Source organism: Hakea prostrata, chromosome 5 (assembly GCF_041222555.1).
Source record: "Hakea prostrata isolate BN-2017 chromosome 5, UWA_Hpros_2, whole genome shotgun sequence".
In the NCBI taxonomy this organism is placed as follows: Eukaryota; Viridiplantae; Streptophyta; class Magnoliopsida; order Proteales; family Proteaceae; genus Hakea; species Hakea prostrata.
The window spans coordinates 11,918,810-12,062,988 of NC_142604.1; the positions used below are offsets into that span (position 1 = coordinate 11,918,810).

General features: G+C 37.6%; 7 protein-coding genes across 11 annotated transcripts; 3 read left to right on the forward strand and 4 right to left on the reverse strand.

Annotated features, from left to right (window-relative positions):
- Positions 1-13,708: 13,708 nt before the first annotated feature.
- On the forward strand, positions 13,709-17,282 carry LOC149015157 (receptor protein-tyrosine kinase CEPR1-like). The gene is made up of 2 exons (XM_089156928.1): positions 13,709-16,222; positions 16,373-17,282. Exons 1-2 carry the CDS (start codon positions 13,741-13,743, stop codon positions 16,762-16,764), a joined length of 2,874 nt encoding a protein of 957 aa, XP_089013054.1. The 5' UTR covers positions 13,709-13,740; the 3' UTR covers positions 16,765-17,282.
- Positions 17,283-31,349: 14,067 nt separating this feature from the next.
- On the reverse strand, positions 31,350-64,822 carry ARP4 (actin-related protein 4). Its single transcript, XM_089154823.1, has 20 exons — positions 64,517-64,822; positions 64,311-64,402; positions 60,296-60,466; positions 60,119-60,192; positions 59,211-59,291; positions 57,378-57,438; positions 57,221-57,270; positions 56,410-56,464; positions 54,204-54,281; positions 54,070-54,123; positions 49,115-49,168; positions 48,971-49,031; positions 43,910-43,961; positions 39,840-39,906; positions 38,214-38,273; positions 37,849-37,911; positions 36,997-37,059; positions 35,064-35,128; positions 32,467-32,535; positions 31,350-31,954 (listed from the first exon to the last, which is right to left on the reverse strand). Exons 1-20 carry the CDS (start codon positions 64,527-64,529, stop codon positions 31,909-31,911), a joined length of 1,329 nt encoding a protein of 442 aa, XP_089010949.1. The 5' UTR covers positions 64,530-64,822; the 3' UTR covers positions 31,350-31,908.
- Positions 64,823-74,102: 9,280 nt separating this feature from the next.
- LOC149015159 (tubulin alpha-3 chain-like) lies at positions 74,103-76,467 on the forward strand. The gene is made up of 2 exons (XM_089155854.1): positions 74,103-74,317; positions 74,851-76,467. The coding sequence occupies exons 1-2, from the start codon at positions 74,225-74,227 to the stop codon at positions 76,111-76,113; spliced, it is 1,356 nt and encodes a 451-aa protein (XP_089011980.1). The 5' UTR covers positions 74,103-74,224; the 3' UTR covers positions 76,114-76,467.
- An 18,185-nt stretch (positions 76,468-94,652) lies between these two features.
- Positions 94,653-98,211, forward strand: LOC149015160 (amino acid permease 6-like). Its single transcript, XM_089156194.1, has 7 exons — positions 94,653-94,930; positions 95,035-95,268; positions 95,359-95,452; positions 95,544-95,761; positions 95,880-96,025; positions 97,381-97,608; positions 97,694-98,211. Exons 1-7 carry the CDS (start codon positions 94,816-94,818, stop codon positions 98,117-98,119), a joined length of 1,461 nt encoding a protein of 486 aa, XP_089012320.1. The 5' UTR covers positions 94,653-94,815; the 3' UTR covers positions 98,120-98,211.
- A 7,132-nt stretch (positions 98,212-105,343) lies between these two features.
- Positions 105,344-118,372, reverse strand: LOC149015161 (RNA-binding KH domain-containing protein RCF3-like). 5 transcript variants are annotated; one of them, XM_089155153.1, is made up of 9 exons: positions 118,178-118,372; positions 108,950-109,693; positions 108,152-108,619; positions 107,584-107,838; positions 106,882-107,232; positions 106,489-106,568; positions 106,273-106,384; positions 106,041-106,201; positions 105,344-105,683 (listed from the first exon to the last, which is right to left on the reverse strand). In XM_089155153.1, exons 2-8 carry the CDS (start codon positions 109,658-109,660, stop codon positions 106,058-106,060), a joined length of 2,121 nt encoding a protein of 706 aa, XP_089011279.1. In that variant the 5' UTR covers positions 109,661-109,693; positions 118,178-118,372; the 3' UTR covers positions 105,344-105,683; positions 106,041-106,057. The 5 variants fall into 5 exon arrangements, with proteins under 5 accessions (XP_089011279.1, XP_089011278.1, XP_089011275.1 ...); XM_089155152.1 differs by having other exon boundaries at positions 105,344-105,807; XM_089155149.1 differs by having other exon boundaries at positions 105,344-105,848.
- Positions 118,373-120,461: 2,089 nt separating this feature from the next.
- Positions 120,462-125,046, reverse strand: LOC149015162 (tubulin alpha-6 chain). Its single transcript, XM_089156921.1, has 4 exons — positions 124,740-125,046; positions 123,409-123,638; positions 122,063-122,170; positions 120,462-120,976 (listed from the first exon to the last, which is right to left on the reverse strand). The coding sequence occupies exons 2-4, from the start codon at positions 123,610-123,612 to the stop codon at positions 120,854-120,856; spliced, it is 435 nt and encodes a 144-aa protein (XP_089013047.1). The 5' UTR covers positions 123,613-123,638; positions 124,740-125,046; the 3' UTR covers positions 120,462-120,853.
- A 1,147-nt stretch (positions 125,047-126,193) lies between these two features.
- LOC149015163 (pyruvate kinase isozyme A, chloroplastic-like) lies at positions 126,194-135,826 on the reverse strand. The gene is made up of 7 exons (XM_089155521.1): positions 135,053-135,826; positions 134,758-134,845; positions 134,420-134,610; positions 133,502-133,620; positions 130,727-130,970; positions 127,672-127,906; positions 126,194-126,775 (listed from the first exon to the last, which is right to left on the reverse strand). Exons 1-7 carry the CDS (start codon positions 135,584-135,586, stop codon positions 126,447-126,449), a joined length of 1,740 nt encoding a protein of 579 aa, XP_089011647.1. The 5' UTR covers positions 135,587-135,826; the 3' UTR covers positions 126,194-126,446.
- Between the last annotated feature and the right edge of the window lie 8,353 nt (positions 135,827-144,179).

A 144,179-nucleotide genomic window follows, 5' to 3' on the forward strand; every position in this document is an offset into this window, starting at 1 on the left:
TCTCTAGATTCATGAAATCCAGAGATTCACCTTTTTACACTAAAAACTTGAATCAGTAGATTTGTGGGTAAAGGGTGAAATCCAGAGATTTCAAAAAAGCTATGCATTTGCACATTCACAAAAATCACGTCGATCAAAATTTTTTTTACGATGAGTCCACAGATTTCATTCCACAAACAAACATTTAATTTTATAAATTATGATTCCATAGATTTGAAATCTTTAGATATTTGAAATCTCCAGACTCATGTAACAAAACAGGCTCTAAGAAAAGTTATTGGAAAAATGAGATGTTATTGGCTGAAGGCAAGGTCACACTCATCAAGTCAGTTACTACTTCTCTTTCCACATATGCAGCTTCACATTTTTCCCTACCAGAAAGCCATCACAGTGAGGTTAGGAAGGCTATGAGCAATTTCATTTGGGATCAGAAGGATTTTGAGTGCTAGATCCATTGTGTTTTGTGGACTAGAATGTGTAAATCGAAGGAAGATGATGGATTGGGATAGGACCCTACATTACATAATTGGGCTCTAGTGTTTTAGCTGGCGTGAAGGCTATGGAAAGATCCCAACTCCCTGTGGGCTAGGACCATGAAGGTAATCTACTTCCCTAAATGTAGTTTGCTAGAAGCTAAAATTGGACATATCCCATCATCATGGGCGTGAAAAAGTATCATGGTGGGCCTTAAAGTTCTCAAAGCGGGGTTTCTATGGCTAGCAGGCTTTGGTGAGCTTATTAATCCATGGGAAATTGGGAATGCAATTGGATTAGCTTAAGGGTGAACTTCAAGTGTATCGGGGTTAAAGCCCACACTATGCCCAATTGATCTGGTATCCCAACTTATTAATCCATGGGAATGCAATTGGATTAGGCAGTGGTTTTCTCCTTATGATGCTAAAGCTATATTGAAGATGAGAATTCGTTTGCAGCCCATGGAAGACAAATTTGGGTGGGAGGATCGAAGAAAGGGATATTTTCTACGAAGAGTGCATGTCATTTGTTGCTTAATCTCAAGGAATATGAGATGAAGGGGCAAGCCACTACATCTAGGAGGCATGAGTGGGATTCTATCCCTAGATGGGTTTCGAAAAGGGTATGGTTGTGTAAAACTCTCCCCAAAATAAAAAAACTTTCTATGGAGAATGTGTGCTGAGAGGGTGGCAATTGCTTGTGGTTTGGCCCAACGTGGAGTTAAGGTGGATCCAATGTGCAAGAGGTGAGGTGGAGATAGAGAAATGCCATCCCAATTGTTATTTCAATGCCCTTTCACTGAAGCTATGTGATTTGGAAGTGGGTCGCAGTTTTTGATCAACACGAATTCCTTTATGTCTCTGCCTTCCATACTAAGAGAGTGGAAGAAAGTCAAATTTCCTTCAAAGGAAATTGGGCGCAAGATACTTAGCCATTTCACTTTCGTAGGCTAGAGCCTATGGCTGGCCCGGAATGAGTGACTTTCAGATGTATAAGTTAATGACTTCAATATTATCGGAAATCCTAAGAGCTTTCAAAACAGTAGATTATTTGAAAAAAATTGAAATTAAGTATGGTCTTGGCTTGCTAATTGAGCATTTGATATATAGAATATTTATTCATCAATCAATTTATATGAAAATGATTTTGAAGCAATTTTATGTGGATAAAATATATCCATTGAGTATCCCGATGGTTATGAGATCGTTCAATATAAACAAATATCTATTTTAACCCCATAAAAGCAATGTAGAACTTCTTGGTCCTGAAGTATCATATCTTAGTGTAATTGAAGAGTTAATGTAGCTTGTTAATAGTACACGATTAGATATAATATTTTCTGTAAATCTATTAGCAAGATTTAGCTCTTCTTCAACACAAATACATTAAAATAACGTTTAGAAATTATTGACATAGAGTTATTTTATTCAAATTAATGTGAACATCAACTTATTTATTATGCAGATATATAATATATTTATCTAATCCACACAAAGCTAAATCTCAAACATATTATTTATTCACAAATGAAAGTACAGTTACTTCACGGCGTTCAACAACACAAGCTATAACTGCAATTTCTTCAAATCATGCAAAGATAACAGGGAGTCATAAAGCAAATCAATAATGTGTTTGGTTAAGATTAACAACCTAACACATCTAGGAAACAAGCGGTCTTCCATTAGAAAAAAGAGTTTCAACAATATTATATAAAGAAAATGTTGCATACATAACTTAATTAAATGAATGATTCATCAAAAGAAATAGAACGAAACATATTTTACCAAATTTATTTTTCACTTATAATCTGCAATAAAATGATAAAACTAAATAACTAATGTTCAACGACTTTGTTTAAATGATAATTTGACAGATTCATTTACTGAGGCATTGTTTACTTTAAATTTTGAGAAGCCGGTATATGAGATTGGAATATGCAAATTCAAAGATATTTAATGATGTTATCATTATGGGTAATAGTATATGTACTGCATTATTTTTTTCTTCACCAATGTTTTCTCCCACTGGATTTTAATTTTCTGGTAAAGTTTTTAATGAGGCAGCTAGTAATACATATTATTTAGATATGTATATATTCTTTTTATTCATTAAGATTTTTTCATATACAGTTTTTTCTTAATAAAGTTTTGACGATGTACATTATTTATTGATGGACATCCAATGAAGAGTTTTATAAATAATATTTATTGTGGATGTATATCACTCCTAAAGAAATAATATCAAAATATGTAACTTCTAAATTAAGATCTCAGCAACTTCAATATACAATCTTGACGATCCATATTCTGGAAAAAAATTGTTTGTTGTGCACAGCAGTGCACCACTAAATTGCGACACGTGTAAAATGTCATTTTAATGGTTGAGATCAAAATGGTAATTTTACGTATAAAACCCCTGAGAAAAACCCATTTAACTTATACCCACTGCATGAGAAATCTGATTGATTAACAACTATGAAAACCCCAACTTCCTCTCCGTTTCTTAGTCACCGTCTTCTTCTTCCTCAATTCGTGGGTTGCAAAAGCTCCCCTTTGTTTAACCGACTTCTTCTCTCCCACTCATCCTTTTACCCATTTTGTGGTTGTTTGACATGAAAATGGAAGTTAAAATGGTTGGTTCAAACGTTTACCAAAGTATTGTGGAACAATATAGTGATGACTGGGGACTTGCAAGCCTTAGTTGAGCAGGCATTTCGTTGAAACTTTCCTCGATTTTTCTTCCAAAATAAGTAAAAATAAATTTAGTAATGGTTGGAACTCCCATTGACAGAGATGGTTCATTTGTTTATATGGAACAGTTGGGGTAGCGATTTTCATTTGGAATGGTTCAGATTACAGATGCATTTATTCCTCTTCTATGTGATGGTTGCAAAACTACATTTTGTCAAGAGTTTTTAGAGCGATTGAGTGTCTGTCTTTGCAAGAATCGTCTATTTTAACAGCAATAGAGAAAATCAAGTAAAGTTCTTTTTATGTAAGCTATCGGTATTAATGGAGGATGGTGGATAAGATACTAATTTAACACCAAGATTGAAATCAGCAGCATTTCATGCTTTCTATACTAGATTTTGCAAAGAAAATGATGAGAGAAAAAGAAAAAAAAACGAAATCAATTAAATGAAGGGAAGGAGTTGTAAAAGCCAAGGATGGAGAAAGGAAGAAGACAACATCGGAGATGGAATTTGAAGTGGGATTTTTAGAGTTTTTAATCATTCGGATTTTCTCATAGCTAGGGCGGGTATAGGTTACATGGGTTTTTCTCAAGGGTTTTACACTTAAAAATTAACATTTTGATCTCAACCATTAAACTAGCATTTTACACATGTTGCAATTTAGTGGTGCACTGCTGTGCATAGCAGAAAGATGTGCACATCAGACAAATTTTTTCCCCATATTCCCATATTAACTGAAGATCATAACAATCCATCATCCATATCAATATCATCTTATTGTGTTCAAAAATCATATATTGTATCTCTTTATGATATTTTCATATAAAAAAATATATTATTTCTATTATAAATATGTAATGCGCGCAAGTCAATGAAGAGTTATCAATTCATCTTATTTTAATTTTCTTGTTTGTCTTTAGTATATCTTCTCAATTTTATAACAAAAACTATCATTTTAATTATAGTAGACAACCAATGGTTGAGATTGACTCCCTCTCCATTAGTGGTTCTTGTTTTAATGCTTGATTCATAATTTTTTTCCCCAAAAGGGGAAAAGTAGGTTATTGATAGGGTTTTCATTATCAAGATTGAATAATATTGTTAATATGTCTAAAAATACAAAGAAAGCAAAAAAAATTATTGTATGACACAAATGTAAAACATCTTCAACAACCAATTGACCCTCCCTATTAATTTTAAAAAAAAAATCATTTATGGCTAATGCTTGAGGAAAGGAAATTAGTATTTGGAAAAAAGGTGGGGGCAGACCACCCATGGATCATTTGGATGTAAATTGGAAACATATTATGGTGAAGGAAATCAAAGATAGTTACACCATCTATGGTCAAAGCGAACCTGAATACGTTGGGCTGAGAGGGCCTCAAGGTGGGCCTGGACTGAGCTGGGTTTCTAGCTCAGAAGTTCAGGACTTAGGCCATTAAAGGCATTATTTCGCTTACTTTCTATCTAGGAAAGGTTACAACCCATTAATAAGCTAATTTCATGTGGGTAAGTTTTGACCCTAAGACCAATGTGCTTCATATCTGTTTCAAGTGGACTGAAAGCCACACCCAAATTTAATTCCTTATGACAAGAATTAAAACATGTTCAGTAGGATCTCCAACCAATGGCTTACTCCTCATTTGAATGCCATGAAGACTTGGAAAATTCGAACCCACGAGAAAACCTTGTATACATGTTTCCATTGAGGTCAAGGCAAAAGATTTGTATTACGAAGCATTAATCTTGCTTTTCTGTTATATTTACATTTTTTCAATGTGGACCTTAGTGATAGAAGTGTGTCCTTGCACCCATTGAATTTCGTTGATTTTCCTATTCTTTCTGATCTTGGTGAGTGAAAGTAAAGTGGCCACTTTATACCGTTCGATGGAAAAATTCATTTTTGCATGCCCAAATGACCGGGCGACAAAGTATCCTGCTGATTGCATGCACATGTTCGCCATGACCAGAATCTTTAAATTTTGCATCCAAGAAATCTAAACCAATCATGAACGGTTAAGAGTTTCCAACAAATTCCCATCAGTTTGTCAATTCTAAAGGAGAGCTCTCCAACAAGCATTCGGTTCAAATAAATGAACTGGAATAATGCATGACAAACCGGATTTCACTAGTGAAGTACATATAAAACAAAAAAGTGAAGGACTACTATGCCTAGAAAATTGTCTTGTTGAGTCTGCAATCTTCCTATTTTGACCTGCCCTCCATGCAGAAGATTTCCATTTTTGCAGAAAATCTTTGATTTTCCAGAAGCCTAAGCCCATCTCTCAGAGTTACGGAGCTAGATGCTTGACCCTCCCTATTAAAAGCTAAAGAAAATCATTTATCTGATACTGCACCTAAGTCTTGAGCCGGTACAAAAGCTTAGATAATCCGATGGAACATCATTTGGATGCATATAGAAACATACTATGGGTGAAGGTACTAAATATTTACCCTTCATAGTCAGTACCTGAAAGTTGGGCTGGGCTAGGTGGGCCTGGACTGAGCTGGGTTTCTAGCTCAGAAGTTCAATATTTAGCCCATTAACCATTATTTCGCTTACTTTCTATCTAGGGAAGGGCCCAACCCAATATAAGTTATTTCTTGTGTGGTGTTTTGACCCTAAGACCAATGTGGTCATATCTGTTTCAGTGGACTGGCCCATTCATTTAATTACTTGTGACAAAATTAAAACAGGTTCAATTCTATTTCCTCCCATGGCCTACTCTCATTTTAGTGGGACAAAAAATTGAAAAATTCGAACCCACGAGATACTTGTGTGCATGTTTCCATTAAACCTCAAAGCACAAGAGTTATATTACAAAACATAAATCTCTTTTCTCTTATATTTAATTTTTTCAAATGTGGTTATTGGTGAAACAGATGGCCTTTTTAGAAATTTTCTACCGTTTTGCTTTTGTTTAGGGTGAAGTGGCGGCCAAATAAAGTGGCCTCTTTATTTCCTTCGATGGAAAGAAGATTTGAATGCCCTTTTGCCAACGTCAAAAAGTACGTTGTAGTTACTTTATAAAGGAAATAACTAGGCAAATAAGTGAGATGAAAAGAATGAAAAAGATTGATAAACCCAAAAGAAAATTGAATTATAAAGCTATGGATCAATATTACAATGAGCCAACAAATCTTTGGATCCAAGAAATCTAGTGCAATCAATCAAGGGTAATCCAATTACTATCCGAACCAAAACAACATGCTTGGCCGATACAATACCTTCCTCTTTTGGCGAAAATTCTACTATAGACAGATCATTCAGCATTTTGTAACTTTAAATCCCCTACCCTAATGCAAACTTTTAATACTAAGGCTACTAAAGCCTTAGAGTCTAACTGCTATAACAGTTTAGATAACTCTTACCAGGAGTGTAACTGTAACCTTTTAACAACTTACTAATAATGTGCAATTTCTATTTTTATGATAATATTTATATATAAAGATTACAATGAGCCTGGATACTGGAAGTGGTTAATGGCTAACTAGTTTTGCAAGGTAGAGACCGAGCCTCTTGGACTAGAGAGTGGGCCAAAATTTCCATATCTAGAACAAAATATGTTAAGAAAACAATATCTATTTGCCGCGAAATATGTGAGATAACACAAACAAAAGACAAGACACAAGGTTTAGTTGGTTCAATCTTAGAAACCTACATCCAAGGATGAATGTAGGGATTCAACAAGTATTACACTAATCAAGATCAGAGAGAAGGGTTATAGCACTATATCTACCCATGAAAGCTCACAAGACATGAATCATGAGATACAACACAAGTGATGAACGAATACACCAACCAAGAACACTAACACCAGTGCCTTCTACGGGATATGAAGCCACAAAACTCCACCATCTTCAAGCTTGAAAGCCTTCCAAGAGCATAACCAGAGAAACCCCAAACAAGAGCAAAGCCAGAGCTCTCTCTCACGAATAACAGAACATCAATAATGTGTCGAGTGAATGAAACCCTAGAGCCAAGAATGAGATATACAAGGAAAGAAATTTCACCCGGTTCAGCTGGGTTTGCTACCCAGCGAACCAGGCGAGAAGATATTTCGCCCCCAGTTTTGGGTATTTTTTGTCAATACTTTTGGTAAATTTGATGCATATCATAATTTAATATAAATATGTGATAAATTTGAATTGTTTCCTATAAATTCTTCCATTTAAATTCTCCTATCTAGCCACATTTAACATGTTACCTTCTGATGCCTACATCATTTGGACATAATTAGAATGATTATCCATTCACTTTGAAGATTTTATTACAAAATTCATTCATAATTTAAATTATTTCATGTGTACAATCTTCCCTAACCACATTTGGCATGTTGACATTTGAGGACTAAATCACTAGAATATAATTGGTAAGATTGTTCATTAATCTTTAAGATTTTATATAAAATGTCTTCCTAATTTGAATTATTTTCATAAATTATTCTATGTAGATTCTCCTAATTACATTTAACACATTATCTTTTGAGTCTTGAATAATTGGGATAGAATTGGTAAGATTGTCCATTGATTCTAAAGATTTTGCTTAGAATCGCCTAAAAATTGCAAGAATAGCATAAAAATCGAAAAAATAACAATAATAAAATATAAATATTTTTTTATATATCGCCGATTTCTCGGCGATATCTCGCACATATTGTTTCGCCCCCTGGTTTCTATTCGCCAAGGGGCGACATCACCAAAATTCAGCGATAAATTGTTCTATGGAGATATATACTACTGGGCAAAAAGACCATAATACCCTTACAATCATTCACATAAGACCCTCATATCCCCGTACATATTACACATTTGACCGTAGACCACAATATTACAACAAAAGAGAAACTTACAATTGAAAAAGTGGGAAGCTAAATTCCTAATGTCTTTTACAATCACCTGAAAAAGGAGAGAAGAAACATGGCCCAAAAGAAGCTCCACAAGGCCCAAAGCCTCGGAGAAAATCCCTACCCCTTCAATCCCATTCTCACGAACCCATAGCACAGCAGCCTGAACTGAAAGTGCTTCCCCTTTTAGAGCCGAAGAAGAAGCAGAAGCCTGATCTGAACAACCCATGACCAGCGTTCCTCCTTGATAAGCTGTGAATCCCAACCCAGTTTCTCCTCTATGCTTGAGATCCAATTAGGAGTTCCACTCCCTTGCGAGTTCCTTCTACCATGCACAGCTCAATAATCTTGGAAGGCTGCAGAAGCTCTATTTGCCACATCAATAGGAGATTTTTGCTCATTCCTCTGGTCATAGTGATTTGTTAATAGTGCCCGGGTCATCAAAACTGGTAGAACCGAATGACATATGCATAAATTCAAGAAATGTAACCCTCCATTCAATTCAATTTTAAGTCTTAAAAACCAATCCAAAAGAATATTAAATTTACTCTTAAAAAAAAAGGGAAAAAATGAGTGACCAAAAGCAAAATTGTAGGGTTTCATTTGTCTTGGAGTGTGAACTAAAACCCAAGAATGTATTTTATAGAAAATTGCAAGAATTCCAATGTTTAATAAAGTTATTTGAAAGAGTATACATTCAGAAATATTACGAACTTGAACTAAACTGTCAATTCGTAATCAAAATCAAATACCAAATCCAAATCCAACTCATAATCTGGACTAACTGACAGTTTAGACTCGGGTTGACTAACGGTTTATGGTATGCAAGAAATAACAAGAATAAACAATTGAGCATTTTACAATAAAAGCCAAAATTCCATGCAAAATAAAATTGCTATTAATCAATTTTTTATTAAAAAATTAAAAGTTATTCCATGCTATAAAAAACCCACCCACCTATAGAAATAAAGAATTTAGATAGTAAGAAGTAACATAGAGATTATAAGCTCATTCCTCAGACTCAACTGAATAGTATTCCAAAAACAAATTTTCAAACCAAAAACCCTTTTAAATTCCATTTTGTACCATAATTGATAGTTTAGAAATTGGGTTCTTATTGGGACAAGGCTTATTGTTGTTGTTGAAATTGTGTTATTGTTTTGTGAGAATGTAGATTTTTTCCCCTATCCATTATGTTTTTGGATTGATATTTAGTTTGATATGCAAAATAAATACATCTAGACTGGATAAATATTCACTCAATTCAAACAAACTTAATACTTTCAGTCGGACATTCATATTTAAGCTTTCTGATTGTCCCTTAAAAATAGTAGAATGACTATTTGATCTTTGAATCCATGCTTAATTTTTCTAATTGTCTATATCAACTACCTAATGGTAATATGATGAATCAAATGTTATTTAATGTAAAGCTACAAAACGGGTTATAACGGTGCCGTTCAGCAAACACAACCCATTAAGGTTCAGTCGGGCCAGTTCGGGCTATATCAGACCAGTGCGGGAGCTACAAATTGACACCCCTAATTGGAGGGTATATAGAGCTTCTTAATTCTAAAGAAACTTGGAAGTTTTACTAGGTTACTGCATCCAAAGATTTCCATGGTTAAACGGAGAAATGGAAGATGATTGCCCCAATCCTCCAACAAGAACCGTAGATCGGTTGGAGATGGTGGGGGCGAAATGGACAACCAATCCAAAGGGAGAGAAGGGGGAATCCTTTAACTCACATTTATGGATTTTGAGAATAGGATAAGGGTAAAATTGTGATTTAATAGTATGATTAATGCATGCCGGAACTTCATTTGTCTTTTCTCTAATTGAGGGTATATGGTCATTTCCTCTCTAACGATAACACCTTTGGAATGGTGTTAGTTTGAACAAGACGCAGATGCAGAAGTTTTTTTTTGTTTTTTTTTTTTTGGGCCGGGGGAAGGTAACTTGTACTATGACAAAAAAAGAAATTACAATCAGAAATAGGTCCTTCCATTGGTGTAGAAGGGTGTAGCCAAGCCAAAAATTCAGCCCCCCTATTAAGTTGACGCACCGCATGATAAAAAACACAATGTTGGAAACACACTGCAACCTCTTGGATATCCCCGATCAACTTCGTGACATACTAATGAGCTTTGTACTGACCCAATATCATGGCGATAGCCCCCCAAGAGTCTGATTGGACCTGCACCAGCTGTATGACTTACTTAACAACCAACACCAGCCCTTTGTGGAGAGCAACTAACTCCATGCGAAGGATATTTTTTTTACAAAAATCACCCACAGCCGCAAAGACAACATTACCAAATGAGTCCTTTGTAAGAATACCATAGCTACCCGCGGCCGCAAAGACAACATTACCAAATGAGTCACTGGCAAGAACATCATAGCTACCCCTATCCTCAACAATAGAACCATCATAGTTTACAAACAATCCAACCACTGGGTGATCTATTCCAACAAAGTGCACGTTGAATAATATGATAAAAATCTGCCCGAAATCTCCAGCGGTGAAAAAGTATATGTTGTTATCGGAATCGGGGATCCGGAGAAGCTCACCCAATAAAATTGTTGAGTCCTATCTACCGCATCATCCCGATTAAGATGCATTGACGCCCACTCAATTTCCTCCTCCTATCAAGAGCGGTCGCTTTTGCGAAACCCGTTCAACCGAACGCAAACGTAATTTATGCACTAATATAAACCACACCCGATTTTAATACCAAAATAAGGGATTGGAATGTAAAATTTTCTAAGATTCAAAATAAAACAAGAACTTCTGCCTCTTAATAATAATAATAATAATAATAATAATAATAAAAAAGCAAGAACCTATTTATTAAATTATACATTAAGTTGTATGCACCAAATTAAACACATTTTAGGATCAATTTAGTGCCGAATTAGATATTTTTTTATTATTATTTTTTTCTTTCGAAAACAATCCCGACCCTAATGGCAACCGAACGTTTTCCACCAAGAATTTTCCACTAATAATTCAAGCATCTTGGATCATGAAAAGGAGTTGACTTTTAAGTATGGTCTATGAAACTATGAGTCTCTCCACTTTGAAGGAATAATATGAAATGTAAAGTCCTTCGAGTTCTTGTGAACCAATCATTCCACCATTCTTCTTTTTTTCTTTTTTCATTTTTGGTGAATAATGAATGATCCTCTCATCCTCCACACTTCTTCACGGAAAATACTAAACAAAAGTTGTATGGTATCTTTTTTGCCTTTTCAGCACCACCTTTCTCACTAATGCTGTATACACTAACACACTACCTCATACCATAGAAGGAATAATCACCCATTTGTATATGAAATTAACTTTCACAATCGTTGGATCAGAGCACCTTTAAATAGCATCAAATCTACAAAACTTATTCCAATCCGACTGGTTTTAGGGCTTCTCTCATTATTAATTATAACCATATCAATCACAGATGCCCCTATCACAAATTCGAACTTATCCCTTAGGGTTGTTGTAAACTTGTAATGCCAATGATATTATAATGCATGATTATGATAATTTACTCAATGCATATTTTCTACATATCAATATTAACAATAGGGTCCTCACCATATCTTTGTATGGGAAATTCATACAAAATTCAACCAGATTTTAAATAATTATGTGGATTTGTGAATATAGAACCAAGAACCAAGAATGCAGGTTAAGCCTAGGGGTGTCAATTTATAACCCCAATCGTTAAAATCGAACCTCACCGGCCCATTATAGCCCGAACCAAACCTTAATGGGCCTAATTGGGCTGGGGGTTGTGGAGCCCACACCAACCCGAAACCGAACCGCAACCCGTTTTGTTATTTTACATTAAATAGTATTTGAGTCATTATATTACCATTAGGTAGTTAGTATAGACAATTAAAAAAATTAAGCATTAATTCAAAGATCAAACAGTCATTTTCCTACTTAATATATAGGTTCTTGATTTTTATAGAATGGGTGGGCTTTTTTTAATGGAAATTGACCAATAGCAACTTTGCTTTCTATATAATTTTTACTTTTGTTGTAGGATGCTCAATTGTTTCTTCTTGTTTTTTTCTTACACACCATAAACCATTAGTCAACCTAAATCTAAACCATTAGGCCAAACCGTTAGTTAGCCCGAACCCAAATTGCACCAAACCGAAATCGGCCCGAAACCGTTATTTTGCAATTGGGCCGTGTTTGGGCTAGGTGTTTTTCAGCCCGAAACCACTCCAAACCGCACCATTGACACCCTAGTTTAGCCTAAGGGCAGATTAGGTTTTGGAATTCTGAATCTTAAGTAGGGTTAGTCAGATCCACATCGAGACCTAAGGCTAAGCTAACTCGACCCAATCCAACCCTATCTTCATCTTTCTCTCCTCCTCCACCCAACTTGACCTAGCCCAATTCCTACATCCCCTCTCCCCCTCTTCAGGGTCTAACTCAACTTGGCTCTAAGAATGTGGCCAAGGCGGACAAGACCTCAACATAGCAAAAGAGATTTAGGGTTTGATTAGGATTTAAAGATTATCCAAGCCCGTTGATGGCTCTGCCATTGGTGAGGAAGAAGATCCGGACTTGTGGTCGGTATTTATATCTTTTTCGCTGATTTTCTTAATACAAACGATCTTTTTGTGGAAAAAAAAAATTCAACCAACTCAGCATTGTTTTTTTTTTTTTTTTTTGGGTGAACAACCAACCTCAACATTGTTACTGCATTATTGGGACAATATAGAACATTAATCTTGTACGAACTTTTTACTAATCAAAGCATCACTTAAAACAACTTCTATGCTAATTTGACCAATGGTATACCTCTCTTGTGAAGCACTGGAATAAGGATTAGGGAAAGACTGGAAGAAGCAATTTGCATCCATTTGGTGTTTTTTAACAATGAAATCTTCAATGGAGGCCAGGGATCAGAGGTCCCATGCATGCATCTTTTGTTTCTGGCTTTTTACTGCCAATCGAGACTGGGCTTATTAGCAGAAGAAAAATGAGGACTAGGAGGAACAACCAATACAGAGTTGCCACGTGTCAAAATATGATTCCCAGCATTCAAATGGGCCCCCATAGCTTTAACTGATTGGACTAAATAAAGTTGGCATCTTTTGCTTTCTTTTCCACCTTCATCATTGAGATAGGATCCTTTACCCTAATGCTTATCCCCTGTAGATTCTCTATTCATGGGCTTAAATAGCCCACCACTTTCTACAGTCTTCTTCATTCCCTCGAGGCCCAATATAACCCCTATCTTTGGCCCATTAATTACAACTCACCCTTCCGTTCCCTTCCCCTGTCTTTGATGGCATAAGAAAGCTAGCCAATCACTGGGGTTGATGCCCAGATCAACATTAACAAGTAAAAAAGTGGCTTGAATTTGATATGAACTGGTGATTATAGCAGTGGACCCTGTTGCTTCTTCTAAATGACAGTTGATTCAGAATTTTTGTCGCCTTGCACCTCTTCCTCCTTTGCTTACTATTTTACTATTGTTCCTGCATGCAATCTCCTTGCCTCCTTTAAGATCAACACTGCTTAATATTGCTGCAACCAATAAGCCAATATAATATCTCAACCTTGCAATTCTTTCATTTCCATCTCTTCCTCTTCTTCTCCTAGTTTGGAGACAACTACCACCTTCTCTCTCTCTTCATATATTTAATATCTCCTTCATTTTATTTTTTTAAATTAATCCCCTGACCAACCTTACCTGCAACAAGATGGGTTTCCCATCTCATCTCTTCATCCTCATGTTGGTACTTCTTTCTCAACTCAATCTATCCTCACAAGCCCCAGATGCTAATCAGTCCCATTTCTTCACTGTCATGAAGGAATCACTCTCTGGCAAAGCTTTGTCTCGTTGGGACCTCCAAGCTCCCTTCTGTGACTATGCTGGAGTTGGCTGCAATGATCAGGGAGATGTTGTGCATGTTGATGTTTCTGGGTGGTCACTTACTGGTCATTTTCCTGCAAATATCTGCTCTTATCTTCCACAGCTTCGTGTTCTCCGGCTTGGCATGAACAACCTTCATGGTAATTTTCCGTCTTCCATCGTCGACTGTTCTGTTTTAGAAGATCTTAATATTTCTGGGTCGTCTCTCGTTGGAACACTACCTGATTTCTCATCTCTGTCGTCCCTCCGAGTTCTGGATCTTTCTTATAACTTTTTCACTGGGCAGTTCCCCATGTCTTTCACCAACCTCACCAATCTAGAGATTCTGAATTTCAATGAAAATAGCAACTTTACCTTATGGCAGTTACCTGAAGAGATATCTCAGCTGACAAAGCTCAAATCAATGGTTTTGTCGACAGCCATGCTGCATGGCAAAATCCCAGCAACAATTGGGAACTTAACTTCACTTGTTGACCTTGAATTGAGTGGCAATTTCCTTGATGGTCAGATTCCTGTGGAGATTGGAAAGCTCAATAACTTGCAGCAGCTTGAGCTCTACTATAATCTGCTTGTAGGTGAAATACCAAATGAGCTTGGAAATCTTACCCAACTAGTTGATGTAGACATGTCTGTCAATCAATTGACTGGAAGGATTCCAGAGTCTCTCTGTATGCTTCCGCATCTCCAAGTACTGCAACTATACAACAACACCCTCACTGGAGAAATTCCAAGCATGATGGGGAATTCCACTACATTGCGGATAATATCTCTCTATGACAATCACTTGACAGGGACAGTTCCCCAGAATCTCGGGGCTTCATCGGATTTAGTTGGCTTGGATATGTCGGAGAACAACTTATCCGGGGAGTTGCCACCAGAGGTTTGCAAGGGAGGTAAATTGGTGTATTTTCTTGTGTTGCAAAATCAGTTTTCGGGTCGGCTGCCTGAAACTTTTCAGAATTGTAGGTCTCTTCTTCGGTTTCGAGTTAGCATAAACAATCTGCAAGGCTCAATTCCTGAGGGGCTTCTAGGTCTTCCTCATGTGTCAATCATTGATTTGGCTTTCAATCAATTCGAAGGTCCAATTTCAAAAACGATTGGAAATGCTAAGAACTTGTCCGAGCTGTTCATACAACAAAACAGGATTTCAGGTGTCATACCGCCGGAAATCGCTCGAGCTGTTAATCTGGTGAAGATTGATCTCAGCAAGAATCTCTTATCTGGACCTATTCCACCTGAAATTGGAATCCTCAGGAAGCTGAACCTATTGCTTTTGCAGAGTAACAAGATAAATTCATCAATTCCTGCCTCACTTTCTTACTTGAAATCTCTAAATGTTCTTGATCTCTCAGACAATCAACTGACAGGGGCAATCCCAGAAAGCCTCTGTGAATTGCTTCCCAATTCCATTGATTTTTCTAACAATCAGCTCTCGGGTCCAGTTCCTCCGTCACTAATCAAGGGAGGTTTGGTAGAAAGTCTTTCAGGCAATCCAGGTCTATGTGTTTCTGACTATCCTAATTTATCTGATTTAAGCTTCCCTCTTTGCCCACAAATTTACATCAGAAAGAGGAGTGGCTCTACCTGGATAATTGGACTTTCGATTTTAGTAGTAACCATTGGAAGTGTCTTGCTTCTTAAACGTTGGTGTAGCAGAAAGAGAGTGGTGGTTGAACAGGAAGATGAAATGGTGTCTTTGTCCTCCTTCTCAAATGTGCAAAACTTCCACAAGGTCAGTTTTGATCAGCGTGAGATAGTAGAGGCCCTGGTTGACAAGAACATTGTTGGACGTGGAGGTTCCGGAACTGTTTATAGGATCCAGTTGAGCAATGGAGAATCTGTTGCAGTGAAGAAGTTGTGGAGTCAAAAGACGAAGGACCCTTCAACAGAGGATGATCAATTGGTACTAGATAGGGGACTAAAGACAGAGGTAGAGACGCTGGGGAGCATCAGGCACAAGAACATCGTGAAGCTCTACTGCTACTTCTCAAGCTCAGATTTGAATCTTCTGGTTTATGAATACATGCCAAATGGGAACCTATGGGATGCACTTCACAGAGGAAGAAACCTACTGGACTGGCCAACCCGACATCGAATTGCGCTCGGGGTTGCACAAGGTCTAGCTTACCTTCACCATGATCTGATGCCACCCATCATTCACAGAGATATCAAATCAACCAATATCCTTCTCGGAGCAGATTACCAGGCCAAAGTTGCAGACTTTGGCATAGCCAAGGTCTTGCAAGCAAGAGGGTCAAAGGATTCTACAACTACTGTTATTGCTGGGACTTATGGGTACCTTGCCCCAGGTAGTCAAATTACAATTCAACTCAATGCATCATTATTATAATTTTATCGGTTTAAATCCATGAAGACTTTTGGGTTTTCCTTTTATGATCATTCTCAATTCAATGCTCGTTATTTTACAGTATTTATCACTGTTGAAATTTTAATGGCAGAGTATGCTTACTCGTCAAGGGCCACAGTCAAGTGTGATGTCTATAGTTTTGGGGTAGTGCTGATGGAGTTGATTACTGGGAAGAAACCAGTGGAACCAGAGTTTGGAGAAAGCAAGAACCTCATCTATTGGGTCTCATGCAAGGTGGAGACCAAGGAAGGAGCAATGGAGGTTCTAGATAAGCGGCTCTCGGGACTATTCAAGGATGAGATGATACAGGTGCTCCGGATTGCCATTCGTTGCACCTGTAGCGGACCTGCGCTCCGCCCAACCATGAATGAGGTTGTTCAGTCACTGATTGAAGCAGACCCTTGCAGGTTTGGTTGTTGCAAATCATCAGGCAAGATCAAAGACTCATCAAATGCCACCAAGACTAAGAACCCTTCTGAGTAATGGCCAATAGAAGGGAATTGGATGAGGGGTAAGTAATTTGTAGAATAAATATTGGACTAAAAATGAGTTTGTTCTTCAAATTACTAGAATCCTATTCTCCATCAAGAATAGCTTTTTACCCTCTCACTGTAAACTAAATAGGACAAATTACAAAAGGAAGGATAGAAAGAAACTAAAGAAAGCAGCACAGAGATTCTGTCTTTCAAACTCCTTTTTCGTATTTTGCTTTTTGTTCTTGTAAGTATGTGAAAACTTGGGCATTATTGCTGCTTCATATTAACGCACAGTATCTATATATTCCATAGATCCCAAAAAAAAAGTCTCATTTCTCTTGCTTTTTGTTTAGTTGATAGTTCTTTTTCTATACTAGTTCTCTCTTTATTTGATGAGGAGAGTGACACAGCAAGGACTCAGAATTCAGAAAAGCAGAGGAAGGTGGAGGTTTTTGATTTGCAAAGTCGTCTCTTTTTGTTAAGTGGGATTCCTAATTTTTGAATTTAAAAGTCTAGATTCGTAGGGAGGGCCCAGTTCATATGAAGTATCCATTGTAGTAAAGATGAAAGGAGACACCAGTCACACCACTGAATCATAAGTTTCTTAGTCTTTGGGAGCCTGATTATTTTGTTGAAAGATTAGTGAGAGCTGCTCCTGTTGAGAACACTTTTCTTTGGTGTCTCACTGTGAGATTATACAAATTGTTTGAAGCCCATGCCCGGCCCACCTATGAAATGGGCTCATGGCCCATGGGCCAAGACAACAAAGTCTTAGTCCTTTGCTCTTAGCAGCCCAAATATGAAATCCTGACTGACAGTACCATGAAATTCCATTTAATGAATCTGTCAGAAATTTGTGCAGCACCATCTCCGTTGCAGTGATCGACCATGGGAGATTCTTGTCTTTTTTTTTTTGTGGCCAACATGGGAGATTCTTGTCATGAGGCGCTTATGAGTCATGGGTCCGGTTCTATCTAGATCGATGGAGACAAAATTGCTTCTTCTGAGATCTGCGGGGACTGAAGCAATGTTGGTTTTGGTCACACAGTTCTCAATGAAGGTCAATGTTGAAAATATGAAAACTTATTTCTGACCATTCTGGGAGGGACGGTGGAATGTACTTTTCGGTTCCAGTGCCTTTGTCTTCTTCCATATGAGTCTGATTTACCAAAAAAAAATGCTAATTCCTGCTAAATCAGACTCATATGGATTCATGGAAGAAGACAGAGGCACTGGAACCGAAAAGTGCATTCTATGAGTCTGATTTAGTAGGAATTAGCATTAACCCTGTGGTGCCAATCCCCAACACAGATTCAGTTGTACTACTATGAGGATTCTAGTAATCCAAATGCAGGAATTTGTAATAGAATATTTCCATATATTCTTTCTTTGAGAGGAACTGATTCTCAAAGAATTTGTCCTGGAAGAACCCAAGTGACTAAGGAGTAAGGATGGACTGAGGAAGGGAGATGCAGAATTTGGCAAGAGATTTGAAACCTTATGAAAGAAGAGGTAGGATCAGTGGAGGGGCTGGAACTGCACTAGAGTTCGATAAATTCCTATTGTATCAATATTGATCATTTGTAGAACTAGAATTTTTCTTTTGAGTTGATGTGTAGAACTAGAATTTGTAAAATATGATATTCATTCTTGAAAACTTTCATCTGTATTTGTCGTCAGAAAAACAGTAAATTAGCAAATGGGAAACATGATTAAGATGTTTGCATGAAAAGGGCAGCAACAAATGTGCGGTGTCACTCATTTTGGTGTTTTCAAGAGAGTGAGAGAGGGAGGGACACACAGAGGTATAGAGGTATTTTAGTTCTTTACCAGAAAATGGAAGAAATGAAATGGTTGAAAAAGGCCTTCCACCAGCCGAAGTAAACACAAAAGCGTGTTAAATGACTTAAATCAGCCGCACAGCAGAGGAAATCAGAGAGAGAGAGAGAGAGAGACATGACAAAAAAATAATAATTTATAGAAATTCAAATTCCATTTTTGAAAGATAAAACCGTTTCTTGCTCTTTTAATTTCTCTTTTTTCCCACTCACAGAGTCCCATTAGGCTACATTACATCAACCCTCCTGGTCCTGCCGTCCTGGGCCTTCTGACTCCTGGCTCGCTCTCTCTCCTTTTACAATCAAGAAAACTAGAAACCGTTCATTGTTAAGCCATCTTTCTGTATCTCTAGAATTTCCCGAAAAGGCCAAACAACAGAGATGGAAGCGACGAAAGAGGACGGAGGACACAGCAAATGGTGTGTGAGGACAGTCAGAGTCAGTAATTTCTGTAGAACCCAAAGGCGAAAAGTGAAGAAAAGAGGGTCTCTGGCTCCTTGCCTCTCCTTACTCCCCATTCCCTTGTTCGTGTTTGTTTCTGTTATTGTAATTGTTGTTGTTGGGTCTTCCCCGTTCCCTCAAATGGCTTCAGAAAACATGTCTTCTTCCTCCGTCACTTCTTCTTCTTCCTTCATTTCCCCCAATGACCCAACAACCCTTTCCCAGGTTCAGGACTCCTTTGTGAGCGGAAGATCATTTTGGTGCGTCTTCAGATGAGGGGTACAATGTAGCTCTGTAAAATCCCATCATATAGAGTAGAGAAGGCACGCAGGATGGAGCCAGGCAGTAGAACTTTGTTAGTTTTTATTTTTGTACACAGAACCCCCAACCCCACTTCATCCCTTTCTCCCTTTTTGTTCTTTCCATTTGCAGTCCTGTTCCTCTCCCCCCCCCCCCCCCTCCCCACTTTATTTTCAGAAAGAAAAAGAACGAAGAAGAAGCAGTATCAGAAGGAGAACAGTCGTCATCGAGCATTGATCTTGCCGGCTTCCGCTATCATCATCGTCGGTGGAACCGCGGAAATAATGCAGCAGTGTATATTGCGTGATGGGTAATACTCAATGTGTACGTATTTGTGTACGGAATGATGATGTATGATCGTATGATATTGGTTGGATTGATGATGAATGGTAATGATGATGATGATGTATTTTCCATTGTTCCTTCTCAATTTTCCGCACAGCTTTGGTTGGTTTCATAAATTTATGACTTTTACTTTTCCCCTTCGTTGATTATCTATCTGTTCACCATTTTTTTTTTAAGTTTGAATATGTTTGATGTTACATGTAATGGATGGTGGGTAGGGGAATCAGGGATTGTGTTCTTCGACCTAACCCCTTTCTCTTTTCTCTTGTTACTTTTAGGAAAGTTAAGAAAAGAATACCATCTGAAACATCTATATCTCAAGCAACATGAGCTGGTAGCTAAAACCCCTCCAAGAAAAAGTAGGAGAGGACTAAAAAAGTCTTTAAGATGTGCATTTTGTGGGTTTGGCGTTTTGTATGTGTGAGCCTACATTGAATAGAATGATTTTCGACTTACTGATACAGTTTTGGGTTAAGTGCCTTCATAGAGCAGTTGAAGTGCTGCCTTGCGAGTACTAAGTTTTTTCTAGTGCTGTTGTTTGATTATCTCATTCGGTTCCTATGGATCTACATCATTTTACTATTTTCCCTTCCGTAGTACTAGTTTAATTTGGTTCATTAGGACCACTTGTGGTGCAATTATGTCCTCATTGACGGTTAAATGAGTGATAACTATTATTGGGAAAGAATATTGGATTGGTGTTCCTTTTATTTTTGCTTTTCCCGGGATTTCTCTGTATAGCCTGTTGAAATCAAGATTGTCCTTCCAATCAATCGTCTAGTTATAAAAGATGATGTTAGTTAATAGGATGGACATCTGGTTTGGAGTCGCAGTCATTTCAGTGATAACAGTATATTCACTTCATATCACGAACTTTAATTTTCATCACTCTCCTATATTTGTTGGTTGCTGGTGTTTCAAATCATCTTTTGCATTTCTAGTACTGGTATCCTCTGGTGAAGTTTGGTTTTGTTTTTTTTTTCTTTTGAGGAGGGAGGGGGGGGGGGTTTTTGTTTTTAGTACTTCATTTGCAAGGGGCTTTCAGTATACTGTGCCTTTCAGGTTTGATTCAGCATTTGTCTGCTCACAGTGTAAAACCCATAGTTTTGTTCTGTAAGCACAGCTTCTAGATGTTGTCAAATGGGTAGAGTTGCTTGTTGATAAGGGGAGACATTCTGCTGTGATTCTTGAGAATCAGCTGAACCGATTAGAATGTTTTATAAGTGCAGAAGGAAAGCACAGTGACTCATTGGCAAATGTAAATGGAAACATATTTTTGCTTGTTCCTGAAGTTTGAAATAGTGATCCCCCCTCTTGAGATGTTAAAGCTTTTATACCGTAACTAGCTATTGCTAAACAGTATGACCATTAGTCATGACAATTGCCTTTAGGTTTGTGGAAGAAACATGTTAGAGCACTTTTGTCCTATCGGTTGGTTTCTTGCAGAATACAATACCTGCTTTGGAAATAAAAAAGAATCCACCATCTTATTATTGCAGGGGTAGTTTGTCAAGAATATTCATCCATTGTTCATTCACTTTGGCAAAGTTGGGCTGGTTTCATGTGATCATCCAGCTGATGGTACTTGACAAAAGTCTAAGAGAGCTTGAGGCTGATTTCAATTGTTTATCTGAATCAATACAGCACATGTTTCAGTTTAATGTAGGTAGACTGGGATTGCCTATTCCATAACCCTGCATATGGGATGGATGTTTGAAATTTTCAAGTCAATAGTTACAATACTCCTAGCTCTCTCCCTGAAACCAACCCCCCCCCCCCCACCACCCAAAAAAGAAAGACAACCTACAGATACAAACTGCCAATACAACTGAGGATCATATTTTTCTATTTTTTTTTTTGGTGGTTGGGGGGGGGGGGGGAAGGGTTGGTTACAGGATTTTCTGCTATTTACAGATAAGAGTATGCAATGGGCTTATAATGTGGTTTTGAAGGTGTCTACATCCTGTTTTTTCAGCATTGAAATGATTTCTTAATTTCATTATTCTACTAAAAAGTAGAGAAAGAGGGGGTGGGGACCCTGGCAACTTCCAGGAATTCTTAGTAGAGCACTGGGTATGCTTATATTGTATTCATCGGGTACAATTTTGCATTGATCTGTAAGATTCTCACTACAAAATCAATATCAGTTGCCAGAAACATAATTAGAATAGAAGATACAATTTGGTGCAGAATTAGTCCTTGTGAAGGAGTTAACAACCATCTTGGGCATGTCATGCTGTCTCACTGGCAGGTGGCTATTAATTAGCTGGTAGAGTGTGTTATAAAATGCTTTGTCTAAGGTAAAATAGTGGTGAATACTTGGTTAAAATTTAAATCAAAGGTGAATTTTGAAGTGTGCACATGTTGAAGCTGCAGGAATGCTCCAAAATGAGAACTACAGTGCAGGAAGAACCCCAATCACAGCAATATCCAAGCCTTATTCCAAGTTAACGAGCACAGCAATAGAGGGATTGACTTTAGTGGCTCGATTTAGTACTGGTGACGTATGTTTTATTTGTAGGGAGGAGAGACACCATCACAGTGACAACTTAAAAAATTCAATTGATGTCAAATGTGGGGATATGAGCCCGGGGCAACGCCACGGGCAAGCGGGGGGCCGCCCCGGCGAGCAAGCGGAGACAGCGGAATCGGCCGCCCGGCGACGCCCAAAACGACAGCCCCGCGGCCGCCCCAACCCAACACCCAGCAACCAGCAGCAAGCCGGGACAAGGAGCCCCGGCACCGGCCCACGGGCAGGCCGACAACGGCCAGCGCCCCCACGAGCGCCACCTCAAGACGCGCCAACCACAACGGGAGGCGAGCGGGCCAGTACCTGCCACCCCCCAAAAGCAACCACCAGCGCGCGCGCCCGGACCACACGAACGCCCCACGCGACCAACAAAAAGGGCAAAAGGGCGCAAGCCCGAAGGAGACGGAGGCAAAGGAGGCAGCATTAAGGAGAAGAAACGAAAGCCACCCAACCCAATGTTGTGAGAAGTTCCCCCCCGCCCTCCTCCGGCGCTGAGGAACCAAAGTGGGGACATGTCCGCAGCGCCGACACGGCGACCCGGTGGGCTCCTTGGGTATATGTCTCTCATTACAGTCTAGTGATGGAGTTTTAACATCTAATCAGTGATCATAAAGAAATAATTGATGAATAGTGCTGAATACATAGTTGTCAAGGTGTCCAATCTCTTTTTTCAGGTCCAAGGCGACGACATGCCTTGTTGACACTTCACAAGTTTATGCTTGTTTATCTAGGTTTGTTTTTTAATGAATGCTTTGATTATATCTAATACTCGATAACTTTTCTAACTACTCACCCCCCCCCCCCTTCCCCCCTTTTTCCTCTGCCTTAATAGCTTTAGGAGCACTAGTAAACACCTACTGGCTCATCTCAGTGGCACTCTTTGGTGATGGACTTGAGTCCCACTTCATGGGTGGATCTCCTTTTGTGGGCGTTGGACCATTTCTGTAGTGTCCCACTTATGATGTGGAGGCTATTTTGGTAATTTCCAGTTTTATGGGCATGGGGTCCAGCAGTGTTACAAGGTATGTAGCGCTTGTCCATTTTGGGTATATTTTGTGTGCTTGGAGTCCATTTGAAGGTTGGATGTATAGTGAGAATTTCACGGTGGATTATTCTGTCCATGGGCACCAGAGGGTATGGGAGACCACTGTGTAGGATGTGGAAAACGTAGTTTTGATGCTATTTTTGTTGACTTCTGCACTTGGCGACATAAAATATCACTCTATCGGTTCTCGTATGCTCTAAACTTTACAAGGATTTCTATGAGTGCAGCAGCTCTAGCCAGTTACCACTCTTATCCATTTTAGGTTTCACTTATTTATTTTCTTAATTTATATTTTAAGTTTGAGTTTGTTTCTGTCTACTGGAATCTTAACTTGAGTGCAGGTCTTATCATGTTTCCTTTCTTAGATTATGTCAGAAGTCAAAAACTGTTGTTTAACAGTTTTACTTCATGAGTTGATGTTGGTTTCATTGGAGAGGTTTTCAGTTGCATGTTTAACGACTCAGTATCTTGATATGCTTAGGAAGTGTATGGCTAAACTGTTGGTGTGGTTCAATCTGTGACAGGAATTATCTATTTTGGAATTCAGGTTAAGAGTACTAACTAGTTTGGCCATAGCCAGTTTATCTAAGCTTCTAAGGCATACTGGATTTTTATTCTGTTGGAGATGAGAGAAACTATACTTATACAAAAAAAGAGAGCTTCGTGATTTTTTTTTTGTGATCTCTATATATGTGAAACCATGCTGTGCCTTCTCGTTTCACTTTTTTTGGCAAAAATAACAAAATATGGTTGCTACTATGTCATAGCTTTGATGCCTACTCAGATCACTTGATGGTGTGATTCTTCCAAGTTTGTTTACATATAGATCTCCATGTAAACTTACCAATTATTTGAAGTAGCTACTGTGATTCTGGTTGCCTACTCAGATCAATTGATGGTGTGATTCTTCCAAAGTTGTATCTCCATGTAAATTTACCAATTATTTGAAGTAGCTATTGTGATTCTGGTCATAGTTTTTGAAGCCATACACATCCATTTTATGGGTTGCGTGTTCTGATTTGTTATGATTAATGTTCACTTGGTCAGGTCAAAATTTTTCCTTTTGATGGGGGTTGGGGGGAGGGGAGGAGAATTTGAAAAAAAATCATATTACCAAGTAAAAAATATATATCATTGAGATCAGAAAATTTATCCCCTCTCCCCCGAAATAAATAAAATTGCAACTTGAAATGTATAACCTATTTTCAATCAGAAAACTTGAAGTATCACAATGAATGAGGAAACAAATTGGGGGTATTCCAACGAATAGGATCTGGAAAATGAAATTGGGGTTTGTGTGATATAGAGAACTGTTTGGTCCATTGGGGTGTTTCAGGATGGAAGGGAAGGGGAGGAAGCTGTGCCTATTCAAAGGAGAACTTGTCAGACACTCTGATGAATGAAGACAGGAGAAGAATGACTTCCTGAAGAAGAAAAAGAAAAAAGAAATTCCCCTCCATTAAATGGCTCTGTTGTTTGCTGGTCAGGTTCTCGATGTGTGTGCAATAATATTTACCTGGGTTGCTGCTTTGGGTGCTCTTCTTCTTTCTCTTGTACTTGGTGTTTATCTTTCATTGCTTGGTAAGGACATAGTTAACTCATTGATTCTCTGAAGTTTGAAAACAATTCTTTTTTTTTTTTCTTTGAGTTACTCTCTCGGGCCTTTTGTTTAGAATGACTACTAATGTGCCCAGTTTAGATTTAATCTTGTTACACCATTCTGATTTCCAATAGTGGGTTTTCAAAAAAAAATTCTCCTGTTTTTTCCCTCGACATTTTCCCTCATACACCATAAACACATCTAATGAATTCCCGGTAAATCTCTATGCATCAGGAGCGATTTTAAATCTGATCTATGCATTCTACTTTTCTACTTGCTAGTCATAAATCTTTTTTGGTTTCTATGTGCATCAAATACCATCTTCTGTATTTGTCACTCGGATGCTAGAGCCCTTCCCATAATCCCATTCTGTGTGTAATGCCAAGATCCCCACGGTGTCTTGCACTGAAGACACCATCAATATTTGTTGGATGTGTAATTTTATGACTGATTTCGAATTTGTTTACTTAATTGGATTCTCAGATAATATCCGATCTAAATTCGAAGTAATTAAATGGATAAAAATATCCGAATCTGAATTGGATCTTAAACTTATTCTTGAGTATTGGGTTCAATGAATGTAATGGTGTATCAGTAGTTTAATATAATTAGTTATTATTAATAAATATTAATGAAGGAAAAATTATGTATTCTTCAAAGTTAAACTTTAACTGGGTACGGATGGTATCTATCAAATATTTAATCCAATCGAGTAACATCTGACTTAAAATTGGTATATTCGAATTCAGAAATTCGGATGCTTTTAAATGGATATGAATACAAATCAAATTTGGAATTTTGACCATCCATTGACATCCCTAAAAATGAATTTCAGATTTGAAGGTTGGCTATGGTACAGAACTAGTAATATCACAATGGTAATTCAATTTATCCACCATTGTACAAGCTGAATTTCTCGTCAGCCAAGATAAATCAGTCAGTATTTTAAAATTGTTGCTGTGATGGATCCTAATTTTCTTTTACCTGACATAAATTCACTTCTGTTATTTGCATTGATCTCAACAAATCATAAAACCATTGGTTCGTCACGCACCCCGAAGTGGGGAGGGAAAGATAATAGAGTGATGGCTTCCATGACAGGAGGGGAGAGAGAGAGAGCACATACTATATCAGATGTTTATTTAATAGAGAATGGAAGAGAAATTGTTGGGTCTCTGCTCAGATCATTCCAAAAACAGAAGCATGAAGCATGTTTTCTTGCAAAAATAAATTAGCTATAAATTCCTGCTACTGCAGAAAGCAAATCTCCAATGCAGCAGCAGGTGTGGCAAACATGAAAAGAGAAATTCAAAACCTGAGCTCACCAGGGTGTTCAGCCATTTGCAGAGAAAAAGGTGAATGCTGTACGTATTGTGTAGGTGGAGATGTCTTTTAACCCACCATATCATAACATGGGAGATGAAAGTATGAAACATCAAAATAGCAAAATAGGGAATCAATGCAACCAACTGAAAACCCAAACAAGGCTCCTTTAGGAACTAAGATAATATGATCATGGTTTTACTGGAGAGTAACGGCCACCTGCAAAATCAGATGCTAGTTCAAAATCATACATTGCCCCCAAGAAAAACAAACTCATCTTTTTATCCTTGATGATCAGCTTTTAACACACCCTCTCCCTCTCTCTCTCTCTCTCTCTCTCTCTCTCTCTCTCTCTCTCTCCCCCCCCCAAAAAAAAAAAAAAAAAAAAAAAGAGCCTATTAGGATCTGCAACCACCAAATTCATTGTGTCGCCCTGTGCGAATGATATAAGCTTGGTTTGTATCATTGTTTAGATGTAATTCAGTTATTTATTAAAAAAAATAACTGTTTTTTCTTTGTTTCTTCTTTTGGGGTGGGGAGAGGAAGATCACTTTCTTATCAAAGGAGACATTTGTGCTTCTCTAATGTTTTTACACCACACAACAAGGTTGAAGTCTACCTCTAAATACTGATAAAATGATTTAGATGTGACACTCCAACCTTTATTGTATGGTGAAACGTTTAGGAATACATACCTCTCTCCCAACAAGGAGGTGATCTGTTTACCACAAAAAAAAAAAAACAAATTGTACCGGCACCTCAAAATAGAGGCTTTAAAGCACTGACATCCCACTTTATGTTTAAAAAGCACAAAGACCCAAAAATTGGATTTTTATTGGATATATTTGTCAAATTTGTCACTGAAAATCTTTCCAACACTATTTATTATAGGAATATTTTTGTAAATAAACAATGATTCAACTGTTTTTATTGATAAATTTGACAAAAATATCCAATGAAAATTCAATTTGGGAGTCTCTATGCTTTTTAAACATAAAATGGAAGTTTCAATGATTTAAGACCTCCATTTTGGGGTACCAGTGCAATTTGCTCAAAAAAAAAAACAACAAGGTGATCTAAATAGATGCCAAGACTAAAATGTTACGCATTAAATGCAATAGCACCTGCTGCCAACGGTCGATTTCACAGCAATGTGTGGAAGTTGAACTGCTGAATAAGAAGTTGGTTGGAGAGGGAAAGTAAAAAAACTACAATGCCAACCCATATAAGCAACTTTTGAATGTCATGACAGTAGTAGAGATAAAACAACAAAACAACTTCAATCTCATGCTTAAAAAGGTGAATATAGCTAACGTTAGTCCAACCCTGGGGTTCTGAAAGCCTCAATTCCAACGTTGCTAACGTTGCTCTACTTTTCTTGACTGAAGAAAACTATTTCATGGACTGGTCATTGAAGACGGAAATAATATGCAAAAGAAATCTGCAGGAATTTATTTATATGGTACGCCACAATTGCACAGGTCGCAAATCCTGAAATCCACTTTTAATTGTTCATGAAAGTTGCAGTCGAATCCCATAAGCCTATGCAATGTGGTGGTGAGGGTGATTACCAAGTTGATGGCATGCAGGTTAAGACGTATAATTAAAGGTATTATCTCCTCTATGTAGTCTACTTAGGTTCCAAACAGGATGATATCAGATAATATTGTTATAGCTTATGAACACGAATTGTTCCATTACATGAAAAGGAGGAAGAAATGGAGAAATAAAGTTTCTAACACTTAAATTGGACATGAAGTCGAACCCAAAGCCAGCAAGGGGGGAGGGGGACCAAGGAGGCAGCAGGAAGACGAAATAAAGGATTATCTCCCTAGAGCTACAGGTCCAAACAGGAGATACGATAATATTGTTATAGCTTAAGAACACAAATTGTTCCATTACATAAAAAGGAGAAAGAAATGGAGAAATAAAGTTTCTAACACTTAAATTGGACATGAAGAAAGCCTATGATAAAATAGAATGAGCATTTAAAAAGTCTGTATTTATAAAAATGGGATCTCTGGAAAAGTGGGTGAGCCTAGTAATGAAGACCAAAACCTCGGTATGGGTCAGATAGAGGTGGGTTTGTGCCTTCAAGAGGCATTAGGCAAGGGATCCCTTATCTCCATTTATATTCATATTATGCTCTCAAGTACTCACAAGTCACATCTATTATTTCAACAGGCGAAGAAGCAAGAGTGTACCAGGGAGTCAGATTCAGGAATAGGGCACCACCCATATCACACATTCTTTTTGGGAATGACTGTTTATTGTTTTCAAATCTTAATCATATACATATATACAACCTCAAAGAATGTGTGAAGATTTATTGTCGAGCAAGTGGGGCAGAAAATTAATCTCAACAAATGCTCACTCACATAGTCGCATTTAGTCCTAATACTCCTCGGAGATTCAAGGCAATGATATCAAGAGTGTTGTAAGGCTCCAATTTCTCAAGGCCCATCCAAGTATCTCGGGCTTTCCGGGGAAAGGGGAAAAAAAAAAAAAAAAAAAAAAGGGGGGGGGAAGATGGCAGCAAATTTGATATATATATATATATGGGATGCAAATTAGATACCAAGCTCTCCAAAATTCAAGGTGTCAAAGGCCTAGGCCCGCAGGTTGTAAGCATAGGTTGATTAAAAAGTGGGGGGAGTTTCAGTTTCCATCGAAGCAGAGGGCACGAGAGTTGCTGTCATTAGTGGACTTCACATGTTGGAATTTTTGGCTCGACCGAAATGAGCACTTGTTTAGGGTAAAGGGAGCATCAGCAGTGGAAGTGATACATTATTTTACAAGCGGCCATGGATAAATTCTGGAAAGTGCAGGTCAAAACGGGTACAAAGCAAGTGCAGCAGAACGGACATTTACATAATAGACAGTGGGGGCAGCTCCAGGAAGGGGAGTTGGTGGTGAGAATTGACTGTGCATTGCCGTGCATTGCCTCTGGATGTGGATCGAGGAGGAGTAGGTGTTGCAGTCAGAGGGAACGAAGGTGAGCTTCTTTATGTTGAATCAGCTCCAGTGACATTTGGAGATTCGTTGACGGGGGAGGTTGCTGACTCTGATGGATGGGCGGAAATCAAAGCTCAAGCTCAATCAGATTGTCAAGAACTCATTAGAATTGTGCAGGGTGAAGCCCAGTGCCCTGTGGGTCTGGAGTTAGGGGTGTAAATGGATAACCAAAATCCGCTTTCGAATTAGCATCCGCATCTGTGTAGGGGTATCCGAATCCGTCCGATTATTAATAGGATGCGGATATGGTATACCCCTTTCCTACCGATTATTTAAATTACTTATTTAAGTTTATTATTCTTATTTTTATAAATTTTACCAATGATATGTGACTATTTTTCTAGATTTTCTACTAAAATAGCTACCGAAGTTGCTAAATTCTCAAACAAACCTAGTCATCACAAACAAAAAGGTAATGATGTAAACAGGTAGTCTAAAACTTGTATTCAATCTATATTCATTCCCATTTAGAAAAATCTATTTAAGAAAATAACACGATTATCACCGAACCCCGCAAAACCGAAGGATATACCGAACCACCGAAATAATAGGACGCGGATATGGATATACCATTATCCGATCCAAATCCGATCCGTTTACACCCCTATCTGGTGGAGCCCTTCGTCACAGATATTGCCCTACTGTTGGGCCAACTTAACAGGGAAATTTATCCAATCCATTTTTGACAGGGAAATGGACCATCCATTTCGTTGTAGATGTGTGACATGTGTCCCAACATCACATCAAATGGTTAAAATCCATTTATAAGTTACATCAAAGAGTTGTGATTAAATTTAAAAAAAAATGATGTGACTTGTAATTGAACCTCAATCTTTTGATGTGATGTTGGGACACATGTCATATACCTACAAGAAAACGGATGGTCCATTTCATTGTCAGAAATGGACTGGATTAGGGGTGCAAGTTTGACCATGATGGTCTTGATCAACTCTAAGCTCGCCCTGAGCCCAAATAGGGCTTGGGCTCAAGATTTTGGCCCTGAGGCCCTTAGGGCGGGTTAAGCCAAAATATTCTGGTCCTGACTAGGGCCATTGGGCGGGCTGGGATTCTCCTTGGCCCGCTGATTGTTTGCCCCGACATTGTCCCTGATTTTTTGCCATGACCCAGTCCCTGATGTTTGATCTCAATGAATTAGGAACATGGACAAGAATAGGGCTAATCAAAGCTAGGGCCAAGTATAGGGTCAATCCGGGTCCTGGCCAAGTATAGGGTCAATCAAGGCCAGGACTAGGGACAAGACTAGAGACAGTGCCAATTAGGGCCACGGACATGACCTAGGCTAATCAGGGCTAAGGCCAAGAATAAGGCCAATCAAGGCTAAGATAAGGCCAATCAAGTAGGAATGGACTTGACTTGGCCCTATAGAGCTTAGGATCAAGGACAATAATCATTGGTCCTAAATCAAGGTCAAAACAAGAATGGGCTTAGATTAAAATATATAAAGTTAGACTTGAGATTGCAAAAGCACAGTCCAACCCGACCCTGTTGCAGCCCCAGACTAGATATTGGAAGCACAGTCGTGTGTTTTAGGGAGGGCAATTTATTGACACATGCCTTGGCAAGGAGGCCCTATCTGATGTCAAGCAGAATAGTTTGGCACGTGTCCCCCTTCATGGGTTTCGGATTTGTGTTCTGAAACCTTTGTTGTTTGCTTGTGGCTCTAAGTGAATGAAATGTGTTTACACAAAAAATAAATAATAAAAAAATAAAAGAAAAACAATTTGCCAGGGAAAACCTTAACAAAATCACACTCATTCCTTTTGAATTCCATATGAATTATAGCATGTAATTCATATCATAAAAGAGAAGATTATTTTCTAATACTTCGAAAAGATAAATATTGCACTAGGATCCAACCAAGCTTATGAGTGAGTGAAGGTTCTTACGTGCTTAGCACAGAAATCAAATGAAGAGCTTTGGCCAAAAATCTTCATTGTATCCATAAATATGGAGTTTCTACCAATTTGCATCCATCTCTGACTTAGTATGATTTTTATATTTCAATTTCTAACAATTTGTTCCGACTGTGACCATATGAAAATTTTCTAGAAATAAAAATTAAAAATAAAAAAAAAAAAAACCTAAACCTTTTAGTTTGAATTCTGAAAATATATTAACTAGAATTCTTTGGGGGTGGTGTTTCTAGTAGCAATGGTGGCAATATCAAGATACCCAGGGTGGTGGTGGAGATCATAAAGAGAAGGGCAAAGCTTACTTTTTACATGAAATTACTAATTTTAAAAGAGAAAAGAAAAGAAAGGGGAGGGGGGACTGTTTGAAGAACAAAACAAAACAATACTAGTCAAATAATAGGCATATTCATTCAACTATAACTTATATTCTCATTAAGACAATAACGCAATTGAAATCTAGTTGATTGTCTAGATCTCCAGTAACCGAACTGATTCTCTCCTTCCTCCACATGGGATTCAATTTAGGCTCATGAAAACTAATAATTGGCCAAAAGCCGTCTTTCAGAGTGGACATCTACCATACCAACTGTGCATTTTATGTTAAATGGGCAATAAACAGATCTAACTACGCCTATACTCTACCATCTGAACACTGAGAAACTTAATAAATTAAGCCCCACCCACTCCCAAGTGGAGTGACTCATCCAATCCCAACAGACAAATTCACAGATACCTAGAGAACGAATACTTGCTTCTCCGAAATGCTGAGAAACAATGCTTCTAGGGGCATTTCCTCTGAACGTATGAAGCCCCATGCTCCTCATACCTGCAATCAAGAGAGGAAACAACCAATGAATTACCAGAGTACGGAAGAATAGGCATCAAGAAAGAATTGTGTTCACAACTGATTTGGCTTAGCAAAGGCTATGTAGGCCCAACGTGGTGAACTTAGAGAACCTAGATAAACTTGCAGGCACTTTGCAGGCCCAATTTGGTGAACTAAGAACCAGATAGATTTCCTGGCTTGAACGTGAAAAGCAGACCAACTCGTTCCACAAAATTTAAAATAATAATAAATAAATAAGTAAAAACCACTTTCATGTTCAGTTCAACTGGTGAACTATGATCTGGATTAGACCAGTGCATAAAAGGGCCAGGATCTCCAACCGTGCAGGCAAATAAAGCACTGTCAAGAAACTCTACCTATTCTGAAGAATCATTCTACAAAATATTCATAGAGGACTCCAATAAAGACAGGTGAATGATTTTATTATCAAAGTCCCACAATAAGACAGGTTACACTAATGTAAAGTAATCATAAGCATTTTTATCACTTACTCTGCCTTGGAGAACCACATTTGCTGGAAAGAACCAAGAGAAGCCAGAATGCTCCCTCCAATCCATACACTAGATCAAAAGATAATCACAAACAAAAAAATAATCAGAGGACTTGATGAAGCCAGTCAAATCCGAATAGTTTAAAATAACTGAAAAGCACACAAAATTTTGAGTAGGCATATAAATGCAACAAAGACGGGTTGATACGGGGGAGGATTTTAATCATTACAACAGCATATTATCATACATAAGCATTTTATTAACATTTTATTTCTCCTCCAGTGGAGGTGAAAAACAATCATTAGATCATCTAGTTCTTAAAGAGTTTCCAATGGTTAAAAAAAAATCCTGTAATACTTGACTTGGAGGATCTATGTATGGACAACAACAATCACCAATCAATCAAAGCCTTATCTCAAATTATTGGGGATCAGCTGCATGGATCCTAGGAGGGATAGAAGCAAGATAATAAAGAAATAAAGGACACAGGGTGAAAAAATAACCCAAAATCATACAACAATATGACACCAACCACAACTACTAACAGCCACATAATATCCCCACATTCTGCTCTACATCTCAAAAGGACTGTGGATACATAAGGTGGCATGGTACAAAATTCGGTCGAAATGTGCAAAATTTTGGTTGGAAAATGCGAAATGAAACTCATGAGAACCGAAAAAAAGTCCTAAGTTTCGTCGAAACTTGTCTAAACTTGTCGAAACTTGTCGAAACTTGGTTTAACCCAGTTGGACCAGCTGAGTTCATGAGAAAAAAAAATCCCAAATTTTGTGGGAAACTTGAAAAATTTTGTGGGAAACTTGGAAAATTTTCGTGGAAACTTGAGACTTTTTCCTGTAAGTTTTGTAGCTTTCCCAAATTTTCAATTTTTTTGTTTATTTCATGTTTCCCCAAATACCATGACAAATACCCCCTCCATCAGGACTTCCCTATCCAAAGTGCGTATTCCCTCGGGCTGGTTATCTTAAGCATGTTGATGACCTGACTCATAAAGTTATAGTTGTTGATTACCTAGACAACCATAGGCATAAAATGTCATAGGATGTCTATGTTCGTTGGTTGGAGGAGAGGATGTTACAGGTATAGTACTACTCAGCTCACAGGATGAATCCACTCTTGGCACTCCTCTTAGCACTAAGTTGTATTTTCCTTTTATTGTCAACTATTTTGAAGTTAGAAATTATATATTGAATGTTATGTGCTTAAGTAGTTAAGTTTATAATGTACTTTTCGGACAACTCTACATTGATGTTATGTACATTGAATGACATATCTACATTGATTTTTTTAGCCAAATACAACCAATGTGTTCTTTATACTCTAATTAGCTTAAATACAGAATCCCACCCCAAAAAACTCTCTAAAACCCTTGTAGAGAAAAGTCCTCGATTTCCTCGAAATTTCTCAAGTTTCCACCTAAGTTTCCCATTTTCACCCGGTCAAAACTTGAGTTTCCCTCGAATTTTTTACCATGTAAGGTGGCACCAAAACATTAACGTTCAGCTAAAATGTGTTGAGTGTATGCATCTCTTATCCCCAATCAGTTCTATTTCAAGGATATACTAGGAACAAGACCTAGGTAAAGTTAAGGTCTTTTTGCACCCCTTCTCCTATATGGTTATGATATGCCTACCTCTGGTTTGTACCATGATGAGGATATCATTCCTATGAGCGATAACTTCAAGTTTATCAGTAGTGCCAGTTTACAGGTTAGCCCACCGCGCACCTATATGGATGGACAACAAGTTTAGAGGCCAACAGATTGCCAAGTTTGTTGGTTTGACAAAGAGTACTACCCATAGTGCGCCTTAATTTTCTTTATTGGGGTTAAATTTTTTTCCATTTTGTTGGTTCTTATTTGGGTCATCAGGTTTATTTGGTTCTTTTCAGTTCTTATTTGGGTTATTTAATGTAAATGGGCTTTGGAACTCTGCCTATGTTTGCTGCTGGTCCCAAGCCCGGGCAAGGAGGAGGGTTGGTGAGTCAAATTGGCAGCTGGCATCAGTGATGTGACAAATTAAGATCGAGATATCTCAACTCGTCTCGATAGAGATGGGTTATTTATAAAGATTGGATTGAACCTGGATCTCTCGAGATACAAGATCTCGGCAAGGATGTTGTATTTTTCTGGTGATGTCTCGATTCACATGAGATCTCATCTCTAAGTCTCAAAAAAAAAGAAGGAAATCTCAACAAGATCTGCAAGACCTCAAACTAGGATCCAGACTTGGTACATAGCGGAACTTGGGGGGGAATGATAATTCAAAAGACACCAACAGAGCCACCATTACAGAGGAGCTAACTCAACTAACACCACACATAGAGAATCATACAGAGGATAGAATCAACATTTGTAAACGGTGACTTCATGTAGAAAAGTTTTATGTACCCACTCCTTACACACCCCTCAAACCGAAAAAATAAAAAAAGAAAAAAGGACATGTTCTACGTAGTTGTGCAATAACTCAAAGCACATAACCAATGTTTTGATACACGAAACAACTGCCATAAGATCCTCATTATTGGAATCCTGACCACATAATTAGTGAACAGAGGACCAAAGACGTGAAATCTACCTGAATCGCCGTTCTGTTGAATTTCCAATTGCCAATACTTTCACTCTAGCTGTCTGAGGAGACTCCTGCATATGAATAAAACAAAATGAAAACCAAGATCACATTTGAGATTTTATTCTGACCAATTAGAACAATTCTCAAAGTGAAATATTCAGTCAGACAACCGTAGTATAACTAAAATGCATAGCAAGTGTAGAGCATAACATCTCTTGTATTTACTTCTAGGGTCTGGGCCAGTCTTCAAGATCCTCTCAGACAGAACCAGCAGCAAATTAGGCTTTAACTTTTCTGTTCAAGGTCTGATTTCAGTAAAATTCACAATAGACAGCAGCTGTATTTGGTCAAATATACCCTGCTGTTGTGGCTGGTTGAGTTCCAAACCTTAGGTCTAGGGTAATAGAGGAGGGTTTTAGGATTCAGCCAAGCTAGTTTTAGGCCTGAGTTGAAGAAAATAATTCTGTCTTGTCAGAATTTTAGTTTGCAGAATTATTCTTCAAGCTAGCATTAGGGAATTCAGGGTTTTGCAATTTATAGGATTTCTAGGATTAGGGCTGAAGTCGAAGGTCAAAAAGGGGCTGGTGAAGGAAATACTACAAGGAATCAGGGTTTGGATGGGTGGTTTGAGGGTTATGAATAAGTGATGGTTTAGAACTCCTAGTGTTTTTGAGAATTTAGGGCAGCAAAGAAATTTAGGGTTTAGACTGTGGTTTGGTTGATCCGATTGGGCTGAAACTAAGAAGCAAGGACTAGGGTAGGCGGAATGAGACTCCTAAAGTTTGGGACAGATCTAATGGTTGGATTGCCATAGATCTGACCTTGAATTTTATGTTTTAGCAAAAGTCCGAAAATCCCCAAAAATTCCAGAAAATTGAGAAAAGGTTGATGAGGACATTAGGGTTATGGTTTTAGGGTTTTGGAAGGGTAGCCGAGGGTAGGGAAGGATGGGTAGGGGTTGGGGAATGTCTCTACTTGTACAAGGTGTTCCTTTGGAGAAGTTGCAGAAATTCAGAAGCTCCAATGGTTGCCGCAGACTTGGGGAAGAAACAAAATTGCAGAATATAAGAGAACTCTCAGAACCCAAGTCATCTGCTCTCTCCCACAAGCCACAACATTGAATGGAAATTAAACTACGATTCAAAAAAAGAAAAACAACTTGAACTCAACTAAGGGAATCCAATTTAGATTAGGATTCCCTAATACAACTTTCTAAACTAGAAAAGAACTCTCAAGTAACAGTTAACAACTTGCAAAATAAGCAACCAACTTCCAAAAGGAATCCTACTTGAAAATTGGATTCCAACTGGGACTCTTACTCAGACGAGGACTCTGCAGTAACTTGTTAACCAAGGACTCAAAACTCAAAACAAAAGGTAGACTAGACTCCTTACAAAAAGTGGGGTGCAACTAGGGAGAACCATTCTCTGAGACTCCTAACCAGATTGGGACTCTTAAGCACTTGTCTAATCGAAAAACCAAAAAGTAGATGTTCGATCTTCTGGCTCAACTGGACCCCTTTTGAACACCAAAGGGGGTGGTAAATACCACTGTGTGCACCTCATTGGTTCAGCCAGCACACAGGTGTCACCTTTTGGGGCTTGAAATCTGAGGCACCCTACGGTTGCCAATCTTGGCTACATCACCTAGACTTAGTTGTCCCCCACTCAAAACCCTAGTTTCCAGCCTTAAGCAAACCTAGCCCTCTCCATTCTCAACCCTAGAACCACCCTATTCAACCCTAATCCTATAACAGCAGGGTAATAAGATCCTGAGGGTGAACCCTAGATTTGGGGCTTGCAACAATTACTAAATCAAATTTGTGTTCACATCACTCCGTCCCTTGAAGGTTAGCCAATAGTAGGATCATAAAAATCATCAGCCTCAAAAGCTATTGGACAAGTAAGATGTCAGACTAATATTCTGAATGAAATTTTACCTCTAGTAAGTCCTTCTCAAGGCGTTCTTTCAACTGTTGCATTGATGCTGTGCCCCCAGCAAGCTATTCAAATAAGAAAGGAAGAAACAAGACCAAATCATTGTTATGAGCAAACACTGACTGAAGAAATTTATTTTAACAAAATATATAACATAACTAATAAGCCACACTTACAAGAACTTAAACACAACTAGTTTCCGCTAGCATAAAATCATAGCATAAACATTTGTCTATCATGTATTCATAAATTTAGTGGCTTGTAATGGAGCTGGGAACACTGCCTCAGATAGAAACTTAAAGATCAGGATTCTGCTCTTACCTGCTACTAAGTACTAAGTAGTAACATGTACAGTCTTCAAGCAAACAACCAATATAATCATTAATAACCAGCTTACCCTATCCAATAGAATAATAGAAATAACGAGAGCACAACCTACTATAATTCACTATTGATATTAAAACTAAAAGGGGCCCATATCTGGGATTAAAAACTGTATGTCCAATTAGTTTGTCTTAGTCTGCATCAACATGTGTTCACAGCTGGGCTGGTTCGAGCTCTGTTCAGGCCTCACCCTGTGTTTTCAGCCTGACCATGTGATATATCACTTCATATAGAAAATACTAAAATTGCAGTTTCCCTTAAGTCAAACATTCATCTTCCATAGTTCAGATGATTTGACTGAAGAACGGTATGATTTCTCATTAGTTACAACCTTTTACACCCTGATCAGTTTATTTTGAACGTGTTTTGCTTTCGAAACTCTGGGAAGTTCTGTTTAAAATGAAATGCCTTCAGGTACGAAGTTTAAATTGTGTCAACAGATGCTTAACAGAGTTAAGAAATTAACTTACCAGTATACTGCTAAATAGTTCCCTTCGGATGTCCACATCACATTTATTTATGCTCTCAACAACCTACGGATAAATTCCAAACAACCCACAACATTTTGAGAACAAAAATTTATTCGAGATGGAATATAAATATATAATTATAGTATTAGTCATTCTTTGGGAAATCATAAAAGGTTCAGATTGTCAGGCGACTGCCAAGATTCAAACATTTAGGGTGGCCACTTTATGCAAAGAAGCCAAACTTTAGAACCGACTCCAACTCACCCCTCCCAGGATCCTGCCTAGGCAGGACCAGCAGTGGGTGATGGCCTTTTAGTATGAGCATGATCCTGTAGACACACATGACAAGACAAAATGCAATTTACCATCTGTGGAAGACCGCGAACAGGAGCAGAGTCCGAAAAGCTCTCCATACCAGGGATTGTCTGAAAATACATATGAAAAATAAGTAAACAGATGGAAAAGTAAAAGACTTAGGCAAAAGAGAAATCAAACTCTCAGTGCTGAAGAATGTGCAGAAGCACCAAGGCCATGCCTTGGTGCGCAAGCTTGCTTTGGTGGTGATTTCCTTTTTTGATGTGATTGCATTACTTTCTATATTTGGAGTAGGAACCTTGGTGCACAAGGTTTGGGAGTTTTAGAAAGCATACTCTCTATTTTCCATTTTTCTGTTAGTTACTACTTTCAGAACTTTCCTCTTCTGTAGTTTTTATTTTGGACAGAATTTAGGAGTTAGAAGACTAGACGTTTCTGTCCACAAGTTGTACTTTTTTATTTACTTTTTAGAGGACGAGTTTTTTGTCTCTTAAGACCTATAAATAAAGGAAGCCTGCGATTCTAGTTACACTTGTTAGAATCGCAAGCCTTTGCTATGGCTTCTCTCATCTTCTTCTTCTTCTCCTCCTTTGTTCTTCTCCTTCTTCCAGTACTGATTTGATTCATTAAAGCTTATTCTCTGACAATCAGTATTAAAAAAGACTGATTCAGGAATCAACCAACTAAAACTAACTTTCAGACTGGCAGGAGAACTCCATCCCCCAACGCCATGCCACTTAAAAATAAATAAAAAAATAAAATAGAGAGACTAACATAGACCCAAGAGAACACATTGACATGATCAAGAATGGAAGGTTGTACCAGGGCTGGGAAATAATGACATGATCATGTTTTGGTAGCAAATCTGATTCAACAGGGATCTGACACTAAGCAAGATGACCTGTTGCCGACTCTACTCATAAGCAACCTATTGCATTAGTGAGAAGATGGTGGCCATTGAATCTCACCTAATGAAGCATCTTGTTACTATTTTATAATTACTGATACTCATTGTGATCACAGCCTAATAGCTTTCATTGGTAGTTGAGTTCTAGGCGACTAATGTAATTTAGATGAAATCTCTAATTTAGAGACTATGCCAAACAGAGTAGATTGAATACTCTATAAATTTTGATTAAATATTCAGATAGAAGTAACCTCACTCGGAGAGAAGCTATCGTCCACAACAAGGAATCAAACTCCTAATGATTATATAGCATCTCTCGGCTTCTGCCAACTTCAATTTCAACCAAGCAGATCGATCAAAACATTTAAAAAAGAGCAACTTAACGGCACAGGGTTTAGCAGGAAGTGGATTATGGAAATCTAAATTTAGAAAAGAACATATGCATGCCATACTTTGCAACCCAATGAATATAGCCCTCAGCCGCCAACCAATTCAACCAGCAGATCGATCAAAACATTTAAAAGAGGCCCCAACGGCCAGGGTTTAGCAGAAGTGGATTATGGAAATCTAAATTTAGGAAAGAACATATGCATGCCATACTTTGCAACATGAAGTGCGAGTATTTTGCAATGTGAGTGCCAGTTGAGGTCTTAGGGCATTACAGAGTTTATCGTTGGCTATGTCAATCACCCACCCTGCGAACAGTTCTGACAAATATATATATAAAAAGCATGCAGAAACCTAAAAGGCCCAAAATTAATTCACCAACCTGAACCAAGGATGGATTGAACAAAACATCTGGAACCTTGAATCTATCAGCTCCAACTTCTATTGTCCTGAATAGAAAAAAATGAGATACATGAAAAGACATAAACCAAACTGCAATAAAGCACTGATATCGTTTTGAGTAATACAAAGCAAGAAAAGGAGGTCTACTAGAATCAGATGTACAATAGATATTTGAAATATCGCAGAGATTTATAAGCCAGATTAACGGCAGCCTAGTTGTCAAGGTGGATAAGCAACCCCAAGGTTGCAGGTGTGTGCCAAGGCAAGATGGCACCTGATCTGAGCCAAATTCTAAGCTTTAGTTGCTGAAATAATGCACTAGAATCAAGCTCACTCCAGGATCCTCTCTCTTGAGAACCAGCAGTCTAAGGTGAGTCTTGGATTGGTTTAGGGCTAGCAAAGGTTGTGTTTGGGTCTGGTAGGATCCAGCCAGGCTTACCATTGAAAGACTTTAAGTTTTAAAGCTTGAAGCCTTGCTGTAGCTGGGATTTCAGAACTGGATTTTATTGTTGAAGGTCTACATTCTAGGATTGATAAGGCTTGAGGGTTTCTTGGGATAATTGGAGGGAATCTAGGGTTCAGCTAGGCTAAGGTTTATGTTGTTTCTCAGATTTGATCCAAAAGGGTTAGGGTCTCAAATTTTAGGTCTCCTACTTGGATTAGGACTACAAGGGTGTCAGCTAGGGTTAGGGTTGAAATGGTAGGTATAGAGAGTGTAGGAGAAGCTAATACTAAGAGGGCTTGAAGTTTCATTGAGGGGTTCAGGAGTTATAGGAGTTCTAGTAAAACTAGGTTTAGGGTTTCTAAAGGTCGAAGATGAAGTGCAGGAATTTTCAAAACCTAATGGAGGCAGGCTTAATGGTGGAGCTAAGAGTAGGAATAGGGTGTAGAGAATGGTGCGATCCTTTTGGGAGTGGAGGGGTGGATGGGGATGGGGATGGGGATCTAGGAGCTTAGAAGGGAGGGGGGTTTGCTGCTGCTGCAAAGAAATAGAAGGGACGGGGAAGCTTGCAGGTACGGAGGAAGGAGGGATGGGTTGGGACTTGGGGTGGGGCTGAGGTAGGTTGTACTTTAGTTGGGAATGGAAGCGACTGCAGGAGTCGAAAAAGCCTTGCCAGAAAGTGAAGAAACTGCAGAAATCACACACTTTATGGCTACCACAGGCTTCCCCAAAGGAAGCTCACGACTTCTCTTCCTCCAAACTCTCAATCTTAGTTTTATCAATCAATTCAACTCGATGATTACAGAGAATGAAGGCTACTTTATAACTCAACTTAGGAAACAAACCTGAACTATAACTTACAATCCAAGTCTAATTAAGATTCTTACTTGACTATGGACGGACTCAAACTAGGATTCTATTATCTCACTCTAGAAGAATCCAAATTGGAAACTAAGAGTAGAAATAGAATCCCCACAAGTAGGACATTACTAAAGGACTCCTTCACAACTTAGGATTTAGGAATCCTACCCTCATAAAAAGTCTTCAATAACTCATGAAATAATGACTCAGATTACAAAAATAAAAGGAGATCTAGGGTCCACTAACATGCTGGACCCATCGACACCCTATCTTGGACTCCATGAATTTCACCAAAAATGACCAAAATACCCCTGGTGGGATTAGGGGTCATAGAGTTTGGGGGAGTAAGCCTAGGCCCCATACTGCCCCTGGAAATGATTTACATCACCACTCGACTAGGCATTGCCTAGGGAGCAGTATATCTAGTATTTAGGCCATAGACATAATTACAATAGTAACGCAATATGATCAATTTTAACGTAAACGTATTGATGAGATATGGTAATAATGAGCTAACATGAGAAAACCAACACATAACAAAAAGGGAGGTGGATTGTGTAGATGACATTAAGGTCAATAGAGGTGTAAGAAATGGTGGCAATACTGTATCTTTGCACACTCTCATGGGTATAAGGTGGGGATCCCATGGTAGATTCCTGCTCTAATACCATGATGGAAATGATTCAGAAAATAATGGCCGTCTCTCAAGAGCATAGTTGTCAAGGAATCACCTACACATCAAGCACTTCGGAGGCACCTAGGCGTCCATTTGTCGCCTTGGTTAGTGTCACATTGATTTCTTTTCCTTCCTCTAAAAGCGTGACAACTATGCTCAAGGGACCACAGCCATGATCTATTTATAAGAAAAGTGGAAAAGAACAAATCACAATTATACCCACAAAGCCATACAAAATTGCAAGTATATCTGGAACACTCTAAAACCCACATTGCAACATAGGCATTGTGATGTGAACCCAAGGACCCCCCCCTGCTGAAAGCTCAAGTGGGGCCCCATAGGATGGCTCCAAGAAGCTACCTTAAGATGGTCAAACCCCTTTGAGGGGTATTTTGGGCATTTTAGTCCTTAATTTATTGCTGAAATTGTTTTTAGAATTTTCCAGAATTTTTGCTGAGTCCAGTTTAGTAATTTGAGTTAGGTTTGGTTTTGTTTGGATGAGTTTCAGATTGAATTAAAGTTGTTTTGAAAGACTCCCAAGTTAGTTGTGACAAGAGTTACTTTATGGATAAGAGTCCAGTCCAAGATGTAATTGGATCCTTATCTGTTAAGGAATTCCAAATTGAGTTTGTCTTCTATTTTCAGGCTATAAATAGCATATTCATGCAATGTTATTTTCAGCTTGGATTGATTAATGAATTAAGTGTTTTTGCCAAGAGGCAACAGGGTTCCTTTGAGGGGGACCCTTTGGTTGTTTATTGAGCATTCTAGTCTTCAAGCATTCAACTTCTGATCTCGGTTCTGCTGTTCAAGCAATCGTCTTCAACCTTCAGCCAACCAATCCAGCAAGCCACCTTTGTCTGCAACCCCCAAGTACCATCTCAGATTCCAAGCCCCTTACCATCCCAACGCAGCCCTCCCTCCCCCTGTACTCTTTCTGCGCAACCCATCCCAACCCCTGCTCTTGCTGCTTCACCAGACCAGCAAGCCCCCAGCCCCTGACGATAACACCATTCCCTTCCCTAGCCCCTGACGATAACACCATTCCATTCCCTAGCCCCCCACAATGCTGTTGAGCCCCTCCCCCACCCTGTCCCTGCCCTACAACCCTTCGCCCAGCCCCTCTCAGTCTCTCTTTCTTGTGGCAGAAAAAAGAAAAGAAAACAAACACAAAAGAAAAAAAGAAAGAGAAAAAGAAAGAAGAAAGAAAAAAAAGAGATCGCAAGAAAGGATCTTTCCCTTCAAGATCCGATTCCTAACCATTAATTTCATTCAATTGGATTTGTTAAAACCCTAAAATCTTCCACACACCCAACCGTTGGTTTCCTTTCCATTCCATTCCCTTCCCATTTCCTAAGAATTATCCCTTGATCCCTCCACACCCCAACCGCAGGTTTCTTTTACCTTTCCTAGTTTTCCCAAAATATTTATTTTGGCTACCATACTACCTAGTAAACCATCCCAACTTGGGTTTGATCAAACCCTAACCTTTCCCTTTTCTCCAAAAGCCTTCCCACATAATTTTGGATTGACCCATAGCCATCCTTTCAACCATCCAAAATTATTTAGCTTCTTTTCTACCAATCCTAGCAACCCATAATATTTTACCTTTAGCTGCTGGAATTTCCTCGGCAAACCCTAAGTCTAGGAAAATTACCAGATTACCCCTTAGCCCTAGACCTGGTTTACATCACATTGCAAAGGCCAGAAGCCTGCTTAGTCATTATTTTAATATTTCTGAAAGAAATTCTTCTCCCTCAAGGTTACAAAATGCACACTAAAATTATTGAGTTGATACCAAAATGTTGTTGCTTTGTTTTCGACTCTGTGTAAGTTCTAACATGCTTATACTTCGCGAATCAAGAACAAAACAAGCTACAAACTAAATCAATCAATCACCAAAGATAGACAGAAATGATTATCATTCAACAGCAGTCTGCCAATAGCACTAATATTACAATTATATTTAGATCAACACTCAACGGTATTTAGAAAGTAGAACTCAAAGAATTCCAAGCATCATAGAGTACAATAACTGCCACAATCTCAAGACCTTGAAATAGTAACTTACTGTCCATCTGGAAGCTCATATGGAGTTGTTGGGACATTAGCGTATGCACTTTCTGTGAAGAACAAATATAAATAATTTAATTTCATATCTAATATATGGAGAATACAAGGTTTTCCTCACTATACAGTTGAGAAATGCAGCATGCATATATTTACAAAAGAAAAATATTATTTGAGCAACATAATAATAATAGAGCAGAGTGTGTGTTGATCTTGTTAACTTGAGTCCAGCACCTGATGGAGCTATTTTTTTCCTTAGTATCAACCTACAGTTGATCAATACAGATGAGGGCCTTAATTTTCATTGAACCAAGATTCAATTGGTTCAATTGTTTAATTTCTGATCAGAAATAAGTTAAGGGCATTCCTTTAACTTCTCTATTTGCTCTAGAACCAGTTGTAAGATTCCCTTCTTTAATAGGATTGGTAAATACCAAGTAGAAACAGACTTCGCTTTACAGACCATTAAGCCTCTTATACATACACCCCATTGGTAGAAGAACAGAACAGAAATTTCAAAATTGCTTGCGAGCTCTTCCTTGGCTGCTGATTTCTTCTCTGTGAGAGAGTGCTGCACTCGGTGTTTAAGATGTAAGTAGAATTTCCTTTGTTGTTCAAAGTCCAGGAGTGGTGTCAATGCTAGGTGTTTCGAATGCTAGTTCCTAATTTTGACTGCAGAATCAGTCTTCTAAGAAGATTTGACCCACAAGCTGCTGCCTTAGGAAGTGCGCCATTAGGTAAGGAACTCTGATCTTCCTCATCACCCTTCTTTCCTTCTTAATTTGCTCCATTCGAAACCACCAGCAGATCCATCAGAAACCCCAAACTATTAACCATGTTCCAGCCAATCCAACCATCAGAAATCTCACATGTTTGAAGAACATCACACTACAACCCCCCCCCCCCACTATCAAAGATGGGCACCACAGGATGAATGTGCCACCACATTCATACAACTCCCACTATCAATGGCAACTCAACAGTTCTTTCCCTGGTGACAAGTATAGGGAATGAAAATATTAGTCCGCCGCCAATCTTCTTGACTGCCCTTGCTTGCAATATCATGCAATACACTACACCTAGACGAGAAATATCAATAGCCTCAAGCTCATCGCTGGATGGGTTCCATGATATGTATCACTAGTCCTAATCTAGAGGTGGTGACCTCTCTGTCAACCTCCTCATCAAAAATATCCTCTTGGAGACGATGATCCTCATAAGCGTCATTCTGATCATCCTCAGGTCCACAATCCTCATGATCCCCTATGTAAGGATTTCAGTTGGGGCACTCTCTGGCGATGTGTCCAGTACCTTGGCACTTGAAACTCCTCACTGGGCTAGCTCCCAAGATACCCTTACCCTTATTATCAAATGGCTTGGGCGGGTTACTAGGTGGTTTTGGGGTGCTTGTGGAAGGTTGAGGCCTCCTGTAGCTCACATCTCCTGTCAAGGTGTTCCTCCTTTGGAAGTGGGGTTCAAAGGCCTTCTCAACCTCCAAGGCTATCCTAAAGGCTTGGGGAACATCACGCACCATGTGGAGTGCTATGTGTAACCGGATCTCAGTGTGGAGTCCAATTAGGAATGTAGACAAAATCTGCTCCCAATCCTCACAAGTACAGCTCCTAAACTTCAACTCATTGAATTAACTCACGTACTCAGTGACTGATAGCCTCCCTTGAATCAGGGCATTCATCTCATTCAAGAGTTGCAACCAATAGGTCATAGGTAAGAACTCTGCCTTGAGCCTTTCTTGCATTTCAACCCAAGTATACACCAATTCATATCCTAAGTCATATGCCTGAGATTCTAGATCGGCCAAAAGTCTTGCGCCGCTGCAGTAAGCTTCATCTTAGCAAACCTCAACAAACCTCTTCTGGCATATCATAAAAGTCAAAGAACCTATCCATCTACCTAATCCAAACAAGTAGGATTTTGGCATCAATCTGACCAACATAGGATGGTGCATCTACCTTAATCAGTCCCCTGGAGTCAAATCCTCTATCATAGGGCTCAAAGTCATCATCACCCTGTATGGAGGGGGATTCCAAACAGCTTGCCACCCACGGGGGTCATGACCTCTACCTCTCCCTCTACCTTGAAAATTCCCAAAGACAAGGTTTCCAACTATTCCACTACCTACTAAAAGGTGATCCTCTAAGTCAAGGTCGGTGCAAGGGTGCTCAACCGGGGCAGTCTATCGGGTGATCTGTGGGAGGGTTGTCTCCACAATGGTAAGCCTGCCAATGAGGGTCTGGAGGGTCTGCTCAAAAGACTGGAGGTTGTTCTATGTTTCCGAGCTTCTCTGCTAGCATTCAAGTATTCAACGAGGCATGTGTCTCCCTAAGTATGGTTGCTAGGTCCAACGTAGGGTCCATGTCGCAATATGACTTATCACTACGAGTGGTCATGCACAGGGTACCGAATACAAGAGAAAACTACAACAAGGACAACCTATGGTTCCTAAAATATGAACTTTTTATTTTGGGGGTAAGGCTAAAATACTAACTTGATGCAAAGGTTCCTAGACACTCTAAAATGCACAAAAAAAAGAAGAAGAAGAAGAAAATTCAGAATATTTTAACCATGCTCTGATACCAGAATGATGCAGGACAGCCCTAGGCTAGGGTATTCTACAAGACAAAAGGAACTTAAATCATGAAGGAAGGGGTTTTGCACGGCACACAATTGATTTCCATACTTAGATAACTATACGAAATTAAAATTCAGCAAAGATGAATATAATTAACATGCAGAAATCAAAATAAAGGGGCTTAAGGACGGACAACTCAGATTTAATTACCCAATCCACAAAAGTAGACATGGAGGGTTAGGGCATTATATTCAAGGGAATAAAGATAATTCAGACAAGTGATAATGTGCTCCCTTTTCATTCAATAATGGAATAAGTCATACAATCAATATATTAAACCTAATCCCAACAGGACTAACATATAACCAACCACCAAAGAGGAACTAGTACCAAAGCATAGAACCAGCAGTCAAAGACAATAAAATTCAGAAAATAGGACTTGTTGCAAGGAGAGGAAAAAGGAGGAAGCAAACTCATGGCAGAGAGGGTACTGCCGTAGGAACAAGAAGATAAAAAGAAAGAAAAGAGACAACGAAGTAAGAGAGAAGGGAAGGGAGACTTCCGACAGAAAAACAGAGGCTGCCGTAGGGTAGGGAAATAAGAGAAAATAAGGACAAGAGAAACCCTAGATTTAACAACAAACTCAAACCAGAAACCAGTTTCCAACATCAGTTTTTGCTCAAACTTGGACTTGATAATGCTCTCAATAGACTTCACCTTCAATCCAAGTTACAGCCCATTCCCACAATTGAAACACTAGATCCGGATTCTGGACCATAGCAGTTTTCCCAAGGACGACAAAATTCAATATATGACATTATAACCATCACTACAGTCCAATTTTGGATAGCACAATATACACACACCCCTAGTTCACAGATTTCAATTTGGTTTTTTTTTAGAGATTCTGGCCTCCAGTTGATCCTAACCAATATAACGTCAAATCACCAATAGAGAGCTAATGGAGTGTTTTATATATCAGAAACTCCTAACAAAACTCTTCTATTCTTATGAGTTATGACACAAAAACTTATTCAAGCCGAGGAGAACTGATGAAGATAAGTCATAAAAGAGCTTATGCTATTAAATATGAGATTTGGGCACATTAAATTGTGTCATTTTAAGTTGTTCAACAGACTTTAAATTCCCTCACCTTGTCTTAGTAGGTTTCTTTTTTAAAACCAAACTTTGTTCTTAACAGGCAACAAGACTGGCTTTTCTTAGTCAAATCAGCACTAGACTTAGCCTTTCTATTAAAAGCTTTTGACACCTATTTGCTGAGAGATGATTTGATGAATAGAAGTTTAATTCTGTAATGGAGGTTGTGCAACTGAGCAAAAGGGTGAGGTTGATATGGCCATAGTATCACAGGTGTACACTGGCAAATGTAGGAGCTGTAGAGAACCATCTATACCAGTGCACGTGGAACAACATTCCAGCTAAGGGGAACAAGGAATATGTGTTCATAACAGATTGGGGATGCCCACACCCCTGCAGGTAGAAACAGATTATGGCTCTAGCCAGTGGGGAGTGGGGCGTGGGGTGTGGTGGGAGGGAACTCCACGAGAGGAAGAAGCTGCTAGGGTGTGTGCACTGTTTTACTGATGGGGGAAGGGGGGTAAAAAATATTACAGTAGGGTTGGGCATGCTGGTCCTGCAGCAGAGAGATTTAGTCCAGAGGTTAGGCAGTAAGGGAGAGGGAATTATTTGTGTTTATAGTCCCTGCTACTGTGTCTATCGCAGCCACTCGAATAAAATCAGAACTTTTTCCCTTTTTTATCAATCTGCCCTGTGTTGGCATGAGTTGGGGGGGTAATGTTACATTGATCTTCTGCATTCAGCGCATCTTGGATTTCTGAAATTCTTCACGCAATTCAGCAATATGGTTGCTCATTTGAAGGTGAGATACTTGATTCAAGCTGTTGTTTCAGTACTTTTGACTCGATCTTGTCCAGAAGGTATTTAGTCTGAACTTGGACTATATTCAACCTACCCTCAACCTCACAAACCACCCCCAAACAAATAAATAAAGCAAGAGGGGGGGACACCAGGGGAAAATATGGCGTTTGGGGGGGGGGGGGTAGTTGAGCTAAAATATAATGAGCTACCAAAGGAAGAGCTTTAAAATATTCTGCAAATAATAACTGGCACACAGAAGGACAAGAAAGGCGCCAAATCTATGGATTCTTTTGGACTCAGTTAAGTGGTATATACAAGGTTTGCACAATAAAAAACCCAAACAAAATGAAGTCATAATGCAATGACCTCAAGTAGAAACGAGGAACTGCTGATATAAGGCAAATAAACACCTCAGATGGAAAAAGAATCATTGTATAATCTGGAAGGGCAGGGGGATAGTTAACAAATAGATCTCCAACACGAGAAATGGGAAAAATGGAACACAAGAAGCCAGCAGTAACAAATAATACGAGTTTGAAAGAAGGTACTATGTTGGCTATGCAAAACACAAACCATCAAATGGAGTATCTGGGGCCCGGCACACACACTCCTTGATATCACTGGCAATTACCCTCTGTGATAAAGAGGAGATTTTAGAGCAGTTACAGCAATCTATACAGCAGATAAAAGAAATATTCAATTCAAGGGATCAAGTACCTGACAGTAAAGCTTGTAACTTTCAGTTGTATTTGGGAAATCAAGATCTACCGTCTACAAAATAGGAAAAGCAAAATGAGCATTACAATATAAAACATCACGCAAATGACATAAGAGGAATGTCAAAGCAAATAAAAGAAAATAAGTAGCACTCAGGTCAATGTTAAAAATTAAACAGAGAAGTAAAAATAAAAACGTTCAAATAATCAACCAGCAGAATGGCATGTAGATGTAATCTTAGCACAAGTCATTAAGAGGGAAAATGATCAAGGTGGCATTGACAATGAAAACATCTAGAAATCATCAGCCAGGACCCTTCCCCACACATCACATCCAACTTATTTGCATAACCATAATTAAGGAAGAGGTGAACCCATTTCATCATATCTGCAATAGTTTTCTTGATGCCAATTCTTAAGTTACCCGTCCCTTTCTTATATGAGCTTTCAAACCAGTTAGATCCAAACAGTGTATCCATGTAATTAAATCCAATGACGGTTGTTTTATACCATTTTTATTGCAAAACAAGGCATTGGAGGACAACCACATGACACCACAATTGGATGCCGACCTAGGATCCATCACAATATATGATCCAGTAACACCATCTTAGCAGAAGAGTCAACGAATCAAACTTCTCCACAAGCTCCATCAGCTGATCAGCTCTGCAACCAAAGTCGATTAAACAGGAGAATCAGCAGACCAACTTCATCCTTTGGACTCTGCAACAACCACTCCTGCCCCTGCAACAACCCAAACTCCCGCACTTACAAGCCCTTCAACCCTCATGGCCATGAATCAACCTATATTCTCTTTCCTCTTCACATGAACTCAAACTTTGAAAATTAAAAGATAATAATAAAAAATAGAGAACGAATGAGGATTGAAGTGTAAGTCTTCCAACTAGCAAGGGAACAGCAAATCAATTCAATTCCCATCTCAGCCATTGCAATTTACTCCTGTGGAATTTCTCAGTTCTGTTCCATTGATTTCCTTCACAAAAGGCAGCATTGATTCAACCAGTTGTTTGAAACTTCAACTAATTCATTTTGAGCACAAATAATTCGAAGGCTAGTTTCATTGACCTAGGGTTTTTCTGCATCAGATGCTTCAGTAACTCACGTAAAACTAATGATTGGGCAGGGACATGGATTCTTGCAGGCGGAAGGGCGAGCAGAAGTCAGGTGCAAACTGCATTTCATTAGGAGCAGGTTCTGCGGGTGTTGGAGATGGGACCATGATTGCAGGGGCCTTCAGGAGATTCTGCTCCTCAACTCTGATTGGAATAGGCAGGAGAGGGTAGGACAGATGATCAGATAAGGTGAAGACAAGGTGAATATTATGATCAATGTTTCATGTTGACAGAGGAACACTAATGGGTAGTCTTGTAAATCTACCCAGTGAGTAGTTTGTCTATGTACTCTTGTAGTTTTCCCAGAGTTTATCCAACTTGGATGAAGCAAATTGATGTAACCCAGACCCTGGGTTAGATCTTCAGGATCTTCAAGATAAGAACCAGCACAAAACTAGGGTTTCTGGGAGTTTTGGTTAGGGTAGAACATGGCTTAAGCTTGCTGCCTTTGAAGGTTCAGGTCTTAATCTAAAGATTCTGGAGTGTGGGAAAGGTCTGAATTAGGTTTCAGGGTTTAAAGGTGTGATGAAGTTTCAGAAATTGTGGAATTTCTGTTTCTAAGAATTCTGCCCCAAAGCAGGGTGCAGAATGAGAGACAGAGAGGTTTACTAGGACCTATAAGGCCTGGGGTTGAAAGGGCAATGAATTAAGAGGATTCAGCAGGAAGATGGGGAGGGTGCCCATAGGTCTGAATCAGCAAGGGGAAGAGGATTCTAGTCCTTGAGGGAGGTAGAGGGGCTGCTGGTTTGGTGTGGCAGCAGGGTTGGGGATTGGGAATGGTTGTGCAGGAGAGGGAAGGGGTGGGGGAAGGCCTGTACTTACTTGTATGCTGAGAGGGTATGTTGGAATTGTTGCTAGGAAAAAGAAGGGGGAAAAACTTGAAAATTGCAGAAAATAGCTCAAAACCAACCATAGGTCACCCCCCAGGGCTCCCACAACTCTCACAGTCAATTCTTCAAATTTTCATTCATAAACCCAAGTTGGAAAACTTACATTAAGGACTAGTATATTTATAGCCTCCAAAAGAGGAATCCCAAATAGGACTTACTAGCACCATGGAAAAAATTTCAATTGAAATTACTGAAATATCCGCAAAATTTGAAAACGTAACTTCTCCCTAAAGTCAAATGTTTCGACCGAAATGCACATGGTACCGATATGTTTCGGCCGAAACGCTACTTTTGAGCGCCTTTAGCGTCATCCACTCAAAGAGGCACAACCGATTGGGTGTGAAGTATCTAGAGGACCTTGTCTACCTACACTATAATATAAGATTGAGGGAGGATCATATTAGACAGGGGATGGACAGAGAGAGTAACAATATCAAGTTGGCCGACATATTCGAGATGGATGATGATGATGATAACCAAGTAGTTGATTGGATCAAGGACAATGAAGAGCCTTTGCTGGATGAAGAGGGAGTTCATCCCAATAAACATATTGCAGAGGAGATGGGGGCTGATGTGGCGGACTTCATGGCCCAAGAGGGGAGTGCACATGCAGCACCCGCCCGCCCCTTCATGCCACACCCTAATGCATCCACCCAAAGTAAAGATTTGATTGTCTGGTCCAACACCGAGGATGATGCGATTCAGGCATCCCCCGACGATGACGACAATGGTTACGATGACAACGACGATGATGATGATGATGATGGAAGTGATGAGGAAGGTGTTGGACCTCATAATCAAGATTCAGCTAATCCTAGGGACAGATCATCACCACCACCATATCTGATAGTCAGGGAGGGGGAGGACGACCACCAAGATTCACAGGTGAGAGTCAGTTCACCCATGCGACAGAGGATTCAAACCATGGCGGAGCTGCATCTCGACACAAACATGTTTTGTCAACATATTTGAGGAAGGGGAGACAGCACAGATATGGTATGGAGGACACGCCATCATATGGGTCTTAAGTCCGGCTAATGCGGAGAGCTTGGTGGGATCTATGAGATCAATGAGCATAGATGATTCTAGAGACTCCACCTCTAGAGGACTTGGATGGCATAGGCCTACAGAGTCCTCATATGATACTGTTGTGGAGAATATTGGTTTTACTAGGTCAACTTATGGAGCTTACGGTAATAGACCTTATGGTGTCCCTCCTGGTTATCAGACTCAAAAGTCAACCACCAATGGAACCTTACAGTTATGGAGTTTATGGAGCTTATGGAGCTTATGTTGTCCCTCCCACTGTCACCTATCAGAGTCAACCACTAGAACCTTATTATCATTATAAAGCTTATGGTGTCCCTGCCCTTGCCGATCACCAGGCTGTTTCCTCATTTGTTGAGCAAATCTTCTACTCTATACCATAGTCACCACCAACCCTTCCATATACAGTTGAGCCAGTTCCTTATCCGGATAGTCCCAACTCCCCCACCATTTGGACATCTTAGGCATGTGGATGAGGCCACACACAGAGCTGCAATTGCCAACTACATTGACAACTACATGGAGCAAACATCATGGGACATGTATTGTCATTGTATAGGGTGCAAAGGGAAGAGGGAGACATGGAATAGCATAGACTTGTAATTGGTAATATTCTAGATTCTTCTCATATATACTATATACTTGAATGTTACATTTTCAATGGGTTTTTTGGTAAACTAGTAGTTCCATTGTGTTTATTATGCTTGAAATAGGTGGTATGCAAGAATCCAGATCATTTTGAGTCTATCTGAGGCTCGAATCTGAAGTTCAAAACTTCAAAAAAAATCACATGTTTCAACCAAAATTTCGGTCGAAACTTGAAAATTTCTGCCTTCTCTTGGGTTGATATTCAAGTTTTGACTGAAATGTCTCCTTGCTAGCACCCATGTTAGGAGATAAGAGACTAACTCCAAGTAGAACAAATTTAAAAGATAAGATCCCAATTCTAGATAAGGAATCTTATCCATAATTAATTAACTCAACAATATTTTCAAAAGACTACCTCTCAAATGACTGACTCAAATAGAAAAATAAAGGTAGATCCCTGATCCTTGGATTAAGGGGTTTCTATAAAGTCCCAGATTGAGCCCCAAAAGGGGCTTGGCAAATGACCAAAGCACCCCTAGGGTATTCGGCCAGGTTTAAGTGCCTTTTTTGGGTCTGGTTTTTTGGCCCAATTTTAGGGGGTACGTCGCAAGTTCAAGCCCTGGATGGCGATAGAATCAGGCAGATCAACAGGACAATAGACAGAGAGCACTTCCAAAATAGTTTGTGATCAAACATTTTGAACAACATAGTTGAACGATGTTTATAATGTAGTTCAGATGCTTATATTTTTCTTGATTCAATCAGTAAACACAGTTTCTAGAATAAGAAATACATAGGAATGCTCATATGCATTCAACCATGCATTCTACAGTCGATGTGCCTTAAAAGATCTCTTGTTTCTCATAAGCCCCATTTCAAGCTAATATATATAATAATTTAAGAGAAAGTGGCCTCTCGTTCATGAGGCAGAAAACTCAACCTATAATCGGCCGGAGACTCGGAGAGACAGCAAAGAATCAACAACACAAAGCCAGGGGAAAATTTTGGGTCTCTACAACATTATACTTAGAACTTAAGTGCCAAACAAAGAATGACAAAATCTGGGACAAAGCAACCTGTCATAATTATGGAAGGAATACAATTAATACTTCAACTTTCAAGCATATTGGAACATTTGAGAAAGCACACAAAACTACTTCATTCCTGCCATAATGCTCCTACCACTCATCACCAGGTACAAAGTTATAAATACCATATCTCTGAACAATGTTAACATCAATGTAAGACAGAAGACCCAATGAAATGAAGATACTCCTAGCAATTAACAGGTAAGTTACCTGAAATTCACCAGGCCTAATTTCTTTTCTTTTAAAAGAGTATCTAGGCTTAATCTGCAAAACAACCCAGTAATATAATTATATCAAAACTTCAAATTGTCAATCCATGACACTTCAATTTAGAAGCAAATTACCATGATGCCTTTGCTTTCTAAGCTTTTCTTCATGCACTCAGTAAGGAATTCCCCACCGATAGGAGATGTTGCCAAAGCCTAGTGTCACCCAACCAACCATGTTTAAGTCAGTGAGAGGTAGATTGAAAAGTAAAGAAAAAAAACACACACAGACAGAGTCATGCACATGCACATACACTAAAGCTCTTGTATTTGGGCAATGTTTTGGAAGACTGTTGCCATGGAAATGGGAATACAAGTTACTATGATTGCCTGTCTACAAAACTCGAGGTTGAATATGAGTTTATGAGAAGTATTAATTTTAGTTCTACAACCGCTTTTTCTTTGGGTAGTTCCGATTTCATCTTATAGGTAGCATGTGTTTATGTAAGATTTAGATGTTTATATAAGAACACAGAACCTTAATAAATGGCAGTGGCTCTCCTTGATTCGATATAATAAGTAGCACATGACCTGGAGTATCAAACCAAAGAGTGGAAAACAAGCAGAAGACAGCAGAGGAATTTCTCCTAGAAACCAATGCATGCTACAAGGAAACATTGAGAGTATGATCTGTATTTAACATTACTAGATGTCCTAACAATTGGCAGTTCGATCTCCTTGATGGTTTGATATAATAACCAGCAAACCAAACAATCAGAGCTCTGAGACTTCTGAACCTTCTTTTCTTTGACAATCCACTTTAGGGTAGCATATATAACTAGTAATAGTTTTCTAAATATGAAGGAGAACTTCAGTCAGTTTGTGACACATTCTAATGATATATGCTTGGTGTACATATACGATGCATGCATAAGGGTGATTAAGTAAGACAAAAAAACGTCACCCATTACAAAACCTAAATACCCATCACTTTCACAAGTCATCAGTACACAGTTTCTTTCATATACCAAGGAAGTAGATCATCAAATCTCAGAATTATCTAATTATTGCTTACCCATATGTCTTATGCTATTGTGGAATGTCCTTTCCACAGGACTTGGCCCAAACTATTTTTCTATTCAGGGACATCATGGAACCATATGAGCCTTTGTAGCCTTCTTTTCTTAGCAATCCACTTTAGGATAGGTTACATAACTAACAGTAATTTTCTAAAACACCAAGAAAGACTATAGTTAGTGTGTTAAAACATCCTAATTATATCATACATGGTATATGTTCCTAAATGATGCATGCATAAGGAAGAGAAACTAGGAAAAACAAGGCCACCACTCACAGAATCTACACAAAAATCAATTTTGTGAGTCATCAATACCTGGTTTCTTTGATATACCTACAGAGTAGGTCATACAATCGTAGCGAATCAAATAATTAATCCCTATCCATGTCTCCAATGCTATTGTAGAATGCCTTTCCCACAGGACCTAGCTCAAAGTACTTTTTCCATTAAGGGACATTCGAGGGACACTCAGAGACTTTGAAGTCTTCTTTTCTATGGCAGTCCACTTTAGGCTAGGATACATAGCTAGTGATATTTTTCTCTTCACCTATAGGAAAACTAAAGTTAGTTTTTGACCTATCCAAGTCATGTATGGTCTATGTTCCTAATGATACATGCACAAGGAAGGTTAAGTAAGCCAAAACAAGGTCACCCTTGACAAAACGTATATACGTATCACTTTCGCAAGTCATTGGTACATGGTTTGTTTGAGATACCAGGGGAGCAGGCCATCGAATTTAAAAATTATCTAATTAATGCTTTCAGAATTATCTGATTAATGTGTATCCATATCTCCTAGACTATCATGGATTGTTTTTTCAATGAGACTTGGCTCAGAATATTTTTTCTATTAAGGGACACTGAGGGATGCTTTGAGCTGTTTTAGCCTTCTTTTCCTTAGCAAAGCACTTTAAAATAGGATATATATAAGTAGTGATATTTTTTCTAAAAATGAACCAAGACTCCAGCTAGTTTATGACTACAAAATGGTGCATTGACCAAAAATGGCGGGATTATATATCCAGGAACCAAAGATCACTATCTCAAAAATGTTCCGATCATGTTCCTGTATCATAGAGGCAGGGAGCAATAAAGAAGAGAATGGAAGATTAATCAGACAAGCTAAACAGACTGTGTCATGGCTACAAGCAAACAGAGCAGGGTAACAGCTAAACTTCAATTCATCAAACGCAATAAATGAATGCATTTTCTTATGTTCATACTTTTGCTTCTTTTTTTAATTGATAAAGGCAAGGTGGGGAATACCTTCTGAAGGACATAGCCATCATGCACAGGTGTGACAGTAGTAGATCCACCACCACTGAACAGGTAATGCACAATAGGATTAGATAGTGCAAACTTCAACATAAATAGGAAGACTTAAAGCTGAATACGGAGCCATAGAGAATTTACTACGAATAACAATTATATTGTCCTAAGTTGGACGGATATAATGCTTGATAATCAACACGGATATAGAAATCAAGTGTCAATTAAGATTGACAATGATTACTAACTAATAAAGACTAGAAAACAGAAATATAAGACAACAGGATAACCACAGATTCACACAACTCAGAGAAGTTCGACTGATAATAGTTTCATGATTCAATGCATCCAATATTCCAGGGGGAAAACATTTTCCATGGTCAACTGCACAAATATTCCTCTGGGGATGCATATTTAGATAGCTACTACGTAGATTTAACACCAATTAATTGCACCATTTATCCTAAAAGAAATTCAATTCCAAAAAGCAACCATTAGTTAGTTATACATGGAAACTGGATTTCTTTTAGACCTACTCCCTTATTTTACTAACAAAAAAAGGAGCAAGAAAAATTCTAGTATTCTCTTAGGAACAAGCCAGCGGCAGGTACCACTTCCATCAGAACAAGTGTTGAAGCAAGGAGTTACTGCTTGTGTTCAGATGTGACCTCACCTCTGATGAAAGAGAGTTAATATATAGCAAAGAATGAAATGTTTTACTTCATCATGAAATATAACATCATGATGTATAAAAGCCATAACACTAAGGAAGACAAGTATTGCAGTAACTAAGGCAGCAGCTGCCCACCTATCAACAACCAAAGAGGTAGCACGACCAGATGCAAAAGATGTCAGAACCTACATCAAGAAATAAAACCTATAGTTAAAAACTACCACAAAATGTACAATTAAGGCATGAGGCCAAAAAAATATATTAAAACTGAACAAAGATGGCAAAAGCATACAGCGTTCTTGGCCAAAAACAGTGCTGGGACTTTGTATCTTTCAAACATTAGCTCAGCTGTCCTGTTCACAATTTTAGGAATAAAGTAAGACACAACCTGGTAAGAGGCAAAAGCCGAAAGAGAATTGAATTCCAATCAAACTAATAATCAAGCAATATAAATGTGGAGCAAACATTTGAATGATCACAACTTTGTAAGGAGCATGAACAAGATAGACATCACGAACTTGGGGAAATATTTGATTCATAATTCAATGCGATCCTGAATTAATAATGAAGGCTGAAGAAATCAGGCCACAAGCTGACCTTCAAATATCTAGTTATCCACTAAAGCATCATAAGTCAACAAGTTATCCAAACTTACTGCATTGGAACCGATTTAATATTATGAATAATCAACCAAGAGAAGCTAGATATTTGACATAGCAATTTCGAATTGAAAACAGGCTCAAATGAAAACCTCGTTGAGGGGGGGGGGGAAGAGAGAGAAAATACAAATCAAGAATTCAGCCACAAAAATTCTTTACCAAATACAATAAAGTTTGTAACAAACATCAAAAATATTGACAAATATTTGAGATAAAATAAGAGAGAAAACCTTGAGCATCAACTCTTATCACTTCTAGTTTTTGGTAGAAACAAGCTAAAATAAAGCCAAACTTCGAATCAGCTAGAACCCCAATAACAGGGCTAGAATCACTGTATACCAAGTATAATTCCCAACACAATGGGGACTGCCAAGATGTTACAGCAACACAAGTAGATTATTAAGCAAACAAACAGGAATCGAATTAGACTTGAATTCCCCCATGCGTATAGCTACAGAAACAGCATAATTACTCAATACAAAGGTAATTCAATATGTCCATTAATAGTTACGAAGGGCCCTCCTACCTTCGCACTTGGATAAGATGTATGGCTTAGGCAAAGGAGATAACTGCCTGAATGTTACCATCAACAAAGGATTGACCAGACCAACAAGAAGCCCATTTGATCCCAGGTTAAGCCCCTGTGACTGGCAAGAATGTCCTGCAGAAGGCCAACTCAGATCTCCCATCAGGCAGACAGAGTTGGAAGAAAGTTGCAGTGAAGCTTCATCTTATCAAGGCTAATACTTGATCCACTATGTAGCCCAACACAAGTGCTGGCTTACATGATATTCCCTGACCTTCTAATTCAGGTCCCTAAGTTATCTTAGATTTTTAGAGTTTAGACATTGGAATTGACTCAAATTTGGATTGCTCACGCCATCTTTAGTCAATCTAAGTTTGACACTGTTTTAAAGGTTGGTAGGATCTCTACTCCTAAGTTACTAAAAGTGGATTATTACTTATGTTATTTTTTATGTTCTGTAACATTTCATCCATCCTACTGTAGAGTGGTTCTCAGCTGAACCTCTTCTACATTAAATGACTGTCCTAGAAGAATCCATCCAGGCCATCACTGGAAACATATCAACAACCAATTCATTTTTTTAATAATTGATAGTCAATTGTAACCATCAAGGATTACGATAATTTCATTTCTTTCACAAGAATTAGTCATAACATAACAACATAGTGCATCAGTAAAATCCATGGTAAATCATTGTTTTTTCAAATTTTTTGGTGTTTGAGCCAATTGTCAGCACTGGTTGCCACAGCAAAACTTTCCTCACAACACAAGACTATTTCACATTTCACACCAAGTACCAAGCGTACCATGTCTGAAACCAACACCTGTGTTCAATCCCAGTTATCAAAAGTAAAAATAGCATGATTCATAAGGGGTGAAGAAAATCAGTAACAACAAACTCTAGCACCCCAGCAGAAAAATGAGTCAGGTACCAGATCACCTTTCTCTCTGTTGCTGAGTGTTAGACGATGGTTCTGCAAGTAGCATTGGATGCTCCTTTGGATCAATTAACAAACGCTCCCTGTCACAATAGAGGCCATTATTATTAAAATGAAAATCAGACTCAATAAATCTTTGGTTGCTAACAGTACTTTGTTTCCCATTTCAGAATACATTTCCTATTCAGACAATGCTATGCTTATAAGTTGTCCAGATTAAAAATGAAGAGGCTTAGACTGTGGTTCTACAATCTGTTATCTCTTCGCTCTCTTCCTCTTCAATTAAAGTTATTGGTTCTCGATCTTGGTTCGTTACCCAACCAATTGTAAATTCAAATCTGGCACTTGGAAGAAATTGTTTCATTTTAAATCCCACTGCATCTTATGCACAACAGGGGATGCTTCAAACTGGGTCCTTTTTAAGTAGTAACCAATAAGGAAGCTGGCACTCTGTGTAACCATAAAGCACCTCTGGACTGAAAAAAAGCTACAAAATTTATTTTCAGAGAAGAAGACAAGAACCAAGGATCAAGTAATAGCAGCCATTACTGAAAATGTTGTCAACCAGTGTACTTCCTTGGCCATTTCAGGAGAATAAAATTCCGAGTAGCTCTAAATGTCAAAGAAACAGGATATTTATATAGCTTGGAAGAGCAAGATACCAAAAGCTAGTTCCTGAATTAACCAAATCCAAACATATTTGCCCTACATTTACTATTGTTGATATGGCATCTTGAGAAGCTATTGATAATATATATAGTTGTGTCTTAGTGCATGTTACTTAATGCTAGAAGAGACGTCTAAGAACAACAAGGGATGCAGGATGACTAACAAATTTAAAATCCATTTCTCACCTGAAAGCATGGTCAGGGATGGAGCATGAATAACAAATATAAAATCCATTTCTCACCTGAAAGCATGGTCCCATATGCTGTCAACAATATCCCAGTCCACAACTACACCATCCTTTATAGGAGAAAGCACCTGAATAGGTAAACAAAAATTAAAATCATGTCAGGAAAAAATCACTAGCAACAGATTCTACCACACAGAGAAAGAAATTACACTGAGCACTCAACAGTCTCACCTCCATATGATCCCGGCGGTATCCTAGAGCTTGAGATCCAACATAGAATTTACGCTTCGTCTTGCTTTTATCAGAATCAAATGTTCTGACAACAGATTTTGAATCAGGGGCAGATCCAGAGTCAGATTTGACAGCATCATCGACATCCATTTGATCAATTGAGCCCACAACCTTGTGAAACAAAACCACATACTGGCATGAAAATCTTCACATTTTTTTCCTGATAAGGGATAACAGGTGCAAGAAACAAAAATAGCAGAATTTCTCCCCAAAATAAAATTTTGAAAAAGAGTAAACGTAAATATTCCAAATACATTTAAGCGGAAAAACACGTACACAATCCAAGATAAAAACCCAAAACAGAGAAATGAGGAGTGGCAATATTCCCAAAGCAAAAGTTATTCTAGATTACAGGTGAGCATCCATAGAAAAGGAGCTGTAGCCATGTGGCCAATGGGATCTATATTTCTCCCATGTGGATCGCCACTTCAATTATTCCCACCCTTTTTTTTTTTGGGGGGGGGGGGGGAGTGGAGGGGAGGAGATGCAACAGCTGGTGGATTTTCACAATTCCCTGTAAACCAACCATTGGGTTAACAAAGGAAGCAATACAAATGTTACTATTACCTAATTTACCAAAAAGCATAGAAGTCTTTCCAGACTAAAAAACTTCTAAAGGGAAACGGACCACCCCCCCCCCCCAAGCAGGTAAAAGGCCACAAAAGGAAGCCAGACCCGAATCACTTTGGCCTAATTAAGAAAAAACCAAGGGGGGATATGGATGTATCAACCTCAATCCTCAGAGAAGAGCATGAATCTGCAATCTTCACCCCCCCCCCTTCCCCACAAAAAGCAAGTTTTTTTAAATGGTTCATCTATCATCATTAGAAAAGAGTTAAATGCTCAGACATCCAAATCACTTTGGCCTAATTCAGAAACACCCCATGGGATATGGATATATCAACCGGCCCCATTACCATTAAAAGTTCAAATTAGAAATGTCTATTTTAACCCTTCACCCATGCACATAAAACCTGAAATGTCAATTTCACCCCAGCCTCTTCCCTCCAACAGGAAAATCCCATCACATTCTTCCTGCAAACCCACTCCCGCCATCACCACCCCCAATATTCCTCCATCTTTGCTTATAAACCCCTGTTGGGTTCTTGAATGAACAATGAAATAAAGGTTTTGGAAAACTGAAAGCTAAGGGTATCAATAGAAGAGAAGAGTTCTACCTCTGTCAGATTTGTTCCAATCCGCACTTAGATAGCTTCAATGATTTCTGAAGCAGTATGGTATTTTGAGTGCCACAGCCATGAAAAGTTATTCAGATCAAAAGCGTCAGTTGTCAGATACACCAATGTGAGCTTTACCTGATTCTAAGGCTATCTTTTAGCATTTGCTAGAGAGAACATAGGTAGGTGATTTATATCTGCAAGGAACCCTAGATAATGGGATATAGAAGGACGCCATACAGATTTATCGACGCCTTTTTTCAGGGTATCTTATCACATAGTCTAGAGATTCAATTGCATTCAATCTATGCTGAGTTGATCCTCCTAGAATATGGGATCCTCATCTCCTACACCTTGAATATGATGGTTCTCTGTTCTTCGAATGTGGTGGTTCTTTGTTGCTTACCCTCCAATAGATCCAGCTTCAAGAATACCCAAAACCATAGTTCACTTGACAAATTCCACCAAAAAGTAATCAATCAATCGTTACTCCAGAGAAGAAAATTCAGAGTATTGAGCCCCTGATCTATGATTTACCAGATGAGATTGCAGAGCAACTGCCTTCTTCACCTGCCACACCCAATCCAGGATCTTGTCTGACCCGTTCCATCAATTTCAGTTGAAAGTTGAAAACATTGCCCCTTCTCCTGCCTATAGGAAGAGGAAGAATAGGGAGGCAGATACTGCAATTCCCCTTCCCATTGGGAATCATTTACTTTGCACCTAAGATCCATTACCCATGTATAAAAAAAAAAGTCCTTTAATTTTGAGATAGGGCCGGAGGCAATGACTAGGTGATGCCCCGGAGGCAATGACTGGGTGATGCCCTAAGGCAGGGTATTACGAAGAAGATGGGAAGAAGATGAAGAAGAACCTATTAGGACTCTAAAAACTGCTTTTTTCTACAATTCCGTCCAGGTGAGCACTGTGAGGCACTTCCAAGCAACAGAACTCAATCTCTTTATGTAAATGGCACCATGAACTACGCCTAACTTTGAGAAACAGTGCCTGAAGCGATCAACGGTTGCATTGTTTCCTAAAACAAGGTTTTAGTTCTACAGATTTACCTCCTGATGCAGAAGTTGCCAACTTTATTAACTTCATAAGCAAGTTAGATGATGATGCAGTATCAAACCGGTTGAATCGGTTCCAATCCAACCACAAAAGAACTGGCCCAATGGGGTTTTTTCCAACAAGAATTGGACTTAAATAAGTATTTTATTTCTATTCTAATTTTAGTTTTTTATTTCTTTAATTATTCCTAAGTGAGAGTGAGTTAGACTTAGATTAGAATTTTGTCTAGGATTTTTATTTCAATTAGGGTTTCCATTTTATTTCCTCTAAATAGATTTACTAGGATACAATTTTAAGATTGAATAGAATGAATTGAGTTATGTTTGTGAGAGCCCGTGTGGCTGGTGTGTGAATGTGACACTCCCTTCCCTCTTCCTCCTCTTCTAATTCTTCTAATTATCCCTCCATTACAGACCACCATAGCAGCACTATAGCAGGCCTGCATCATCAGCAAGCTCTTGATCTGATCCAAGAGGTGTGCATAGGTGAGACAAGCTATGTTCTCTTAAAAGGAAAACAAGGCTCCTGGCCTGGGTGGGTATACAGCTCACTTAATCTTATTCACCTGTTCTTCATAATACCCTATTCACTAGGTTTTTTGAGGATTTAACCACAGGAATATTAGAGTAAATTCGCGTTGTAGTAAGGATAGTTTTGTCATTAAGAAAAAAGAAAGGGAAAAAAATAACATCAACACTTAACTGCACAGACCTAATGGAGTAAACTAAGTTACAACTTAAGCATAATCAGGAGGTATCTGACAAATCCAAATTTTCATGTGGTCTCACTATATCAGGCCAATGTAAATTGTGTCTCCAAGCTTTTAAGCCTCAAAAAACACAACCAGTGTGTACAGAGAAAGGAACACTAGAAGAGTGACCATTCATGTGTTAATCATGAGAACCTAAATATGATGGTTAGAACACTATGGCTCAACAATTGCAAACCCCATAACTCACTTCAAGTTCCGGATGCAAACATTTCAAAGACCACTAACATCACACTCCAGATGAGATCACAGCACAAGTTGAACTACCATCAACAGAAAACTCAGCAACAGAGTCAGAAGTGGTGGCCTTTTTTGTGAAGAGCAAGTTATTACAAAACTCAGAATTTGGAGGAACAAGAAAGCCTTCAAGAACAATGCTACACCTCCAATTGCACGGCTTCTAAAGTTAAGGAAAGATGGGTTTAGGCCATAGGAGATCTGCTTGTAAAGACTTCTGTTGTTAAACTTGCAACATTAGTTAAAGAAAAAAGGAAGAGAATTTTTTTCATGCAGTTGGTTTTTTGGTATTGCCCATCTCTTGGAGGCCATCTAGGCATCTACAGCACAATGGTCCTTCGCAGATAAAACTTATTATCAGGTGGAAAGAAAAAAATAAAAAGGACCTTTGTGCCTGAAATAACATCCACTTTTTTCCCCCTTAAACCTACTTGTGAATTTGAATTTTGAATTGGTTGGAACAGAAAGCATTGCATCGGAATATAGCACCAATGTAATACATATATGGCTGGTGGCCATCACATTAATTTACGCAAACTGCAAAACTACTTACTATGAAAAATTGGTTTCTGTCACATTCAGCTATGCAGGTTTCAGAATATGGTTAGCGTCACTGCTAGAAGCGAGGGGGGGGGGGACAGTAATCTTCACTTATCCACGACTGATCCAATAATGAAGGTAACAGATATCAACATACCGATGGAAACACTGCCTTGGGAGCATCTTCACCAGCATATCCAGCTTTACAAGTGTGGGAACCCAGATCAATCACAACGGCCGATACCTCATCTACTCAGCAAATAACAAAAGTAATACTGGGAATATAAACAGAAGCTAAAACCACGCAGAAAGAATTTTCGAATCAAGAAGCGAATGGAGTTGAAGAGAGTGAAATATACTTACCGCCTCCATACATGATTACGGATTCTAAGGTTCAACGAAGCAGCATCAAAATTGTACAGTGAACAGCTAAAACCCTAAATTACTAAGTTTAGGGTTTTTCTTTTGCGAGATAACGTTTGGACATGTAAGAGCGACACAGGGGTGAACACGATCAATGTAAAGACCTTGACGAAAACCCCGCAGAGTTCCTGAAATCGATTATCGAGAGGCCTGTCGTCCTCGAACTCAACTCTAATACTGATACATCCTAGCTCCAGGAAATAGGAGGGAAATGGAAATTTTTGGGGTTTTGAGACTTTTTTTTTTTTTTTTTTTTTTGGTTCAACCGGTTTCCCCTTAAAAGACTAAAGTCAACAACAAAAAATACTGATACCCAATTCCAAAAAAGTGCAATATAACTCCGTATCTGGTTCTTACCAAAAAAAAAAAAAAACTCCGTATCTGGTTGCTCAGCCAATTAACTAATTTAAATGTTGAAATTAAAATTACCATTTTACCCATAAGGAGTGCTATGACTAAACTATCGTCCCATACCCAACTGTCACGTTCACCCACCCGGTATCCATTTATCTAAATACAAGAATGATCCATAATCATAAAATCAAATTTTAATCATATCAGACACCATTCCATATGATAACATAATCATGAACAATAATAAATCAAATGTTTAATATTAAATGAATAAATATTCAAAAGAAAACAAATATCTCATAATGATCTCAAAACAAATAAGCAGAAACAAGGTTTAAACTATCAAAACTTATCCTGGAAATAAAACTAACTGAAAAGGGATGAGTCAAATCTCCTAATGAATTACATCAAGTAAATGTCTCTAACTAAATGGTATATATGAAACTCAAAATGTTCAATTTTTCAAATAGTCTTTGTTTTTCGGAGCTTGGGGTTAATCATAATATGCATTGTCGTAGTATGCACACGTGTCCCTGTGCATGTCATCATCCCCGTAATCCGATACACAATGCGGATTGCTTACCGACATCTCATATTCTTGAATCGCTATGGCATTTAGATCTACAACAAAATCTTAACCATATATTGGCAAGGGTGAGCTCTGAAGTACCTCAGCAAGTAATTCACATAAATATGCATATCTCCATTCAAACATAAAGTATAATAATCATATACTAACATGGTATGTATTGTCATGAATATGCTATGCATGTAATAATGCTCATATACGCTAACCGGTGCAAATCTCTATACAAGTAAACACGCATTAGGATATAACATTAGCCTCATTTGGATAGGTCTCGTCACTTTGATATCTTAAGGACTGGTTGTCGATCTTGAGATCCCAGGTAAGGGGGTACAATCGCTTCACACCTTGGTTAGGGTTTAGGTCATTGTTCTCTCACCAAACCATTGGTATGAGCAGTGGCGCATGTTAGAGATAATCTTAGACCAATGCAAATCATCTACTTAGTTACATTATTCTAAGTTCAGATACCTCCCCTATGGCACCAACCAACTTGGATTACGCCTCCTCTTACCCCTATTGGTCATCCACATATAATAGACGAGAAGCTCTCATGTCCCCTTATGCCTCTCGCAATATTGGGCGCCCACGAGCCTCAAGTTTATTATATGCAACCCTACCAATGGCCCCCACAATGTGATTGTATCCTCTCATTGATTGGTTACTAGTCTTGAGCGCCCACCACCCCACACTATTGCCACGGGTCACTCGGCCTCAATACCCCCACCAATAGGGTAATGACATGATGGGGTGCCTAACCATGTTTCATCTATACCACCTAGAGATGTTTCCCATTCTATATGTTTATTCTATTATTTTGAATATAATGGTTAAACCACAATCCCATATCAAGTCCACATTTATTCTAACTCAACCAAGGCACCAATAAATCAAATAAATAATCATAAAGTATAATTTTAGAGCAGTACGAGAATGTAAACAACTCCAAACAACAGCACATAATTGAAAGTACAAGTCAAATATCAAATTTATAATCAAAGATAATTACATTAACGAATCCCCTCACTATGTGATTGAGTTGTACTACTTCAAGATAAACCAATAAGTGTTTTAACACGCCCCAACTAATCATATTTAAATGTTTGTTAAAGATTAAAAACAACCCTCGAGGTCCTATGTCGAAAATATAAACAAAACAAAATTTGGTAGGTAGGGGTTGTTTGAGAAGACCCCGACCATTCAACCCAGGGAGCATGGGTCGCATGAACAGCACCCGTATGGGTTGATTGGGGAGACCTTGGTCAATCAACCCATGGGGGGGTATGGGTCACCCGAACAGTACCCACATGGGTTGCCTAAGGAGACCCAGGTCCGAGTACGAACATAAATTACTCCAGTACATTGTAGGCTTTGGGATTTGATTATAAAACTCAACAATGCAAGTAGAGAACTATGAAATCATTTAAAAACAAGGTATAGCATTGACAGACATTCAAAAACTCAATTCAAATTGAAAACCTAATAAAACGCAAAAGGGTCATCTCGAAATCTACCCATAAAGTGTGGTAGAATAGAGTGATTGTAGGATCACTCTAAAACCAAGATAGAGATTGGGTTTTAGGTTTCTTCTAACTAAGGATATCTCCATAATGATCCACTAATGGTGAATAATCAATAAAAGATAATTAGGAGAAGAAATAATATACTAAACCTTAGGAAATTTCATTTGGTGAATTGAAAGCTCTTTGTAAGATTTCCGCAATGTTCTCCCCCTTTGCCACGAGTTCTCTAACGTTCCCTGACGACTTAAGAGTAAAATAACACTTTTTTACATTAAATAAATAATTAAATAGGAGTTTAAAATACTGAAATCCCCAAAATACCCTTTTTACTCATGGGCAATGGATAGTGGTCACCTCGGGAGACCCACCCTGACCCCTATAATTGCTATAGGAGCAATTTCGTGCGTGGTTATTCCATTGGCTCTTCTCCAACACTTAAACCACACTAGAGGAAGGTCTTACCTGATCTTTAGGACCTCAAAAACGTGTCGCCATTGAACTCTTGATCCACATTCCATATATGTCAGTGTTCAAGTTAGATCTTCTTCCAAACTTTAACAACTCACTAGTTTCATTTTCTTCACCATCCACTTCCATTGGTTTAGGTTCCCATCAAATGGTCTCTATATGAGTGGCCCATAGTTGCCTTCTACTTGCATTTTGGGTTGTTGGACGTGCATCACAAGTTTTTGGGTTAGGATCATGAGGGATTTTACACCAACCCTTAGGCTATCTTCTATCTACTCCTCGTTGAAAACCGCCACACCAACCACCATACCCTTTCCCCATTATAATGACCATTGCCCCCACCTTCCCTCTCCCCTTAACGAAGATCTGCATTGCCATCACATTCTTCATTTTTTTTATTCTTCAAATTGAGAGGATTTATCAACAAGTAGATATGAGTTCCTCTCTCATATTTTCTATGTTGAATGGTTAAGAAAGCCTTTGAGTTGAATCCAACTAGCTACACAAAGACTAACAACGACAACTTAAACTACTTCACTATTGTTCCATGGGAAGTTGTTGTTAGGTTAAAGATTCAAGAACTACGAGGAAGAAGCAGAAGAAGAAACTATAATGTTTCTTCCTCAGTTATTATTGCTATTTGGTTAATTTATTTGATGTTGGAGCCATAACCAATCTTCTTCCTGATGACGAAGGTTTGTTCGTATAATAACTCCAATTTATTCTTTGAAATTTTCAAATTTTTTGAAATCTCTCTTCTACGTATTATTACTTTTCATTCTCATTGAAAACACAAAATCTTCTTCCAAAAAATGGAATCTCTATTATTCATTCTTCATTTCGATTTTCTAGGATGAACCATAGGTCAAGTAATTGAAGCAGTTGTTCTTAGTTCGCGATGCCCGAAAATGAGAAGTTTCGTTAAATTAAATGTATGATTTCATTGAAAACGTAAAAGGTGAAATATTACACAAAGCACTATTGTTTCCAACTTTGAGTTCTTAAAGATCATTCCAAATATTTTTTTATTTTTATGTTAAAAGGGAGTGTAGGGCCCCTTCGTGCGCCGTGCGGACCTTTGGCCTATGTTAGACCTCCGGGTTTCTTGATCTTTGACTGGATGCCTTGCGGGGCCCGTTATATATAGACCCTTTTCTACCAAAATAAAAATAAAAATTCATCTACGGACATCAAGAAGTATTTTAGTAGTAAGGGGATTCAAATTTTAATAGAAATCTAATCGATTTGTTCAATTGTTGTAGTGGATGCTTTGAATGAAATGTGGGAATTTTTGGGGAAGAATTGGGATTTTAGTGTGGATCCATGTAGCAGCAAATCGGGATGGGCAACAACTCATGCCCTTGAAGGATCAGAGAATGCTATCACCTACAATTGTTCCTTCCACAGTGGCACTTGCCATGTCATCAGCACGTAAGGCGTAGATCTCCGGCAAGGGGAGGGGGTGTGGTGGGTGATTTGTGGCAAGGTGAAGGTAGGAAATAGGTTAAGGGATACCTAAGGATTGGGTATGGGAGGGTAATTTAATCGCAACACCCCCTTATAGGCAAAAGCGTCATTTCAATTTTAAATTTTAAATTGGTTAACAAAATGAATAATGGTGGTTAAAGAGTAATATTGTGCTTTTTTTGAATTGGTTCACCATTTATTTCTTCTTCTTCCTTCCTTTTTATATATATATATTGCCCCCTGTACTATATCTTAATTACTACTTTATCCCCTATAATTTTTAATTCAACCTCCAACTTTGCCTATAATTATTGTTGCCTCCTACCGTTAAACTCTATTAGTAAAATGATGACATAACATATCTTATTAATTTAAAATATAAAATTGCACTCCAAAATAGATGCTTTAAAACACTGACACCCAATTCATTAAACACATTATTCCATTCTCTTAGTAAAACCATTAACCCATTATTTATTTTTCCTTTAATTCTTAAAATTCCCTTACCAAAATTTGAGGAGAAAAAAATGGGTCATTAGATGTTTGAAACATGTTTTATTCTAATCCTAAGCTAATTAGTCTTACAACACTTAGCCATGCTTTCATCTCCCAATCTATTATTTCTCCTCACTTGGCTCTTCGCTACTTCACCCTCTCTACTTTTGCCTCTGGCGATAGCGGTAGTGATGCTGCCACCACCATTACCGCCTCCACCAAAGGAGGGCTGGTGTTATATTTTAAAGCATGTTTGCTATTTAGAGAATTGCAAAGTTAGGTTTATAGTTGCATCCATATATTTGCATATAATTATTTATATATGTTGTTTGTCATGACATGATGTTGACATGTATATGTGATTTGTTTGCCTTATTGAGTTTTTCAAAACTCATATTTTTGTGGATTATTGTAATACTATTCAGATGTTAATATTGAAACGGAAGAAGTTTCGTTTGACTGGAAGAACATCCTTGAATAAACTATGGAGGCATCAATGGGAGGTAGTAATGCACAACACGAAGCTACCTGTGGGTGTATGGAGTGTGCTTACAACTCATATTGATGGCAAAAGGATCCAGGTGGTTCACCATTTTGATAAGTAAATGAAGGAAGTTTGGATGATTCCATTCATCGAGAAATTATAAGAGAAGAGTGCAATCCTTGAGAAATAACATAATAACAATTCAACTTTGATTTATTTTGCTTATGTTGAGATATCATTTTTGGACACGTTTATTTTATTCATTTTCGTTGGTTATATTATCTCTTCATGGGGTGTGACATTAACATTATGTAATTCCTTTACCCACACCTCATAAAACACTAAACAGTAGTTGGTGAAAAGTAGATGAGATATGGATTCTCCTCTATTTCTTACTCTGATGCCTTTGACGTGAAGTTGTGTCTACGCCTTATAGAGGAAATTTGAGAGAGCTTGCAAACACAAAACAAACAATGCAGGAGACAATGGATCTCCTTGACGCCCTCTCAATGGAGATACACTACACCAAATTGCTCCATTGAGTTGGAGCGAGTACTGAGCTAAAGAAACACCAAACATGATTAAGGAAATAATTTTATCATCAAAGCCTAACTTACCCATAAGAGCTGGGAGAAAACCCCACTCCACACAATTATAAACCCATTTTATGTCTAACTTGAGAATCACCAGCTTCTTCTTTCCTTTCTTCCCTTTCTTGACATAGTGAAATAGCTTGAGCTGAGAGAACATTGTTAGAGATGCTATGCTTTGGCATGAATGCTTATTGGTTTCTTGAGATAAGTTTGGGAAGGATCTCCTTCAACCTAGATGCCAAGATCCCAGTGACCATCTTGGTGATGACACTGCACAAATTGATGGGGCAGTAATTTTCAACCTCTTGAGGCACTTTTGGCTTAGGAATGAGTGTAACTAAGGTTTTATTGCATCATTATGGGAAAATACCTGTAGAAAAAACATGAACCACAAACCCATGTACATCCAAATGCAAGTTATCCAAAAAATGCTTATAAAAAAAAAAGGAAAAAATCCATCAATACTGGGGCCTTGACTGCACCCATCTGAACCTTACTTAAATTTTCTTGACATACCCCTTCAGAAGTGTAGAGATTTTGATAGTACTACTCAAACTCACTGTAGATCTCTCCCTCGTCCGCTGTAGAATATGCATCATTATTATCATAGATTGCCCTATGACAAGATTATCAAAAAAATAAAAATAAAAATTAACCTATTATCACATATTAAATAGGGTTAAAATTGATTTTGAGCTGGTTAGGCAGACCAAAACCTTTAAAATAAATAAAGTATAATTGTCCTTAAAATAAAACAAAATTAACGTTAAAATAAAATATTAATTTATATTAGGGCTTGTTTGGTTACATGAGTGCGGAGATTTCAAATATCTAGAGATTTCAAATCTATGGAGTTATAATTTATAAAATTAGATGTTTGGTTGTGGAATGAAATCTATGGATTCATCCTAAAAAACCATTTGATCGACATGATTTTTGTGAAGTGCAAAGAAGTTTTTGTCTTCCATAAATCTATAGATTCGTTAGTATAAAAGGTGAATCCAGATTTAACATAGTTTTTCATCAAACGGATAACATAGATTTGAAATCTCTGGATTCATGTAATCAAACAGGCCCCTAGTTGATTGTAGAGGAGATATTTTAGCTAAAAATAAATTGTGGAGAGAAGATAAATGTAAGGTTTAGATTGGTTCGATGGAAGAGTAATGCGTAATTCGTAAATGAAATAGAGAAAGCGAAACGATGACGACCGGTAGTCCGCACATCCCTTTCAAATGGTGGGACCGTGTGGGATGGATAATTTTAGTCACTCCGCCTAGTGATGATGGGCCAACGGCCAACCAATTCCACTTAAAAATCTGATGAACAGATTGCAAGACAGGAACGTTTTGTCCAAAATAAATAATATAAATTCAAAACAAGTAAAAAAATAATATAAAATACAGTTCACAGAAAATGAATACTAATTAAACATATGATAAATTTCTGCAAATAATTTGATGTTTACCCCCAATTGGTCAAGCCATTTTGATCTATATGATGGTTTGTACATGTAGACGGATTTTTGTTTCTTATACGTGTAAATATAAATAACTTTACACTTGTGTAATTTATTTAAAAAAAGTTCATAAAGATGTTCTTGCCTTCTCTCATCCCTTCCATCTTGGATGTTTGGTTGCCATTATTAGGTCATTATGTTTGCAAAAGTGGGAAAAAAAAGGAAACAAATAAATATTTGAGCCTTAAATGTAATGGGATGAAGAAAAATAAAAGAAAATGAAAAAAATGTGTAGAAAAATATTAAATGTGGGTCTCACTTTGTTGTTTGTCAATTTTTTTCCTCACGAAATTCTATATATTTTATGAAATTAAAAAAAAAAAAACATGGGATAAGAAAGCATGGAATAAGAAAGTTAAAATTAAGAAAGCTTGATGACAACTTTTATATCACATCAAATCGAAAATTTTATTTTTTTCCAACTTTTTTTCACCCCATCTTTATTCCAACAAACAAACAGCGTGTCTAACTGATATTTGGCCTATCAATTTCCTTGTGGATGTGTGATACATATTCACAAATTACATTTAAAGGATTGTGATTAAATTAAAATAAAAAAAAAAAAATCTGGTAAACCTAACCTCAACCTCAACATAAGTAGTTGATTTTCTTGTAAAAAAATTGACTAAATTAAATTCCCATCACTAACACCCTCATCTTAATAAAACTGACAAACAATCTTCTTTTTTTATGAACACGAAATAAAAATTCCGTCCAACCCCTTATGATATATATATATATATATATTGTTTATTTATTTATTTTTGGTAAAATGAACTTTATATTATAATAATAGATATATCTAATACATTGTAAATTTAATATACGGTAATAAATATGACCATTATGGTCCGCATTAGTGATTGCACTGAGCTCATCTGGTAAGTAGGAAACCAAATAAGAGATCTCTGTTTCAGTCATAACATGACTTGCAAGATAATCATAAGCAACATTAACTTCGCGAAAGCGATGAATGAAAACACATTAGTGGAATCCAACACGAAGCCCCCAAATATCTTCCAACAAATCATGAACTAACCATGTTGTAGAGTGCCCAATAAGATTTAGACCGACTAGCAATTTTATGATTTAATTGCATTGAATATCTATGACAATCATCTTCAAGACTGGGAATCGATGACGACTTGTACCGATACTACTTGTTTTGTCATAGGAACGACACACACATCTACAATCAATTTCCAAATTTTTGCATGAATCTTTTATGATTATGTATGTGCTTCTAACATACATAATTTGCGGCCGTCTTTATTCAGAGGCATAAAATCTAAGGAGATAAGTAGTTCAATCCTCCATCAAGGTAATTAAATATGATTCAAAGATTTAAATTTACATTATTACTCTCACTCTCACTCTAGGGGGTCATGAATAATTTTTTTTGTTCATTTGGTGGCATTGTGACTACCTCAAACCGATATTGGACGCCCACTCCTACAGGAGTTCTCAAATTTAACTCGGATGCTGCCCTCAAGAATAAGAATGGAGGTTTGGTTTTATCTCCAAAGATCATAGGGGCGCTCATTTAGTTACGGTCTCGGTTCTTTCTCACTTCTCTTCACCTATCGAGGTGAAGCCTTGGCAATTTGAGAGGGTCTTCTTGGTGCAGTTGCGAAGCGGTTTGATTATCTCACGGTGGAAAGTAATTGTCAGCAATTGATTAGGATTCTTAATTCTCAATTGCTCAATTGCATACCCCTTTAAGCTTTTTGAATACTGTTGCCAAACTCCACTATTTAGTTGTTGGACACTTTGTATTGTTTACGTTCTTTGAAATGAATGTTGATTAAAAAAAATAAATTAATAATAAAAAAAAGTTTAATTCAAATTGAGAGACTCACGAGCGGCAAAAACCAATTTGAGAAAATCATGATTAACAGAGCCGTATTAGCTGTCCAATGACGGTACTTCGCTGGTAGCCGTCCGTTACCGTCCGTTACCGTGACAATGACTAGCTGACCCTGGTTAACATTTCTCCCTTTCATCATCTTCCCCTATAAAAGGCGAAGCGAAAACCAGTTCAAGATCATCTTTCATCGAAGGGCGTCTTAATAAACGCCCGTCTTTGTGGTTACCTCTGCTTCTTGCTTTCCCTTTCTCTTCTTTCGAGTTTTTTCATCTTTGCATCTTTCTAAGCGAAAATGAGAGAGTGCATCTCGATCCACATTGGTCAGGCCGGTATCCAGGTCGGCAATGCATGCTGGGAACTTTACTGCCTCGAGCATGGCATCCAGGTTTGATTTCCGTTCTGCCCCCTTCATCTTGCCGTTTCTTTGATTCCGCTTCTGGTTTGATGTTTTCCGAAATCTATTTTCCTCCCTCAAGATCCCGTTTCGCATGTTCTTGTATTTTTTTATTGGGTTTTCGTTTCATATGCCTCAGATCAGTGTCATTTACTTTAATTTTGGTTGTATTTAGTTAGTATTTCCCCGCAACTTTCCTAATTTCTCCGATGTAGGGTTTTTGTTCTCAGAAATCACGGATCTGTGATGCTATTAGTCTGTTCTGTGGCAGGCCTGTTTGTCAGTAAATGCTACATCATGTTGTTACAGCCTGATCTGTTTTCGATCTGTTTGTTGTTACTGTTAATTACTTCACTGCTTTTGATGTATTTTGCATTTCTTATTCTGATTTTCCGTGGAATTTGAATGCTAAATCTGGCCATTTGTTTTGCCACATTCTCGATCTGTCATTTTTCTAATCGTTTTTTGAAAGTTAGAATTTGAAAGTTCTCTACCAGGATCTTACGATCTATATTTTGCTGTAGCCTGATGGCCAAATGCCAAGCGACAAGACTGTTGGCGGAGGAGATGATGCCTTCAACACCTTTTTCAGCGAAACTGGTGCTGGCAAGCACGTCCCTCGCGCTGTTTTTGTAGATCTTGAGCCTACCGTTATTGATGAAGTGAGGACCGGAGCATACCGTCAACTCTTCCACCCTGAACAACTCATTAGTGGCAAGGAAGATGCTGCTAACAACTTTGCCCGTGGCCACTACACAATCGGAAAAGAAATCGTCGATCTCTGTTTGGATCGTATCCGTAAACTTGCAGACAACTGTACTGGTCTCCAAGGATTCCTGGTTTTTAATGCCGTTGGTGGAGGTACTGGATCAGGTCTCGGATCCCTTCTCTTGGAGCGTCTCTCTGTCGATTATGGGAAGAAATCAAAGCTTGGCTTCACCGTCTATCCATCTCCACAGGTGTCGACCTCTGTTGTTGAGCCCTACAACAGTGTCCTCTCGACCCACTCTCTTCTAGAGCACACTGATGTTGCCGTACTTCTGGACAACGAAGCCATCTATGATATTTGCAGGCGTTCCCTTGACATCGAACGACCTACCTACACCAACCTCAACCGTTTGGTGTCTCAGGTCATTTCGTCCCTGACTGCGTCTCTGAGGTTCGATGGTGCTCTCAACGTGGATGTGACTGAGTTCCAGACTAACTTGGTCCCGTACCCCAGGATCCACTTCATGCTTTCCTCCTATGCACCTGTGATCTCGGCTGAGAAGGCTTACCACGAGCAGCTCTCAGTGGCGGAGATCACCAACAGTGCTTTTGAGCCTTCATCTATGATGGCCAAATGTGACCCTCGCCACGGGAAATACATGGCTTGCTGTCTAATGTACCGTGGTGATGTTGTGCCCAAGGATGTGAATGCTGCAGTGGCCACCATTAAGACTAAGCGTACAATTCAGTTCGTGGATTGGTGCCCAACTGGGTTCAAATGTGGTATTAACTACCAGCCACCAACTGTTGTTCCAGGAGGTGACTTGGCCAAGGTTCAGAGGGCTGTTTGCATGATCTCCAACTCGACTAGTGTTGCAGAGGTGTTCTCACGAATTGACCATAAATTTGATCTTATGTATGCCAAGCGTGCCTTCGTGCACTGGTATGTTGGTGAGGGAATGGAAGAGGGAGAATTCTCTGAAGCTCGTGAGGATCTTGCTGCCCTCGAGAAGGATTATGAGGAGGTTGGCGCTGAGTCTGCTGAAGGAGAAGATGGTGATGAGGGAGACGAGTACTGAGATGTGGTCAGTGCTTAGTTTGGCCGTTTCGTTTCATTAATTTTCAATTTGTCATTGGGGTTTGCTTTTGGTCTGATGCTGGGACTGGTATCATGCGATGGATTCTGTTATGTTGCCCTTGCGCTTTTAATTTGCCATGTTTCTTGCAATCATCTTTTCTTGTTTTTCGTTTGGTACTCGTTCTAGCGATTTGGGTTCAGTGTGGTTCATTAATGCTGGTACAGATAAATAGGATCTTGGTCACCCATTTTGTTGGTGGTTTTTTTGTGTGTGGTTTCAGTGGTATATTTCAAAAAGTGAAAAAAACAGGCGGTCAATATTTAACTCAACCACCCAGAATTCATCTAGACCATTTGGAGCACTGAAACAATTTCTCTCGTTCAAGGGGGATGGTTATTTCATTGCTGTGCAAATAATGCACATAACTGAGCCTCCAATGGTGAGGATCACTTTTGATGGTCATCCGTATTGGTTTTTCTTCTTTTTTGTTTTTTTATTACTTTTTGAAATTTTGAATTACACCACTAACCTGAAAAAAATAAAAAAAGAACAAGCAAAACGGATGGTTGAGATCTCGACTACGACTTGGGTGGTTGAGCACTGTTCTTAACCAATGTGTGATAGTTTTTTGAGATGGCCTACCTTAAAATATATGTACTTGGGTCTTTCCCCGATCATCTGGGAAGATATTATGGGGTAAAATATTTCTCTTTCATTTTTTGGTTGGGTGGAATACTGCTGTTCAATTCAAGTTGGAAGAACTTAAGAGTTCGCAATCTGGCTCTCAAAGTGTGGACAAAAAACCCCGACTACAATTGAACATTTGAAGGGCTCGCCCACGCATGACAAAGAGAAAGCAAATTACAGAAAGCAAACCCTCATCATCCATACATCAGGATGGGTGTCTTACTATGGTATCTCTCGAAAGCTCGCATTGAAGTATGCTTTGGAGGTAAGAATTGAACCCCGTAGGCTGTTGTGATTCATATAGCTGAAGAGGCCCACTTGAAGTAATTAGAGGCAAATGGGAGTGTGGTACGTCCAGTTACTCAGCCCACCCGAAACCAAATACTCCTCCTTCAAGCCCGTGGGTGAAAGTTAATATGGATCCACGGGAAAGAAATTCTGGAGAGGGCTATCAGGATTCAAGAATAATAGAGGTGAGTGTCTTTTGGGAGTCCGGATCATCTCCCGATGAAGGCTGTTGACCAAAAATTACAGAAGGACCCACAGGGTTAGGGAGATGGGATTTATTTTTTTAAGTGTTGTATTATTTTTTATTTGTGGGCCTCACATGATTTTTGGTTGTAACGCCGTCACGTGAGATGATCAACACTCGGCTTTGGGCGACTTCCCAAGCTTGTGGTCTTTGATAAGGCACCCACGGGTGAACAGATGCCTATGAGAGCGACCTTTGATAGGCTATGGAGAAGGGCTTTTTCATATCTGGTATTGGAATCAGATAATAAAATGGTGGTGGATTTTAGTACAAGAGCCACTGTCAACTATCCCCTCCTCAGAAGTAGTGATTTAGGGCATACGTAGACTAGTGTCTTTCAGAATGTAGTGTAGTGTCATAGTGTGTGATGTACTGATGTTTCTAGGACAGTCAATCTTGTAAATGATATGGTGAGGAGGTCTCTGTTGATTGTTTTTCTGAAGGCTAGTGTTCTTCCTTGGATGAAATACATTTAAGAAAAAAAAAAGAAAGAAAAAGGAAGATGCATGAAGTCAAGGGATACAGCTACATTTCTGTTTTCTTAAATATCCTTAGATGTTCAAATAAATGATTCCCAAAATTGTAATTTTATTGTTGGATAGAGTAATAATTGTTTGCCTTTTCAAAATCAAAATCTCATAATTAATTTCATATTTCAAAATTTGATGTGGGTTAAATTGAATCATCATGAATTCAGGGATATGGCTACATTTTTGTTTTCCTAAATACCCTTAGATGTTCAAACAAATAGCTATAATAAATTATGCTCAAATTGTAATTTCATTGTTAGATACAGTAATAATTGTTTGCCTTTCCAAAATTGAAATTTCATACTTAAAAATTTGATATGGGTTAAATTGACTCGTGTGACTGTAACCGAAATTCCATAATTAATTTTGATCGATTTATACAACTGTTGAGAACTTCAAGTCGAACAATGTTTGATCCATGGTTGTTGTGAATAAATCTACGCCGAAAAAACCATATGAAATTCTTTACGATGAATTTAGATTAACTCAAGTGGCCGTAATCGAAACCAATTAATTAAATTGACACATGTGGCTATTGAGAGCAAGAGGAGAACCTATATAGAAAGATAAACCAAATAATCAATAAATAAAAAAAGAAAAGAAAAATCATTTGTATTTAAAAAAGTCCAAGTCTCCTACCTCCTTTTTGACGTTGCATGTCTTCTCCCTTGTTCCTCTCCAACATGTATCTATGAGATATTGAGATTCCACTAATGATCCTTTTTACTCATCTCTCTTCTTCTCCTGCATTTTCCCAACTCCATCTCTCTAAAGGGTTCAATCAGTACAAACGTTTTCTGGCAGAAAAGAAGAAGATTATAAATAATAGAAACTAATTAAGTAAACCCTTTCTCGATACAAATAGAGGTGAATTTTTTTTTATATGAGAAGTGAGAACAAAAATATTAAAAAACGTTTAAAGCGCTAGGAAGTCTGGTTCTCAGAGAGAAATCCTAGTTGGATCTACAAACCACTTCTAAAATCACTGAATCACAGTCTTTGTTTTTTGGCCAAAAGTGAACCACATAGTCAGTTTTTGAAGATAGCATCATCAAATTTCTTTAAAATATCCAAAAAGTTCAGGGTTAGTTTGAGAGGCCATTGGGCTTTTGTCGATGCAAGAAGAAGATCAAGAATAATTTGCTCATTGCACCATATCTCATCAACATAGTAAGAGAGCAATTGTTCAAGATCTAGTAGTACTCTTTGGATGCTGAAAATTTCGACCTCCAAAAAGATTCTGACTCTATCCAACCATCCAAAAAAATTCCTTATGTAAGCCCAGACCTTTTCACTGTGGTATACATTAAAATGGTAGAGAGAATAGAAACTTTTTTTGTTGTTGTTGTTGCCCAAAGAGTGACTAGATGTGAAGAGACACAGATGGTTATGCATGGTTCAGATAAAGTAACAAGGATCACAAACTGAGAACAGCCACAGAAGTAAAGGTCCCTTAAGACCCAAATCTGAGAGAAGAGTCAATTCAAAAAAGGGTGCTAAGGATGCCAATGACTTAGAATTCTGTCCCATTTCCTAAAGTTGCAGCGCATGGATTAAACTTGAGAATCTGTGTTTCAATAAAAAAGGCATGGTTCTCTATCTGCCGACCTAAAAAAAGCAGGAAAGTAGAGAAATTCATGTACATTAAACTATAAAAGTGTCTGAACGGGAGAAAATCAGGGAAAAAGGGTCACAAACAGTCACAAAGAAAAAGCAAGGAAGGAAGAAAAATGCAAAAAGATCTCTCTCCCATCATCTCTCAAGTTGTCCAAGCAAGAAAAATAGAACAGCTTCTCTCATGCATGAAGGCAATAGCAGCAGGAGCCAAAGAATCTACTTCGCCAGTGGGGTTAAATCGTAGGGTTTGACACAGTCCAAAACCGTTTCATCACCACCAATTCAGACTTTTTCTCTCGAGCTAGTGGGCTTTGTCTCTCTCAATACTCCTGTGGTGGTCTTGATAAGATACCCCTTTTTGTTTCATTTTTGTCTACAACTACAAGGGCTTCTTTCACCTATTAAATCAGTACTGTTTCATTTTTCTGTCCTTATATTGTCTCTTCCTCTCTCTCAATCTGGGATGAATATGGCGTTTGGCTGTCACCTCTGAGTGACCCTGTAAGAGTGTCAATCACCCATTTGGCCATCTCTGAAAAACTGAATAGGTTTTTTAGATGAATAAAATAACATTTGGTAACATATAAGTAATCCTCAAAATTTAGGACTTTATTTCCCAAAATATGTGGATGTATTTCAGGTACAATGGGTGACAATGTTTTATATAGAAGTAGTAAGATTAAAGAGGTCTAAGATTCAATGCCACTTCTCATATTCACTTCAATTTCTTTTTCCTTTTGATGTTATTGATTCATCTTCTTTCTAATGTTTAGATGATATACACTTTGCCCCCCTCCAAAAAAAAAATAAAAAAAATGATACACACCTATCCTGACCAAAGCCTTCCAACGGTAATGGTCCCTTAATCTGACATTTGTTGTACATCGTGATGTCCTAGCTAGATTCTATCTTAGCCAAATTGTTTTCCACGAATCAAGAATGGTCCTTCGATGGACCACATCGTCTTTTAAGTTCAAATCATTTCATATACTTTTGTTGTCTTCTAATTTTTACAATGCATTGGGACAAAGAAAATCGCAAAGTTGCAAAATCAACTTGATTTCTCCATTCAGTTGTCGCTTTCTCTCTTTCTAGGGTCTGATATGCTTCGTTGGACTGGATGTGATAATGGCACGACTAATGTTGAAACTGTGTCGGTGGCAAGTTGTGGGGGTTCAGGTGGTGCTTCATATTCTTATTTCTCCTTCTTGGAAGGAAGTGCCCTCGGAGATGTGGCGATTCATTTGGAAAGCTCTTGTGCTCCAAAAAATTAGGCATTTTCTTTGGAGGGGATGTGCGGTAGGATTAGCTATGGGGGAGGCTATGGCCAAAAGGCAGTTTTGAGATGATCCAATGTTGTGTTTATTGTGGTAAGGATATTGAGGACTTTGATCATATTATGTTGGACTGTAACTTTGCTAGAATGAATTGGTGCAAGCTCGTTATTATATAGTCTGCCGTTTGATGAGCCAATGTTTCATTGTTAGCTTAATGGGATCCATAAAGTTCCATTAGAGACGAATGAAGGAAAAGAGTTGTTTATCATTCACTGCCTCAGTCTCTATTGGCAGTTGTGGATTGCCCGTAATGATCTCCTCTTTAAAAGGAGGCAGTGGACGCCAAGGCAAGTTGCTGTGTAGGTTGCTCGACATGCTGCTGAGTTTCATCAAGTTTCATTTCAGTCACTGTGTGATTATGGAGATGGGGGTTGGTGTCGTGTGATGGCCTTGGAAACACAACCCTATGGGTGGATTTAACTCAGTTCGGATGCATCATTTGCAGACAATGGTGATCAGTGTGGGTTGGGCTAGTGGCTTGCGTCCATTTGGCGGACTTGGTTTTAGTAGTTTTGGATCCAACTTGCTTTGGTTCAGTGTTAGTAGGTGAAGCTTTAGCTCTGAGGGCTGCAATGGTCTATGCTTCTCAAGAGGACTAGGGGCACATTGTTTTTGGAATAAGAAAATCTAGAAGCGATCAATAGCTGTTTAGGGAAAACCTCTCCCCCTCCTTTGTGTATTGAGGCAATTGTTAGAGAAATGCTTTACTATCTTCCACCTTTGAAGAGTGTAAGTTTTCTTATGTTACTAGGACCTACAATTCTTTAGCAAATGTCCTAGCCCAGAAGGCCCCGTTGGTTGAGGTGCCTAATGTTTGGCCGCTTTCCTCTCCCTGGCTCCATGAGTCCCCTCCTGTAGCCTTGATTTCTCCTCAACAAACTTTTTTTTTACCCAAAAAAAAAAAAAAAACTTGGTTTCTCCTTTCTCTTTCACATGAAATGATATGTATGTCTTTAGTAACGAGACATCAATAGATAAAGCAAGATGCTAGCATATGCTACTTGGATGACAAATTAATTCAATCCCTATCAATGCTTGGCATTTCTTAAATAAACGCTAGAAAGTTCTACCAAAAAAAAAAAAAAAAAACTCTAGAAAGTTAGTTTCCTTTATCCAATATAAATCAAAGAGAAAATGTTCTCCTTAAGCTATTAAGGTGGGGTCTACTAGTACCTTTCTTTCGGTTTCATCCTTATATGGAATGACCTCATTGTCCCTAAAAATTGCAATGTCATTTTGTCACATCTCATTTATATGTTACTTATGCCATCTGATGAGCCAAAGTTTCATTGTTGGGTCTGATGCCAATAGTTGGAGTAATTTTGAATTTTTCTCAAACGCTATTACATTAAAGATAGGAGTCAAATCAGAACAACAACCAAACTGACAAGGCTACTGTGACCTAGCCTGTCGCTTGGGGCGGTTGGTTGGCCAAGCAACCGCCATAAGCGACCGCCCTTGTTCCAGACTACTTCTAAGTCCGAAATTCCAACTTTTGATCTCCTAATTTTAATTCGATTTTGGGATGATCTAAATTAGTTCGTCCTTAAAGAGGCTACAACACAAGCACGAAACAAAAACCCTAGAATTCTAATAATTCAATATTCACATCATTTCCTTCAATTAGATCTATCCTTTATTCTGATGCAAGTACCCGTTTTTCGGACATGATCCAATCAAGATCACTGATGGGGAATAGAACCATCACAACTAACTCACAACTGATCTAAGGAGGATGGAACCACACCATTCAAAGAGATGAGGAAAGAATATAGAGGTGTGAGATTAACTTACCTCTGATTGACTCACAAAACTGATGAAGGATTGGATTTACTTTGCATACCATGGTTATCTCACCTTCTAACACGTGTTCTTTGCCTCCTAACCGTCCTCAGCCGTAATCCCAAATATAATAATGAGTAAAAAGGTCGAGATTGACTATATATAGAAGACTGAGGCAAAATAAGGTTTAAAATCCCATAAGCAAACTGGCGGTCGCTTGGGGCAGTTGATTGGTCAATCAATTGTCTTAAGCAACCGCCCCCTAGTATTTTTCAGTACTTGGGTGCTTTGCTCAAGGGGTTGATCCCCAACTCAAACCTAACCCTAACCAACATGTGGGGGTGATCTTACCTTGATTCCGGACATCTTCAATAGCTTGACTTTGATTGGTGATCCACTTTTCCAGTCCATTAGGGTTTCCATAGGTTCTTCTTCAGATTCCTAGTACGACAGGTTCTTCATTAGCAAAATCCAGATCCATGAACTCAGGGTATGGATCATGGACTTCAATCAGGATACTCCACAACTTATTCCAGTTGGACCTTTGAGTACTCGGACCTGTAATACGGATCTCAGGTTAGAAATACGGTGGTTGTTACACTATGGGTGGATTAAACTCAATTCGGATGCATCATTTGCAAACAATGGTGATCAGTGTGGGTTGGGTCTAGTGGCTTGCGACCATTTGGGGACTTGGTTTTAATAGTTTTGGATCCAACTTGCTTTGGTTCAGTGTTAGTAGGTGAAGCTTTATCTATGTCTATGCTGCTCAAGAGGACTGGAGGCACATTATTTTGGAATTGGATAATCCAGAAGCGATCAATAGCCGTTTAGGGAAAACCTCTCCCCCTCCTTTGTGTATTGAGGCAATTGTCAGAGAAATGCTTTACTATCTTCCGCCTTTGAAGAGCTTAAGTTTTCTTATGTTACTAGGGCCTACAATTCTTTAGTAAATGTCCAAGCTTGGAAGGCCTTGTCGGTTGAGGTGCCTAATGTTTGGTTGCTTCCTCTCCTTGGCTCCATGAGTCCCCTCTTGTAGCCTCGATTTCTCCTCAATAAAGTATTTTTTTTACCAAAAAAAACTTGGTTTCTCCTTTCTCTTTCACATGAAATGATATGTATGTCTTTAGTATCAAGACATCAATAGATATAGCAAGATGCTAGCATATGCTACTTGGATGACAAATTAATTCAATCCTTATCAACGCTTGGCATTTCTTAAATAAACGCTAGCCTTATACTTTTGTAGGTGCAAGAGTTCATACTGGAGTGGGTATTTCATGTTTTGAATTTATTGAGAGTGGATGCTCTTTGATCTTGTATTGATCAAGATTTTAGTTGGAAAATATTGAGTAAATACGAAGCTCTATTTAGGCATTACTCCCTGGATGTAGACAATTTGACTGAACCGCATAAATTTGGTGTCTTGTGTCTCTAGTTTATTTTTGCATTGCATATATTAGAGTGCTTTGATTGCAGAGTAGCGGTACACTATTTGGTAAACCCAGTCACATTGTGGTGTGTGGTGGACATATCATTCTATAATTGATAACTACATGATTATCTTGATCAACCTTGTCTTGAGATTAAAAAAGCATTATATTGAAGAGAATTTTAGAAGATATTGATTCACCCTCTCTCAGTGTCTATCTGAGAATAATAGAATAAAATACATTGGTAACCCTAAAAGTAATACTCAAAATTTAGGAGCTTTATTTATCCAAAAAAATAAAAATAAAAATAAAAATTAGAAGCTTTATGTGGATGTACTTCAGGCACAATGATGCCAATCTTTTATATAGATAGAGGTAGTAAGATTAAAAAGGTCTAGGGTTTAATGCCGCTTCTCATTTTCTATCTAAGGCCCATAGGCCCCTTGAGGATTAAGGATATAAATATAATAATTTATATACCTAAGAAGCTTATATGTAATTTATATTTTTATTTAATACAAGCTTCTAGGTTCTCTTATTCTAAAACAATGATTAATCTATTCCACTTGAAATCTGTTCATAAAGATAAATTACCAAAATTAAAGTAAACCCTTTCTGAAATAAAATACCCTACAAAAATTGTAACACGAGTCAATAAGAACAATTAGCTTGCTAAATAAAGCAATTTCTTTTTCCTTTTGATGTTATTGATTGATAAATAGATCTTTTTCTAATGTTTGGATGATATACACCTTGCCCCCACCCCAAAAAATAAAAAGAATAAAAATAAATGATACACACCTATCTGGACCAAAGCCTTGTACATTGTGATGTCCAAGTTAGATTCTATTTTAGCCAAATTGTTTTTCACGAATCATGAATGGTCCTTGATGGACCACATCGTCTTTTAAGTTCAAATCATTTCATACACTTTTCTTTTCTTTTAATTTTTACGATGCATTGGGAAAAAGAAAACGTGAAGTTGCAGAATCAACTTGGTTTCTCCATTCGGTTGTCGCTTTCTCTCTTTTCTAGGGTTTGTAATGCTTCGTTGGACTGAATGTCATAATGGCACAATTACCATTGAAGGAAGAGTTGGGTTCGACCCTTGTGGATGGCATTACATTTCTTGTATTAAAAAACGCACCAGTACCAAAAAAAAAAAAAAAAAAAAAAAAAACTATGTCAGTAGCGGGTCGTGGGGGTTCGGGTGGTGCTTCATCTTCTTATTCTCCATCTTGGAAGGAAGTGCCCTTGAAGGTGTGGCGATTCATTTAGAAAGCTCATTTGCTCCCAAAAATTAGGCATTTTCTTCGGAGGGGATGTGCAGCAGGATTAGCTACTGGGGAGGCTATGGCCAAAAGGCAGTTTTGGGTCGATCCAAGTTGTGTTTACTGTGGTAAGGATATTGAGGATTTTGATCATATTATGTTGGACTGTAACTTTGCTAGAGTGACTTGATGTGCAAGCTCGTTATCATGTAGTCCGCCGTTTAATGAGCGAAGCTTCATTGTTGGCTTGACAGGATCCATAATGTCCCGTTAGAGACGAAGGAAGGAAAGGAGAAGTTTGTTACTCACTACCTCTGTCTCTGTTGGCAGTTGTGAATTGTCCGCAATGAGAGGCAGTGGACACCAATGCAAGTTGTTGTTGAGGCTGCTCGACCTGTTGTTGAGTTCCATCAAGTTTCATTTCAGTCACCATGGTGATGAGGGTCGGCGTCGTGTGATGGCCAGGGAACCACCACCCTATGGGTGGATTAAACTCAATTCGGATGCATCGTTTGCGGACAATAGTGATCAGTGTGGGATGGGTCTAGTGGCTTGCGACCATTTGGTGGACTTGGTTTAGCAGTTTCAGTCTTTCAGATCCAACTCGCTTTGGTTAAGTGTCAGTAGGTAAAGCTTTAGCTTCGAGGCTGCAATGGTCTATGCTACTCAAGAGGACTGGATGCACATCATTATGGAATCGAAAAACCTAGAAGTGATCAACTGCCGTTTAGGGAAGACCTCTCCCCCTCCTTTGTCGCCATTGTTAGAGAAATGCGTCATTATCTTTCGCCTTTGAAGAGTATAAGTTTTCTTATGTTACTAGGGCCCGCAATTCTTTAGCAAATGTCCTAGCTCGAAAGGCCCTAATGGTTTGGCCACTTTCTGCTCATTGGCTCCATGAGTCCCCTCCGGTAACCTCAATTCTCCTCAATAAACTATTAAAAAAAAAAAAAGCTTGGCTTCTTCTTTCTCTTTCACATGAAATGATATATGTGTCTTTAGTAACGAGGCATCAATAGATGTAGAAAGATGCTAGCTTATCCTACTTGGATGACAAATTAATTCAATCCTTATCAACCCTTGGCATTTCTTAAATAAACACTAGAAAGTTAGTTTCCTTTATCCGAATATAAATCAAAGGGAAAATGTTTTCCATAAGCTATTGAGGTGGGGTCTATTAGTACCTTTCTTTCTGTTTCATCCTCACATGAAATGACCTCATTGTCCCTAAAAATTGTGATCTCATTTTATCGCATCTCATTCATATGTTACTTATGCCGTTTGCTCATTAAATTCTCTTGTAACGTAATACTTTTTTGTATGTATGAGGGGTGTAAGTTTGCCTATTGACTTGACCTTATTTCGAATGGATTTTTCAACCTGAGTACAAGCAAAGATTATAATTTTTATGTCCTTCTATTGTCTAGATGGATTTGACCTCTCAACTCACAAACGTCTATCTAAGACAGATGTAACAAGTTGGTCTTATATCTCTTATACAATACAAGCAAAAACATTGATTGAGCTACTCAAAACATTACTTGTACAAACTTTTTTATATGTAATCTCCACCCGTCTCAGAATCGGATGCCATTCTATTTAATGGGTTATTAAGTGGAAGAAGATCTTGGCTACCAAAAAAACAGTGGAACAAGATCTTTGGTCTCAAAAATAGTATTCAAAATAGACAAGGAAAATGGATTTTTTTTTCTGGTGTAGGTAAAACTGGATCCAGACCCAAAACCATGCAAACTTAGCATTTGTACCGGATTGAACAATGCTGTACACTCTCTACAACTTATTCCCTTCCATCCTTTTTTTTTAAGTTAGTTCGACTTTGTATTAAAGCCCTGAGGTCAAGGAGTTGTGTTGTTTCTTAGTTTGACTTGAGTTTCAGAGTTGGAGGTAGCTCATCAATCCTCATGGTTGTCCTCTCTAACACAAGTTTGATCCCAACTCAACTAGGGTTAGCCCAGAATTCACTGACAAGGTCAAATTTGACAGCAATGCTCCCAAAATCTAAACTTAGCCAGAATCAACTATGGTGGAATAGCTTGAATGGAAATTCTCCATTTGTTTTCCTTCCAGAGATGGATGCACCAATGAAGATAAATTTTTTCGTAAGTGCAGGTCAAGATTAGATTATTCTCTACCTTCAAGAATAGAGGAACTGGATTCGAATAGCTCAGCCATCAATTTGTCGGCTGCCCAATCCCATGTATCAGTTAACTTTCATTCTAAAGTCTGAAGATTCTCTAATGGCGTGGATTTGTGATAGGTTTAAGAAACTAGAACTCTCGAATCTGAAGTTTCCAACACAGAGATTGGGGCTCGTCTAGTCATTTTCAACAAGGTTTTGACTTGCCAACCTGAAAACCTCCAAAAATTAGATGGAAGCAACTTACTTAGTTGCAATGATTACCACCCAATACTAAATCCGTGAATGATTTGATCTCTCCATCTTTTTCCATTTATGAGCCCAACAATTAGGTATTTTGATTGTTCATACGATAGTCATTGTGGTAATCATGAAATCCTATCTTGTTTCTCTTTCAAAGGGTTGAGCATTTTGTCACGCTTGATCTTCTTCTGTAACATGAGTAACATGGGATGTGTAGGCTATGGTTACATCAGAGTGAAGTCAGGTCAGGATTCCTAACCAAGTCCTGTTGAAGAAGGTTGGATCAGTTAAATATCTAATCTTGTCCTTAATCCTTCTTCATCATAAGATCGTAAAATTATATTTTGGTACCTAAATTTTGTAATAATATTGTTTGAAAGTTGATAGAGAAATCTGTACGAACACTTGAACGATTGCTATAATCACAATATTTTAGTAGAGCTGAAACGTACTAGAGTTACTCTTTTTAAGGTATTTAGACACTCCGATTTGTACAACACGGGTTCCAAATATGTCTTTACCCTAAGATCAGTCAATCAAAACCTTTAAGGTTGCACTTCATAAAGATTACTTAAGGTGTAATCAGGTTATCTTCACTGCTTAACAGAATAACAATAGGGAGAGAGAGAGGTGCTTAACAGAATAACAACAGGAACAGAGAGAGAGAAAGAGGATGAGGAAATTCAGAATTAAGAATGAACTTGAAAATATATTTATAGAAAGCCCCAAAGGCTGTGGATGAAAGGGTAAGGTCACTCTCTTTGTGAGGGTATCTATTCAGCTCAACTCCATATAGAAAGATACCTATCTAGCTGACCTCCCTAAAGGAAAATGCCTCTCTAATGGCATCTCTATGTTTTCACTCAATAGTGGACTTTCCAGATTAGGACCCATGACAAAATAGATTTTCCGAATCAACGCCAATAACCCACGTCCAAAGTCATATAGAATTATTAATATTAATTATTAATTAATATATATCTATATAACCATAGCTGGGTCACAACACGGTTTAGGTTTGGTTTGCGTCGCAAAAGGTTCGATCCTTAACCCCAAAGTAATATTACATAGGTCTTTACTATATATAAATGAGATAATCAGCTCCTTTTCACCCGATGTAGGATTAAAGTTTTCGTTATAAAAACCATATATACACAAATAAAAAATATATTTATATAAAACTATAAAATAATAAACATAAAACTTTAAACATATTTACAACAAATATGTTAGGAGATGGTAAAACCAAGCTAGTTGATCAGATCAAGTGAACAACTCAATTCTATCATGCACCCGTGATCAGATATTAGGGTAGAGTTAGAGTTGGTCCCATTTCTATTATTTTTTCTGATGAGGTTAGGGTTGTGGTCAAGGAACTATATATCGTCGAATTTCGGTGATATCGGGAGGGGGCGAAACGAAACCCCCTCTCGAAACGATATTTACCAGATATTGCTGAGAAATCGGCGATATCCGGCGATATATCCCTATATATCTGAAAATCTTTTATTTTTTATTTTTTGTGTGTGATTTTTATGATATTTCTTGTACTTCTTAGGCGATTTCTCTCGCGATTCTATCACAATCTTACCAACTTTATCCCAATGATTCAATACTCAAAAGTTAATGTGCTAAATGTAATTAGGAGGAAAATCTACATAGAATAATTTATAAATAGTAAAACATTTTATAGCAAAATCTTCAAGATTAATGAACAATCATACCAACTATATTCTAGTAATCTAGTCTTCAAAAGTCAACATGCCAAATGTGGTTAGGAAAGAGTATATACATGAAATAATTTATGGAAATAATTCAGTGGTACTACTATAGAAGCTCATGTGGTATTGGGAAAAATTAAGAAGGATACCCGCTTGCGATTTGCACACCCTCCACTCAAACTTACTGACACTCAAGAAGATAGGAATTTTTTTGCTCGATGGCACATTGGGGTGACTTTTCAACTTCCAAAGGCAGTTTGTCATAGATGGCCCAAGCCAGAAGGTAATTGGGTGGCTATAAATTGTGATGGTTCTAGTCGAGAAGACATTGGTGGGTACGGAGCTATTGCCCGAAATCGTCATGGTAATGTTATTTTTGCTTTGGCAAGTGGTAGTAATGAGAAAAATATTACTCGATTGGAATTATATGCGATCAAGCGTGGCATGGAGACTGCTCGTGAAATGGGTTTGACGATGATAGAAATTCGATCTGATTCCATGGTGGCCATCCAATCTATTCAGGGACATTTTCTACATCTTGGAGGGTTGTTGATTTGATCATGGAGATTAGGGAGTTAAGGGGTGGTTTTTTGATATGTAATTTTGTTCATCATGTTCGGGAGATTAACGTTTGTGCGGACTTCTGGCCAGGTTTCCTTAGCTGCAGATGCTCTTCTGTTAGCTCTTTCTGCTTTTGTTTGGGATGATGCTAATGGTAAGAAATTCTTCAGAATGTAATTTTCTTTCTTTTTTTCTCTTTATTTAATCAAAGCTCCCTTTTTCCAAAAAAAAATTTATGGAAACAATTTAAATTATGAAGGGATTTTGTAATAGAATTTTTGGTTAATCATTCCAACTATGTCCGAATGATTTAGGCCTTAGAAGGTAACATGTTAAATGTGGCTAGGCAGGAGATTTAAATGGAGATATTTATAGGAAATAATTTAAATTTACCACATATTTGCATTAAATTAGGATAGGCATCAAATTTGGGCTCAAAATGACAAAAAATACCCCCGAAACTGGTGGATGAAAATTACCGAAAGTTAACATGCCAAATGTGATTGGGAAAGAGTGTATACATGAAATAATTTATGGAAACAATTTAAATTATTAATGAATCTTGTAATAGGATCTCTTCAGAGTGATTGGATAATCATTCCAATTATGTCCGAATGATGTAGGCCTCAGAAGGTAACATATTAAATGTGACTAAGTAAGAGAATTTAAATGGAATAATTTTTAGGAAATAATTCAAATTTACTACATATTTGCATCAGATTAGGATAGGTATCAAATTTACCAAAATTATTGAGTAAAAATATCCAAAAATATTAGGGGCGAAATTTTCTCATTGGGGGGATGAAATATCGCCGCGAGATTTTTTGCCATTTTGCCCGGTTCGCCGGGTACCGAACCTAGCGAACCAGGCGAAACTTCGTTCCTTGGTTGTGGTAGTGAACCCCTAGTTTTTCAAAGTTGAGCATGTTGTTGCACTGAATCTTCCTCTATAGCATATGGTTTATCGGGAAGTTTCTGCATGACTATGTCACCTTGTACATTTTTTCAATCCTAGAAGAGAAAGAGGCTGTCTTTCAACGGGTTGATTTCTAATGCAAGACAGTTGATTATGAGAAAACAAAACATTAATTTTAAGTAAAGAAGGTCAATGAAAAACCAACTTAATAAATAAGTGACAAAAAGCTATCATGGAACCATATATTTTTCTTGAGTTTTATATGCTTAACAACTATTTTGCTATGACTTAGAGAGAAAGATTTCAAATTTGTAGTCAAGAGATTTGAATATCTCACCTAACAAATGTAAAGTAGCTTCTAAAAGCAATATATTATTAAGAATGCCTTTTGGTTTTTAGCTTAAAAAATGAATATAAATTTTATATTTTAATATGTAAAAAGAGGTGTTGCTATAGTATACGTTTGCTAAATAAATAACAACAAAACCAACTAGAACTTACTTAAAATCCGGCTCCTCCAATTATTGGTGCTTGATCAAAGTTAATGGAATAGAAGTCCTTAGGGCCTGTTTAGTTACCTGAATATGTAGACTTCAAAAATTTAGAGATTTCAAATTTATGGAGTCATGATTCATAAAATTAATTGTTTAATTAGTCTAAATCTTTGAAATGAAATCTATAGATTCATCTTGAAAAAACATCTATGGAGTCATAGTTCAAATATTTAATGCTTTTATAGTAGGGGTAAAATCTCTAGATTTCACTTTATACCCATAAATCTACAATTCAAGTTTTTATGTAAAAAGGTGAATTCATAGATTTCATGAATCCAGAGATTCACACAACCAAATGGGTATAAATCTCCCATTTGTGAATCTAGAGATTTGAAATCTCTAGATTCATGTAACCAAACAAGCCCTTAACCTACTTCATCGTTGAGAAACGAAAGAAGACTTCCATCTCCAAGCTTAGCTCAGACGTAGCTCGCTTATTTTTGGGTGTGAAGTAGTGTCAAACCAAAATACCCAACAAGCATTAACTCTCCCTAAAAAGGAGGTGATCTAGCCGCACCTTCAGGCTACCTTGTTACAAATTCACTCCAGTCATTAGTCTTGCCTTCGACATCCCCCTTTGCGGTTAAAATAACGACTTAATATAATACCCATACACCAGAGTAAACCCATTAAAACACATAACAATCTCATTTCTTTCAATTACAGATCCACAAACCATAGTTATTAAAGATTAATTCCTTTCACTATGGTAATTAAGGAAAAATCCAAACCAAAAAAAGTTAGGTCTTTGGACAATACAAAAGAATAATTCACTATATGATTGTTAGGATAAGCATGAAATTGAATATTTTGGTCACTCCAAATACTACCAAACTCTTTTGAACACCCCCACATGGATAGGAATCATAGAATAAGAAGGAAGAAAATCGAACCCACCCTTCTCCATGGGTCCTTCAAGATTAGGTATCCTCTATAAATTGTAATTTATAACTGCCAAAAGAATAGTAGGTACCATTGAAGAAAGTGCCCAAATTCCAATTATCACATCAAGAGCACCATGGAAGACCAAAACATGGCTTTTCACCACATGCTTTGACCCTCACCACACCACACCCACCATGATCAACCAAACACTTACACATCCATATCACATTCTCAAAATTTTCAAAAAAGTGAATTGCTACGCCGCCACCACTGACTTGCAAAGTCACCGCAGTGAAGGATAACCGTACATATTGGAGGATCTCAAGATTCGCCGTCTCGTGGACGGCTTATTTTGAAAGTTGAAAGTTGAAACCCCTCAAATCTCGACATGTTTATTATCATTATCGATTCGATCACTCTCCCCAGGCGTAGGAAGTAAAATAAAAAAAAAAATGTATTTTTTAAAGTGTTTGGATTCTGGAATTCCATTCTGTGAGAATCTTTTTATGTATTATTGCGTTTCGTCATTATTGAAAATAAAGTAAGGGAGGAGGAAGAAGAACACTGACTCGGAGATACCAAAGTCAGCGGTTTTTCTTTCTTCAGTGGACGGTCACAAATAAGTACGGTGTGGGTCCCACACCAGACCTTAAACCTCCACCATCAATCGTGCGGTTCGAGCCAATCAATTATATGTTTCTACTTTTTTTTTAATTTTTATCCCCCTCCCGGCCTCCCCTCCATATTATGTAATTTTATTATTATTATTATTATTATTGGAAGAAATAGTGTCCATTAATGCTTCATATCCAATTTAAGGGTATTTTAATGTAGATCATCATTTCTAGATTAAAAGCTTACATTAAACCATACTCATCCAAGGTAAAATATTAGGGAACTTAAGAGGGTAAGTGTGAACATTAAGACAAAAGATATAATTTTAAAAGGAAAAATTTTCGGTGCCACACCCTTGAGTTATCTTTTAATATTAATGATATTCTTTGAGTTACCCAATTTACTAGTCAAACACTTTATTAGTATACTAACACTGTAATCTTAGGCTTTTTTTGGTATCAATTATCATTCTTAATTATGAGAAATTTTCATTATTTTAAATTTTTTGACATCTATTTTCAGTTTTGTTTTTATTTAAAATAATAGAAAAACCTTCAAAATGCATAATAATTTTTTTTTATCTATTATGGATTCTGGTGAGAATTTTATTCTCTTCATTTATGCAAAAGTTTACTTAAAATTTTATAGTTAAGATGAGGACAAAATAGTCAATACACATTATTTAAGATGAGGGCAAACCAATCAATATAATCGTTTTTTTTTAAATGAAATGCCGTCTGCAAGAGTCGAACCCAAGACCTCTCCACTGAGAAGCATGAATCCCTTTTCTCCTTTCTCACTTGCTCGCTATCGTTTTCTAACCTTTTTTTTTATTTTGATATACCAAATTTATTTTTCATACCATAATTTGTTTTTGATAAAATTCACCGGACCATTTTTCATTCTTGACTTAATGAATTCTTGTACTTATTTCTTTTAAATAGACATAATAAAGAATGAGAATTGATACAAAAAATAACCTTAGTTTTATCCATTTCTAATATTATTTTTATATTATAGAAGAAGAAAATGGATGAGAGGAAAATGACAAAGTATTTGTAGAAGAATAGAAATCATCAAGCTACAATAATGGAAGAAGAAGAGTTGTTGCAGACATGAAAGGAAGACAATGACGAGTCAAGACTCAAGCATAGGGATTTATAGTTCAAGGGTATTCTTGATTTATGAAAGTTTAGCTTGTTTATATCGTTACATAACTATGGTTTACTAACAATAGTAGGCAAGAAGTGCCAATGATATATTTTTTTAATAAATTGGGTAATTCATATGGATTTAAAGGAATAACTTATGGGGTAGCATTAATTTTAGGGAGTAACTAAGACAGCACTGAAAATTTCACTTTTACAAAAGAATCTATAACATAGAAAGTACGAACACGATTTAGATATTTTCCCTTTTTTGGATAACAATTCTAGAGAAACTGTGGATTGGAAATAGGCCAAACTGTCAACACGACGGTGACACAGGGCTTTCCGTGACAAAGATGACAATGGAAACATGGCCTAGTCTGGGTTGGAAGGAAATGTGCTCGGTTAAGTTACAAGAATAATGGTATTTTTGGTCAATGAGAATACTGTGGGTCCCACCAACTTACCATATCTCTCCTCTCACCGAATTGATTGGCTCGGAGAGAGGATTCAGTGCATTGTTTCGGTTTCGGTCGAAGTACCCCATGGCACCTTTCCTGGCTCCTTAAATTGTTTCCGTTTCTCTCCATTCTCTTCATAGGTAGTGATTTCTGGAACTCCAGTTTCATTTATCTCCTTTATATATAGGTTCACTCTTTCAGTACTCCACACAGAAGATTTAGCATCAGCTAGAAGAAAAGAGGAGAAAAAGATGGCTAAAGAATTGCAGATGAAGAATGCTTTGTATATGGAACATGCTTCTCAGGAAGTAATGGAGAATGGGTTCGGAAAGAACCTCGATGATGATGGCCGCGAGAAACGAACTGGTATTTCAATTCTCATATATCGAACTCTCTCTCCCCTGTTTTGTAATACATCTAACTTAATTCTGAAACTGATTCTGGGTTTTCTTTGAATCTTTGAAATGAAGGGACAATGCTCACTGCAAGTGCTCATATAATCACTGCTGTGATTGGTTCTGGTGTTCTCTCGCTAGCCTGGGCTATAGCTCAGTTGGGTTGGATAGCTGGTCCTGCTGTTCTCATGGTGTTTTCTGTTATCACCTGGTACACTTCAACTCTGCTTGCCGACTGTTACAGATCTCCTGACCCTGTCAACGGGAAGAGAAACTATACTTACACAGATGTCGTAAGGTCCAATTTGGGTAAGAAATTAATCTTTCATCTTTTATCTTCTCCTTCTTTAGGGAAAACAAAACCAGTTCTTAGATTTGTTTCTGGGTTTTTGCTTGCAGGGGGAATGAAATTTAAGCTCTGTGCATTAGCTCAATATGCGAACCTTGTGGGAGTAACAATTGGGTATACCATCACTGCATCGATCAGTATGGTGTGAGTATTAATTCATCAAAACCCACCTATAATTTAAATGCTTAACTGGGTCATTACTAATTTCTGTTTCACTTCGATTGATGATGAACAGGGCAGTGAAAAGATCAAATTGTTTCCACAAGAACGGACATGAAGTGCATTGCTCCATATCAAACTACCCATTCATGATCATATTTGCATGTATACAGATCATCCTGTCCCAGATACCCAATTTCGACAAGCTTTCATGGCTTTCAATCGTGGCTGCTGTTATGTCCTTTACTTATGCTACGATCGGCGTTGGTTTATCCCTTGTCAAAGTTATTTCAGGTTAGATTTCCCAGAACCCAGAACCCAGAACCCAGAACCCAGAACCCAGAACAGAGAAAATCATGACCATAGTGACCTGTAAATGAAAATTCATTCTGTGTGGTTCAATCTGGTGCAGATAAAGGACGTCATGTTAGTGATTCGTTAACTGGTGTTGCTGTTGGGATAGATGTGACTGGTGAAGAGAAGATATGGAGGACATTTCAGGCCCTGGGAAATATTGCATTTGCCTACGCTTATTCCACTGTTCTGATCGAGATACAGGCAAGCAAAACTCATGACCATTATCTCTTTTATCTTCTTGTGTCTTAACTTAGAATCCTGCAAAATCCAAGAAAACCCAGAAAAATCCAAAACGCTCGTCTGAAAGTTTGACATTGTGTCTATCATTTATTATCATTATTATTTTTGGTAAATGTTTTATTTACAATTTACTAATTGACGTGGCCTTATTGGATTTTAAGACTTTTATATGATTCTCTAACACTTTTATCTGAATTCTCCTACAAATCTTATCATTCAATTTGGTAAAATTAAATCAAGATTTTCCATTATAAGCTGTTCACATTTAATTCAATAAATTTGATGGAAAGATTTATTTATATAGCCCTTTAGTTACATTTATGCCAGGTACCTATCTTTAATTATTAATAAAATAAATTAAAGTGAAACTTTATGTGGATCTCATCTTTATTGTGGGGTAGAAAAGTGTGAAGAAAATATAGACCTTATCCTCATAGATAGAGAATCTAGATTCGAATTTCAAGGGGTTGAGAAATGTGAAGAGATTCTATTATACACAAGCAGCATTCCCATTTCCTTATTCTTCTCTGTTGGGAGCATGATCCATGTCCACTGGATAGAGATGTCATTTCACAATGGAGGAGTGTGATATCTATAATCATGTGGTAATTTTTAAGGAAATAAAATAAAATAAAATATAAAGGAATTAGTAAAAGCAGAAAATCATATCTGCCTCAAGATTATGAGCATACAAGAACCATCCAATTGAGAGAGGTGGGACCTCTGCAACCGACACACAAACCTTCAGGAAGGTTTTCAGTCCATCCAAAATGTTGGATAATCATCGGACAAGTAGAATCCACTTGTTTATTTATGTTTGAGGTTCTTATATAGAAAAACAAAAGAGAATGGAAAAATCAATAACCGAAGAGAGAGAGAGAGGATATGAAGATGTAAGCCCCTTCCTTCCCTAGACCACTCTTTTAGAGATTCCTCTAAAGAAGTTTCTCCAAAAGGCAGGTATTAATTTTATTCCATTCTCTTTATGGTTGTTTAAATTAAGTATTCACTTTTTTCGGTGTTCAGAGGTGGACTCGTAAATATATGATAGAAAAATGTGAAGTAAGTTGATCCCCGATCTGTATATTTGGAAACGAAAATGTCGGGTTGAATCGTGTTCTATTAATTTTGACTTCAACACCATTTCATGACCTTGGTTGTCTGCCTAAGGTTAAAAACTCAATCTTGACCTAACCACAAAACAATAGAACAATGAACAATTCTTAATTCTTAATTCTATATTATGATACATGAACAGGCACTTTGAAATTTTTTGTATTAGTAATGTAAGTTTCCATGAATGTTGTTGGTTGCAGGATACACTAAAATCAAGTCCTCCAGAGAACCAAGTGATGAAGAAGTCTTCACTCATGGGAGTCTCAACTACCACCTTCTTCTATATGCTATGTGGCTGCCTTGGTTATGCTGCATTCGGAAACAATGCACCTGGGAATTTTCTAACTGGGTTTGGCTTCTACGAACCCTTCTGGCTCATTGACTTTGCAAACATTTGCATTGCCATCCATCTTATTGGAGCATACCAGGTACCTCACAACCACATCATATCAATCTCAAACAAGCTCCATGGTTCTAAGTTTCTAACTAGTGTTAATTACCAATGGTACTCAGGTGTTCTGTCAACCCATATTCGGATTCATCGAAAAAAAGAGCACCTCGCAGTGGCCAGACAATAGATTCATAGTGAATGAACATGCTGTTAACATTCCCTTTTGTGGAACATATTACTTCAGTTTCTTCAGATTGGTATGGAGGACAGCATACGTGATAGTGACTGCTATTCTAGCCATGATCTTCCCCTTCTTCAATGACTTCTTGGGTCTCATAGGAGCTGCATCCTTCTGGCCACTTACAGTTTACTTCCCCATTGAGATGCACATTAAACAGGCTAAATTACCAAAGTTCTCTTCAAGGTGGACAATGCTCAAAATCTTGAGCTGGGTGTGCTTGATCATATCACTTGTTGCAGCTGCTGGATCTGTTCAGGGTCTTATTGTCAGTCTCAGGGCATACAAGCCATTCAAGGTCGAAAATTGACAACTCTGTTTATGTATCTATTTGTACTTGGTTAATGTTAAGATCTTTTTATCCTCAAATAAAAAGATTCTCGTCAAGTAATTATAGCAGAAGTGAAATGGTTCTGAGCCAATTGGGTAGTTACTTCAGTACCCTCTCTCTCTCTCTCTCTCTCTCTCTCTCTCTCTCTCTCTCTCTCTCATATCCTGTAACCTTATTCTCTAGAGTCTTATTTCTTGAAAGTTCGAAATCAGAACAATGATACAGGTTAACAATGCCATATTAGATTCTCTTTACCGGTGCACATACCAATATCTTTTTTGCCCAAATCACATACCAATATTTAACAATAGATAGATATATATATCCCTAAAAGTTTCTTTCATTTTTAGTAGACATACTGAAGAGACCTCAAATTTTAAATCAACCGTTGGATCAAATACCTGACCTACAAAATGAGAGTATCTTATTTTATTTACAGTGAATGTTGTACAGTAATAGTTGTTTACGTGAGTCTAAACAACCCATAATTTCCACTGTGACGCAGAGTTAGCAGGCATAATATGGATTGCTAAAATGAACTCAGAAACACACCAAACGACTTCTTGTTAAAGGTATCCAATTGGGCAGTTAACGCATACGCAGAGCAATTACAATTTATTAATAAAATAATCCCTCAAAGGGTTGGGGAGTGGAGTAGCCTCCAAAACTTGGAATTTTGAATTGAGCAAGAAGAAGCCACTTTGGTTCCCAGCCCAGGGGGCGGTCGACCGGTCTTGGTGGGTTTGGACCAACCGCCCCTATATAGGTGGTGTGCATGCTTTTGATCCAATTGATGTCTAATTCAATCTACATCTTTTATAGGGTTTGTGTAGCTTGTTAGCACTTTGAATTATGGATTTCTTGGATTCATGGAGATCATTTTGTCGATTGACAGGTGACAAATACATCATCATGTATTTGTCTCGTATTCTACTTCATTATATTATAATCATGGTTTGTACTCTTATGATTTACTTGGTAGGACTATTCATGCATTTTATTGGTTTATGTTCTTCATTATTCATTCATTTCAAATATGATTGCTTATGTAACGTGTTGAGAATTAAGTGTTAATGCATTAAATGTATATCAACTCGGGGTTGTGGGTTTGCCTGTTGCCCCTAGTGCATTTGCATTCACTTAGATAACTATGTACATTTTTTATTGGTGTCTAGATGCATTGGTTAGTTTACCCTTTATGCATGCTACTACCCATTCGGCATGAGTACTGAAGCTGAGTGACCCGTGATAGCAGTGGTTGGAGCTTGTGGATGTCCAACAAAAGTAACCATTTTGTGATGAGACACGTGCCCATTGTTATTGTAACACCTACCCATCCAGATCCGGTCATACTTGAATGCTTGTGAGGGTGACATACTACAAGATCTAGGTTGACGGCCAAATCCATAACACCACACGATATACTATAATTAAAGAGCAAGAAAAGATTAAAGATTGTTTAGTTATTCATAATTTAAATTCAAAATCACGGTTCCGAGTTAGTCTAGTAAAATCAAGTATCAGAGTTTAAGAAATGATTGTTTAAAAGCGGAAGTCCGCTTTCTCAAGAGGCTTGAAAGATTAAGTAGCGCCCTCATCTATCGGCTGGATGAGAAGGATGTAACACATAGATACAAGGGCAACTACTATGTCATAAGATATCCTCAGTGTCTTAGAATGACCGGATGTTGTAGGCACAGTCCAAACAGGCACACAACTCGCCATGTAGCTCCGTGTCCTCTGTCGTGGGTCCCTTGTAGGATTCAAACGTGGTGGACTCTCCAGGAAAACGAGGTCTTCATAACCTGCAATGAGATCTAAAAAAAACATATACATAAAAATAATGAGTTTAGTAGAACTCAATGAAGTCAACATAACCATATATCATGTATTCGTCACACATTTTCATAAACAATCCGTATATAATATATATGTAATGAGATGAGTGAGTGAATATGTATGCAATATGCTCTTAACTTTAACAATGTGGGTCTTTATGGTAGACACGCATTAAGTTATACACAAGCCTCCTCTGGGTGGTACCACCACTCTCCCTCATGACACTCAAGCACGTCTTTGGATTCTCTACAGTAGTTGGGTCAAGTCACATCAACCATGGCTGAGGATTATGTCATTTCTCTCTCACATCACCATTGGTCAAAGAACTGACGTATTCAGGGATAACCCTAGGCCAAATGCAAAGTCATAAAGTATCGTACTACATGTGGTTTGGATATCTCCCCTCATGCCTAGTGCCCTTTTGATTTGATATCCTTCTCCACCTAAGAATGTTATCCATAAATGGAGGCATCTGTTGGATCCCCATTCCTTAACCCTATGTTCATCCACGTATGTTGGGGTGGATGCCTTTCATGTCTCCTCACGACACTCAAGCCGGTCTTTTGGAAGCCCATGAGCCCAATCCTATCATATGTAACTCTAGCATCTCATGATGACAGTGGGCCTGCTTGATGCACACTTGACCCAACCACTGCTATCACGGGTCACCAAGCTTTAATACCCCTACGAAAAGGGTAGTAGTACTCAAGGGTTCACTAGCCAACACCTTTAGACAGTTATTGGATTGTGTTTCTAAGTTTAAGTGAATATGAGGTCACTAGGATAATAGGCGAACCCACAACTAGCCAATAAACAAGTATAGGTGGACATTTTCCTACCATTCAATCCACACATACACATCATTTGCGCAAAGTCACATGCAGTTTATAATAGATACAAGACATCAATGTAAACAAAGATTTAAACAACACAAATAAATCATATAAGATATGATGATATTTTTCTTCACTTGTCAAAGATAATAACAATCTCCAAAGTCCAATGAATTCCACAAAAGAGAGTGCAAGTGGCCCAAATAACCCTACAAACATGAAAAATAAATGAGCAACAATCGAAAATTGACCGGGGATCAAAGGGGGCAAAACACACACCAAGACTAGGAGGCAGTTAATTGAGCCTCCCAGGGTTGGTCGACTGCCCACCCTAGGGCTGGGATCAATTTGGTCGATTTCGACTCTGTTTTGAAATCAACTCAAAATGGGGCTTTGGGGTCTTTAATAGAACTATAATAGGGTCCCCAAAATACCCTTCAATCATCCCAATTAGTTCCCAAATGAAAAACCCAATTTAGGCTCTCCATGTCTACCCACAAACGTCTTAGAGTGGTCAAAAAATGTTTCAAATACAAAGGATTGCATGAACCAATGTTCAATGGGGGTTGTGAGACATTAATGGAGGTAGAAAAAGAGCATTACTCAACGACAACCACCACCACAACATAGCATTCATTGTTTATAGATGCCTTCAAAAGTGAGAGGAAATAAGGGTTTCATGAATGCCTTGCCTTTACACACGTTTATCGCAATGATTCGTGCTCCGATGCTTCACCACATGCAAGGAATCAACCAAACTCCAAGGTTTTCTCCACTCCCAAGCTCTCATCCCCACTCTAACATAAAAAATAAAAAAATAAATAAAAAAAAAGCTTTATGAGGTTGGAGAGTTATAAAATAGGGTTTTAAACCCAAAATCCAAAAACTGGGCAGGGGCGGTCGATCCAGGCGTGCAACCGCCCCCAATCGACCTGCTGTTTTTCTCTTTCGTGTGAATGTTGACTTCGACGGGCTTTGGGGGGGGGGGGTAGAAAGGTCTTATCAAGGCTTGATCAATGGTATAGTTTACCATAAAATTTGAGTACCCTAGCATTAGTTTCCGAGCATGCAAAAACCTCGTTTTTATGCCTTTCGGAATGACTCTCTTTCCTCTTGAACTCCATGAAAGTTATCGGGTCTTCATCGTGGTCATCTACCTCCATAGATTCGTTTGTTGAACACCTAGGCTCAACTCATATGGTCGAGTTTTCGCCTACTTGCATTACGAGTTTGCGGTCCTGAAACCAATAGGTTAATGGATTAGGATTTTAGGGTATTTCACAATTATCATGTCTCGGGAAGGTTACATATGTTGAGTGTTAGGGCTCATGGGCATCCAACAGAGGTAACCCTTTCGTGAGAAGACACTAGAGTGTCCGTCGAAGCATATGTGAACAACCATAGGATTGTGGATCCAATAGAGGGCTGGTTCGTGAGGAATGTGTAGGTGGGAACGATATGTGAACCAACAGGGCACTAGGCATGAGGGAAGATATTCGAATCACATGTAGTATGAAACGTAAATGACTTTGCATTAGGCTAGGCTTATTCCTGACACGTGCCAATACTCATTGTCAATGGTGTGGTGAGAAACTGGTGACCAAATCGCTATGTGATGTGACTGAACCCCTTTACTGAAGGATTCCAACAGAGATAACCATTCCGAAAGGGATCAGAGAAACGAGATTTTCCCAAAAGAGGTTGGTGTTACGACTTGATGCGTGTCAGCCATAGAGACTAGCACTTGGAAGAGTATAAGAGCATACTTACATGTATATACATCACCTCATTTCATTTACGATTATATATATATTAAATATTATATGCATTTGTTGAATGCATGATATGTGACTTTGTTGACCTCACTAAGTTCTATAGAACTCATTCCTTGAAAATATATATTTTTTTAGATTTAATTGTAAGTCATGAAGACGTCATTTACTTGAGAGTTCATAGCCCACGTTGTCCTATAACGAATTAGGAGAGGACACTGAGGCACATGAAGAGTTGTGGCCTCGCTCGGATTGCCCCTATGATGACCGACCATTATGAGGCCTTCGAAAAATTATATGGAGATGTTGTTGACTTGATTTCTATCATGTATACTCAATATCGTTTTGTTAGGCAAATGCCATTAAATATTAAACTTTTCTTAATAACTTTGAGACTTCCATTGTTTAACATTAATTCTGTTTATCATTTTGGGATGACTGCAATAACATTGATATATGTGATACCTTTTAATTCCTTTATTCTTTAGATTATACTTTTGTGTAATGTGTGGTTATAGATTGATTGTAAACCTAGATCTTGGTGGTGGATCACAACCACGAGTATTTAGGTAAGTCTAATATCGATTGGGTGGGGTGTGATAGAAGATGAGATAAAAAATACGTTGCAACCCTCATCGGCAGAGGATCCCAACTTGAGTTTTGTTCAGTAAGAATACCCAAATAAAGTTAAATTATTTCCAAAATAGCTGCATGCGTTCCCTTCCATAACACCGACACCAAAAAGCTGTGGTGTATGGATTTCTTCTTCGTCAAACTCTTCGTTCTCATCTCAATTTCGTTGATTCACAAGCTCGATCTTAACTGATATTCTTCAGTTTAAGGGATATAACCAGATATTCAAATCACTTCTTGTCTTGAGCAATGATCAGGATGTTGAAATGATCTCATTGCTTGCACTTCTGGCTGGCTTTTTGAAACCGAAAGGGATTTCTTCTCCCAGAGTCGCAATTCAAATTGACAATCAGAAAATGCAGTTTAGTGGATAAAGTCTTCTTCGCTTAAGGAAAATAAAGGTCCTGTGTCTTTGAATTCTGGGTCTTCTATTATTTTAGTCTTTGGTAAATAAGGACAAGTAACCTTTTTACAACAAAATTCCTGTATTTGATATTTTTAATTATCTCCCTTCTAAATGTTCAAATTTCATTAGTACCATCCCATTAAACAAGCTGCAACCATGGCGTTAGAAGCCATACGTGATGGCCTTCTACTTGCTATTTCACTGGGGTCCGTGACCTGCAAGTGAACTCAGATTTTCAACCTGCGGTGCAGCCTTTATTAGGTGCAAATTCTTCTTTTATGCAAAGGTTTAATTTTGAAGATTCTTTATCTGGTTTCAAACTTTAGGTTTTTCATCTTTCTATTACACTCCCAGGTCTAGCAATACTCTCGCTGATTTCTCAGCCAAGGGTGCTAAGACATTTAAGTTAGTTCATCAATGGTGGGGCGTTCCACCATCTTTCATTCCTTCTCCCTCTTTGATCTCTTCAGGTACATTGCCTTTGGATCATTTTATCTAATGAAATACTTTCTTTGTTGACCAAAAAGCATTAAACAAGTTGCTTGTCCTTTTCATTTTCAATTTCTCTTTTCTGGGTTTTTTTTTGGAGGGTGGGTGGGGGGAATGTTGGGGCCTTGAAAGTCCAATAAATAATTCATGGCCCCTAACTGAAAATTAAATTCTCTAACCCAACTAAAACGGGAAGGCCAGATCTGCTAATAAGATGATTTGACAGTGGCTTTGAAAATCCATTTAGCAGATTTAGCCTTTGAATTCCCTATGGATTAGGAGCCTTTCTTACCACCGTTCCAATAGTTTAATTTTGACTCGATTCGAACAGTCAAATTTTGACGTTGCAATACAACCCGCCCCACCCACACACAAGAATGTTTAAAACTTACAGCTACTGTTTCGAGTGTTAATGGCTTGGCGCAGTCCACAAGCAGCCTACCTGCCCTGCCAGCCTGAAGATTTGTGGTTGTCTACAGTGTGTCCTAGTGAGTCGAAGTCTTTTGCTTCTTTATTGCTTAGCCATTTGAGTCTAGAAGAGTCTCCACAACCATCAAGGAGAGTTCTACCATGAAAGATAAAGACCAGAACTACATCAGAATGCCGAGGAGTTCCCCCAACTGATTAATATAAACAGGAGTGTTCCTTCCTTGAAAAACCTATTAATGCAAATCTGATATCCTGCATTGATCTGTGATCAATTTTTGGTCATCTCAGATCCAAGGCTGCACCCTGTTTGGATGTTCGGTCTACTACTAACATGGAGATGTACCTAGGAGTAAAACATTACCAGACAGGCATCTGCAAATGCTAAATGAACTCTAAACATTTCTCAGTTATCCAACAATTTTTCAGAATCCAGCCCCAATCTATTGGAGCAGTTTTGCTACAGAGACAAACGATTTTGAAGTGGATGGCTACATTAATCAGTCTTGTGAAGGGTGTCAACGTGGAATGTTGAAGGACAAAACCCATAGCCCGTTGTGTTGTTTATAATTGAACTAAACCCTAACTTCAGAATGTTTATACTGATGGGCTGTTGAAGAATATTCATGACCTACTCAAATATGCTCCTCCTGTAACTAATTTTTACTCATGGATTCTTGATGAATATTATTTATGTTAGTAAAAGAAAGACATGATTCCTCCTGTAAGAAACAAAAATTTTCAGGTAGAAATCACCAAAAGCACCACCGTTTGCATCAACTACCTATCACTGACAAGAATAAAGTACACAAAAAAGAACAATTCTACAAGCAAATAGATTTGACAAATCTTCACGAAACTGCTCAAAATGTGGAGTCATGGCAGCCAACAATACTTTGCAGGAAAGTAACCCTTAAACAAGCAATGAAATACACTATCTGGTACTTGGCTGCTTTGTTTCTGATGTATAATTATATAAAACTATGGCACACAGAAATTTGATATGTTTCAGGTAAAAAAGGTCTCAGAAGTTCATCATCATGGTATAGAAGTAACTTCTCTCAGAGAAAACAATACTTCATGCAGACACATAAAGCATTTTTCCCTTTCCTTGATCTATGGGAAATGGAAGTACGATTATGACCCTACAAAACCATTCAATGAAACCAATGGGGCAATACATTCAATCAAATATCTGGTGACTGGTGGATCTGCAAAGTTTGAAGTCTGTCCCTATTAAGTGCCACTCAGTTTCGTATTGTCTCAAAACTGCAAAATTAGATTATTGCATTCTTCAATCTTCTTGGTCTCTGCTGAGGTGTCAAGTTTCAAAAAGCAAAGATGGAGTACTATATATTAGAACTATTCCTCTAATTGTAAGCAATCAGTTACGAAATTAGTTATAATAGTTAGAGACAAAAAATAAACATCCTGGGCTCTAAGTTGGTGAATAAACTGGACTATAGATTGTAGCATGAAATATGAAAAACCAAGAACATTACCCAAATGCTGAGGAACCTCAAGGAGAATCCGCTCCACTCATTACAAATGCTTGAAGAAGACTTTGTGCAGCATTAGTCTGGTCGGGGGCTCCGGAAATTATAATTACAGTCTCTGTTTCTCCAGGTCGGGGTTCAGTGATGGTAATTTTTGCTCCAGATATCTGAAATAATGCCAGTCAGTATGGCTACACCAAAGAAATTAAAGCATGATCACCAAATAAAAGGATGAAACCTGTCGAATTTGTTTTAGACAGCCTCCATTCTCTCCATAAATTGAAGGAACAAGAGACCGAGGTACAACAACTTCCACAGTGGTGTTTGTGATAACTGCTGGTTGGCTTCCACTACAGAGACAGATAAAGATACCATATTGTGTCAAGCAAAACAATTTAGTAAACTAGTATGTAACCAAAAAAAGAATAATTGATAAGAGCTAAGATGCACAAACCCTCCAAAAGCCCCAGTTCTTCTTGGGGGGCCTCCTGGGTACTCCGGAATGCCCATATGACCACCACCCTCAGCTAGTACCTACAAGCCAACAAGCGCGAAGTTGTAACATAAAACAGTCGCAGATTCATGATCAAAAGACAGTAAAGACATGGTATTCCAACCAACAATTATCTAGATGATCCATTCGTCTTCTATGTGCAATGGAGGGCAAGAAAAAAAGGGCTCCAACAATTATCTAGATGATCCATTTGTCTTCTATGTGCAATGGAGGGAGAGGAAAAAAGGGCTCCCAATAAGAAAACATATAGCAAACTTTGGTTTATAATAATGGCATCACAAAATAACCTCAAAAAAAATTATTGCCACTACTAACAGTAAAGAAGCATCATACCTGAGGTCCCCATGGTGCTGAAGAAGGTAATCTTTCAGAACTATGAGAGGGGATGCCTGGTCTATGAATACCATGACCAAATGCAGATCGCTCATCATGTGGATGCATTCCGCCATGAGGCAGGCCACCAGCAGGTTCATACTTGTGAAATGATGGGCCCAAATTTGGAAACATTCTGGGAGGGGAGAGCTCCCTCCTTCCCAGATATGGAGAGAATGAAGGTACTTGATCTGGAAAGCCACCATGTGGAGGATGGTTGATGGAAGGGAAAGTATCACGAAAGAGATGATGTTTCAGCCTACTAGTTATCTGCAAAAGAGCCTCTTCAACTGCCTCTATTTCCCCAGTTATCTGTCAGAAAATTGAACCAATATTAGAAAGGTGGGCAGTAGGTTTAAATTCTCATATGAAACAAATTAATTGGTAAGTATTGAGAAGACAGAGAGACCCAAGGCATGCATTACAAGAAAACGTTCGCACATATTCACATGCTCAAACGCATTGATGTATAACTTTCTCTAGGTCAACAATGAAAACAGTAAAACTCAAATAAGCTTACAACTTGCAATTTATAAAAAGAGAGGGACTTTTTTTCCATTTGTGGTGGGGTGGGGAGCTTATGTAGGCATCCTAAAAGCATAGATAATTGGTATGCACGACTTTTTCATACTTGAATGCACAAAAAAATTTAGCAAGATGTACCTGAACTACTTCATCATTTTCCAAAGCACATTTGGGAACCTGTTCCTTCCCTATTACACGAATCTGTGCTCCAGATGACTTCCTCATTTCAGCTATGATGGTACCACCCTTGCCAAGAAGGCAACCAATTTGATTTGAGGAAACAAGGAGCCGGGCTAAGACAGTTTTCTCCTTGCTATCAGGCACAGCCCTAGCTATCCTCGCCTGGATGCGCAGAACTGCATCTTGCGCAGGAGACAACCTTTCATCTGGAAACTACATCATCAGCCTACCTTGTCAGCAACAGAAGTAAAATAACTCCATCTAAAAGAAAAGTATAACAACACTAGACAATTAAGATATATTTTGGTGCTCAGTTCACAATAATTTACAGAAAAGCAGCACCAGTGTGCAGATTCTTGCACACACCCTCAAACATCCCACGCATTGAAGCAAACCCTTTAACCTCAATTATTGTCCCACTCTTTGACAACTAGTCACCCCTACCCCTCCGCCTATTGGTACAAAGCTGCACCCCATGCATCATAGGAAATACTACATTAACTTACTAGAATAGTTAAAAACATACCGCTGGACCAGATATCACGATGATCCTGTCATCCAAATCAGGAACTCCTTCAAGAATTTTAACATCGCAGCCAGTTTCAAGCTTAAGTGCCTTGATTATAGTTCCCCCTTTTCCTATGATACCCCCAACCTGATCATTGAGACACAATAACCGAAAGGTTAAGATTTCCTGCGGGGGTTTCATTCGACTTGGGATGAAATTTTCATGGAATTTAGGGATTGATGGCGGAAGATTTGAAGGATAGTCAATTGCATCATGCAGCCCAGCAGAATAAGGTCCTTGCGCAGGGAATCTATAGTTTGATGGAGGATATAATTCGGATTTAGGAAGAGGGCCACCAAATGGATAAGATGATGGACCAGTAGGCTTGCTTGCAAGAAATGAGTCACGATCACGAGGTGGGTTTTCTAAAAGTTGTTGAGAAACACATTGAAGAGCCTTCTTAACTGCATCTAATCCCCCTGTCAGCTGTAACAGAATATGGTGATCAACACAAAAGTAAAAGATTAGCCTTCAGTAAGATGAATATTACAAATACAGTAAATAATTTGTAAAGCTTTTAGAATAAGAAAATATTGTAACAAGTAACAACCAAATCGATTTTTTCTTTTGGAATATAAAAGAAGAGATCAAAATCTGGCAATGATTAATACACTCATGAAAATTCACAATCAGCAGAGTGCACTGGCAATTAAATTTGAAGATATTAGAAGTATTACAGACATATAAATCAGGTAAGACATCCAAGACGAAAAGAAGAAGAACAGAAATACCAACACTTCAACAATGATTTGTTACCTGAACTAGTTCATCAGCTGGTGATGCACATAGAGGAATTTTGTCTCTAGGAAGAATTCGGATCTGTGCTCCACTTTCCGCTGCCATTTGCTTGATTACACTCCCACCTTTCCCCAGAATGCAGCCAACTTGACTAGATAGCACAAGTAACCTGACAACGAAGGAGGAAACCTTCTTACTTTCTTCTTCATCTCCATCATTCTCATGTTCTCCTTCTACCATTCTTTCAAAAACAAGTAAGAGAGCCTTCTGCACAGATGAAGTTGTTTTTTCAGGTTGTATATCTTCGGCTGGAGAAGACTCCTTACTTTCATTGTTATCCTCATCTTCCTCATCTTCCTTGGCTTCATCACTATCTTCAGTGACATTATTAGCTTCACCATCTTTGCTTTGTTCACCGCTGGCCTCTGTCTCTTTATCAGACCCAGTAATAACAATTACTTGTTCATCACATCCAGGAACCATTTCTTCAACTCTGACCTTAGCACCAGTTTCTTGGCGTATCTGTGACACAATAGCACCACCTTTTCCAATCACACCTCCAGCTTTGGAAGCAGGGCAAAGAATACGGAAAACAATGTCACCAGGAGAGATTTTCAGCGGTTGGGACTGTGACCTAAAATTTCCAGATTTTTGCCATTTCCCCTTTCCATTGAACTCTGATGAGCTCCAATCATGAGGTCTTTTTGAAGGAGTCAATGCAAACGACATATTTGCAGATTATTCAGTCTACGTTAATGGTCCCTGCATACAAAGAAAATGTCAAATAATAGTGACAAGGATAAAGATGAAAATAAAATTAAAGAAACTACATAGCAAGTTTAAATTACAATCGAAGAAAATCAATGTCAACCTATACCACTAGAACACAATAATGGCATTACAAATCTATTTATAAATGATAAAATGATAAATCCTCCGTAGAATATAAGGATGGGTGGACTTTTTTGGATATTAACCGCTTATGTACCTGCTCTTATTAAGTAATATCATTTTATCTGTTTTATAAAAAAAAAATGACAAAAATGATGCAGCCCAGTCTTGGACCAACCCAAACACACTTGAATATCCAAATAGAGATGCACCAGGTTCAATTAAATTTTGGGTTTAATAGGATACCAAATTTATTTAGGTTTATTCAACATCAAGAAGGATCTCTAAATGGTCTTAACTGAACTGGAAAAAGCATGCGGCCAAGTCCTTAGAGAGTTAATCCAGCATGTTCTAGTGAAGAGAGAGAGAGAGAGAGAGAGAGAGAGAGAGTGAGAACGTGGTGAGTCTGGTAACAGCTCCGACCACAATTGGATTACATCAAGGGTCAGCCTTAAGCTGTATTAGTTCTTATCATAACAACCAGGCCAAGAGCATTCAAGAATCTTCAAGTTGTAAAGACAGCATACGACTTGTAATGTTGGTAAAACTATGATATATACTGATTACTGACGTTTTGTGAATTGAGTAAGTAGAGATGCTGCAAAAAGAAAAATTGAGTCCATAGTTCAAAAACTCAAGAGACTCGCAAGAGACTCGCAAGACATCTTACTTTTTTGGAGAAGGGAGACGAAACCACATGATGTGAGTCCACAAACTCAAATAACTCAGCCAAGATCTCCAACCAAACCATGCTTTAGAAAGCCCCTAACTTGACAGCTCAAGATCTTACCAAGAGCATTGAAGTTCTGCCTAGGAGAGACTTTTGGTTGCTGCAGGGGCACTTCACCTAGTTTTGGCAGAGTTGTTGTTGGATTCTTTGTCAGACCAACTGCACTATACCTCATTCCACCCATTTCCCAAGCTAAATCTATAAGAAGGTTTAACCTTTTGTTCCATAATCCTTTCTTTTTCCAAAAAAATTTGTTCATTTCTTGACAAATCCACCCATTTCCCAAGCTAAATCTATAAGAAGGTTAACCTTTTGTTCCAAAATCCTTTCTTTTTCCTTCTTTTTTTTTTTTTTTTTTTTTTTTTTTGTTTATTTCTTGAAGTATGTATGTGATCCAAATATATGTCTTAACTATGTCCAAATCTATTGATGTAATGATGTGCACAATATGGCACTTTAAGGTTTTACTTCAGCATCCAACTAGGGGATCCAAATTGGAACTCAATTATGAACTTTTTTTTTATTTCAAAAATTCGAGTGCACCACTGTATTCAATAAACCTTAAAAAAGGATAGAAGATAAAGAAAAACATTAAATAATGTAACATTTCCATGATCTATGACTTTTAAAAAGATTTACTCGATAAGAAGATAAAGTAAAGAAAGAGACCATATTTTCAATTTTTTGGTAAAATGAGTTATTATTCATCCAGTCAAAAGTATTGAAAAAAAAACATAAAATACCTACGTGCATTTGCGCGTGATACTGTACTAGTAATTCCTAAATATCCAACTAAACCTAAAAACTCAGGGAGCCAGTTCATCTTCACAACGATCATTTAATGTGTTTAACCTAGTCTAAGAAATTGCTCTCGCATCTGATAGAAGCATGGAATGAACTTATTAGAGTTGACCAGGGAGTGGTCCCAATCAATAACAAGTTCTGGGAGAGCTATTTGAGGTATGTCCACATTCAATGGAGACCTAGGGATGCCCCAAGAAAAAGAAGTGACATGATCCAGGTTCTCTCTTCTCCTTTCTTCCCAGATTTGAATTCTCTGTACAAAACCCTTTTCTTTCTTCTTCCCTGTTTCGTCTTTGATGTTCTTGGCTTTTCAGATCTAAAATTCTTTGTTCAAGAAAGAAAAAAAAAGGGAAGGAAAAAAATTTGAGGTTTCTTTGTTTTCATATCTGCAAACTTTGACCAGCAACATTTCTCTGTTTTTCCAAATTAACTTTGATTACCTCGAACAAGGCTGATTTCCTCTCCCGGGTGCAGTATCAGGTCAAATTGCTAAACAACAAGATCAAATTCATGAGATCCACACTTTTAGATGCCAATGAAAAACACCGAAATATAAAATAGGTGGAAGAATGGTTGAATCAGGATAGAGATGCTATTATGGATGCTGAGGAATTGACTTGTTCATCCATGGAGAGAAGCAATGGAACACAAACATCCCAATCAGGTGCATCTGCTACCCCAATCTATTGTGTAATCTTCACAAACTGGGGGGAAAAGAAGTGAAAAAACAATCAACAAAAAGATTGAGCAGCTTTTTAGGTGTGAGATCAACATTGGACCTTGCAACTTCAAAGGCAGGGCAAAATTCAAATGAACAAGCTGGACTGCCATAACCTTTTCATAGGAGAGATGAACAAGACCTCCCTTTTCACAGGAGATATTCTTCAAGTCATTGGGTTCTAAAGGGATGAGAAGCCTTGCAGCTCAAAGTTTGCAGATTGGAAAACAGAGAAATCTCAGATCTTTTTGTTTTTGAACAGAATATCTCAGATTTGGAAGTTCAAGAAAAAAAAAACGAAATAGGGAAGAAGAAACAAAAGGGTTTCGTACAGAGAAGTCAACTCTGGGAAGATAGAGAAGAGAGAGAGAGAGAGAGTGAAACTAAGGGAGTTTGTCAATCCAACCAGACAGAACTTCAAACTGCAAGAAAATTTTGAAACAGGATCATAATCACTAATCCACTGAATCCAAGCTACAGAAACTTACATCAAGAAAGCATCAATCATAAACAGATTCCCAAGAATGAATACAGCTAGTTGCAAGTCAAAGTTGGGCCTCAGGAAAGTATCTATAAGCAGAGATGGTTTGGTGGTCAACTACCTAGGGTTAGAGTTGCTAAGATAGCGAAACTCCCCAACCCCAAAACGTGAGGGAGATCAATAAAAAATATGAGGAGCTGCAATACAGCCAGAAACAGAGTAACTAACTACCTGTGGCTTGAAAGCAAGTAAAAGGAAGAAGGAATGGAAGAAGAAGAAGAAGATAACAAATAAAAGAGGACGACAGAAACTAATCTAAGATGTGAGAAATCATGCCGGGGGGGAGAGAGAGAGAGCGAACTAACAGCCAACAAGCTGCGCAGGCCATGACGACCAAGGTTTAAAGTATCATGTATCAAAACTCCGCCACTGTTTTGCTGTTGGCCCCAAGCCCGGGTAAAGGAGGAGGGTTGGTGCGTCAGGTTGGCAGCCGACACAAGAAAAAATATAGCCAAACTCTTTCATGGATTCGACCATATATAATAAACGTCATGTTAGGGCATCCCCAACAAAAAAAAGCAACATACCACACTATGGCCCGGGTGTAGTGATAAGTGGGCAAGAGTTAGCTAGGGCATCCCTTGTAAGCAACCCGTAGCATCGGCGTCCAGATGCGGTGACAAGTAATCAAGGGTTCCCGCGCCGTGGATGAGTGCAGGTAAAGAAGCTAGTCAAAAAACGTAGAATTAAATTGGCATCTTGGAACATAAGATCTTTAACAGGTAGGAGCTTAGAATTGATAGATGTTATGAGGAAAAGAAGGATTAATATTGCTTGCATTCAAGAGACTAGATGGAAGGGTAAAAAAGCTAAAGAGTTGGATGACTTTAAATTTTGTTATACTAGGAATAAAATTATTAAAAATGGAATAGGTATAATAGTGGATAAAAATTTTAAAATTATGTGGTGGATGTTAAAAGAGTGGGAAATAGGAATTATTGCTATCAAGCTTGTAATGGATAAAGAGTTCGTAAATATAGTTTGTGCATATGCACCTCAAGTAGGATTGGATGAAAGTCTAAAGCTAGAATTTTGAGAAAATATGGATGGATAAATGCAAGGAATTCATCAAGGAGAAAAATTATTCTACAAAGTGATCTAAATTGACATATTGGAAAATATCAAAGAGGCTATTAGAGTGTACATGGAGGATATGGTTTTGGAGAGAGGAATGAGGAATGGATCTCAATTTTAGATTTTGCTATTGCTTTTGATCTATCTATTGTAAATACTTACTTCAAAAAGAGAGAGGAACATTTAATTAGTTTCAAAAGTGGACATTATAGAAGCTAAATAGATTTCTTCCTAACTAAAAGGACTAATAGATTGTTGTGCAAGGATTGCAAGGTGATACCAAGGGAAAGCTTAATTGCAAAACATAGACTTGTGGTCTTGGATATGTGCCTAACCCCAAAACTCATAAAAGGTGCAAGGTTAACTATCCCAAGATAAGATGGTGAAACTTGAAAGGAGAGTGCTCGAAATTCTTCGCTAATGAAATAGTCAAACAAGGAAAGTGGGATTTTAAAGGGGATATTAATGTGGTGTAGAATGAGATGGCTATGTGTATCAAGAAGGTGGCTAAAGATGTCCTAGGTGAACCAAAAGGAAAGCTCCATTCTTATAGAAAGACTTGGTGGTGGGATAGTGAGGTTCAAGCTATCATTTTGAATAAGAAATTTAGTTTTAAGACATGGCAAAAAACAAACGATGTTGAGGATCTTCAAAGGTATAGGTTGGACTAGAAATTAAGCTAAGATAATTGCGGGAAAAGCATGGGAAAAGAAGCATGAAAATTTATACAATAAATTGCATCAAGGAAGGGGAAAATCTATTTATAAGATAACTAAGATGAGGGATAAGAAGAGTAGAGAGCTTGACCATGTTAGATGTTTAAAAATGGAAATGATAAAGGACTAGTATGTGATGAGGACATTAGGAAAAGATGAGAAATTTATTTCTCTAGTCTACTAAACGAGAATACTTCAAGCACCTATGATTCAGATGATTACATCATTCACCAAGGCACAAATTTTCGAACTTATATACGGAGAATTTTGATGTCCGAAGTAAAATAAAAAAAAAATTAAAAAACCACTAAAGATGAAACTTGACAAGACACAAGGTCCTGATGAAATCCCAATAGAAGTATGGAAGAGCTTAGGAACCCATGGATTAGTTTGGTTGGCTAATTTGTTTAATAAGATTATGAGCACAGGAAAAATGTCAAATAAATGGAGGAGAAGCATTGTGGTTCCAATTTACAAAAATAAAGGAGATATTCAAAGTTGTATAACTATATGGGCATTAAATTGATGAGTCATACTATGAAATTATAGGAGAGAGTAATTGAAACCCGTTTGAGACACTTATCTACAATTATGGAAAATCAGTTTGGGTTTATGCGGGAAGATCTACAAACAGAGGCTATTTACCTAATTAGGAGACTTATGGAATGTATAGAGAATGTAAGAAAGACCTTCATTTGGTATTTATTAACCTTAAAAAGCTTATGATAGAGTTCTTAAAGAGTTAATTTGGCAAGTACTAAAGAAAAGAAGTGTTGCAAGTAAATATATAGACATAGTTAAGGATATGTATGATGGTTCGGTGACAAGTATAAGAATAGTGGGGGACAAAGTAATGAATTATCAATTACAGTTGGGCTATTTCAAGGATCAACTTTAAGCCCATATCTATTTGCACTTGTAATGGATGAATTAACCAAAGACATTCATGATGAGGTCCCTTAGTTTATGCTTTTTTTGATGATAATATTGTGTTGATTGATAAGATTCAAGTGGGAATTATTACCAAATTAGAATCATGGAGAGCAGCTTTGAAATCAAGAGGCTTTAAACTAAGTAAAACGAAGATAGAATATCTAGTTTGTAACTTTAGTCATGATCGGACAGACGATGAGGTGATGATACTTGATGATAAGAAGATTCCTCGGAGTGATTGTTTTAAGTACCTAGGTTTAATAAAAAATAAAAGAGGTTATATAAACGATGATGTTTCCCAAATAATTAAAATAGGGTGGATGAAGTGGAAAGGTAATCCAGGGTCATATGTGATCAGCGTATTCCATTAAAGCTTAAAGGAAAATTTTATAGGATCGTTGTTCAACCAACTATGATGTACGGTGCAGAGTGTTGGACTATTAAAAAGAATCATATACATAAATTCAGTGTAGTAGAAATGATGATGCTAAGATGAATGAAGTGGCAAAACTAGGAAGGATAAGATAAGGAATGATCATATTAAAGTTGGTTTGAGAGTTGTTCCCATAAGTGATAAGCTTCAAGAAAGTCATTTGAGGTGGTATGACCACGTTCAACAGAGACCTATAAATGCCCCTGTATGGAGAAGTGATATAATCCAAATTGAAGGGACTAGAAGAGCTAAGGGTAGACCTAAAATAACCTTAAGAGAAGTGGTGAGAAAGAATATGCATAGCTTAGGCCTTGTATCTAGCATGGCCTCAAACAGAACTGATTAGAAGGCAATAATCCATGTAGTCAACCCCATTTAGTTGGGACAAGGCTTATTGTTGTTGTATAGGTTGGGTGATTTTAAGAGACGTTTCACTTTGTATTGTATCATATCATAGATACGTATTGATGGGTGTGGAATTGAATGGAAATTATCAAAGTATGCGAGGAAATGGTCCAATTTAACATAAAACAATAGATATCGCTAATAAATAATCATTCTATCATGCACCTATTACTTAAATATGTGTTACTCAAAACCACCAAAACGACATAACACCTCTTAAGATCAGATTTTATTCATGCTTATGAAAGATCTTGTTCTAAACAAACACATTCATTCAAGTTTAGTGACAAGTAATAGAAACCAAGATTGTAATAATGAACATTTCAGCTTTTTTTTTTTTCTTATAAAAAGAAAAAATACAAAAAATCATAGACAGAAAGACAATATAGTCATCCATCAGGTTCATGGCACATAGTAGTGTTTGTTGACTGGGCATATAGCTGGTTTTTTTTTCCTATTCACAACAGTAATAGAGTTTTTCAAGTAATTAGCCATCTTTTAGGGCTTCTTCCCTCCTTTTGCAACATTTAGTGACTAAATGACAACTTTTTGGTAAACAGATGGACAAACCTGTTTTAAAGAATAATTCCAAGTTCTGCCTCTGGAACCACATTACTCTTTGAAAGCCTAAATTCAAGACTCATGGAAACACTTCCCAAGTAATCAACAACAGTATCTAGTCCTAGTCCCCTGCAAATATGCTCCTTTATATTCTCACCACCCTATAGATGGATAAACCAATCAACTATTGGTCCGATTGGTTTTAGCTTGTAGTTGGTTTCTCTATTTGTCCATAATAATCAAATATCCCTTTGCTGTTGGTATCAAAAACCAGTACATTGAATATACCAATTGATGGACTAGAACAGGGAAAGAGAATCACAATAAAAACTCAAAAATAGATAAACATTAAAAGGAAGAATTCGGGTTGATCACACAGATTCTTGTAAATAACATTATAGCATGAACAAGTACTTAAAGACAGGAATTCTGTATAGTATTATAAAGAAAAAAATGGACCAATCTCTAACCATCAAACCACATTACTTAACCATGGAAGCCATTATATCTTAATTCCTAACCACACATGATACCGCAAACCACCATACTCGGGAAAAAAAAATTTACAACCAAAGTTTGGTGACAAAAGTCAGATTATTAAGACTAATAATGCATAGATATATGACTGCAATTTCAAGTTTCACCTGAAGATACGTTGGGAGGAAACACTAAAATTGGCTTCTGTCCTTAAACGCTGGAGATAGCTGTGGGAGCCTAGCAGGGAGAGTAGGCGGTAGGGTAGCAGGAGAAGGAAGAAAAAGCAGAAGGGAGTGGGTGCGAAGATAAAGAAGAGCAGAGGAGATGAGGAGGAGGAGGAGGAGGCCACTACAACTACTGTAGGAGCAGTCACCCAAACAGCAGCTGAAGAGGTCCCAAGTTCTGCCTTTGAAAATGCATTACTCTTTGAAAGCCTAAATTCAAAATTCGTGGAAGCAAGAGTAACTAGTGCCCTACAATATACTTGTTTGTACTCACCCACATATAACATGCTAAAATGTACATTCAAATACCTGATTATTGACTTCACTGACGAACTTGCGAATCAGCACAATCGAGAAAGATTAGCGAACAAACAGAGATCGTTCACTGCTTCAGTTGTTAAGAAAACCAAAAGAAAATGTATTCTTGAAAAGTCATTCGAAAGCACGAATGATTGAAGATTAAATCTTGCATTTTGAGGAAGTCACTCAAACATGATAGGATTTTCTAAGCTCACCTTAGATATCAAATAAATAGATAATAATTTGCTTAGCCAGCAGCAGGTCGTGTTAGGATTTCGGACGTAAAACAAACAAAAATCAAAATACAGGAAAATTAAGTAAACAAATCTAAACAGCCCTGTTCACTTACAGCATCTGCAAATTCCTAGTCACGCAGTGAAGAAACAAAAACCCTAGATTTTTCTCAAAGGTGCAATTTCTGAACTTAGATTATACTAACCTTGGGACAGAAAACGACACAGAGCGATTCTTGCAGCAAGTGAAGATCAGCCAGTGTAGGGTTTCCAAACGCTTCGCGACCACGAAAAACTTAAACAAAGCGCGACTCAAACAAGTACGAGGAGGAAGGAGAACTGGGCCTCCACGCTTACACTTAAGTTTGCTAGTCATATACGGCCGTTAGGGTGTTTCTCCGCGGACATAGATTTCACATATATAATATATTACAAGTTTACAACAAAGAATGAGGTTACCCACTTACCCCATCAAAGACAAGAGAGGATAAGAAACTAAAATAAATAAAAAAATAAAAAATAAAAAGAAATTTTCAGCTCTACCCCTGAGCTATTCAAATTTTCAATCAGACACCCTAAATGGGATAGGGATATATCAAAATCACCTTCGTTTGTTAAAAAATTGCAGTTAAGCGCTTAAGGGAGTTTGTCTGATGATGTTATATGCTAATTTTTCCACCCATGTGTTTTCAAAACCTTATAAAATATGTGGAATTTTGTGAAAAATCAAAAAGTAAAATCCACATTTAACATTTATCTACAAAATTCCTTCATTTTTTTCCTTCTTCCTCACTCCATTGCACATGAGCCTACATGTTTTTATCTTTTACCCCACTTCCGACTCATTTTTCTTTTCTCTCTGCCTTTTATAACTTCTTCTTCTTCTTCTAGTCGTAAGTCTTCACAAAGATACTCGTCAACGGATAGTGATTTTGAATTTATGATGTGGGGGTAACATTAAAAATGGATAAGTGGAAACTAACTGAGACTAACTGTGTTCGTAATAGGGAGTCTAACGAATAAATTGAATAACTTAGGAGATGACATTACATGGAGTGCGCCGAAAATTTTCCAAAAAAAGAGCAACCCCTGCTAATAGACACGTCGAAGTAATGCGATACATCCCAACTCATTTAAAATCATTAAAAGTAATAACATATTTGGCTTTCTCTCATCATTAAACAAAACAAAGCACTACAAACTAAGATGGGATTTTTGTTCGCGCCTAAGCATATATCCATCCACACAAGAGTTAGAACCCGACACGTGTCCATAAAGAAAATGAATGATTGAGATTTATTTGATCACTTTTTATTTTAAAAAATTTATAAATATTACAATTATCCACACCTGAGATTTTTCAAATTTACAAAATAAACCCACATTTCTCTCAACCAAACAAAACCCCAAAAAGGTGGGTGTAGCTCTATTGGCCGCGACATAAATGCGAACTTGATTTTCACTGTTGTTGGGGGTGGCAACTAGTAATAATATCCTCCAAACTGTAATTGTGGACAATGAAGCTGGTGTTCTCTAGGCATGTAGTATGAAGCTCCCTTGCATCCATGTGAGACCAAACTCAACCACAAAAATTTAAATGATCACAACTTGGTACCTTTTGGAATCGGTAGCTAGTATTTGTGATCACGCTTTAGGGTTTGTAGAATGTACCTTTGAACATCATGTCCGTAAGACAAATTCTTCGTGCAAATTTTTCTGATTGACTTTTTACAATCCACCCTAGAAATTCATTTTCATCCTCCCATCCTCTCCCCCTCTTGGCGGAGCTTTCTCTTCTTGCTCTACATGACTCCAATGGAAATAAAATATATATATTATTGATTGTTATCTGATCATTATTTCATTTGTTTTCCTAATAAAGTTACTTTCGTCCAAGAAATGACCAGTAACTAAGAAAATAAGAGGTTTAAGACTCAAAATTTCATTAGGGTGGAGGTTTCTCCCTAAGAATTAGTTGAGGTGCATGTAAACTAACCTTGTGGTATTTAATTTAATATATGATATTAGTTCCTATAGTTAAAAGTCTCCAATGTGTTTTACTTGTATTCTTGGCTCACTGTTGCTAACACACTCAACACACTGGTTGAGTGTCTGAGTGATGCATATTTAGTTGGGATTTGAAATCATTATCTTAGAAAGCCTTTTCAAATAAATGCATAAGTTTATATTCCACAATTGAGGCATTTGCATTGACCTTTTCTGTTTTTGTAGTAACACAAACTTTATTACCGGAACCACTGGTTGTCTTGATGGTCTTTGCATTGATCTTGAGTTTAATATCTTGAAGTCTTAAAAGCATAAAAAGGTTGATTTACTGTCAATATTTAGAATGCTGTGGACCTAATTACATGATTCTTATTAATAATAACCACAGAAGCTTTCTTCTATTTCTGGTTTTAATTTCATTCACTTCACTATAAATCTAACCAAACAGGACTTATTTTTGTCCCGTCGATCTCTGGAAAGTTAGAACATTGATCAATACATGGACTGAGCCGCAAGCTAAGCAACAAAACAGTAATTAGTGGCAAAATTTGCTGATATGTGCACCAAAAAGAGATGCAAGAAAGGAATTGGAAAAATGAATCCTAGGATATATACATGTAAAGAGCACTTGAACATAATGGCTACATAAACATGAGAACAGTATGGCTATACAGAAGTTCAGAAGAACTATAAAGGAGAGAAATAAAACAAAGATCATATGAAGGATGAAAGAAACTTCTTGCCAATTTGATAGACAAGGAAGCTGGAACCAGAGACAAGTCCCTAAAAGACAGGTCCCAGAAGGCCATGGAAATCAGTATTCGAAGAACACCAACAATTCAAAAATTCAAAGTAGTGAGGAATCATATCATTCTTCAATTTACTCGTGGGGCTGACTTTGATATCCTTTCATCTTCAAGAAGTGCATATGGATCAATGTATGGTGGGGGAGATGCAGGTGTCTTGCTTGCATCATGAACAAAACTTGGACCAAAATACTGCAAATGAACCCAGAATTAGCAAATCGAAAGAATATCAGATCAATAATAAAGTTCCAATGCAATATTTCTTTCAAATTTCTTGTTGTATTATTGTTTTTCTCCATTTCTCCCTTGTTGCTATTAAACTTTTTTTTTTTTTTTTTTTTTTTGGGGGGGGGGGGGTTGATATCACAACCTGTAAATTAAAAACCAAACTTTGCAATCCTAAAAAAGGCTTCAACAATATGAATTGACAAGTCACTCACAGCACATTATTCTTCTAACATGTCCCATGTAGATATAATAGATTCTTAAATGCAAATGTTACTTTCAAAAAAAATATATAATCACATTTTAATGAACCCTGTACCCAATTGATGTTGGCTTTCAAGAGTCAAGACTGACTGATATAATCTGTATCCAAGTCAAATTCAATATCATAAAGGTAGATTTGGATTTAACTATATCAAGACCAGATATGGAGTTTTTCAAGGGAAAGAAAGGTATTCAAGTACTTAAATGTGAGTTAACTACACAAATTATGGGCAGAACTGCAATATTCATTAATGAATCATTGGGACAAAAGCAAACAGTTGTAGAGCACTTTGAGCAAAAAGATGCATGCAATCTTCAGAATGGTGGGATATCCAGGACTTAAACTTAATGCTTTGTCATTCCAGCTATTTTCTCCTTTGACAACACAACAACATCAATATCCCATTATAATGATGGCTGAGGAATCCTCACTGGATGTCTTTGGTTGGTATCCTTGTAAATGCAATGTTGATTCCTACACATAAGTCTTTGATACTAGAACATTCACATTGTTCATGACCGCATTTAATCTAAGAAATTTGAATGTTGAATTCACAAAAGGTGCTATTTTTGAAACCCATTCATGGCATTATTTTACCTTTAATCTGTATCTGTCAAAGAATGGATCCACTGCTCTCAGATCAAAATCCAGATGTTATAGATACATGATTGAATTCAACTTGGAAAACTTTAAATAATTAGCTGAAGTGCATAAACTATTGTGGAAACACCCTAGGTGATAAAAAGATGTTTAGAGAAACTAGATAGAAGGTACCAGAAAGAACTTACAAGGTAAAGAGCAGAAAAGAATGCAACTGTAACAAGTATCAGTGGCCAAAATCCCAAAAAGAATGTTCCCCCAAGCGTTAAGAGGAGTTTAGCTCGTGGAATCAAGCCCTGAGTGAATGGACCAGGTACATATGTAAGTCAGTCTAATGTAGCTGAACCCACCACCATGAATGACAGAATTGAAACATATCAAGCATAAGCTCTAATATAAAAATTTGGAGAAAGGATCATTTTTCAGAATTAATAAAGTATAACATAACAAAACTACATAATACTCTCAAGGGGAGAAATAATAGTGAGGATTATTAACGTAACATAACATACAGGAACTTGAATTTCTGACATGGTAAATGTCACAATCTACAAAAGCATTAATAAATATTATGTGACAAGAAATATGAAATTTTAATTTAATTTTTTAATTGGAAAAAAACTAGAGAGAGTGCCAATCATTCAAGTCAAAGCATACAGATAATATTGTACAAGTTAGAGGATATTCTTTGACATGGTAGGCATTCAGCAAATGTTAATAATGTTGCAGAATTTCCTAAATCATGTTGTCTATAATAGGTGAAGCAGCATGAAAAGCAAACTGAAAAATGTTAGTTTAGAGCGGGTCTACTGATGGATGTTTTCGTATGATTATTATGACATTTTCTGCTCAAATGTAAAGAAATGCTACAATAGAAAAATTAAAATTATAAAAGTTATGAGCCAATGCGAAGAAGTATAGCCCACTTATAAGAGGGCCATGTCAAACTCATAATTTGTTAAATTCTTCAAGAGTGTACAAAAGAACCTTGGAAGAGTGTATGAAATATGAACAAAGGAGAGTGAAGGAAGAAGCTGAGGGTACTGTAAGAGGCAACCACCGACTTGAGGTTTTTTCCTGACCTCGAATTATTCACATTATAACCAACAAGAATTGATTCAGGTAGAGAGAACTAAACCGACACAAGTCAAATCAACTTGAATGTGTGTAACGCAATTCTAAGTGCTCAAATGACCCAACAGCTGTATTGCGCCAGTCAAAGTATACAATTTATGGAAGTGTGCTATTTCCATGTCTGGATATCTAATACTAGATATCAACATTTAAGACCAGTTGAGATGAAGCATGGAGACACACTATTTCAAAAGTGGTTTGTCTTTCTGATGGTAACCCACCAGAATAACCTGCTTAGAAAAGCAAACCAAAAACCAGAAGTTTCAGAGACATCATTTGGCATAAAAAAACATTTAAGAACATTTAACCGCTGAAAGCTTATGCTTCAAACAAAGCATAAATCCTGAAACAGATAATGAGACCGTTATGCAGATAATTATAGGAGGGAAGACATTTCAACCTCAAGACCTTCACTGTTTAATGCCATTGAACGCTCTCTCTGGTTGGATAGGCTTTTCTCAATATCTGATAAGACTGCATTTCTCTTTGAGAAACCTCTACCATCTTCCTCCAATTTTATCTCCTCATCTAGACCATACGTGCTTTTATTGCTGTCTTCAAGCAGTGAAGTAGGGGTCATCCCCCTTCTCTTTAGTTCTTTCATGAACAATGACTCTGGAGGTTCGTCACCTGAAAATCACTCAAAGAAAGACCAACATAAAAAATTATCCAAAATAAAAATAATAAAGATCCAAGAATTGTAGCTACTTCATTGTATTTCAATGACTGAAGCAGAAGATACCAAGAGTTCTCCAATCAATTTGATGCCAAATAGAGTTTTTAGTAGACACCATAAGCAAAGTTAAATTAGACTCCCTAGTCAATTCAAGAACCTTCAAAGCAGGCTAAAGAAAACATAACATTGCAACTGAATCCAAAAGTTGGTTGATTAGCCTAAATCTACAGCCATTTTATCATCTTTTTATATGAAATGAAATGCCTTCAAATGACAAGAAGGAAGAGTCAACCATCAGCTTAATTAATGGACTTGTTCAAACACTCTAATGATAAATAAAACAATGATAATAATATTAATAACATCCATATTATGTAATAATGTTTCAGCTTCATACCACTCTCAAACCTATACAACTCAACCAACTTAGCTTTACCCAAATTAATTGTGACGAATCTAAATTACACATGTTAATGATGGGTAACTATGCTAATTCTCCAGTGATACCTAAGAGCTATAGCATCAGAAACTCCAATATCAAAGGCTATTCAACATTAGGAGATTTTTCCAAATTTTCGTCAACATTGGTCCTCATCAAAGCGGCGGGTCTTTGCTATTCTCAAAAGCAACCTCCAACACTTCAATGTATTTGAATCATTGGAAAATAGTTTGAGAATCTTATAACCATCAAAAGATTAAGACCCAAGTACTAGCACCTAACGGGATTCAGATATGGCACAAAATGGCACTAACTTAGAAATTGATGTCATAATTTTTTAATGACCTTGGAAAATATCTGAAATTAAAAATATAAAAAAAAAAAAATTTGCGTTTCTGTTAACATTATGACAAAACCTTCCGGAACTCTTATTCATGGAATCCAGTGTACTCCACTGTTAAATCCCAGTAATAAAATCATTCTAGGTAACGGAAAGGCATATAACAATTTAAATTAGGAACTTAACTCAGGCAAAACTTCGTAAATATTAACTACAAAAAGAAATGACAAAGTTCTTACCCAAAAAAAAGAAGTGAAAAAGTCGTAACAAACTTACCACCGCTTTCGTTCTCGCCCTGTTGGAGTCGGCAACATACCCTATAATCTCCACAAACATTTGTTTTCCGACGATTCTGCAGTTTGAAAATTTTCCTCTGTGTGTAGATGACAGTTCAGATCCCGAGCAAGACCAACCAATTTTCCTGCTTGAATCCGCTGTGAAACCTTGGAAAGGAAATAAACCCGCTTTGACAATCTGTGCAGAAGCCATTATACTCTATTATCAGTACGAAAGTTTTATGTGCAGATAACCCCAAAAAAGGTAAAGAATACGCAAGTACGAATTTATGTGGGTAGATCTTTTCCTCGATTTCTAGTTTTTTTTTTTTTCGGAAAAACTCGATTTTTCTGTTTCTAGATTTACGTAGATGTGTGGAACCGCCAAAAAATTTTGACCACAAGCGGGGAAGGATGTAATTGATGTTTTTGAGTTTATTTTGCTTTATTCTTAAATGATTTCAATCCTCTCCTCACATGGAAAATGACTCATATGATTAGAATGTTTGATACGTGTCTAATTTTAAAGCAAAATCTAAATTCAAGAAGGAAATTTTCAACCTACATAATTAAATGTTTGACATTATATGAAGAGGGTTCAAGAAAATATTTGATGAAGGAAAAAAAAAACATATGATGAAATGGAGTAAGATTTATTTGAAAGAATACTTGAGAATTTTGGAATATATGGTAACGTGATAAATTTGATCAGTGATAGAGGAAAGACTGAGCTAGTGTATTAAAATCCAAGTGAAGAGGGAAATCTCACCTTTGGCAATGTCTTTTTTTTTGTTTAAAAAAAAAAAAAAAACTCACCTTTGGCAATCCTTGTGTACTTCAAGTTAAATATGATGGAAAAGCGAAACTTAGCTAAAACAAAATCCAAAACCAATATAGAACACAAGCCTAGTATGAATATAAGTTCACAAATTTTTTTGTTCCTAGTGTCAAAACCTCTTCTTTAACCCATTTACAAGTGGGAACCATTTTTTTTCTTTTTCGTCCAACAGAAATATTATAGAAAGCACTCAAGAAAAACTGCATTGGTAAAGGCTGAGAATGAAGCATCCAACATAAAGATAAGAAGGCAATTCCACCACTCCCTGAAAAGGTTAAAGGTCCCAGCAAAGACAATTTGAGTTCTGCTCTAATGAAATTAAAAACAATAGAGTCAAAGCTATTGAGTGGAAACCATTTTAACAAGTCAAAAGGTTTGCTTGGTCTTCCTTGAGCTTTTCTGGGCCGGGTCCCCAAAATAAATTGACATGGAAAAGACAGGCAAAGTATAAGTGGGTTCAAGTAGCTGATCCCAAAATGCTGCAAAAGAGCCCTGTTTTTCTTGCTTTGGTACATAATCTTCACAATCGAACAGTAACAACAGCATACCTAAACAATTTATGACATGAAACTCACAGAGAAAAGCAAAATTTTTTGAGTGCAGCAGGACGAAATGTGTGGAAGAAAGTAGAACCATCATGTTCTTAAATTTATAGTTACATTGTTTAAGGATTTGTGACTACATATGCTGTTGAAGACTGAAATTTAACACTTCTGGTAAAATCTGTAAGCTTCTGAATCCACCGCAAATTACACTACCAACCAAAAACACATCCAAGATGGTGAGCTCTCAGCCTATTCAGTATAGCATTGCTCCACCATTAGTGCAATTGCAAAATACATAACACAAGTGAGCAAACAAACAAAAGCACTACACTATAGTCCGCACCAAAATGGATTGGAATACAAAAGGGCTTGAACCCATTGTGTCAATATCTGAGACAACCAAAACCACATCCCCCTCTTTCACCATCTGTCTTGTCTTCATAATTGCAAAAGTTTCTGCAATGTTCTTTTCCATGTTATCCGATAGATCAACATGAAGAGGCACAACTCCCCAATGCAAATTAAGAGCCTTCCTGGTGCTACTTTTGTTGGTGAATGCAAATATTGGAGGATTTGGACGGTTGCGTGACAGGAGAGATGCCATATGTCCATGTTTGGTGTACACAAATATTGCATCTACTGCCAGTTTATTTGCTGCAAAAAATAAACCAAGCATAAGAATATTAACCCCAAAAGAAAAACTCCCAACACCATAGACTCGTTGAATTTGATAATTTAGAAGAAACATAGTCAACTAGAAACTCTCCACGAGTGTCCAACGTTCTAAACCACACACCAAAAAAATAAAAAAAATAAAAAAAGAAAGAAAGAAACTTAACCAGAAATATTTAAGAATTAAGAGTTCAACTAGAGCTACAAAGAAAGAAATATATTAACAGATCAGGAAATTAAGGAATAGCATGGGTCTACCCTAAAACCCTTCAACCAAATTTCTGAACATTTTTTGGGTCTAGAACTCTAGATCTACCATCAGTTCCTTCAACAACATGAATGAAAAAGAATAGCGTGTATGCTTTGGTTACTTTATCTACTGGACAGACATCTATATCAAGATGGTTGATACATTTGATCCTATCAAGTATCAACTATTCCCACTATTTGCATCAAACAATGTCTTAAAATATTATATTTGGTTTATGTCTTGTATGCATCCTCTGTTGAATAAAAAAATGCTGGCAGATCTACTATTCCCACATGAGCATGCCTCATCTATGTTTCCACCAAAAACTCATTTGAAACAACCATCCATAGTAACTAAGACCTGCCTCAATTACCACAATCAGCTCCCCCAACGAAGTTCTTACTGGAATTGTACTAAGTTTACAACTTCTACTGATTGAAAGTATTAAGCAATATAATGCAAGCAAGTCATCCTTCACTTATTATGTCAAAGATTGGTATTAGCACCAGATGTTCTATTTGCTTTTCAAGAATAACTACATTCAATTTCAACTAGCAGCATCTTCATGACTAAAACAAATGAGAGAGAGAGAGAGAGAGAGAGAGAGAGTAAGAAGAAGAAGGAATACCCATATCCACAGCAGAATTGCATATCTGCTCTGCAATCCGGTCAGGCAAAGATGATCCAAGTTGAGGCACTGAGAGAAGGCTTTGTTGATTTTCTTCACGACCCCAGAGTTCCATTCGACCACTAGCCACTCGCAAAACAGACAGCGCCTTCTCTCCAAATAACCCAATTGCTGACTCTCCAGATAACATCAAGGCATCAGCATATTGCCTTACTGCCTCTGAAACATCTGCAACCTTGTTACAACAAAAGCAAGTTGCATTTAGAAAATGAAAGTTTCTTCACATTTCTTTTAATTGACATCCCACTTGAAAAGTTCCATATGATTTTATCTAACAGTAAAGAAGGAAATCACGTAAACACCATGAGAGGCAGCAATCAAAAAAGAAAAAAAAATTCAGAGAACTTCTAAACAAGACACATAATTCACTGATCAATAAAGGGGGATGGATACCTTGAGGACCTAGGGTCAACTGCAAGACAATCACCAAATTAAATTGCACATCATGGAAGAAGAAGAATATCCTCAAAGAAGAAAACTGAAATAAGAAAAAACCATGTGCACCAATGGAACATGAGTGGGTCCACTAGATAGCTCATAATGAACCCTAGGACCTTGCATTGCTTGTAAATAAACTGTAGCCTTAATTGTAATTCTTTTAGGAGTTTGAAGCTTCTGATGACAAGAACCCTGATGATGGAAAACTGGCACTCGCAAGATAAGTACCAAAAGAATAAGTTTAAGAAGCTTTTATAATATGATAAAGCCTGATCTGTATGAAACTAAACCTTACTGATCTACCTTCTATATCTTCAGTTTTCTTGCATCATGCAGGTTCATGTTTACATTTATAGTCCATTTTGGGATTCAACTTCGAGAGAGAGAAATAGGCACAATTTCGTTCTTCCAAGAACTCTTGAGTCCCTACTTTCTAGTTTATCAAATCTTATACATTACTTTTGTTTCAAACCCTGTTTCACACAATATTTAGGGTTCAGTAGGAAGCATACTCAAAAAACAACCAAACACTTGAAAATCCATTCTATTTAACTATGATCATCAATTAGAGAAAAAAATGTAGGAAGTCCCTGTCTGGCTGCTACTTACTGCACCATGGACGTTGATGATTGATCTCAATCATACAGGATATAGCCCACATACATAGGTTTCTACAGCTTTTAAAAAAGAAGGCTACAGTGCATGAAGCACCAGCTACTGCAGGGTCTAGGTAAGGCAAATATAGATGGCCTTATCCCCTGCTTTCCTCTTGAGGCTGTTTTCAATTTTTGAGCCTGCATCCAACAGATTGCAGTAATAGTCCAAGGCTCACTTCCTGGTCTCTTCCATTGGTATTTAAATAAGTCACTCCCCCCAACCCCCAAATGGTTGACCTAAGGGGGGGGGGGGAAAAAAGAAGAAGAAGAAGAAGAAGTTAGGAAAGGAGTAGCATAACTGTCCATTATATCTGACACATGGCAGTCACTAGGCAACTCAAATCTGGCTCGGATAGGCTCACAGTCTCCAATCTATCTATAAAAGTTTAGCCTATTATGAGCTTTAAACACAAAGAGAAGTAAGTTCAAAATGGATAAGAAATCAAAGGCATGTCCTAACAGATACTTAGGAAAATACTAGAATATTTCCATTCAAGTTGGCCACGTAATTGAGTTTGACAACCATATTTCAATGTGGCTAAACTAGTGTGGACCCTATCTATGTCATAGAGAGTTGCCAAACCATCTTCCATATAGCTCAAATTGGTTTGGGTCAACAGAACTGGATCAGAGTCCTAAAACCGAGTTTCAATCAAATCCAGGAGGCAGATACCCACACCAGACAAAGAAAGTACTCTCTCACTAAAATATAATTAATAATAGAATAAGATGATAATAATGATAGTTGGAACAATAATGACTAGTGAAGAAAGTCCCAGGATCAGCTCAATGAGGAAAGGCCTCCTACCTAGTTTCTGCCACACAATGGGTCGATCCGGCTATTCCCAACACTTTCTAGATGGGGCTGTCTGGGTTTGTCATGAAAGTATGTGGTAATGTCCAATACAAATTGGACATATATAAATTTAATCATCTAATCCTGCATATTGCTATTTGTTTCCACCACTGTTTTCCAAGGGTTGAGACATTAAACTTTGGGAAGAGCAGTCGGGGATGGATGATTAATTACATTATCAATGGTAAAAAGCCAAAAAACCCACTAATTACAAGCATAACATAAATGCCACATGAAAGGTATTAGGTTGTCAAAGAAGCCCTTCCATGCAGAAGTATTGTCTAAATAAAATACTTACTACTCATCAGAAGCCACATACTCTTTTAAGTAACTCAAATGTTTCTTTATGTGACCATTTCTCTTATATCAAGCTATTTATCCATGAACTTGAGGTACCTTCTCAAAGTCACATAGATAGAAATAAAAGAAAATGTGTGATCCTAAAGAGGTTCTGTTGTAAAACATTTTCCTTAACCAGTATTCTTCCTTCATCATTGTACTCACTTTTTTTTTTTTTCCAATCCACAGTGTGGTCCTAAAAATCAAACTGAATTTAGATTTTCCATTTTAGTTAATTTCATTTAGAAATCAAATTAACTCAGAGGTGAAAGCGAAGTTGCTTTGAAACTAAAGAATCTCCCCCCTCTCACCAGAAGGCCAAAACCAAACAGGGGGTCAGCTTTTTTTGGTTTCTCATTAGAAACCAATAACTAGGATGCCACTCTATCTGGGCATCTGGAACAGCAGGATATGTGACGGTCCTCTGGACCATGCTGTCCCATTTTTAACAACAATGACTGTATCCACACCTCAAATATAGAAGTATAGACACATAAAAGGCTCATAGGAATCTTCCTTGGTTAATTTGAACTCATAATATTTCCTCATGCTGGCGTTCTTTTCCTACCATTTGGCAACAGAAAAGGCTACACAGCAGTATTCATGCCAAGAATGTAAAACATGATTTGTTCATAAAGTGAATCATTGCTTGAATTATTCATATAGTTGAGCATTTGTCTTAATTGAGTACTGTATTCTAGAGTACCTCAGCACGTGTTGGGGTTGGATATTCAACCATTGACTCGAGGAGTTGAGAAGCTATAATCACTGGCCTATTTAGTTTCCTACAAACAGAAGTTATCTCTTCTTGGACTGTCGGTATCTGTTCAAGTGGAATTTCAACACCAAGATCACCACGTGCTACCATGATGCCATCAGAAGCTTCTACGATACTCTCCAAATTCTTAAGAGATTCCAAGCTCTCAATCTTGGCCAAAACTTTTATGAACCTGTGAAAAGAGTAAACTTTACCTCATTTGAATGTTCAACAAATTAAAATGACATTTACAAGCACTGTCAATCCATGTAAAAAGTGTTCAACATAGATGAATTTACTCATCCGAGTCAGACAACATCTGATATTAAAGGAAACACTTTCAATTCAGTAAATTTTACCTCATTTGAATGTTCAACAAATTAAAAGGACATTTACAAGCACTGTCAATCCATGTAAAAAGTGTTCAACATAGATGAATTTACTCATCCGAGTCAGACAACATCTGATATTAAAGGAAACACTTTCAATTCACAAGATCGATTATTTGGTTTGATTACTGCAACGAGTGGATCTTGTAACTGCTACAAAACTTTTCCCAGTGATAAGATTTAAAAACCAAGAACCTGATATAGGATCCGGCCTCCATTGATTCTGATTTGAATCAGATCAGAATTGGCAAGAACCCTGGAAATTTGAATCAGGAAGAAGTGGAGGTTTCCTAGAATATGTGAAATTTTCTTTTAAATTAAAAAAAAAAAAAATGTAGATCTTATTACAAGTAGCTCCAACAGTGAAAATCCGAGTTCATAGTCAATTCCCCCCAAAAAAAATGTAATTATCGGCATGAATCTCAGAATTGGGGTTAGTCAATTTGACTCAAAATCTGCAAATTTCATGATATTTCCTGACTGGAAAAAAAGGCCAACAATGAAAACCACAAAGTTCATGCCAAAAACAAACCAAATTGCAGTAATCAACCCAAAATTCGGCAAATTTCACTGATTACTTTCCTATTTCTTAAACAATGCCCAGGGGGAATATACATAAACCAAGGAAGTTATGTGAGAGACTACAAGTCATGTTCACATTTCATAAACAAAGACAAGATAGCCCTAAGATGAAACAAAATGGTTTTCTGCAATACATAAGAATAGTCTATGGAGGATCATCTAAAGTACAGGCCACAAGAACCAGACAAACAAACAGAATTTTTTTCATTTTGCCCACTTAAGTTGGGCCCAAAGGCCCCAAACTCTTGTTTAAGTGGCATGTTGCCGAATCAAGTGAACTTGAAATATTACAGGTTACCCACTATTACGTTTCTGTTAACTTTGAGATTGAAATGACCATTTTGCCCGTGGGTGAAGGGAAATATAAGTTTTTTTTTTTTTAATTTTACAAAACCTCACTCAATTTTCTTAAATTTACAAAAAAAAAAAAAGGGGCTTGAACTTTGAATCAGTTTCTGCATTGATCAATTAAGTGCAGAAAAAAGCCTAGAACTCTATCTTGATTGGGGGAACATAATGGGGCTCGAACTCTGCGAAAGATCATCCTCTAGTGGACTGAGTTCTCCTGATATTTCTGCCTCTCTCAAGAAACCCAAACCCTAGATCTTCAATTTCTGGTGTCTGATGTTTCTGAGAGAATCTGTTCTCTCTCGCTCTATTTTTTATTTTCTTCTCTAGATTGATTATAGGGCCAGATGCCCTCAAAAGAGGAAAAAACCTAAAAGAAACTCTCCCAGACTCCTCCCATATCATCATCACCCACAAATCTCTCTGATTTCTTTTATGTTAATTATATAGCAACATATTTATCCAATTAGGATGCAGCTGTTCAGTCTGAAAACCGGGTGAATCTGAAAATTGGATGATATGCGTATAAAAGTTATAACTCAAGAAAGGGGGATTCGGGATTTAACGGATGTAACCATATAAAACTTCCTTCCCTTTCTTTGTTATTTTTTCAATCCGTTTGTTTGAATCTGTGATATACGTGATCTTGAAGATGATCAAAGAGGCGTTTGGGTCAGTGATGGTAGAGGTGGCTGCATTTGATAGGCTGGATTTCACAGAGGGCTAACGGAACAAGATTGAGATAGGGTATGGGAAGACAAATGCCGCTGGTAGTTTGAAACGGTGGTGGGTATTTTTCCGGCCAGGGAGTTTGTTTGTAAACACCATTTCAGAGAGAGAGAGAGAGAGCAAATCAGAGCTCAACAGCTCAGATGAGTCAGTGAACCCAAGGTCCTTTTCTGTAAATTTAAGAAAATTGAGTGAGGTTTTGTTAAATAAATAAAAAAAAAAAAACATATATTTCCCTTCACCCATGGGCAAAATGGCCATTTCAAAATCTGAAAGTTAATAGAAAAGTAACAATAGGTAATTTGTAATATTCCAAGTTCACCAAATTGAGCAACATGTAATATTGGCCACTTAAGTGGGAAACAAGAGTTTGGGCCCAACTTAAGTGGGAAAAATGAAAAAACTCCAACAAATATGATAAAAACCAAGAAATAAAGAACACTTAGTAAAGAACATGAGGAATTCTATTCCTAAGATGATTTAGATTAAAACAAATTGAATTTGACATGTCTACACAGATCACAATATTAAAGCACTAATACAGAACCAGAAATATACATCCCTCCACATAAATTGAATATATGGACATCATGCTACCATATCTAAAGCCAAGAATGATGTTGCCTAATTGAAATTCATGGAAGTAAGGATATTTTGAGTAAATGTTTTTCCTTACTCTGATGATTTTGTGGAAAGGTGTCTCTTTAGTTGTTTGATATCGTTCGCATCCTTTACAAATGACAATGCAATAAGGTCGACTCCTTCAGATATCCCAAACTCGATATCAGCCCAATCCTATCAATCATACAGAATAAATTTAACAATGGTTCTTGGAAAATAAAAGAAACAATTAAATGTTGCAGATTAATATAACAGAAGTAAATCAAATAAATCAGACTAAGTACCAGAACTTAAGGTGGTGGGAGAAAAAGCTACATAGATTAAATGCTTAACAATAATATAGCTGGGGAACGCAAGATGTGCAAGCACGAGGAAGAAAAAGGATTCCCTGCTACTGCCTATAAAATTCTAAAAAGTGATTGACTAAAAAAGGATGAAATATTCAGTGCACAATGAAAAGTAAGTGTTATTCCAATAGTGTTGTAATAAGAAGGAAAAATATGTGCAAACTAGATAATATCAAACAAAATTGCAACTTTGGAAATTTGGAATACTTCAGACCTAAGCATTTCAGTTGTCCAAGTTTTGTTTGAGGAAGAATCTAACTTGGATCAGTGCATGGAAATCTAACATGGTCTTCTTTTCGTTCTTTCTTTCTTCTTTTTGGGGGGTGTGCGTGTTTGGGAAAATGGAAGGCGCATGGGATGGCAAAAATGAAATGAGACCAAGGGCAACACAATGTGTCTAGGAGGATTTCGCTTTAGATACCAATAGGTAAATAGATCAAGTCCTCCAGTCAGTTGGCAATCAAAGAAACAACGTTCTTGAAATCGTAAACTTAGTTCATAGTACCATATAAAACCTCAAAAGCAAGACAAGGACCATAAAAATTGTCATGATACAGTAAAAATTAATAAGGCTTCTCAATCCTCGAAAGTCCCATTGCACAAACAAAAGTTCTATCGGAGATCACCTTTGGTGATAGAGTAGGAAGTCCGTACTGACTCCCCACAAGTTTTCCTTCTCTCCAGAAACTCAACTTTGCCCTGGGTAGGAGAAGGCCAGGGTCTGTGCACCTGCAGCGCAGATCATTCCCAACTTTCTCAAGAACTTCAAAGCTTGCCATTCCTCCATCAATGACAATCTCATCACCAATAGTTATACCTGCCAGGCATTCATTTTGAAATAAATCAAACAAGCAGAACTGTTAGTAAGAGTGAAAAGAGGAAAATTTGCAAGTGGATAGCATGTTGGATTGCCTCTTCCCAAATTTAGTTATCCCAAAAAAATATGAACTTCCTGACTTCATACCTTCAGAAAATCCTTCATAATTGGCTTTAACTGTTAGTGGACGAGATCCCTCAAATTTTTGGGTGGTAAATAACCAGACAGACCCATCCTATCGATCCAAAATTCAGCAAAGAAAAGAAATTTCAGATCAAAACCGCATTTTTATAGCGCTTAAACCGTTACAAGTGTATGCCAGTCATTCAACATATAATTGAAGAACTCAGCCAGCGCAGCTTTTTTCTTTTTTTTTTTTTGGCCCAAAAAGTTATTCTGATAGAGAATAAAACAAGTCCCAAGAATCTTGCAAGGAATGTACCTCAGCTTTGACAGAGGAATCGCCTCCGTGATCAACCATATGCATCTGAATACCTTCAATGTCAATCATCAAAGAAACGCAAAACCCCTTTTCTTCGTTCAACCTTTTAATGTTCCTAATAACATCCCGATGCCACTCCTGTGTATTGTGACACATGTTAAGCCTTGCAACATTCATTCCTCCTAAAGCTAGCCTTTCCAAATTCTCAAAACTGCAGCAAGCCGGACCGATTGTACAGACGAGTTTAGTTTTCCGCAGACCCATAAACCCCTTCTTCATCAACTCTGCCTCAGACACCAAGTCAAATCCTAAAGGCGCTCCCACCAGTTCAGAAGAACGAGCCACGTTCCCCAAATCAACTTGCATCGTTGATCGAACTTGCATCAAAGTCCCAACCCTAGATTTTGCTAGAGCAGATGGGGTTTTAGCAGTAAGAACTGAAACACCAAAAGATTGGTTCTTCAAGGGAACGTCATTCTGCCTCTTACTGAAGATCTCACGAGACAGAGCTATTGAATTGCTCGTAGCAGCCATTGCGATTGTGTCACAGTATGCTACAGCTTCTTGCTACTGATTTGGGTAGAAAGCAAGAGACAGCAATCAGGGTTTGAGCAATAGCTTCAAGAACACTGACTTGTTGGGCTGTTATATGGTTGGGATCTCCGCTCTCCGCCCACAAGATCCAACTGAGGCTGTGGGAGACGAATCGATGTTTTCGAGGGCAGCCGTGATATTAATCTTATATAGTTGAGGTTGACCTGTAAAGTGACAATTGAAATCCCTCGTGTTCAGATTTCATTTCTCACTTCAAGCGTCAACCACTGTTGCAAGCCTTCAAATATTTGAAATGGTAGGGTTTGAAAAGGCGGGTTCAAAATTAACCGTTAGTTAACTCCTCTTCCACCCAGGACCATTGTTTGTTTTTCTTGTCGACACCACCTTGATGCGAGGTCAAGCTTACCTAAAAATATGAGGCAAGAATTGATTTCCCTCGTGGCTTACGGAAATTGCTTCAGTCTACTGTCATTTAAAATTTTGGATCGTTGGATCCAAAATTTCTGTCAAATATCAATGGTTGAGACCGAGATTTCGATCCAGCGGGCAAAAATATTTAGCTTCACAGGGAGCACATTAAATGCACAGGATTGAAGCAAGGTTTGAGGTTTAGGGCAAAGTCTATCTACCTCTTGAAGATGTAATCGGTGTACTTAACATGTCCCTAACCAACCTCAATTCTAAAAGAGGGAGCAAAATGGAAAAGATTAGTTATTTGACTCTTCTTGGTAACATATATTAGAATTCTTTTAATTATTAACTTTGAGGGGTTGCTCAATTGGCAAAAGACTAATGCCTCTATATAGGAGGACATAGTTAGAATTCCCTAGGGGCAAAGACGAAGCTCAGCCTTATATTTAAATTTAAATGTAACAGCTACCCTCTGATGAGTAGTCCAGATTTGCATAAACTAGCCCAGACGACTCTCAATTCTAAGAAAATAATAATAATATTTCTCTATTTTTGTTGAAGGTTGAGGGTTATCATCTTGTTGAGTATGCAGTGGACAAATTTCTCATCAAATTCATGAATGCCTGCAGAGACTTGAATGTAGTGCTTTCCTCTCAACCATGGCCCTACAGGAACCATTTGGTCATTCTACAACCTTGGAAGTTGGAACCAGACTCTTCCACCTAGCACTACCTCATTCCCAAGGCATTTTATGGGTTTAGATAAATAACCTTCACAGTAATAAATCTGGTGTCCGTCAAATTTGTGATGTTTTCACAACAAGGAGTAATTTGTGATGTATCTGGTGTCCGTCAAATCCAACCTATTAATCTGCCAGTAATAACAGATTTCAGCATCTGCAAAATGATAAAACCAATTAGAATTTCTCATCCTAATGCTCACATACAATACAGATTTGTGATGTTGATTAAGAGACAGAAAACATGGAATCAGATTGGAAGAAACTCAAATCAGACCGTAAATTTTTATAGGTTATGATGGCTAACAAGGAAGAGTCATCAAGAGAGAAGTGCAGGTCTATTATCTCAATTGTTGAGCGATTGGTCAAATCTAGACTCAAAAAGAGCTTAAAGCTAACATTCGATCCCGTAGATCATCTCTTGTTTTCCTTTAGAATGTAACTATGCGAAACAGGAATGAAGCCAGTACAGAATATGTTGGTGGATTCATTCAACAAATTTGCAAGATCAAATCTGTTCATGGATCAAGCAGAAGCCTAAAAGACATACTGAGGTAAGAAATCAAATCCTCCATTTAATCAACTTATGGCTAATATGGAATATTTCTTTCAATAATGCTGCTTCCGGTAGAAACATCCAGTCTCCAAATCACTCATGGTGGGTGGCAAATGCCATAGCTTCAAATCACCTCAAGACAACTCAATACTGGGCTTCGATAAAGAAAGCCCAATTGGCCCATTATAATACTGGGCCGGAATACCATATCCCGTATATCCAGACACAACTCAATGCAGCTCGAGGGAATCAAGGGACGCGGCATGCCTCAGCTGTGAGGACGAGAGAGACAAGTATTTGAAAATATCTACAAGACCACCAAAGAATTAGTTTGTTGGCGATGACCAACATCTCTTAGTGAAGAAGTCGGGGTACGATTCTTCATGATAGTATATTTAAATTTACTTTGAAGACGTAGTTAACATGTTTTGTGAGTGATAAATGATAATCCTTACCTCTACGGCCCCTAACCACTTGACGCCGTGCATGACTCATGGATTTCTCACATAAATTATTGATCTGCTAATCGTCTGGCTGATTTGTTAGCCAAGAATGTCTATTGTTTGGACTTGTCTAAAGTTTGGTGGTTACATCCACCAAGTTGGATTCTGCGTTTTTCCACGTCACACAGAGCCAAAAAGAACCAAAGAGAAATGAGAAAAATCTGGGCAGGAGGTAAATGTTTATCCATTAAATTATTCTAAGGAAATGAATGCGCCTAGCTAATCATTGGCCACCACTAGTACCCACCACAAGAACATATGGTGGTGCTTATGTGGCATCTCCAGCCTTAGATATGGTCGGTTAAACTTCTCTATTTTTCTGTTTTTGATGAAAAAATAAAATTCATCCATTAAGATTTCCAACAATTGCATAACATCTAGGTGATGTGTATTCTTTGGATCCACCACTCCAAGTTTGATGTGTTGGTCCCCTCCTTTTCAACACAGTTATGATTACATCAGTGAGATTCTTACTATCTATTAGAATTAGAATCCCAGAGGCACCGTATAGACAGACCAATATCAAACAATATCACACAGGTGACAATCGATCTTGTTGAATAACCACCACTTCCTCCCTTTCCATTACAACGATCTCACTAGACATAGAATCACAAGGTAATATACTCTTATATGTAAAGCACTTACCCATATGAAATAGAAGGAGCGCAAACAAAACAAGATGAATTAGAATAGGGTGAGTTGAAGCATACGAACAATACTTTTTCTTAAGGTATTTGAAAGCCCCCTTAAGTTGAGGCCGGATTTGACATTGGCGTCTTCACCTCCAAGTACAAAAACTCCTTTAGATTTGATGGCTAGCACTCCAATAGATTCTACTTGCAGAGGAGATACGAATGTAGTATACAACAAAAAAAGGGAAGAAAGTAAAACAATAATATTTTTCACTTTTCAGAATATGAAAATTTATTCTTAAAAATCAAAGAACAAACTCTTGTTTTAATTTCTCATTTATACTCTTAAAACTCGTGTGGACACCAACTTAAGAGAGTGGCATGTTTTCGTAAGGTCAACTTTGAAGGGAAAGAGTTGTGACTGATTGTACAATCACCTCCCCATAACAAATCCCAAAAATGGATTTTCTAGATCATAATCCATGATTTACGACCCACGTTTCATAATAGACATTTAATATTATTTAATTAATGTTATAATGTTTCATGGCCTAGTCAAACTAAGGTCCATAGACCACAGCCTCAGCCACGCCCGACTTGGCCCAGCTCAACGCATGCACGTGATTCATATTTAACTCTCTACCGGCATACACTCACTTAGGAATAGTCAATGTATATATAATCGATATTATCATTAGCTCCATTTAATGTGAGACTAAACAAATATAGTAAATTAAGTTACTTTATATATGTCGAATTGCCAAAATCCTTAGATTAAAATCTTTACATCCAAAAGAGTCCTATAGAAGTAAGAATCAAACAAAAGTCCTTAATTCTATGAACCCCTATAATTGTGGTCAATAGGCGTCGGAGAGCACAGAGAGCTAGCTCCTGGTCAGGAAAAATAATCCAGACTCGCTTAATTGTGTTTTAAAGTGACTAATGACTCATCCCTCTAAAAAAAAACTCCATTACTGTTAGGTTTTTTATTAAAATCTATATTATCTATATATTAAGTTTCAAAATTAGTTTTTGCATTTCTTTTATTTAATTGTTTTGTTTGTGTGTGGGACCCTTGAGGTAAGGGTGGTAATGAGGCACCATGAGTTAAGGAGGCCCTTCATGACCTTGGTTAAAGGAGGCCCTTCATGGCTTTGGTTATGAGGCTCTTCATGACATTGGTCATGGGTCTTAAAGGTCTTGATCATGGTGATGAGGTGGGCTAACTTGAATGGTGGAATTACTCAAATTCTAACTCTTGACCTTTATTTCTCATTTCAACTTCATGACCATTCATGGCCATTACCATGAGTGGGGGTTAAGGTCTTTGAATGGGTTAAAGCCTATTCATTCCAAAGAAGTGAATATGAGAGTAAATTCCCCAAGTAGTGGGGAGGTTAGGTCAAGGGGGTTTATTCACATTAGTGGAGGAGGGACAAACCATTGATTCTCCATTAGTGGAGAATTGATTCTCCCCTTGTGGGGAGGTGTGGTTTGGGCCTATATAAACCCAACCCTTCCTTGCATTTTGTGTGCTATTGTGACTCTCCTCACTCACATTATTTGTTTTACAAAGTTCATTTCTTTCTTGAGTTGTCTAAGTGTTGTGCTCTAGCTTTTGGCTCCTTTAAGGGACTAGAAGAACTACCCCATCTTCTAGTTGGAGGTTGCTTTATCTTGGAGGTGGTGGTGCGAAGAACCCTTGGTAGTAGGGTGCATCAATTACCTTAAAGACAGCATCAAGGTGTGACTCAACCTCATCAATCAGTGGTTCGTTCGGTTGCTACTTCAAGCTCTTCAAATTTGCTAAAGACGATCTTCATCTCTCAATTGTATTGCGATTTCATCTTTGTATGTTTGAAGAATTTGTAATACAATTACCCCAACAAGTACCCTAATCCCATGGCCCCTGTAATTGTGGTCAATAGCCGTCGCTCGTCGGAGAGCACAGAATGCTCCCTATCGAGAGATGATCCAGACTTAGTGTCTTAAAGTGACTAATGACTCCCCCCTCCAAAATATCAAATCAATAACAACAAAACTAGAACAGTGGAAGCAAACCAGAATGTACTTTAGTCTTTAGACTTAATAACTCTAAGTCTCATAAACTAATAGTAATATCTGTATGGTACCCTTTTTCCTTTTCACTTTTGTCTTTTTGTGGGTCTAAGATATAGAAAATAGAGAGCCTGTTGGGATTGAAATATTTGAATTGTTGCTTTCCAAACCAACATTTTCAATCTTTCGTCGTATGCTGAAATTTTTTTCATTACTACAATTTAATGCCCTTTGAGGTCTTGACATGTATGTTTAATATATGTGTAGTTTACAATAAAAAATAAAAAGAATATTCGAATTAGTTAGTTAGAATCAAATTATTAAACTCATCACCAGTCTTCCACGATTGGCTAAGGTATCACTTTAAGAAATTGTGACTCATAATCCAGTATCTCACGAAATTATATTCTTAAAAAGCTTAGTTAGGCTTCTTACTCCTTTTTAGATCTTGGCTAAAAGGGCCAATCTATCATGGAAATTATTGTTTGGTTCACTTTCGCTTCTTATTTGATGACGAAATGTATTGATCAATACAAGTTATAATCGTCTTTTTCACTAAAAATATCTTATGTATCTTCATATAAAAATCATAACTTTCTAGGTAAGGAGACATAACTAGGCTATGTCTTCTTTCCTTACAATTCATGATATAAAAAAAAAAAATTCGCGTGCATTAACTTAAAATATTTCATACATTTTATGTATTATTGTTTATGTGAAAGGTGACATGTCACAAAAAATATCATTTCTTTTAACGTTGAATTTAAAAGAGTTTCATTAGTTTTCCCAAATTACAAATATACCATCTAAGCCTAGACACTGAAAGATGACGTTTCTCACGGAAAATTCTTATCTTGGAAAATCTAGAAGTGTTTCTCATAAGCCAAACAGATTTTCAATGCATAAATAAAAAGGTAAAAATAATAAAATAGTCACATTGTAATACATTTTCTCTCCACACGCTAAATGAACATAGAAAATGGGTGAAAGTAACATATGAATGATTTATTTCAACTTATTGTGGTTTTCAATCTCTATCTTACTATACATGCGTATGAACATAGATGTGGTCTTCAATTTATTTTTATTTTCATGCGAAAGAAAAGATTTGATGCAACCAATAAACAAGGCAGCAATGGCATATTCAATAATAGTTTTTAGATTATTTGATTAAAAAGCCAATTACTTTCGTGCTTGAAAAGCCAACTTTGATTCTACAGAAGGCTCAAGCGACAAGCATATGGAATCAAACATGGTATCAGTTTGGGAATAATAAGAACTAATAAATTTTAATAAGGATCAAGATTTAAGGATTTATAATTTTATATATATATTTAAAGACCTATTTATTCTTAAATTTATTTTATTTGAAATAGTGTCCATGCCAACGCAGACTTATTCTATTGGTGAAACCAACACCTCTTAGTGAAGAGATCGTGGATTTGACTTTTGCTAATGCATATTAATATTCCCCATCCCCGACTTAATAAGCCTCTTTGTACCCAAAAAAAAGAAAAGAAAAGAAAAAAAATAGTGTCATTTAGTTTTAAATAGAAAAAATACATATTTATTTGGTGAAAATTTGGTCTTGATTGTCAAACTGTATGTTGATAATTCTAGCTTGCACAAGGTCAATAGGTCAAGGTAGCTCTTGATTAGAGTTGGGGTTCAACAGGGTGCAATGTTTGACTTGGGCTAACCTTACAGTCTTTTATGCTATTTTTAGTAAATATAAGGCAACAATATGAAATTCAGAAATTATGTATCATTTTATCGTTTTTTGATTATATAAGAATTTAGGGACAAAGTTGAATGTATGACTTAATCCAGTCTTATATATAGGATCAAGCAAGGTTTAAAGTATCCCACAATACTATACAATACTAGTCGCTACGTATCCATATTTGACCCAACCAATAAGATACATCTCGATACGTCTTTCAATTGAATTACACTAAAATACATTAGTTAGAACTTATAACGATACAATACACGATACAAGACGATATGTCTCTTAAAATCACATGACCGATACGATACTCGATACCGATACTTTAAACCTTTAGATCAAGGTTTATCGATTCCACTTTGATTTGACAATTCATCCAATCTGATCCCGATTGTCCAACAATTGATTTTAAAGCTCCTTGTCATACTTGATTTATCAAATTATTTATTTATTATCTTGTTTGATGTAACATAGTGATTTTATTATGATCGTATCTGCAATAGAACTGTACTCTTTTGTACAATAGAAGACAGATATTTTTCCGTAAATCTGTAGATGTGCATGAAATGATAAAAAATTTATATGATCAACAAAGCATGGTGACATTTCATAATATATTACGATTTAAATAAAATTTATATTAAATATGAAATCTAATCCATAGATACCCTACCCTAGATCATCCACTAAACACAAATTAACTTAAAAAAAATACACTTACGATAGAGACAAGCGAAAGAAGAGAAAGAAGAGAAAGATATTATTTCAATAATCTATACGAAGTGGATAAAGACAGCAACAGGAAAAATGTGGATGAGGATGAGAATGAAACTACTATAAAGATATTATGAATCGTTTATATATCATATCAATTGTCTATAAAGTCACGTGTACATATGGTATTAAACCAATCACATCGATAAGATATATTGGCTTTTGCTGAAGGCCTTGGAAACAATCCTGCCTAGCTCCACTATTTTATGTTTGGATTCTCCAAATGTTCATCCACACATGCAAGATAATACCAACACCTACATGTCCATGTAGGGTAGGTGCAATTCCCTGTGATCCACTGGAGTTTGGATCAACTCGTTAGGATAAATTACTATGCTCTCCTCACATCTTTTCAACATCTTTATCTGTGAGCATTATTCTCTATTTCTCTGAGTAGAAGATCCCAACTCTATCAGTAAACTTGCAAAAATAATTGTACATGCATACTTTTGTTTGCTACCATGCATGTTAGGTAGACACTCTGCACAATAAATATTATTTTCTTGACAGTAGAGTTTAAGAACTTGGTCCGTTTAAGCAAGGTTCCGATATCGAAACCTTGTGGATGTAGAAAAAAATTTTTGTTGGGAGACTCACTCACCACAGCCAGGTGTGCGACCCAGGTCAAACACCGGATTAGTCAGGGCAAAGCCTTGAAAACCGGGGTTGACAAAAAAAAAAAAAAAAAATCAAGTTGAGTGATATATCTCATACTAAAACAGTCCAATTTAATAATTATATACAGTAACAAATCTCTCATCATCTTTAGGGTTCACAAAATTTGGTTGGAGGAATATTTGATCCATTGAAATCCTATGAGTGCTGTTAAGGTTTCATGATTAATGATTTCACTAGAGTGTTTTGTTTTAACACTAGCAAGCTACTTGATTATGTGTTAATGAAGTCTTCACTGGAAAGTGAAAAGGGGAAGTCACTGAATTCAACCCACTCCAATATCTTTGGGGGTCCAGGAGAAAAAGAAAAGGAAAGCCATTAATTCCCTGTTGGAAGTGGATTCATATATAAGCGAGCACTTCAAATTATCACATCACACCAATTACTACAGCTGAGAACCGACCAATGGCTCATGCATGATGAGTGATGATCTGGGAGTTGACCAAGACAGTGATTGCATGGTTGTTACCAGTAGAGCAGGGAGAGAAATAT

Coding starts and splice junctions, on each gene's coding strand:
- LOC149015157 (XM_089156928.1), top strand. CDS start 13,741: ATGGGTTTCCCATCTCATCTCTTCATCCTCATGTTGGTACTTCTTTCT. Junction 16,223..16,372: donor TTATGGGTACCTTGCCCCAG/GTAGTCAAATTA, acceptor TTTTAATGGCAG/AGTATGCTTACTCGTCAAGG.
- ARP4 (XM_089154823.1), bottom strand. Junction 57,271..57,377: donor TGTTTTTGGCCAAGAACGCT/GTATGCTTTTGC, acceptor TTCTTGATGTAG/GTTCTGACATCTTTTGCATC. Junction 56,465..57,220: donor ACCTCTTTGGTTGTTGATAG/GTGGGCAGCTGC, acceptor TTACCTGTTCAG/TGGTGGTGGATCTACTACTG.
- LOC149015159 (XM_089155854.1), top strand. CDS start 74,225: ATGAGAGAGTGCATCTCGATCCACATTGGTCAGGCCGGTATCCAGGTC. Junction 74,318..74,850: donor GCCTCGAGCATGGCATCCAG/GTTTGATTTCCG, acceptor ATTTTGCTGTAG/CCTGATGGCCAAATGCCAAG.
- LOC149015160 (XM_089156194.1), top strand. CDS start 94,816: ATGGCTAAAGAATTGCAGATGAAGAATGCTTTGTATATGGAACATGCT. Junction 95,762..95,879: donor CCTTGTCAAAGTTATTTCAG/GTTAGATTTCCC, acceptor AATCTGGTGCAG/ATAAAGGACGTCATGTTAGT. Junction 97,609..97,693: donor ATCTTATTGGAGCATACCAG/GTACCTCACAAC, acceptor AATGGTACTCAG/GTGTTCTGTCAACCCATATT.
- LOC149015161 (XM_089155153.1), bottom strand. CDS start 109,660: ATGTCGTTTGCATTGACTCCTTCAAAAAGACCTCATGATTGGAGCTCA. Junction 108,620..108,949: donor CAGCTGATGAACTAGTTCAG/GTAACAAATCAT, acceptor ATTCTGTTACAG/CTGACAGGGGGATTAGATGC. Junction 107,233..107,583: donor AAAATGATGAAGTAGTTCAG/GTACATCTTGCT, acceptor ATTTTCTGACAG/ATAACTGGGGAAATAGAGGC.
- LOC149015162 (XM_089156921.1), bottom strand. CDS start 123,612: ATGAAAGAACTAAAGAGAAGGGGGATGACCCCTACTTCACTGCTTGAA. Junction 122,171..123,408: donor TAAACAGTGAAGGTCTTGAG/GTTGAAATGTCT, acceptor CCATTCACTCAG/GGCTTGATTCCACGAGCTAA. Junction 120,977..122,062: donor TCTTTTCTGCTCTTTACCTT/GTAAGTTCTTTC, acceptor GTTCATTTGCAG/TATTTTGGTCCAAGTTTTGT.
- LOC149015163 (XM_089155521.1), bottom strand. CDS start 135,586: ATGGCTGCTACGAGCAATTCAATAGCTCTGTCTCGTGAGATCTTCAGT. Junction 130,971..133,501: donor CTTTCCACAAAATCATCAGA/GTAAGGAAAAAC, acceptor CTCTTTTCACAG/GTTCATAAAAGTTTTGGCCA. Junction 127,907..130,726: donor CAACCCCAACACGTGCTGAG/GTACTCTAGAAT, acceptor TGTTGTAACAAG/GTTGCAGATGTTTCAGAGGC.